This window comes from Homo sapiens, chromosome 2, assembly GCF_000001405.40.
Source record: "Homo sapiens chromosome 2, GRCh38.p14 Primary Assembly".
Taxonomy (NCBI): Eukaryota; Metazoa; Chordata; class Mammalia; order Primates; family Hominidae; genus Homo; species Homo sapiens.
Genome location: NC_000002.12, coordinates 57,366,278 through 57,510,456, shown reverse-complemented (window position 1 = coordinate 57,510,456; position 144,179 = coordinate 57,366,278). Strand labels below are relative to the sequence as shown.

Sequence of the window (144,179 nt, the reverse complement as noted above, 5' to 3'; positions counted from 1 at the left end):
CCAGCAACTTTGGCTTTCCTCTGCTTGAGGCTGCGTAACTCCAGTCTCTGAATCCGACGTCACTTGGCTTTCCTTTTTCTTCTTCTGTTTGTCAAATCTCCCCTAACTTTCTCTTATAAGGACACCAGTCATTGGATTTAGGGCCCACCCTAAATCTAGAATGATCTTATCTTGAGAACCTTAATTATATGTGCAAAGGCCATATTTCTAAATCAGGTCACACTCAAAGTACTAGTGGTTGGACTTGGGTATATCTTTTTGAGAATGCTATTCAACCCATTGTACCTTCACTTCTTATTCTTTAGTAGTACTGGAATCCGTATGATCCCCAAAACCATCCTCCTTCTTTACACATATTGCAGATGAGATACTTCCTGCCTGGAATGTTATTTTTCATGTGTATCAACAAAGTTTTTCCTATTTTTCTAGTTGTGTCTCAAGGTCTAGTTTGTACAAGACTTTTCTAGCTGTTACATAAGACCTAGCTTCTCTCATACCTCTAAATGACCAATGGCCAGTACATCAGTGTACCACTGCACTGGGAAGTTTTCTTCCATGATTCTCTATACTGAACTGTGACTCCTTATACACAGAAATAATGCATTTTCATCTTGGCACTCCTAGGATTCCTTAGGTCAATACATTTCTTCACAAATGCTTTATCAGACACTGCATTGTAGGATACTGAAATGTACGTAAACAGATATTCTTGAGCATAAATGTCTCCGCATGACATGGTACTGGAGACTGAAGGAGCTGCCAGGGAAATAAATAGAATACATAGCTCTTGACCTCAAGTATTTTGTTATAGAGTGAAAACAAACTTTAAAAGATTAAATATATATTTGGGACATGCATTTAATTAAATTACAAAGGAAAGGAAACACACCCTAATTTCTATCTGTGTTAAGGAGAGTATATAATCACTGCAATGGCACAGATGCAGGCTTCACAAGAAAATGCAAATTAAAGGGGACCTTACAGAAAGAGTGGGGTTTGGAGGGCACGCAAGATGTCCTTTAAATACATAATCAGATGATGAGGAGGAAATAGTTTATGCAAGTCATTGAATCTTCAGTTAGCTCAGTTCACTTGAGAGCTCCATCCGTGAAGGCCATGTATTTAGAAAGAGCAATGTCATATACTACAGAGAAATAGAGTTTGGAGCCTGACAGACCTGGCTTTGAATTGCCCTGTGCTATTTCCTAGCTATGTGACCTCAGGTAAATTATGTAACACTCTGAATCAGCATTCTAATTCATAAATTGTTGAGAAGAAATCTTACCTTCCTTTATAGTCATGTGAATTCAAACGACAATACATATGTATAGGTTCTATTTTATAGGTATTAGTCAATGAAGGTGAAATTCCTTTGGAGTTGTATTTTTATTTTATTATTCTTAATTTGTTTCCCTTTTATTTTTCCAGTAGACTGATACTAAGGTCAATTCAAGATAGTGACAATATGTCTTTCTGATTTAGATAAAGAGCACACTTAAAGCTGTTGTTGATTCAGCTGAAAAGGACATTGAATCTAGAAACCCCATACTTAATTCATGGCTTATGCTTGGGAAGGTCATGATAACCAGGCTTTACCACCAATTATGCAATAAAGAGAGCATCAGCCATCCACCTCCTCAGCAGCAATTAATAAAGAAGGAGGATATGGTGTTTGCCCAGGGATTAGAGCTTCTCTGTGGGAAGGTGCTAAATTTGTAATGAATTGGTATCTAACTGAAATTAGGAGCCAGCTGTAGGTTTACTGACTTTTTTCATTCTAAATTTAGAGAAAGCTGGGTAGTCATAGAAGTGAAAAGTTTTCAAATTGTGAGATTTCTCTAGCAGAGCCACTGTTGTTTCTTGCTGTGCTGACATGGCAATGATTCGCAAACTTGAACCTGCATCAGAATCTCCTGGAGGATTTATTAAGCCTAGATTGCTGTGCACTCACCTCCAGAATATCTGCTTTAGGAGGTCTGGCATGGAGTGTGATCACTTGCATTTCTGTAAGCTCACTGGTGATACTCATGCTGCTGGATCAAGAATTACACTTGAGAACTACAGTTTTAGAGAAACAACACAATCTCACAAAAGGGCTTTGTGTTTAACAATAATATTTAAATGTTTAGCATGTAAATGTGAGTGGGGCTTAATGGCTGCATACACAAAATAATTAAATAATCCTTGTATTGCAACTGGAATTCCCCATCAATCCTTCACTTATGTTGAATTTGGGGAGCTTTCTCATCAGTGGAGGAGAAAACAGATATGTTTTCTGTCATAATGTTTCAACCACTTCTCACTGCAAACAATTGAATATTTATCACCTGTGATTCACATAGCATGGGATGTGAGAGAAGGAGAATGTCAGCAGCAGCTGCTGTAAGTTTTGCATCAATTTGTGATAATGGCACTTAACACGGGAAGCCATCAACTGCTTTAAAATTAGGGCAGCTACAACTCTGGCATCAAATGAATGTTTGTCACTAAAGCAGTCCCAGACTCACAAACACAGCTGATTCGGAGAACACTGACTGATACATTGATATTTTAATCCATGGGTTAGACCAGATGGTTCTGATACTTTACAGCCAGGATATCCTAATACCATTAGCTTCAAGTCAGTGTTTGAATAGATCGCCTATAGTTTTTTTTTTTTCCATACAAAGTGCTTTATTAAGTAAGATTCTTTGTTCTTGAATATCCTGAATGAAAAGTAGAAATCTAGGTGACACACTGCAATAAATTGCCTCTTATTATTGAAATACAGTTGGTAAGAATCATAAATACAAATTTGGGTGACACAGAACCAGATCTGCCATGAGGAAAATATTGTCTCTACTTAAATGTAAATGAACACATCCATTCTCAAAAATGTTTATTCTAAATAAGAATGCATTGATTAAAAAAAAGAAACAATATGGACTTTTGCTTCTAAGTTGAAGGAGATACGTTTGCTTCTACTTCTTCTACTAGGTACAACTAAAAACCCTGCACATTACATAAAAATGTTGAGCAAGTGACATCTGTTTCCTACCACAAGAAGCAGTAGACTCACAATGTCAATTCAGGAATTGGAACAGTTTGCAGGTATTGGAGTCTTCAACTGCTCTGAACCGAATGGTTTTGTTCTCCCCAAATTCATATGTTGAAGCCCTAATCCCAAAGGTAATGGTATTTGGAAGTGGGGCCTTTACCTATGAGGGTGGGGCCTCCAAGATGAGACTAGTACTCCTGTAAGTAGATGAAGGGACCAAAGCTTCCTCTTCTCCAATACACTCCTCACCCCAGCATATGAAGATACAGTGAGAAGGCAACCTTCTGTGAACCAAGAACCTGACCATGCTGGCACCCTGATCTTGGACTTCGAGCTTCCAGAACGATGAGAAATAAATATCCGTTTTTAAGCCATACAATATTTTGTTACAGCAGTCCAAACCAAGATAAAAAGAAAGACGTAACTCCTATAGGCACTAGATGGAACAGTATTTTATCCACATAGAGAAGAGACAGAGCAAGATCAGTTTAAATAGCAGGTGTCAGTAACCCACGGCCCGCAGGTCTCATCTCGCAGCAAGGGCAGGGTGATGGTCTTCACAAACCCTCTTGTGCTACAGAGATGTCTGCTCTCACCACTCTTATTCAATACAGTATTGAATGGTCTAGCCAGTGTAGTAGGCAAGAAAATTGAATAAAAGACATAAAGATCAGAAATAAAGACATAAAACTATCCCTATTAGTAGATTACATTACGCCTACATAGAAAATCCCAAGAAATTGACAATAAAAATGCCTAAAACTAATAAATGACTTCCATAAGTTTGCTGAGTACTAAGTCAACAACAAAAAATAATTTTATTTCTATATACTAGCAATAAATACGTGAACATTAAAATTATAATTGTTTGTAATATTAAATAGGTATATTTTTAACAAAAATTATGCCATACTTACATGCTGATAACTACAAAATGCTGTAAAATAAATCAAAGATGACCTAAATAAACTAAGAGACATACCGTGTTACCGTGTTCATGGATTAGAAGAGTTAGTATAGCAGCAATTCCAATTCCTCCCAAATGGATTTTTCATGGCTTGTAGGGAGGGGTAGGCATAGAACAAAGGAACAGAATAGAGAACTCAGAAATTGATTACAAAATTCTGCCCAACTTATTTCTTTAAAATGTGCAAAAGCAATTGAATAGAGGAAAGATAGTATTCTCAACAAATAGTGCTAGAGCAATTTAACACCCATTACAATAAACTTTAACTCAAATTGGATCATCTACTTAAATATAAAACATAAAACTATAAAACACTTAGACAAAAATAGGATAATATCTGGGGGATGTAGACTTAGCAAACAGTTCTTAAACTTGAAAACAAAAGCATGTTTCATAAGAGAAAAACATGATTAACTGAACTCTATTAAAAAAAAAAAATGGCCGGGCGCAGTGGCTCATGCCTATAATCCCAGCACTTTGGGAAGCCAAGGCAGGCAGATCACTTGAGGTCAGGAGTTTGAGACCAGCCTGGTAACATGGTGAAACCTCGCCTCTACTAAAAATACAAAAACTAGCCGGGCGTGGTAGCATTTGTCTGGAATCCCAGCTACTCGGGAGGCTGAGGCGGTAGAATTGCTTGAACCCGGGAAGCAGAGGTTGCAGAGAGCAGAGATCTCACCACTGCACTCCAGCCTGGGCAACACAGTGAGACCCTGTCTCAAAAAATAATAATAATAAATTTTAAAAAAACAACTTTTGCTCCATGAAGAACCTCATTAAGAAGATAAATAGACAAGCTACAGGGTGAAAGAAAATATTTACAAACCCTATATGCAACAAATTACTAAGATGTAGACTATATAAAGGATTCATAAAACTTAATAGTAAGCAAAAATCCAATTATGGAATGAACAAAAAACACAAAGAAGTAACTTCTCAAAAAGAATATATAGATGACAAATAAGCTTATAAAAACATGTTTAACATCGTTAGCCATTAGGAAAACGCAAATTAAAATCACAATGAGATATTACTATATATTTCTCGGAATGGCCTAAAAAAAGTAAAATATCAAATGCTGGCAAAGATATGGACAAACTAGATCACACGTACATTGATAATGGGAATGTAAAATTATACAGGCATTCTGGAAAATACTTTGATAGTTTATTTAAAAAAGTAAGTGTACAACTACTTTATGCCCCATTATTTGTACCTTTAGAAATTTATCTCACATAAATGAAAATATGTTAATACGAAAACATGTGCATGAATATTTATAGCAACTTTATTCACAATATCTCCAAAAAAGACACAACTCTGATGTTCTTCAATGGTTGAATGTTTAAATAAACTATGACATATGTCTAGCATGGAATACTGCTCAGCAAGAAAAAGGAATGCATTATTGTCATGCACAACAATCTGGATGGATCTTAAGAGAATTATGCTGACTGTAAAAAGCCAACCCAAAAATGTCACATAAGGTATAATTTCACTTTTATCGAATTATTGAAATGTCACAGTTATAAAAATGAAAAAAAGATTAATGATTGCCAGAAATTAAGGAAGGGTTGGGGGCATGAGGGAAGCAGGTGTGTTTATAAAAAGACAACATGAGAGAGACTATTTGTTGGAAATAGTCTGTATCTTCACAGAATCAATGTAAATATCTTGGTTGTTACATTTTACCGTAATGTTGGAAGGTGTTACCATTGAAAGAAACTGGGTAAAACTGGATAAATGAAATCTCTCTGTATTATTTCTTACAAATACATGTGAATCTACAATGATCTCAAAATAAAAATTTTAATTAAAAAATGATGTATTTTGACAGCTCCCTGCCAGTCTGAGTCAAGTAACACTGAACTAGGAGGTATGATTAATTATGTTATTTAATTCTCATAACAATATGTAGGTAATTAGTATTTTTCCCTTTCATGATGACTACACTGGTGCCCTGAAAAATTGGATAATTTTTCTAAGGTCACATTTTTATTTTAAGGAATATTTTTTAAAACCTAAGGTAAGTAGGTAAAAGTCATTGCCAATATTAAATCAGAATCTTCTGATGTCAGATGCAATGCTTCCTCTCCTTACACACATTCCTTTCTCATATTCTATTATTTATTATTTGAAGTGGTTAGTAGAGAGCAAATCTTTTATTCTATTAATATTCATATAGCATCTTATACATTTTAAACCTCTGAGTTAAGAACAGTAGGTATTATAATCCCAATTTGAAAGCTGAAAGGACTGATGAGTAATTCTAGCTAGCTTCTGGCATCCTGAGTTCTAGCACTATACTCTTCCATTGTAACATCAGCAGGTGACATGATTTGGCTGTGTCCTCACACAAATCTCACCTTGAATTGTAATAATCTCCACGTGTCAAGGGCGGGGCCAGGTGGATATAATTGAGTCATGGGGGCAGTTTCACCCATATTGTTCTCATGGTAGTGAATAAGTCTCACAAGATCTGATGGTTTTATAAATGAGAGTTCCCGTGCACAAGCTCTCCTACCTGCTGCCATGTAAGATGTGACTTTGCTCCTCATTCACCTTCTGCCATGATTGTGAGGCCTCCCTGGCCATATGAAACTGTGAGTCAATTAAACCTCTTTCCTTTATAAATTACCCAGTCTCTGGCATGTCTTCATTAGTAGTGTGAGAACAGACTAATACAGCAGGGAAGGCAGAACACGTCCAATCACTCCCAGGGTACAGTAGTGAACATTTTTACTAACATAATTCTTGTGTTTGGTCTTAATTTTTTTCTTCTTTTGTGTATTTTAAATAGTAAATTCTTCAAGTTCTAATAGACTGAGCCAATGTTACTATGTGTCCCTGGTCTGCAGTGTGGAACAAAGCCATCTTGCCTACTCTGCTGAGAAAGTATATCCTGAATCTATGCAGCTTGCTCTTTCTCTCAGCTAGACCTTAGGTAAAGTCACCATTTTCTATTTCCTTTAATCCTACAACAAACTCCTAGTTGGTTTTCCCACATCTGGTTTTGTGTTCTTTATTTTCTTCTTCATCCTCAGATTGCTAATCTTTTAAAAAGACAAGCTGAATCTTCTCATTCTTTTGCTCTGTGGTATATCTTAACATTGTTCAAAATATTTTCTGTCTTTCTCTACTAGATATGGAGTAGAGACCCAATGGTGCCATAATAGACATTTAATATGAGCAAAAAAAAAAGATGTTTGTTTTTTAAAAACCAAAAAACATTGTTTTTACAACCACTTTGGGATTCATTTCTTATTACAGCAGACACTTGCTTGTGCTTTCTGATCTGACTGACATATGTGCCACATTCTCTGACAACTTTTTTTGTATCTGCGATTGAGTCCAAAATACCTAGCCTTCCAAACACTACATAAACTAGCCTCTGCAAACTCCACCAATCTTACTTCTCATCACATTTCTTACCCTAAATATTCTCAAAATGCATGGAACAGATGTTTACACTGTTTTCTCCTTCATACACTCGCCATTATGCTGCATTGTGTCTACAATATTCCTTACCTCACTATGAGTCAAAATTATTCCTATTAATTCTTTAGGGGTTGGCTTAAATATCTTTTTCTCAGAAAAGTGTTTCATGACTACCTGCAATCTAGCATAAGCCTTTCTTTTACACAATCACAATTCCCTGTTGTTGAGAGTTGTCTTCAAATCATATTTATTCTACAAAATTTCTCCTACAAAATAAGTGTAATCAGAAAATTGTGAGGCAGTCATGTTGCTATTGTTGTTATTCTAAAGAGAAATGAGGCAACAGATTGTGATGAGAACATGATTAAGATTCCATCTCATATTTATTTGATTGTATTTCTGAGAAAATATGGCTTTTGGGTTAAGAGATTATATATTGTGTATTTGGAACCCAATGAATAAATATTAAATACAATATACTGAAGCACTAATAATTCATTAAGTTTTGAAAATTGAACATTGGATTTCTATAAATAATAACATTTGATCTTAGTGCAGTAACAATGTGATGAGATCCGTAATCCAGAACCTATACTTCAATAAGAAAGAGGTGGGATCAAGGTTAATCAAGTCATGGAATTTTGGACCTCAGAATATGTAGATTCTAGTAAGGGAAGAGCCAAAGAAACACTCAATTTATAGTTATTAAATTTATGTTTGTTTAATTACCATAATCTGTCTTCCCCACTGGACTCAAACTCCATAAAGACTAGAGCTATGGTTGTATTATAACATTCACTGTGCCAAGGACTGTACCTGACATACAGCAGAAGTTTAACAGTATGACAGTAAATACTTCTTTTTGCAGAAATATACTGTCCATCTGAATTATCAATTGCAATTGAATAGTGGTAACTTATTTCTACAAAATGTGAATACGTAATAACAATTTATCCTATGGCTACCCAAAATAACAGGGTGCTTGATATTTGTTTAGGTAGGTACATTCTCCAGATATGTTTACAAGGGTTATTCTCTATGTTGAAATCTGGTTTGGGCCAACAATAGCTACTACTTATTGCTTACTTATGATGTGTTAGACACTATTCAAAAGCAATACCTTCTTTATATTATTTAATCTGTATAATGATCCTGTGACATATATATTTTTTGACAGACAAAAAAGAATCTGATATTCAGATAAACTAAGTGATTTGCCCAAAGTCACATAGGTAGAAAGTAGCTCAGATTGAATTGAAACTCAGCCCTAAAAAACCCAGGTTCCTAAGACCTATGATTCTGCTTCCTCATAGTTCCATGACCAACCTCTTTGAATCTGATATAGATGACCAACTCTGCTCATTTTGGAAGGTTACAGGTTGCTTATAGTTACTTTCCTCCTTCAATACTAAATTCAAAGACAAGATTATATCTGCTTTTTATTTTAATTTAACTACACAATGATAAAAACAGAAACTTAATGATCTTGAAAATGCTAATATTTCACGATAAGGAGTCTGTATGGACACTTTAGTTGATACCTTAATTGATGGTTTTATCTAGTGTGAATATGAAACAGCAGATTTCATTATGTAAACTGCCCTCTTCTGTAAAACTTGGCAGGGTCAATAATCTCTGGGATTCTAGGTTTCAAAGAGAACTAAACAATGGGAATTTGATAAGTGAATTGCACCATTATCGCTGAGAAGCTCACATTTTATTAGGTCTTTTTGCATGTTAAAAATTCCACATGGGACATTTTTAAAAGGGTAACACAATGTGCCTTAGGATCACTCAATAAATGAAAAACAGACTAAATAGAGTGAATAGAAACCCCAAGTCACAATGGTACTCTCTACTCCCTTCTCCTGGGAATCCTATCTAATTTTAGAGAAAGTCTCAAGTACTATGTCAGTAATGCCAGCTTTGATCTGAGGTTTATTTTAAAGCATCACTTCCCAAAATATTATTCAGAAAACCAATGCCCTAGTTCTATTGTCTGTCCAAGGACAAACAAGACCCTTCCAGAAGTGCTACTCTACAAATAAGCAATCTACAGAATGGTATGTCATTGATGCTAGTATTAACAGGAGTGGGCAAAAGGTGGAAATATTTAATGATGCCACCCCTCTTGTTCCTGGAAATCAGGGGAATAATATTTAAGGACACTTTCAAAAGCCATTTAATTAAGTAATTATATCATCTAATCCCAACTGCTTTTATTGAAAATATATCACCTTCATAATAACTATCATTTATAAACTATATACTGTGTGTCAGACATTGTATTTTGCACTTCAATTTTGATTTCATTTCATCTTCACAGTAACCATATAAGGTAGGTATAATTAAGTTCATTTTACAGTTGAGGAAACTGATGGTTTTAAAGATATTAAGTTACTTGTCTAACGTCACCCTCTTGGCAAATAATACACCCAGAAGTTGAAATAAGAATTTTCTATTTTGAACTCTAAATTGCTTTCTACCTAGTACTTATGATGTGCAAAAGCTTACCGGACACACAAATGACTGCTCCCGAATTGAAAGGTAACCAAAACTCCTGCAGTGCTAGTTGAGCATGCTGATTCCTAGGGTACATCCTGAGAGTTTCTCATACAGTAGGTCTGAGTGGGGCCTTGAAACAAGTATTTTTAGAATGCATCCCAGGGGTTTCTGATCAGCCAATTGGAGTAATTTCCAGGGTGCAAAGGGAAATATAATTAGATTCTACCATGTAGGTGATTTGATTGTAGAAAAGAATATTAACTACTGTTGATAGAAACATATATTTTGAACATATTTTGCCTCTATAATTATACTAATCAGTACTGGACACTTAGTAGACTTTCTTAAATGATCAGGAGAACAAATGCATTTTTTCCCTTGACAGTTATTCTTTGTGTTTTTCAAGACAAAACAGATGTAAAGTTGTTCCAAATTAGCATTTGAATACTCTTCGTACACATTTAAAACACCAAAATATTCACATTCTCTGTGTAAATCTTAAGCTATTGGCCATGTGTTGAACAGCCATATCTAATGCCACCATTCCCGTGATATAATTGTAATAGTAAATGCTCTCATAGGGTCAAATGGAAATGATTTTATGATTTTCTTTCATGTATTTATTTATTCATTTACCTTTGTTTACTCCATGTCTGTCTATTATCTGCAATGAATACCCTAAAGCAATTTGTTATTCCCATGTTTTTTATGAAAGTAGTATCTAATACTTATTTAAAGTTCTTGTAGGTCAGTCACCGGTTATAAGCACTTTAAATATATTAAACACATTTTATACTCAAAACATTTCTCTGCAGTAGCTCCTGTTATGATTCCATAATAATATTTTATAAGTGGGGAAAATGAGTCACAGAGCCACTAAGTGATATCTTGCTGCAGTAAAAAAAAATTACAGTATCTACATATGCAAGATAAACAATGAAGCATCTTATTGTCAACCTGGGAATATTAATTTTCTAGTTTCTCCAGCACTGGATTTCAGCCAAACAAATTACTTGCTTTTCAAGCTGCAATACAACTCTGTGGATCTTAGCTCCAATAAAGCAGTGGTTCAATTTTCTACAGTATTTACTTATTGAAATGGACATTGTGTAAGGTTTTGTTTTTGAAGGGAAGTAGGCAACACTTAGTATCTACGGTGAATCAAGCCAAATTGGTAACAGTCATAGAATCCAAATATTCTCAGTGAAATTGACTTCTCTTCAAGGTATTTACATTATATTATTCATATTGTTTTCCTTGTGGAATTGTATGCACAATAGGTATGCATGTAGACGGGGTGTATGAATGACAATTTTTGTTTTATGGCTAACATTTGTAGAGTAGTTACTATATGGTAGACATTGGGCAAAATGTTTACCCTGGATTATCCCAATTAATCTTTGCAACTGTTTTGATAAGTAATTTCTTCACTTATTTCAATTTCAAAGGTTATAAGAAAGGTTTTAGAGGTGTATGTATGCCTTAGGTCTAGTAAAACATATAATTGGTATTTGAATATATACTTCTGGCTTCAGAGACTGCCTTCATAACCGTAACACTCAAACTGAAACCCATATAAATTCAAATATTGACTATTGGTAGTTGTTGGGTGACTACCTCACCCAGCTAAAAATCAACTACAGCAACTATAGGATAGGGAGATCTGCGTTTATACTAGTTTAGGTGAAAACATAATAGGTGAAAATTTTAGCTGACCACAAGGAAGAAGTCCCAGTTCTAGGAAACAGAGTCTCATTAGCTTGGTTGTAGTAGAGGAAATCTAGAATTTTTTTGGAGTAAAGAAATCCTTTGAGCTGGGTAGACAAAATTTTACCAGATTGAATGGTAAATATATGGAGGGGAAACCAGCTGTGGTATAACTGGGGATGGTTCATAGGTGGGCAAGCAGCCTGGGAAGGGAGATTGGCTCCTGCACATTAGGAAGGGCCCAGAGAGACTTGCCAAAGAGTTTGGATTTTATTCTGTAGATGGTGAAATTTATTTCAAGGAAGGAGTTATCACTGTCAGGTATACACATTAGACGTGATTGGGGCAGTAGTGATAGAGCCAGAAGGGAATCATCGTGGAGCTGAGGTGACAGACCTGCTAAGACAGAGACCTGCAATTGAAAATGGAGACAATGATGAGAACCAAGGAAAGGTCCTTTTGATAGGCTAGGAATTGAGCAAATTGTGGAGTCTTCATACAAGGCATTGAACACAGAATGAGGAGGAACGGGTTTTGGGGAAATTATTTTGATTTTCTATTAGATAATTTGAGGTGCTTGGAGGACTTTGGTAAGAAATGTCAGTTGGCAGTACAGAGTGCAAGGGATTAGCAGGAGTGAACAGATTTGGACAGTGGAGGAAAGCTCCTGAGACGTGGGTATGAGTGTTTCAAGCCCAGATGTCTGAGAAGCAGCATCCAAACTCTGCTTTGCCCTGTCTAGATTAAAGTTGGATTAAATATTCAGTTCCATTTGTCACCTTTTAGAAGAGACGTTAGAAAATCTTCTGATAAGGAACCTGGATTCTACCTTACCTGACATACCCTTGGTTTGAAAAAAAAGAATGCAAAGAGGAAATGATAAATATCTTCAAGTTTTGGCACGGCTTCAGAAAACAGAAATCAAGGAAGAAAACATTCAGTTCAAAGTCAGTGGTTTCCCATTCACTAGAGGTCTGTACAGGGAGCTGTGGCCTGAGAAACTAAATGAAATAGCCACACTGGCTTTGTGCTGTGGAACAGAAGTGAAAAGAAAAAAACAAAATAAACCCAATAAACATTTGGGTGTGAGGAATACAGCTACCACCAGAGGGCAGCCACTCCTTGAGAGGTTCAGCCGGCCAAACAAAGCAGTTATATTTGAGGGTTTTATAACAGAGTTCATGGTTATCAGGGAAATGCACACTGTGGTCACCAATCACCAGCACATGTGGACATAGCCAGGCAAGTCAGAATTCCAAAGGTAATGTTACTAGTCAGACCTGCAGCTTTCTAAGCAGGCAGGTGATTTGTTCTGTTTACCTGGCCATTCAGAATTAACCAGGTCACAATTTTTCTACATAGAAAATTGGCTTTTTTTCTTTCCTTTCTCTAATAAGGGAATCCTTCCACTCTTTCCAGAACAGCATGTACTTTGATGGGCCAGATTTTGGTAGCAGCATCCTTTGTATCTGAAGAGGCTGTTGTGATCTTAGTCACAGACAATCTATGCAGTTATGAAAATATTAAACAGTAAAGGTGGAGTCTAAAAGTATAATGCAGACTCTAACAATACAGAGATGTCTGTGGATTTTAGTAACAGCTCATCTTTTTAGAATGTAAAAGATGATAATGAGGGTTTTCTTTTTCAATCACCCTATAACAATGCTGCAAGCTACGCCATATTACTTTCTTTAACAAATGATTAATCCAAACCTCTGTGAATATCTATTATATCCAAGTTATAACAACCAGAAAATAGCAGGACTGCGATTGACCCAAATATGTTTTGTTCGAAAGTCTCTGTTTTTTTTTTTTTTTTTTTTTTTGTCTCCCAAACCAAAACCTCTCTCCTACACTGAAAACTCCTTTCAAGAACCTCAGGGGGAAGCATGATAAAGGTACAAAAAGGTATCCAAGAGGCCGGGCGCGGTGGCTCACGCTGTAATCCCAGCACTTTGGAAGGCCGAGGCATGCGGATCAGCAGGTCAGGAGATCGAGACCATCCTGGCTAATATGGTGAAACCCCGTCTCTACTAAAAATACAAAAAAATTAGCTGGGCATGGTGGCGGGCGCCTGTAGTCCCAGCTACTAGGGAGGCTGAGGCAGGAGAATGGCATGAACCCGGGAGGCGGAGCTTGCACTGAGCCGAGGTCGCGCCACTGCACTCCAGCCTGGGCGACAGAGTGAGACTCCGTCTCAAAAATAAATAAATAAAGTATCCAAGAAAGCATTTGTGGTGTCTGCATGTTCTCCAGCGTCAGCGCCAGAGCAATGAAAATCCCTCTCTGCAGGGGGACAGCAGCAAGTCTCTAACCTTTTAGTGGAAGGAACGTGTCCTGGGACAGATGTTTGGGTGCTGCCCTTGCTTCACTTTAATCTGTTTGGAAATCAAACCACATGTTTTCCCAGCTATTTTGCATATGATTTTTGGTAAATCTCATTATCTTCAGCGAGCAAAAGGAGTTATCTGGAAGTTAGTACTAAAGAGCATCAAATGAAGGAGAAAATAGATTAAGTGCTCCTCATATTGTTAGAGGAGAGAAGAGTGAGTAGAAGCTATCCTCTGACCTAAACTGACTTGGAAACCTGCTCCCTGCCTTACCATTCCAGAAAATTCAAGCGGGAAATAGAGACAGTATGCATCCTCTTCGACATTTTGAGAGGGGAAATTGCACTGGAGTCAGGAGATGAGCGAGAGTTCCTTATTCTTCAATTTTGGAAACTAATCTTTAGTAATAATAATAATGATCCCCGAAATTGTAGGCACCATCTCATAGTTAAACACAAAGATCATATGCTTTCTCCAATATTGAACTAATGCTAAAGACATGATACTCTCGATTGAACAGCAGCAACAACAGGAAAATAGCCGTGTTTTGAGATTCTCCCTTTCCCACTCTTTTGGGTGCCCCTGCTTGGTGCTGTTTCGGTACATCAAGCACAACAGCATATGCAGCACTTTGCTTGGTATAAATGTTTCGGAAGCTGGTGTTGCTAAGCTGTGGCTAATTTCAAATGCAAAAAGAAAAAAAATACTTCTCTTGGAAAATATGCTTGCTACAACCTTCATTCCTCCTTCAACTATTTGTGTAGTTCCTAAGTGGAATAAGTTCGGTTTATGCAAAGCTGAAGGGAAAGGGAAAGGAAACAAATATTTAAGAGCATATTGCTATTTATTCTCTCTGTATCTTCAAACAGTCAAATATTTACTCATAAAAGATGCTGAAAAAGGTCATCCAATCAAGGTCATGAGATTTTTTGAGTTAATAATTTCGATCATATCTTTTTTCAGAGTCTGCATTTCTGAAAAGTAAAGGTACTTATTCTTAATCTCTATATGTATGGCTATTTTGTGTTTCTTTTATATCTTCCATAATATTATAAACTAGTTTACACATAACAGTCACAGACTGTGTGTCTTTTCTGTTAGGCACAATCGTGGCTGTCAGGTTCCAATTGATCAAGTTTTCACTTAGAATCCCAAACCCAAACAGAATTGCAGTTTTTGTTCACGATTAGAAGTTTATGGTATTTTTGACCCTTTAATTTGATTCATAATATTTGTATTCTATCACTGCTATAACAAATTTCAACAAATATAGTGACTTAAAACAATACAAATTTGTTGTCTTACACTGCCTGCAGATCAGAAGTCCTAAAATCAAGGTGTTAGCAGGATTGTGTTTCCTTCTGTAGGCTCTGGGACTGTAGGAGAGAATCTTATTCCCTGTCTTTTCCAGCTTCTAGAAGCTGCCTGCATTCCTTGGCTTACAGGCCCTTCCTCCATCTCCAAAGCCAATAGGACAGCACCTTCCAATCTCTTTTCCTCTCTCTCTCCCTGTCTTCTCTCCTATTCTTCTCTACTTTCCTCATTACATCTCCTTGGACTCTGACTCTCCTGCCTTCCTCTCATAAGGAAGGGACCCTTGTGATTACACTGGGCTTTCCCAGACAATTCAAGATAATAATCACATCTGTGAAGTCTCTTTTGCCATGTAAACATACACAAATATTAGGGCGTAGGTCTTGGGCTTCTTCATGGAACCATTACTCTGCATACCACACTCAGGCACTTGAACTTATCTCCTAGTTAGAATTTCTTTGTTTTATGCATTCCTAAAGCGTTTTGAAAAAAAAAAGCCAAAAATATTTTTAAAGTATGTAAAAAAAATGACATGAAAATGTTCAGGCTTTTGAGTCTTGTATTAGTCTGTTTTCACGCTGCTGATAAAGACATACCAAAGACTGGGCAATTTACAAAAGAAAGAGGTTTAATGGACTTAAGGTTCTACATGGCTGTCGAGGCCTCACAATCATGGTGGAAGGTGAAAGTGACGTCTCACATGGCAGCAGACAAGAGAAGAGAGCTTGTGTAGGGAAACTCCCCCTTATAAAACCATGAGATTGGCCAGGCACAGTGGCTCACGCCTGTAATCCTAACACTTTGGGAGGCAGAGGCGGGTGGATCACTTGAGGTCAGGAGTTCAAGACCAGCCTGGCCAACATGGTGAAAACATCTCTACTAAAAATACAAAAATTAGCTGGGTGTGGTGACATACACTTGTAATCCCAGCTACTTGGGAGGCTGAGGTATGAGAATCCCATGAACCTGGGAGGTGGAGGTTGCAGTGATCCGAGATTGCGAAACTGCACTCCAGTCTGGGCAATAGGATGAGACTCTGTCTCAAAGAACAAAAAACAAAAAACAACATCAGATCTTGTGAGATTTATTCACTATCACGAGAACAGCAAGGGAAAGACCTGCCCCCATGATTCAATTACTTCCCACTGGGTCCCTCCCACAACATGTGGGAATTCAATATGATATTTGGGTGGGAACACAACCAGACCATATCAGTTCTATATATAGCATTCAGTACTAGTCCTCTGGGTGCCAGGGCAAGTCTAGGAAGTACATTTATTTCTGGCTGTTACAGAAGGAAACTGTTCACTGAGTTTAAATACTCAGTGCAGCACCTGAAGAGTTCAGTTTCTCCAGCTAAAGGTAGTGGCTCCCTGAATTCTACTGGATAGGACTCTGGAGGATATGTTTGTTTTTGTTGTTGAAAACAGTTAAAATTGAAATTCTGTTAGAGTACATATTCTTATTAAAATAGAAAATAAACTTAATATTTTGGATCTTAATGTTTTTCCCAAGGGGAAATCATTACACACAGCTCACACAGCATGAGAGCCATGAGTGTGCCTTGGGCAGACTAAGACTCACTGTGGATCTATTTCCATATTGAATACAAGTTCATTTAAAATGTGTTTATTTGCCTATTTTCCTATCACTGAGTTTTATGGATAAGTAAACTAGGGCTTACCAATGCTAAGGGTATCGAGACATGCTACATGGACTTGGCTTGCAGAAAGATCCAGTGGGGCAAAAGAGCTCCTTTTCATGTTTCTTAAGTTGAGGGAGAGGGTAATGGATCATATTCTGAGCTTAGAGGTTTTGAAACGTTGTATTTCTCAGGCTCACGAAACATGCTTTCTGACATTACTCTCTCCGGCCACCCTTTGTGGAGGAAGAACAAAGTGGTAACCCATTTTGTGTTAAAAGGAAGAGTGAATGCAAAGGCATGGATGAGGGATTCAGATATATTCCTACTAGACCCGTACAACTGCACCCCAATTTCCTCTGCAGATGAAATTGTAGAATAGAAATTATAGCACTGTAGCATAGAGAGCTGAAGTGGGTACATGTTCTCCATCGAAAGGCTGAAAGTATTTTCTGCAAAGTTTTGGATGGTTTATGGAATAGTGGGAATAAGCCACATACATATGCTTTGATATATACACACATATATACTGAAGGTTAGATACATTTCAAAGGATACAATATCTTATCATGAATAAAGTTTTCATGAAGATAGAGGAATAGTGTGAGGAAGGGGTTCTCCTGGGCCCTCTTGTCCCTGATAGAGGCTCATACCTGTGGATAATGCAGTCTTTGAAAGAAAGCATGTCTTGTGATCAAGAAAACTCGATTCTTGCCATGTCATAGTCTTTAAACAATCAGTTTTATAATACCATTCATGATGAATATGCGTTTTATTTGACAGAAGGTTTTAAAAACCTCAAGACTCCCATGTTTGATCCAAATTCAGTGTCAGCTAAAATTAAACAGTTATTCAGGAAGAAAAAAAAATACCCAGTTTTCTCTGGATAATAACTCAGCTTTTTCTCTGACATCTCTTTGCAGTCCACATTTCCACTCTGATTTCAGACCCATTTATCTGGGTGGATTTGACTCTCAGTTTGATCCAAACACTGCTGCCTCAAATCCATTTATCTTCAGCTCACAAAGGATTATGTTTTCTGTGTTTAGCCAACACCACAACGACTCTGTTGGTAGTTGTGGCTTTGCTTTGTAACATCTTTTTGTATTAGTTAACTCTGTGAGCAACATCGTGGAATTAAGATCTTTCAGTGCTTCTAATTGGCAGCAAACCTTTGTTTTTAATTTTATGCTCTAATCATCATAGTTTGACCAGTAGAAGCACTTTCAACCTAGTTCTTGTAGCCATTTTCACACATCTTTAAACATTATCCTTGCTTTCCAATAACAGCAAGCTATTCCAGAACAATCTTGAGTTCTGTTACACTCAGTGCGAACTCAATGACTCCACAAGAATCAGAGCCCTGATTCTCATTAGTGGAGGCTAATTTTGTGTGTAGTAGTCTTGCACATTACAGTGTTTCATGGAAAAGTTGGGAATAGAAGAGAAATGACAACAGAAGAAGAGCAACCTAGAGCACTGAAGTAGTAACAAGAGTCCCCTCTTCCACAAAAAGTTCATTATTTCAATTTTCTTCTTTACTAAGTTTATTTTTACCTCTCTCTAGTAAGAGAGCTTCTTAATCTAAAATTTTCCCTTTCTTTATACACCAGTTTTGATATAACTGTTATATATTATCATACCAAGCCATGTGTGCCTAAAGTGGTCTACTTGAGGTCCATTAATTCCCTTAACCCTGAGTACTTCCCCTACGGTGTAACGCGGGTTGGTAGGTTGTACCAAAATATAAATAGGCCAACCAGGCTTTCAGTTTCCTCCTTGGATCTGTGTAGTGGCCATGATGAGAATTCATTTTTTAAAGCATATTTTATTAAAACACTCCAGGAATACAGAAGTATGTAAGATAATATACAAGTTATCAAAATGCTAAACAGCTCTATAGCCACTCTCGTGTCTAAAAATCGTTACCAAGGACATTGACTCTCCCTTGAGCTATCCCAAGTCGCAATTCCCTACTTCCACCATAGCACTGTTCTGGCCCACCTGTTACCTTGCCTTTATTTTATAATAATTTTTAAAAATGTGCTTTTCCTATAACCATAGTGTTTAATTTTGTCTATTTTAAGATTTTGATGACTGGGGTATATTGAACTCAATCTTCCATGACTTGCTTTTTAAAATTATGATAATTATGATTATATTGATGCCTGTGCTTTATATCATTTTACTGTTGCATGTTATTCTGTAACAATCATGAATTGCTCAACAATGGAAATACACTCTGAGAAATGCACTGTTAGGTGATTTCATCTTTCTAGAGCATACTTACACACACCTAGATGGTGTAGCCTCCTACACCCCTAGCCTATGTGGTATAACATATTGTTCCTAGGCTACAAACCTGTATAGCATGTTACTGTACTGAATACTGTGGGGAATTGTAACACAGTGGTAAGTAGTTGTGTATTTAAATATAGAAAAGGTACAGTAAAAATATGGTATAATGTGTGGGACCACTGTCATACATGCTGTTTTTGACCTAAAAGTCGTTATGGGTCAGATGACTATACTTGAACATGTTGCAATTTATATGCTCTACTAATGAACACTTAGGCAATTTCCTGTTTTGAGATTATAGACACTGCTATGACAAATGTTCTAATATTTGACTCATGATGCAAGAGATGTAAAAGTTTCCACAGGTTATATTCTTGAGTCTTATATATTTACTTCCAAATTTACTGGAAAATCTCAAATTGCTTTCTAAAGTGGTTTTACCAGTTTGTATGTCTATTGGAAATGTGGAAGACTACACATTGGGATATTAGGCACCCTCAGACTTTAATTTTTGCCAATTTTGTGGAGGTTAAACACTATTATATTGTATTTCTAACTTTAATTTCTCTGATACCCAGTGAACTTGAGTAGCTTTTCAAATAAATTTTTGGCCATTCACGTTTCCTACTTTGTGAAATGCTGTTAGCATCTTTTGCCATTTTTTTCCTAATGGGTTGTCTTTTTCTTATTGACAATAATTCATTTTTAACTGCCTGTGGGATGTCTCCAGCAAAGACTGCCGATACTATCTGAATGATCTAAACTCTTTTAAAGACACTGGAATGCAATGCAACCCTACCACTAGGCCCTGCTACTGTCTTTTCTCAGAAGGCCTCCTGTCTCTGTAGTCGAGAAGTCCAGGAAACCCAGGCCCTTCCTCCCATCAGCCTGGGAGGAACTCTTCAGATGTCCTTTATCAGGGATTCAACACTCTCAAAGATCCCAAATTTAAGCCTAAAATCTCTCCTTCCTGACTATCTAGACTTTCTTTTATTTACAATAAAGTGGGGAAACCCTTCTTGTTGGTAGGACCTTGTTTGATTCTCATCCACCCATCTCTCTTGTTGCTTCTTTCACATTAGGAAGGTTTGTTTGGGGTACTGTGACTTCTTCCAGATCAGGATGTGGGGACATGCCTCTAGTTGTGGCCACTTGTGAATCCAGATCTGAGTACAAAGCTGTTCTCACACTCCTCTCCTCTCCTGTTTACCTAGTCCTATGTATTTCCTATGAAGTTCTTCGCGAGCACTCAGGATCGAGCCCTTCATTTTCTCCACCTCAATTCTTTTGTTTCCCCACTAATGTCAGCACTCTGCTAAATTTTCTGATTTCACTAATTAACCTAATAGTTTTACTCCTCCAATACAATAAATATTTACTATGCAAAACTCTAAAATGAACCAAAGGAGAAAGAGAAAAGGACTTCTTAGAGAAATCTGACACATCCCTAGCCATCCATCCCCTTTGTCTCATGTAACTTCAGCTCAGGAATTGTTTTTTTCTTCTCTAAATAAAATGCAGTTCAAAACATAGTAGTTATTCCTTCTTAGTTTTTTTGATTTGGTGAGTTTTTTTTGTTTTAAATTTTTTCTTTGTTTTTGTTTTCTTTTTTTTTTTTCCCCTCACATTTCATGGATCACTCCTGAAACAAAAAGGCTTGTAGTTCTGAATAGTTATACCCTCAGCCAAATACTCTTGGCCAAATACCTATTCACTCATTGAAAAAAATTTGTATTTACAAATGTGTGAATAGAAATTCAGGATTTAAAAAAAGGTGTGTATATACTTATATCAATGAAAATATTTAAGGAAACCCTGAAATAACTGAACATTAATTTTGGTTATCAATATGTTTGTACAAATCAAAAAATACTAAGGCCAGAATTTTCTTCCATTGGAAAGCATGGGTCCACATTTATTGGTAGAATGTAACTTATAGTTAAAAATTTTATATTGGAAAGTCTCCTCCTGGGCCACTCATTAAACAAAGATAAATGGAAACAGATTTGTCCTTAAATTATAACCACCCATGTGACATAAAACCTTGTCATATAGTTAACTTTCTTTGTTTTGTAGTCCCCTGTCCCCACTCTTCTCTTTAACTTAGCCTCTTTCTCCGCAACCTGTCGGTACTCTGCCCCCACATTGCTACATCCATCCAATTTTTTTGTCTGAAAAGTTACCTCCTAACAGTCTAAAGGGGCCTTGAGGGGGTTTTCAGTGCTTCTCCCAATTCCCTTGCATTTTTCAACTCCTTTCAAGATCCTCAACTATTTCCTTTGCCTAAGCGAACTAGGGTAAGAAAAGCCAGGGGATAGGAATTTGGATTGCCCTAATTTCAAACGGTCCGCTGGTAAAGAACAGAGATGTAGCCCTTTGCTATGTGTCTCAGTCCATTTGTACTGCTGTAACAGAATACCTGAGACTGGGTAATTTATCAGGAACAGAAATTTATTTTCTCACATTTCTGGAGGCCGAGAAGTCAAAGATCAAGGCACTGGCAGGTTTGGTTGTCCAGTGAGGGCTGCATCCTCCAGAGGGAAGGAAGGCTGTTTCCTCAAGTGGAGGAAGGTGGAAGGGGGAGTGACCTGAAAGTTTTTGTGGGAAACCTTTTTTATGGAGGCCTGAATCACATTGACGAGGGAGGAGACTTCATGACCTAGTGACCCCTTAGAGGCCCCACTTCTTAATACCATCAATTGGCAACATCTGAATTTTGGACAGAACACATTCAAACCATAGCAGTATGTCTCCCTTCAGGAGCAACTACCCAAAGTTTTCTTGCTCTGTGCCACTGAGTCTCCACTTGAATGTTTTTACCACATGGTTTCTTCCTGCAATTTGCTGATTCCCTCCTGATCCCAATTTAAATTGCTTTAGTGGACTTTGCTTTAGTTCTACAATCATGAACATTGAGGACTCTCAGTGGTTTAGTTAAGAGCAGGAGTGGATCTGGATTATCTCAAAATGCCTTTTGCTTGCCCCTTGATTCCAAAAGGAATTCAAAACATCTGGGGACATCAACTAAAAAGTCTCTCTAGATTTAGATAGGCAGCTCTTCCTTGTTCTTTTTATACTTGGGGCTTGCAAAGGCATCCCAAAAGAACATAGTAATTCTATGATGTTTAATTTGAAGACATATTAACAAACATTGGTCTCTCCAGTTTTCTGCATCAAATAAATAGGACTGTGTCCTCATCTGGAACAAGTAAAAAGAGATGGAAACTAGGAGTGCCTGGATAATTTCTGCATCCTGTTTTTCAGCTTTTTGGATGGCCCATTTTTCTATAACCTAATTCTTACTAGGTATCTTTATACCTGATTTGTTCTGAATTGAATTTGGTCTTATAACTATGGACACACATAAAATACATTTTCATATGTTTCTTTGGCGACTTCAATGGGCATATCATTTCTTAAGTGCATAATAGTAGCTCATATTTACTGAGTGCATATGATGTGCCCTGCTTGGGAGAAGTGCTCTGTGGGTGCTATTTCAGTAAGAAACTTAAGCACAGGTATAAAATGGTAGAGCCAAAATTAAGTCCAGGTGAGTTTGATGCTTGGACCCTAGCTCTTTACTACCATTCTCCACTGGATACATTTGATCACAGACAGGCTATTGTAACTTCCTCGGAGAGATGGACTTTGCCTCATGCAGGGAATCCCTGATTTAAATGCTTCACATCTTGACCCCCTGTTTACCAGTAGCACCTAGGAAGTCATGAGCTACCTGTATTTCGGTTGCCTTTATATCTTCACGGCCTCCTTATATACAGGAGTTCACAGCAAGTTCAGATATTCACATTGGCTAAGTCATGATTTATCTTTAACACGGATTTAAGACATTGTCTTATAAAAGTACACAGCTTTTCACATAATAGGAGCTTCTAACTTATTTGCTGAATGAAAGATACCTTGACTTAATCCAGAATTTAAATAATTTCTTGAAATAATCACATTAGATTTTGGCCTCTCATCATTGTTCAGTTTACCTGTCTGCTTTGCTTCGCTGATTACTAAAAGCAGGAAAATAACTGAGAAGGCAGCTTTTTTTTTTAATAAAAGAAATGAAGAAAAACAAAAACATGATAAATGGAGGCAGAGGGAATTGGTGCACAGACCCATATCCATGGAAGGCAGAAGATCTGATTGACAACAGAAAATTAGTGAGCTGTAGAAATGTGAAACTTAGAGGCATTCTAGAAAGGAGAGAGAGAGACTAGAAAATAAAATAGCAGCAACACAGGGAAGAAAAATGATCATGTCAGCAGCAGAGAGAGCCAAAATGAACAGTTAATGAAAGAATTTCTAAGTGAAGGACTTGGGGCATCATACACACAGAGATAAATAGCATCAGGGAGAGGTCCCACCCACGGCTGATCGGATTCAAATGGCTGGATCCTTTAGTCTGGATTTTACATGAGAGACCAAGCACAACGCTGGGCATTAGCTCTCATTTTAGGTCTCACTAAGGATATTAGGGTTGACTTATAGCATCAGGGATGTTTTCAGATTAATAATGTTATATATTTATTTCTATTTTTTTTTACCTCAAACTCCAATTTAGGGCTTAGATAACATTTTAGACAATATATTTTATGTCAGAGACCACTGGCCCATAAAAAACAATTATCCACATTGTAAAATAGAATTATTTTTTCCATAAGATAATAGAATTTTCATATATACACACCTTTTAAATTAAGTAGAGTGCATAGTTATGTATTCATTTTCAGAAAAATATGCATGTTATGCATATGCCCACAGTAACACACACACACATATGCACACACACACAAAATCTTCACTTCTATTATTGGCTTTAGAGAAGAAAATAAGTCTTAAGGAGAAGTGGAAAGAGAAATAGGCAAAGGTGAGGGATATGGAAGTGGAATAGATACACATAGCCTGAAAGGAAACAGACAGCCTAAGGCCCTGGTGTCTTTCTGAGAAATTTCAGTAATGTGGCTCATTTTGATGTTTCAGCCTTGTATCTTCCAAACTACAATGTACACTGCTCTTAGAATCATCTTTGCACAAATCTGATTATATAATTTTCTTGCCTCATTACTTGTGATGATTTCTTATATTCTCTTGAATGAAGTAAAAGTTTCTTAGTTTGACGTTTTTCTCACAACCTACTTTTCTCTTTTTATTGGCCTTAAACATCACTACACACATTCTACCCTGCAGCTACTTTGAACCACTTTCCATTTCTTTCAAGTGTGCTACTTCTTCTGTGTGTGTTCTTTTTCTTCTCTTTTTCTTGCACACAGTTATGCGTGAGCATAATGAGTAAAATGGTTCTATGTCATTTCTTGGAGGGAAGCAAAGTTCTCTGCCTTTTCCCCTGCTCCCATTCCAAAGACAACTAATTTCACCTCTATTGAGTAATTATTTTGGCATTGATCTAAATTTCTAAATAAAAGCTTACATTGCAGCATTTTTATTTTTCAGCCTGAATTATTAATAGCTGACCTCCTTTTTAATGTAAGAATTTGGATATTTTTAGTTCTCCAATTGCTATTTCCACCATGCATGAATGGTACTTCTATCCCCCAACATTGTGATATTGTTATATGGAATTTTTATAAGACTGCTGTTCAGTATTTGCATTATTATGTTGTAAACACTGCTTACAACTGATCCGGTCAATAAACTATAATTACTTTTCCCTCCTAGAAACCTTTTTATTTTACTGGGAACTAATAATTTTCATATCTTTACGTACTCATCAGTAACCAACTTTTTAAAAATTTCCTGAATCTCCTCTAAAGACATTTAGTTATTTCACATATTCTGTCCATTTCATCTTCCTGAAGCAGTACTCCTTCTAGTCAGATTTGACTGCCCTCTGTTCTTGGAGCACAGCTGTTGTGTGAGCCCCTCCTTTCACATATATTCAAGGATTCCCTTCACTGCTATCCACGTTTGATTTCCTGTTTCTTGTTATCTCATATCTCTCTTTTTCTTAGTTTATATCCTCATCTTGATGGAGCACATCCTTCAGTATTTCCTCGGAATGCATGCATGGGAGGTCACTTCTTTGAAAACCTGTGTGTTTGAAATTATTTTTATCTCATCCCGACTCTTACTGAAAGTTTGGAAAGGTATAGAATTCTATGTTGAAAATCATTTTTTTTTGAGATTTTCAAAGACATTTGTGCCGCTGAAAATGACTAGAGTAACACAAACAATGCAACTGAGTAGTCTTACTTTAAATTCATGGCCAAAAACTTCAGATGAGCAGAGGATCACACTCTATTTCTGTAGTCTATTTATTTTCCCACTCTCCTAGAAGCTTATTTCACGTTCTTCCTTTCTCTTCAAATATCAATTTTCCCTGTCTTCTTACTTTCAGCTGATAGTCTTAATGACAATTTCACTGAGACAACTAAAACATTCAGCAGAGATCCCCAGATTCATACAACTACATCTATCCATCTACTAGCATCTGATCCAACAACTGGGCCTTCCTTCCTGGTCCCACAGATGTACTGATAAACCATCCATGCTCTGCTCTAAAACCTATTCCTTCACTTGAGCACCAGAAATTACTTTCGCATTTCTACAGCTCACTAATTTTCTGTTGTCAATCAGACCTTCTGCCTTCCATGGATATGGGTCTGTGTACCAATTCCCTCTGCCCCATTTATCCATGGAAAACAATTCCATTTATAATAGGTACACAAAATAAAATACTTAGGAATAAATTTAACCAAGGAGATGAAAAATACAGGTCTTAGAAATTACAGAACTTTGAGAAAAGAAATTACAGAATATACAAGGAAATGAAAAAATACTCTGTGTTCATGGGTTGGAATAATTCATATTGTTAAAATGTCTGTACTTCCCAACTTGATCTACAGATTCAATACAATCTGCATCAAAATTCCAATGCCATTTTTTTTTTACAGAAATAGGAAAAACAATCCCAAAAGTCATAATGGAACCACACAAATGTACACACACACACACAAAAAAAACCGTAAACAGCCAAGGCAATTCTGAGCAAAAAGAACAAAACTGGAAGCATCAAACTACAAACTACCTGACTTTAAATTATAAATACTTCCCAACTTGGATATTTTGACTTATGATTTTTACAGTTTACACTGGGTTTATTGGGACATAACCCTATTGTAAGTCGGGGATCATCTGTATATTACAAACCTACAATAATTAAAATAGCATAATACTGGCATAAAAATAGATATATCAATGAATGGAACACGATAGAGAGCCCCTAAATGAACCCATACATTTATAGTCAATTGCTTTTGACAAAGCTGTCAAAAACATACAATGGGGAAAGGCTTGGGAAAACTGGATATTCAGTGCAGAAGAACAAAATTGGACCCTTATCTCACACCATGAACAAAAATCAACTCAAAATAAAGACTTGAATGTAGGGCCTGAAACTATAAAAGTAATAGAAAAAACATAAGGCAAAACTTATATAACATCGGTCTCCGCAATGATTATGTTTTTATATTTGACTCCAAAATCTCAGGCAACAAAATTGAGAATGTCTTGAATTGTTTTCCCTCTTTCTTCTACATCAAATTTTCCCTTTCAAAAGAATCAAGCCAATCAGCATAGAACCATGCTTTTTCTCTCATTTTAGAAAAAGAAAGAACATTTCTCTTTATTCTACTACAGCTATAATTTTATTATGTCATCATTTTTAAAACAGTATTTTGGAGCTTTGTTGGTATTATCCTGTTCTAAGTTTGTGGTTGCAATTAAATCTCTTCTCTCTCTGGTATTAATTATAGGGTTCAATTTTCAAATTTTTAAAAATTAACTTATTTTACTGTAAGTGTTCTTCTTCCTGAATAGATTCTATTTTGACAAAGTTGCTTTTATTTTGTTTTTCCTATTTCATTCTCTGACCTTTTTATTTCTTCAGAAGCCTGCTATTCTTTGGTTGAATACTAGTGTTTTAGATTTATGGAGCTAAATTCAAATGTATGAGTGTCACTTGACTATAATATTGCTCTTCCATTTAGTTGGGGAACTTCTAATACCTCTGGCCTGTGGTCTTTTAACTTGAGCAAACCATTTTCTCCAAATAAGACTCTGAATCTCCATTTCAATTAGTTGCCAGTATTCTTGTAGCAAAATGTAAGAACAGGGCTGAGAATCCCAGCATCCATAATGCAGATGTGTATTTAATTTTAGTGTTTTCAGTACACTACACACACTCTCAATTTGATCTGTTAATTCCCCAGTCCAGAAAACATCACATCATTCTTGTCACAATTAGAGAATAGCAATTTGGCAGCTATACAGAGAGGTAGAGGAGATCCAAGAATTTGTTTACTGAAAACTTTCAACTTTCAACAAATCATCATAATTGTAGCTTCTCCCTTCTTTCTGTCTGTCCCCAGGCATCCCAGACAGACTAAAACATCTCAACAAGGTCTGATTTGCTCCCTTGCTCCCTGCAGTTTGAAGGAGGGAACTGGGAAATGGGCTGCTGCCTCCTCAGACCAAGTTCAGGCTGCACAGGGGAGAGGTAGGGCAAGGCAAATAAAAACACCATCAAATTCCTACCTGTTTACAGGTTCGTTTCTTTCTTTCTTTCTTTCTTTCTTTCTTTCTTTCTTTCTTTCTTTCTTTCTTTCTTTCTTTCTTTCTTCTTTCTTTCTTTCTTTCTCTTTCTTTCTTTTTCTTTCTTTCTTTCTTTCTTTCTTTCTTTCTTTCTTTCTTTCTTTCTTTCTTTCTTTCTTTCTTTCTTTCCTTCTTTCTTTCTCTCCCTTCCTTCCTCCCTCCCTCCCTCCCTCCCTCCCTTCCTTCCTTCCTTCCTTCCTTCCTTCCTTCTCTCTCTCTCTCTCTCTGTCTCTCTCTCTCTCTCTTTTTCTCTTGGTTACTGTTAAACTTTAAGGTTATTTCTATGAGATTGATTCAACCATATTCTGATTTCTTTTTCTCTTTCTTTTTTTCTTTTTGCTGTTTCTGTGGTGTAACAAGAGCTTAGAGAACTTTCTACTTCACGATTTTGCTGTTGGCCCATAGAGCCAAATCCTGGTTCCTTTGTAACAGTTTTCAAGTCTCTAACCAAAATATTTTCTTTTAACTCCTTACAAATCTTTACCATAATTATTTTAATGTCTAGGTCTGCTAAATCATTATCTATAGTTCCTGTGGGTTTTCCCTATTGCTTTTTTTCCTTTGATTTCAACCAAGTTTCATCTCTCTAACAGTCTAGTTTTTTTAAATTGAATTCTAGATTGTATACAAAAGTTTTAAATATAATTTGAATTCTAGGGTGTTGTTTCTTTGTACAAGAGGATTTACTTTGCTTACTTTGCTTATGATAGGTAGCTAAATAGGGACAAATCCAGAAATCAAGACAATTCAAATTGGGGCTTAAGTTTTTTTGAGGTCTAATCTATTTCTGATTTCATCCTTAATCATAGACAGAATGTCTTTGGGATTCCAATTAAAGTCCAGATTATTTACCAGTATTCTATTTTTGTTTTTAGTAGGCCTTGAACTTCATTTTATTTCTCTCTAGCCTCAATAATCCTAAACATACTTTCTTACCCTCCCAATAGTCTTTGTGATAATTTGTTAAAAATAAAATGCAAGGCCCATTTCTCTGGTTTTCCTTCCTCCAGGATCATTTCTCTGTAAATTATATCTGATATCTGCAAAGAAACACTTTATTTAACTTTATTAAAATTGTTTATCTTTTTTAATTTTCCCATTGGGGAGATTGGACCTCCACAGAAAATTAAAAGCTAATCTGCCATTGTCTGAAACAGAATTTGTCTGATTTTGAAAGCTTTAGAAAAATGCATTAGAAAGATAACTAGCCACAAACATCTCTAGAATACCCAGAATTTCTAAAGTCCTAGATTATTTTGAAAACTGTAAGCAATTTACTTCCTTATAAGTATATAGATATAATGTGTTTTGAAATGCCTTCTTAATTTATGGATCATGACTATACCACTTTTCTTCTTTATGAAATAATATGGTTCTACTTATCTTTCAGTGTTTTTGCTAGCTACCCCCAGTCACTGAGAAACATTATAAATGTAAGATTTTCATAGCTCTTTTAAGCAAAATATAAATTACATTAGATATTTATATGTAATGGTAATAATTATGTGATCTTTTCATTTAGTTTTTTGTTTAACCAAGGAGTTGGAGAAAAGCCTCACAAATAATGTTGTAGTATGATTTTACTCAACTAAGTTTTATTTTGGGGTCATGTAATTTGGCTTGCATTTTATTTTATTAAAATTCAGCCATTTCTTAAAATAAAAATTATAAAGAAAATGTGGTACAATACACCACGGAATATTATGCATCCATAAAAAGGAACGAGATCATGTCTTTGCAGGGAACTGGAAGCCATTATCCTCAGCAAACTAATGCTGGAACAGAAAACCAAACACTGCATGTTCTCAGTTACAAGTGGTAGCTGAACAAGGAGAACACATGGACACTGGGAGGGGAAGAACACACACTGAGGCCTGTTGTGGGGAGGGAAGGGGTGGGAAGAGAGCATCAGGGAAAATAGCTAATGCATGCTGGGCTTAATACCTAGATGATGGGTTGGTAGGTGCAGCAAATCACCATGGCACACATTTACCTATGTAACAAACCTGCACATCCTGCACATGTACCCCAGAACTTGAAATAAAATAAAATACAAAAATAAAAAAGTAAGGAAGTTTTATTTATATAGCTCTTTATAGATTAGTTGATATTTATTGCAGTGTAAAATGATTCAACATACATTTTTTATGCATGTGGAAAAAGCCAATTGGGTTCTAATTTAGTGACTTTAAACTCTGGCTTTGCACCAAAATTTTGTGTAAATTTGTAATTTTACAGGCCTTATTCCAGGCCTATAACATAAAATTCTCTTAGATGTACTACTGAGGCTTGTTTAGTTTCTAAAACATTGCAGTGTGGGCTTATGTGCAGTCAGAGATGGAGGCCACTGTTGAGTGAGTCTGTTAAGTTCAACTTTATGAGGACAGTGGCCACAGGGGAGAAGGTATGTCTGAGTCACCTGTTTCTACTTCTCTGAACACAGCGTTGTTTCATGAACTAAAGTGAATCATCTAACCTGTGTATTACTAAAACCAGAAGTCCAAGATAGGTATCCTGATTTGAGAACTCCCAATAAGAGTACCCTTTCTTTGGAAAATGTGAACATAAATTTAAAAGAATACACACACACACACACATATACAAACACACAGAGATAGATAGAAGAATCTAGAGCAATGAATAAAAAAAAAAACTACATACAATGTGAAAAGGAACAGGAGGCACACAATGAGATGGGGGTTGGGGAGAGAGAGAGACAAAATGGAAGAGAGAATTTTCGCATAACATAGACAGCTTCAAATACCCACATCATATTGAAGGACACGATAACCAGGTCTGCAGGTCTGCACTTGTGTCAGGAGAGCTGATGTTGTATCATGGGAAGAAGAGAAGCAGTCATCATTTCAAGCCTTATAATGCTTGTGTGCAGCAGCTTGACCAGCTTGGGGCATATATTTTTTTAATATCCTCGTGTATTTTTATGTGACCTGAAATAAACTGGGTATTTCTCTATTTCTTAAAACTTGAAGAACATTAATTAACAGATTTATGAAGGAATATGTCTTAAAATTAGAAAAAAAAAGGGTTATGTGAGAAGAGTGAGGCAACAGATGTGAAAATACCAAAAGGAAGCAATATTTAAATGATATTTTACATCTTAGAGGGAATCCATCTGAATTTAGAAGAGAAACATTTGATATTGCTTTGTAATAAATCACTGGGTCATAGCTTTAATAGGTAAAGTGTAAAGAATGTTTGGAAAAAAAATGAAAAATAGATCTTAGAAGAAAATAGTTATTTGGGGGCAATCCTGGAGTCTGATTTTCCAATGAAAGAATTTTTTCTTTCTATGGGGTGGAAACAGAAGCTTTTTTATTTTCCTCAATTCACAAAAGAGAACCTTTATCAGGACTGCTAGACAGTTTGATATTTTTCTCCTTAGCTAGGGCAAACATGTAAACAGGTATCTTAGACCTACCTGAGAAAGCTAAAGAGATGTACTTGGATTGCTTAGATGTTGACAGATGGGGAGGCTGTATTGGGATGGAGCAGCACTTACAGAGTTCATCAGGGCAAAAATATGGACCAAGGTATGGAAATGAACTAAAGTGGGACTATTTCATTTCCTTCTTAAAAATGCTATCTTGGAGGAAAAAGATCTTCATCTTTTAGATGAACCCTGAAGATATAGCTAGCTTGCTTTGGGGCTACACAAGTAGTTGATGATTTTCCAGCATAGAGATGAATCCAAAGGGACGTAAAAGAGCTAAAAATCCCTTATGATTGGGGTTGCAGAGTGGTAGGGGTGGGTGACTGGTAGGAGATGACGGGGGGTGAGGGGAGGTGGGTAGGGTTGGGTGGGGCTGGTGGGTGGGTAGGGGTGGGTGGTTGGGGGTGGGTGGGGTGGGTGAGAGTTACCTCTTTAAATAACCGAGGAAAGTGTCTCTTGACAGAAAGAGTTAAGCTTAAGTATTTGCCAGGTTCTGAGAGTTTGAAGGCAGCTTATAATACTAAGCTGTTTGCTGTAGGAAGCCTCCAAAGTGGCCCCCAAAGACTCTTGCACAGTGGTATTTTATACCATTGTGTAGGCCCCTCCCACATTAAGTACTCCCGGCTGGTGTAACAATTCGATATCATGGGAATGACAAGGTGTGAATTCTGATGTTAGGTCTTAAAAGACATAACTGCTTCTGCTTTGCTCTCTCTTGGAATATTTGTCAAAAGGACACTTACAGGGCCCTGTGGAAAGATCCCCAGAGTGAGGAATTGAGGCCTCTTGTCACAGCCAGGATCAGTTTGCCAGTCATGTGATAGTTATTTTGGAAGTGAATCTGCTGACCCCATTAGTCTTTTAGGTGATCAAAGGCATACTTGACATTTTGACAGCAACTTAATGTGAGACTCAAGAGAGAAAGACCTAGCTAAGATGCTCCTGAATTCCTGGCCCAGGGAAATGTTGTGAGATAATAAATATCTATCGCTATTTTAAGCTGCTAAGTTTTGGGGTAATTTGTAACATAGCAATAGATCACTGATAAAAATTTTGTACCTGGAAGTAGGAATGCTGCCAAATAAATGTCTGACAATGTGAGAGAGGCTTTGTAGCTTATAAGTGAGCAGAAGTGGGAGTATTAGTGAAAACCTAAAGTGCTGTGACCAGACTGTTAGTAGAAGAATGATGAAACTTGAAAAGTAAGAAAAATGTTATTGGAATCCAGAAGATAGGAAATCTTTTATTTTTTTCTTTTCTTTTTTTTTGAGACAGTCTCACTCTGTCACCCAGGCTGCAGTACAGTGGTGCGATCTTGGCTCACTTCAACTTCTGCCTCCGAGATTCAAGCAATTCTCAACTCCATGCCTCAGCCTCCTGAGTAGCTAGGACTACATGCGTGCACCACCACACCTGGCTAATTTTTGTATTTTTAGTAGAGATGGGGTTTCACCATGTTGGCCAGGCTGGTTTCAAATTCCTGGCCTCAAGTGATCCGCCCTCCTAGGCCTCCCAAAGTGCTGGGATTACAGGTGTGAGCCAGTGCACCTGGCCGGCAATCTTTGATAGTGGCATAGTGGCAGAAAGTATAGCAACACTGTCATCTATGGGAATGTGGAAAAAAAAAAGTACCTAATAGATTGAGTAATCAAACTAAGTTGATTTCTGGGAATTTTTTAAAGATATCTTCTTCTGGCCGGGCTTGGTGGCTCACACCTGTAATCCCAGCACTTTGGGAGGCTGAGGCAGGTAGATCATGAGGTCAGGAGTTCGAGACCAGCGTGGCCAATATGATGAAACCCCATCTCTACTAAAAATACAAAAATTAGCTGGTCATGCTGGTGCACGCCTATAGTCCCAGCTACTCAGGAGGCTGAGGCAGAATAATCGCTGGGACCCGGGAGGCAGAGGTTGCAGTGAGATGAGATCGCGCCACTGCACTCCAGCCTGGGCAACAGAGCAAGACTCCATCTCCAAAAAAAAAAAAAAAAAAAAAAAAAAAGAAAAAGAAAAAAAAAACAACCCTTATTCTCATTGTGGTTTTTGATTTGCATTTCTCTAATGACCGGTGATCGGGGGCTTGAAACCTAGATGATGGATTGATGGGTGTAGCAAACCACCATAGCACACGTATACCTAGGTAACAAACCTGCACGTTCTGCAGATGATCCCAATCTCAGAATTTAAAGTTAATAAATAAATAAATAATAAATAAAAAGATACCTTCTTCTGTCTTCCTGCTGCTTATACCAAAATGTGGGAGGAGTAAAATAAGCTAAAGGAATGGCTGCTAAATTAAGGGAGCCAGTAATTGCTGATTTTTAGAATTTCCAGCCTCTCCTGTTTGGGAACAATCCTAAAATTAGAAATGGATTCTAGCTGATCATGTTTCCTGATAAACATGATCTAAATATGGAGCTGAGGATGTGGCTGTAGAATCATCGCTTAGAGTTCAGATCCATGAAATCTAGTGCCTCAGAGAATAATTCAGTGAAACAACATATGCTAGTAAGCTTTCAGGTTGCTGCTAAGCACTTTTAGCAGAACTCCAAGGTAAGTTAAGGCTTATCACAGAATGATTTGGGTGTGTGGCTTTTGTTTAATATAGTGAATCCCTATAAGATTATAGGGAGACCTATACAATTTCAGTGAAAATTATATTGGTCAAAACACAGTCAGATTGTACCAAAAATAAGAGTCAACACAAACAACAGTCTTTGGATTCTCAAACTTCTACAAGAAATAATTAGGTTGCAAAAACTCTGCAGCTGCAAATGTAGGCTATCTTTCATTGAAAAGAAAGGCTATATCTATCAGAGGAACTATAGCTACTTAGGGTGGAGGTAAATAATGAAGGAAAAAGATTTATACCTTGCCCCCACTTCTATTGCTACAGCCTTCTTTCCTGCAACAAAATTTACCTGGGGGAGGATAATAACATTGTATGAATAAAGACTGAAGTTTTGGGTTTTATATGGATCTGAATAAATGAATTTCTGAAGCAAAATCTGTTCTGTGACTCAAAGTATTCAGTAGACTTTCTGGTACATAAGAATTGCTGACAATTTAATTTATTGTGCAAATAAGTATACTTCTGAGAGTGAATTGGGCTTTAATAATGATTAGTGCTAGGAAATTTGGGCTATCTTTTCATTATTCTTTTGAGTTACAATAACTGCTTCTTACTTTCCAAGACTTCTTTCTTAGATTAGTATTCTTCTTTCATAAAAAACACTCAGATAAATCCTATGTAATTTTATGTACTTGTTTACATGATTGGAAAGTCTAATTGAAATTGGAAACTACGTAACTATCCATGATAATATGTGACTCACTGTGACAGATTTGTATTACCTCTCTGAAAATTCCAATCTTATCCTTTGAAATGTGTTCGTACTTGGGAGAACTTCTTTGTGATAGATTTAACAATTCATTCAATACTTACTTTCTATTTTCATTAAGATTGCTCATTCACTAAATGTTATGGCAGTGCTCTTCATAATTAATGAACCTTACTCTGGGAAAGCACGTGTTTTGCTCAAGGCCAAAGAGTCCCATTGACATTCATTTTTTCCTGGTAGTCAGCCGAACTTCAGATTTGGCAAATGTGAACCAAACTCTGAAACTCTAAAAATGTGGTTCTATCTAGTTTTTAATCTTAGAAAAATCTCCATGCTTTGTGTTTCCATCCCTCTCTGTACTTTGCCATCACCTCACTGTTAAAATATGGTGCTTTGACTGTAATTTCTTGTTTACTATAACCACACAAAAATTTCCTTCAAACACTTAAGTTATATGATGCTACGTGCCAGATCATTTGTATTTACTATCTTCAGCACCTAACACAGGCTTCTGTAACATAGTAAATGCACACAAAAATATCTAGTAAATAACTGAATGAAAAAAGAATGGATAGATAGGCAAATGTTACTGTTTTTATATTTTGTTTTTTATGAGTTTAGCCAGTATCTCAGAGATATCCTCCTAATGAGATATTTAGTAGTTTAAAGAAAATATTAACTCTGGACAGATTGTAAAGCCAAAGGCATACACTGAGTAATTATTAAAAGCAGTATTAGATCTATCACAGCTAAAGCTGAAAATAATTATTTTTTGATGGCTATGATATTATAATATGAAAATGTGGGGCTGCCAAGCATACAAAGAAATTCAGGAGAAGTACAATTTATTAGTAACTTTGTGACTGTTTATGTAGAGATTTGTATTATAACTTCTTGAACTCAAAGAGGATATATTCAGGACATGTTTTCTGAATTAGAGTTCACCTGAGAGGAAGAAGGCGAGGCCAACACCTTCTCTATAACACATTTCTGAAGATAATGTTAATGGAGCTTTTCTTTTCTTCCCCCTCTCCTTCCTCCATACGGAGGGCACTTTATAGATAGTATTTCATAAGGTAGTCTCAGGTCCCCAGTAAATGCTCATCATAGCAGACATCTTCAAAAGGATCATTGCATCTTTAGCTGCTCATCAGAGGCCCCTAACAAGTTAGCTGACACAAAGAATGAAGAAAACAAACTTACCTTGCCAGCAAATGGGCAGCTCTGTCACAATACCAAATTGTCCCTACATGCTTCAGCACCTGCTACAATAAAAGAAGACATAATATAATTGCTGTTGGGAAGAGATGCGCAACCAGGGACTACAGCAAGAGCTTCAGCAGCTGTTTGTAGTGAAAATAAGTCATTTTCTATCTGTGCTCAGTGCTTTGAGAGAATCACGAAAATGACATTCTCTTAGAATTAGCAATGCTTTCCTTCGGAAACTTTACAGGTATATAACTAAAAGGAGATATACCGAGAAAGTTCAGTAGAACTATTGTAATGCTACTGAGACCACAAAAAGTAGTTGATAGTTTATTTGGTAATCAATCAATCAATCAGGTATTGGTCTGTAATACTAATTCTACTAAATTGTGATTTAACAACTCATGTGTTTGTGTCTAATTTCCATAATTCAGTCAGAAGCAACTTCATGTTTGGAATGTACCTGATTCACCTATGTGTCACCAGTAGCATCTGGCCTTTCAAATAGTGGATGCTCAGTAGCTGTATGTTCACTAGATTTTTGATAGAAATAGAATGTGTTACATGATTTTCCTTCATGTGTTTATTACACCCAATTTTGTTTAACGGATGAAATCTGATTCTTCATATATCTAATACCAAGTCTTAGTAAAACGATCCCCAGCTGTGCTTGGAGTGCAGTAGTATATTTGCAAAGAAGAAATACATGATTTGCTAAGCTTGAGATTTAAGCTAATATTTGAAATCAGGAGACTTACATTAAGGGATATTTTAAATAATAACTGCTATGGTCCTCGTCCAGCAGACTGAGAATACAGTTATAATACATCAATGATAAAAAATTTATACGAAATTCATAATGTATTTTATATTCTATTTCCCATGTAAGCAAGTGAGTTTTAAGATAAAACACAATGTCATTAAAAGTCAGATGGTGAAAACAGATCTTGGTTATTTCTTCTACCACTGCTAGATAGGCCTTTGATAGATTTCTTTGCTGTACGCTACTTCCCAGCTTGCGGTAGGTCTCTCATTACACAACTTATTTTCTTACTGAGCTACCTAATGCTCTTAACAAATCATCTTTTATCTATTTGGAAAATAAATTATGTGTTTAGCTTCGTGGAACACATTGGTATCTGAACCGTCTACCTGTAGTAGAAAAATTACATACAACCTATGCATCCCAACTCTCCTGTTAGCAGAAAAAATAATATAACAAATATCAGAATCTTCAAAAGGCAGAAAACCTGCCCTGAATCCAAGACATCAGAAGTGTAGGCAAGGTTAGTTAGATAAATGTCTGGATTTGATTTCTCTTTTTCATTCCTTGATTTGAAATGATTTGTCATCAATAAAACGTTTAATTCACCCTGAGACCAGGCATCAACTTTATGCCAGCCTGCTCAAAGATCATCTCTCTCTCAATTGCCTCATATACTGGAAGGTTTAGGCATTCCAAACAGCAACTGCAATAAAACTCAGTAAGTCAGTCCTCAAAATAAACATGTCACCTTTTCAATTTCCCTTATAAAGTAATTTTGGGCCCTTTTACCTACTTCTTGCTTCCAGTGCTGCGGCATCATCTACATTTTTTCCTTTCCCACCATAATTGGTTGCTGCCATTATGCACACAAATTTTTATCTTAGAGTATTGCTATATTATATATATATAAATTTATATCTCTAAATTAATATAATTTAATGTTATATATAATATATAATATTTATACATATATTTATATATAAATTTAAATATTCAAACAGCTTTTGTAGACTGTGAGGATTGAAACTTGTTTTATCACTACCTCTAGTTACTGACATGTAATAAGTTTCAAAAATAATTATTGAATAAATCAATGAATAATTGAATGGATGAATAATTTCTGCTAATTTGGAGAGAAGATAGCTATGATGTTGTGGGTGTTCGGGGAAAGGGTATGACTTGGAAATACCAGTGTCTGTTTAGGCAATTAAACTTTTTGTTTTAGGACATCTTCAGAAAAACTAGAAATACTTACTGTCTTTACACTGTCTCAAAGAGATATCAAAACCAGAACAGAAACACTTTGTCCTTACTATAGAATACAAAATGTATGTTTGCGTGTGTGTGTGTGTGTGTGTGTGTGTGTGTGTGTGTGTGTGTGTGTGTAGGTGTGTTTGTATTTTGCGAAAGGATTTCAAGGACACAGCCATTGGGATACGTTGCTGGGGTTGGGGGTGGGGGAAGAGTACATTTTGCAAGTAGGTAAAATATTCAGCCTAGAGTAGAATAAAATAAATTTTTCTGATTTTATTAATATTTAAATTTGTAATTTTCACAGATGACTGTGAAAGTATATTCTAAACAAATTTATTATATTTTATTTTTTGGTAGTTGAGACAACACATGTTTGTTCTCTCACTGTTCTGGAGGCCACAATCAAACTGAGTCTTGTAGGACCAAAATCAGTGTGTTAGGAGGGCTTTCTTCTGGAGGCTCCCAGGAGAATCCAATGCTTGTTTTTCCTTTTGCAGAGACTTGTAGCTACATCACTTCAATCTCTTCTTCCATCTTCACTTCAACTTCTGTCCTTTATTCAAATATCCCTCTATATCCCTCTTATAGGGATGTATGTGATGGCATTTAGAACCCACTCAGATAATTCAGATAATTTCCCCATTTTAAGATCCCTAATTTAACGTGGATGGAGAGGTTAGACTAGCAGATTGTTCCTCTGCAGAGCGCATTTTGCCACATAAGGTACAAAAGTTTGCTAGGGCTGCCATGACAAAATGCCACAGACTGAGTGGCTTAAACAAAATCAGTTAAATTTCGTAAAGTTCTGGAGGCCAGAAGTCCAAGATCAAGACATCAGCAGACTTGGTTCTTCTGAGGCCCCACTTCTTGGCATGTGGATGGCTGCCTTCTCACTGTGTGTAACATGGTCTTTGAACCATGAGTGCTCATTCCACGTGTCAATGTGTTCAGATTTGCTCTTCTTATATGGACACCAGCAAAATTGGATTAGGGCCTATCTTAATGGCCTCATTTTAACTTAATATACCTCTTTAAAAGACCTATCACTTTTAGGAAGTATGCAATCAAAAAATATTATTTTCATTCTTTCAGTGTAGTCAATCCGGAGTATTTACAGGATGAAACAAGCAAATTTATTTTACATTATACTGGCTGCATTTACAGAATAGTTTTTTTTAAATGCTATTAAGGATTGAGGTAAAATCCTAGGAAATATCGGAATTCTGCATGTTCTTATTTCATTTATACACAAAATATACACTGACAATCAATGAAAAGATTCAAGCAGTTGACACTAAACTACCAGCCTGACTGTTTAAATCAGGTAAATGTACTAGCTTTTTTGTTATTTGGCTCATACAATCTTAACTTTCTATAAAATCTTTGTCCAAAAGCCCAGTTTCCCTGGTGAGGATACTTTGAGTACTACTTTCTGGGAGAAGTTGCTGAAGCTTTGATTCGTTTTCTACAATACTAAATATAAAGCAGCAATTAAGACTTTATATTTACAGACATTTCAAGTAGATTGAAGATGCTTATTGATTAGATATGTGATCTAAGTACACTTACCATCCATTGGTTTTCTATTTCTTGTTAATCCTTAACAGATGGTACAGAATTCATTATGGCTCAGCCAGAATCACAGCAAATTTTTCCTTGTCAGCAGAACAACATTCCTAATTCCTCAGAGAGTGAGTTAACTTTTAAACTCTCTTAGAAAAGACTTAACTTTTAAGAAGACAGCCATCAAAATACATACCTATGTTTATTCAACATTTCTTTCTCATTCTGCCATTCTAAAGACAAGAAATAAATAGAATAACAGCTCTATTATTCAACAACTGTTTGTTGAACAGCTATTACGTGCTGGGGCAGGGTGCTAAACACTGATATGTACAGAGAAAAAGAGAACTTTGCCCCTAAGGATACATGTTTTACTGTGAGATGGAAATATACTAACATATACTTAAATTATATTGTACTTGAACTATGATAGAAATAAAAAAAAAGAGGGAATTTGGAAGACTGACTAATTCTCTTTGAAACAGAAATGAAGTCAAAGAAGCCCAGCCGATTATCTACTTCTAGCAGTATTATTTGCCATAAATGAAAGTGCCATGGTCCAAATTTTCTTGGCCCTTGCCTCTTTATTGTGAAAGAGCATAGGGTTATTCTTCATAAAAAGTTATTTAATGACTTTAAACCACCCTCATTTATTCCTTACTTAAAAATAAAATTTTATTTGATCTACCACTAGATGACTTATTAAGAAAATAAGACACCCAAAGACATGTGCAACACAAAGAAAAAGCACAAGATTGCCAGGCACAGTGGCTCACGCCTGTAATCCCAACACTTTGGGAGGTCGAGGCAGGCGGATCACCTGAAGTCAGGAGTTCAAGACCAGCCTGGCCAACATGGCAAAACCCTGTCTCTACTAAAAATACAAAAATTAGCCAGGTGTAGTGGCCCATGCCTGTAATCCCAGCTATTCGGGAGGCTGAGGTAGGAGAATCGCTTGAACCCGGGAGGCGGAGGTTGCATGAGCCACGATCACGCCACTGCACTCCAGCCTGGGTGACGGAGAGAGATTCTGTCTCAAAAAAAATAAATACAAAATAGAAAAAGCACAAGATTACAGATATAAAGGTTGAAAGGGTATTTGAGAAAATTAAGAAACACATTCCTAATTTTAAAAACTCTAAGTAATCCATAAAAGTAGAGACCCACTTAACTGTAAGAAAGACAGTTTACCAACAATAGTGGAAAATATTATCCCAAATCAGTAACTCCAACTGCATTTCAATTAAAATCAGAAACTAGATCAAAATGTCATAACCACAAGTATTCTAACACTGATTGCAGTAAATACAAAAGTAAAATAACCTAACTGCAAAATTTATTTTAAAATTGTAAGAAAAAACAAATATCTAATATGTGATAGGAAAATATGAGAAGGAAATAAGTTACAATATATAAAAAAGAGAACTAGATATTAGAACATAATATAAAACCACATTAATAAAATTAAGGTGGTATTGATGTAAACTAGCAATAGACAAATTGATCAGTGGAATCCAGTCATGTTCAAAAGCAGACTCCATTGTATATGTGAGAATTTAATACATAATCACCTTGATTTTTCTCTTATAGTGAGGAATATGTGATTTGTTTAAAAAATTTACTAACATAAACAGGCATTCCTTTAGAAGAAAATGCTGTATTCAAAGAATAATTCCAAAATTATTAAGTAATATATGAGACTAAAAGCACTTGCAAATTACAAAGATTCTTTCTTTCTCTAGTGTCTTGTCCAAAAATGCAGCTGGGCTAGGTGTTTGTAACGTATGTGTGTGTGTGTGTGTGATGTATTATGATCTGAATGTTTATGTCTCCCCAAAATTTATGTTGAAATCCTACCCTCAAGGTGATAGTACTAGGAGATGAGGTCTTTGGGACATGATTAGATGAGGAGAGTGGGTCACTCATGAATGACATTAGTGTACTTATAAAAGAGATCTGAGAGCGATTTCTCACTCCCTGCACATGGGAGAACATAGCTAGAAGGCATCACCTATAAGCTGGAAAGGAAGCCCTTACCAGACACCAAATCTACCTCAGATTTGGACTTTTCAGAGCCCAGAATTGTGATAAATAAATTTCTGGTGTTTATAGCCTACCCAGTTTACATTATTTTGTTATAGCAGCTTGGATAGACTAAGACATTGTGTGTGTGTATACACATATATACATATATGTTATACATACATGTATTTTCTGGGAAATAAAATGGAAATAAAGGATATGTAGGAATTATGAAATTTAGGGTACAGGTGAGCTAATGTAGGTTCAGGGAAAAGAGAAAATGTGGAGTCAAGCTTAAATGTTTTTTAAAAGTATGATAAAATATCCAAGATATGTGTTGTTATTTTTATGCCCTCATAAAAATTAAGTATGTGACATGTATATTTTTAAAATATCCTAAAAATGATTTCAGATTAGAAAACAACTAAGTTACATTCATTTGCAATTAAATTATCTCTGTGAATATAGTTTAACCAAACATATTGATAGGCAATGAAGACTGTGGTTTCTATAATCACTAGGGATATTCCAGTTCACAAATTTTCATGGAATGTAGACCCCCCACTAAATGAAGCTTATACACAAAGGAGAAATATCTTTGAAATTGCTATTCCAATGCTTGGTAGCTTATATTCATTAAGTTCATGATAACATTTTCTCAGGAAGTTAATCTCCATGGATAGACCTTAAGGTTGAAGTTCAATTTATACCCTAGGTTAGCTCCTTATACTCTCTATCCACCATAGTTAGATATTAGAGCTTCTTAAAACTGTCACCTCTATTTGTTGCATCATCTCTGATTTCTTTCATCAGTGTTTTGTAATTGTCATTGTAGAGATTTTTCACCTTTTTGCTTAGCTGTATTCCTAGGTATTTTCATGCTCATGGGTAGGAAGAATAAATATCATGAAAATGGCCATACTGCCCAAAGCAATTTACAAATTCAGCGCTATTCCTAACAAACTACCAATGTCATTTTTCACAGATTAAGAAAAAAAAAAGATTCTAAAATTTTTGTGGAATAAAAAGAGCCCTAAGAGCCAAAGCAATCCTAAGCAAAAAAAAAAACAAAGTCAGAGGCATCATGTTACCTGACCTGAAACTATACTGCAAGGCTGCTGTAACCAAAACAGCATGGCACTGTTCCAAAAACAGACAGGTAGACCAATGGAACAGAATAGAGAAGCCAGAAATAAATCTGCACACCTAAAACAATCTGATCATTGACAAAGTCAACAAAAATAAACAATGGGGAAAAGACTCCTCATTCAATAAATGGTGCTAGGATGACTGGCTATCCATATGCCGAAGAAGGAAACTGGATCTCTACCTTTCACCCTATACAAAAATTAATGGAAGTCAGATTAAAGACAAATGTTAGACAGGAAAAATAACTAATGGGTACAAGGCTTAATACCTGGGTGACAAAATAATCTGTACAACAAACCCCCATGATACAAGTTTACCTATATAACAAGCCTGCACATGTACCCCTGAACTTAAAAGTTAAATTAAAAAAAAAAGATTCTAGAAGAAAACATAGAAAAACTCCTTCTCAATATTGGCCCTAGCAAAAAATTTATGGCTAAATCCTCAAAAGCAACTACAACAACAACACATTGACAAATAGGACCTAATTAAACTAAAGAGTGTCTGCACAGCAAGAGAAACTAAAGAGAGTAAACAGACAACCTATAGAATGGGAGAAAATATTTGCAAACTATGCATCTGACAAAGGCCTAATATCCAGAATCTATAAGCAACTTAAATCAACAAGCAAGAAACATACCCCATTAAAAAGCAGGCAAAAGGGCACAAACACACACTTCTCAAAAGAAAACATACAAGCAGCCAACAAATATATTTTTAAAATGCTCATAATCACTAATCATCAGAGAAATCCAGATCAAAGCCACAATGGGATACCATCTCACACCACTCAGAATGGGTTTTGCTAAAATGTCCGAAAGTCACAGATACTGGCAAGGCTGTGGAGAAAGAGGGATACTTATACACTGCTTGTGGGAATGTAAATTAGTCCAGACACTCGGGGGAGCAGTTTGGAGGTTTCTCAGAGAACTAAGAGTTAAACTATAATTGGATGCAGTGATTCCACTATCAGGTATGTACCCAAAGGAAACCAATCTGTGAATCTGGTCATTCTACCAAAAAGACACACGTACCCATACGTTCATCACAGTGCTATTCACAATAGCAAAGACATTTGCTAGATGCCAATCAACTCTGGATTGGATAAAGAATATGTGGTACATTTATACCATGGAATACTATGGAACCATAAAAAGAATGAAATCATGTTCTTTGCAGTAACATGGATGCAGCTGGAGGCCATTATCCTAAGTGAACTAATACAGAAACAGATAACCAAATACTGCATGTTCTCATTTATAAGTGGGAGCTGAACATCAAGTACACATGGACATAAAGATGAGAACAATAGACACTGGGAAATACAAGAGGAAGGAGAGAGAGAAGGAGTCAAGGGGCTGAAAAACTACCTACTGGGTGCTATGCTCACCACCTGGGAGACAGATTCATTCATACTATGAACCTCAGCAGCATGCAATATACCTGTGTAACAGTCCACATGTTCCCACTAAACCCATAATAAAAGCTGAAAAATAAATAATTTTTAAAAAACTGTCGTCTCTTTAAAAAATAAGCATCCTGATGCACTCTTCTGCTTATTTTGAGGATTGCACTAGATAACACATATAAAGCCCCTAGCAGAGAGCTTGGTATAGAGTGAGTGCTTAATAAATACTAGCTATTTCTATAAATAGAGCCTCACAATGTAGAGTGGTGGTACAGTGTTACAGCAGTGAAAAGCACATTCCAATGTCTGATTGGATAGGGTATGGCTTTTTTTTTTTTTGCATAGAAAGTGGTGAAAGAAAGCTGTGAATCTCTCTTTCAAATTTTCTTCAATAGAAATTCACTTATCACTAAGAAACACCTCATTTTAGTTCTGCAGCAGAATCGGGTCTGAGAGATGTTTGCTCTAACAGGATATTACTGTCATTACTGAGATGTCAGAACACTCTGAATTGGAAAAACGCTCTAGAAGTGTGAGTGAATGAAAGAAAAAGAACTCAGAATTTTCCCCTTTTTGGCTTTCATTTACTTTCTTTTTATCCAATCTGATATGCTGAAATGACAATTTTGATTAATATATCTTACTTACTATGTTCTGGCGGTGAGAGAGAGAGAAAGAAAGATAAAGAGAGAGACAGATATAGAGACAAAGATAGATAATCTAAATGTAGCCACTTCCAATCTGCCTCAGATACCAGGGATGCCTCTATTATATTGTTGTTTCTGTTGTCTCTACCTCTTTTGATAGAAAATGGCCAATCTCTTTTTGATTTGTGGATTTATTCTATATCATCAGTGTGCATTGTAATGTAAGCACTCTGTATGAGATTCCTATATTACCAGCGAATTTTACACTTCTTGAAGCAGGGGTGAACATTGGGAATGGTAACTGTATTGGAAGTCAGAAATTTCTGATTTTGCATATCTGAAAATATCTAGCTGTATGTCCTTAAGGAATATCATTTACATTGAGACTCTTGAATTTATGTTTACTAATTTAATTTTCAAAATTGCATTTCAAAGAAGATGTTATAATGTTATAATCCCCATTTAACAGATAATGAAACTGAAACTCAGATGCGCTAGGTGATTTGTTCGAAGTCACGTAGTCTCTGAGTGGCAAACGAGGTATTGGTGTCTATGTCTAAGGCCACAGTCAGGTATTCTCTTGACAAACTGTGCTACTGCTCCCCTCCACTTAATTTCTCTTAAATTAAACAAAAAGGAGTAGGCTAAATGAACGCTAAAGTCTCTTTTTAAACTACAATTTATGATTCGTATTCATAAAATTTGGTTATATTGACTTCTCTGAGAACCTTAGAAGAAGGGGCTTTGCAAAACAATGGAGGAATAGGATAGAAAATCTAGAACATTTGAAACTTACCACAATTTGACCTTGGCAACGATTTGTTGACTGTGATCCCAAAAGCATAGGCAAGGAAAGCAAACATAAATGGGATAGTATCAAACAAAAAAAATCAACACAGTAAGGAAAATAATCAACAGAGTGAAGAGGCAAACTAAAGAAATGAGAGAAAATATTGGCAAACCTAAGATGTTTATATCCAAAATATAAAAGAAAATCAATGCTCCTTTTTTTTTCTTGAGATGGGGTCTTGCTCCGTCGCCCAGGCTGGAGTGCAGTGGCATGAACTCGGCTCACTGCAAGCTCTGGCTCCTGGGTTCAGGCCATTCTCCTGCCTCAGCCTTTCGAGTAGCTGGGACCACAGGCGCCCTCCACCACGCCTGGCTAATTTTTTTGTATTTTTAGTAGAGATGGGGTTTCACCCTGTTAGTCGGGATAGTCTCGATCTCCTGACCTCGTGATCCACCCGCCTCAGCCTCCCAAAGTGCTGGGATTACAGGCGTGAACCACCGCGCCCGGCCAATGCTCCTTTTTTTTTGGCTAAGATCAAGTGAAAAACATATAAGAAACTAAAAAAAAAACAAACAAAAAAAAAAAACAAAAAAAAACACACCTCAATAGCAAGAAAACAAATAAGTTGATTAATAAATGGACTAAGGGGCGGGGCATGGTAGCTCAAGCCTGTAATCCCAGCACTTTGGGAGGTCAGGAGTTTGAGACCAGCCTGGCCAACATGGTTGAAACTCGTCTTTACTAAAAATACAAAAAACAAAAACAAAAACAAAAATTAGCTGGGCATGGTTGTGCATGCCTATGATCCCAGCTACTCAGGAGGTTGAGGCAGGGGAATCCCTTGAACCCAGAAGGTGGAGGTTGCAGTGAGCCAAGATCGTGCCACTGTACTCCAGCCTGGGTGACAGAGTGAGACTCCATCTCAAAAAAAAAAAAAAAAAAAAGGGGGGACTAAGGACCTAAATAGACCTATCTCAAAAAAAAAAAAAAAAACATTGAAATGACCAAGAGGTCTATGAAAAAATGCTCAGCTTCACTAATTATTAGAGAAATGCAAATTAAAGCCACTGTGAGATATCACCTTGCAACTGTTAGAATAGCTGTTATCAAAAAAACGAAAGATAAGAAGTGTTGGCAAGGATGTGGAGAAGGTGGAACTCTTGCTCACTGATGGTGTGAATATAAATTAGCACAGCTATTACGGAAAATGCTATGGAGATGCCTCAAAAAATTAAAAATAAAACTACCGTATGATACAGCAAGTCTCCTTATATATATATATAATATGTATAAAATATATTTTAATATATAATTGTGTGTGTGTGTATATATATTTTTATATATTATATATATATATGTATATCCCCAAAGGGAACGAAATCAGCATGCTGAAGAGACATCTGTATTCCCATGTTCATTGTGGCAATATTCATGACTACAATGATATGAAATAAATGTGTGCCCATAAAGAGACAAATGATTAAAGAAAATGTGTACACAATGAAATATTATTCAGCCTGAAGAAAAGGAAATCCTGTCATTTTCAATAACATGGATAAACCTGCAAGACACGATGCTAAGTGAAATAAACCAGGCACAGAAAGAAAAATACCGCATGATCTTACATATATGTGAAATCTAAAATAGTCATACTCATAGAAACAGAGAGTAGTGTTGTGATTACCAGGGACTGGGGGCTCGGGGGGTTGGTTGGTCAGCTGTTGGTGAAAGAGTATAAAGTTTCAATTAGAAGGAATTACTTCTAGAAATATATTGTACAGCATGATTACTATAGTAAATAATAAGGTACTGTATACTTAAAAATTGCAAAGAGAGTAGGTTTTAAATGTTATCAATAAACAAATAATTATGTAAGGTGATGAATATCTTAATTAGCTTGATTTAGTCACTCCACAATGTATACACATATATCAAAATGTCACATTTTATCCCATAAATATATACAATAAAATAAATAAAGATATATGTACTAAAATAAGCAAACATGCTTTCAGAGAGACTATTTCTCTTTTATTTTTGGACAACTGGGCATTTCAAATAATTAAAATACCATTTAGAAATGTTACTTTTCCTTTTGATATGTTACATAAAGCAATTGCTCTTAGGTGAAAGAAGACATTGGAATAACCCTACTTTGGTAAGTTTTTATACTAAAATCCGCAGCTGAATGTACTGCCCTATACAGTGGTCTTGCAAAGGTTAGAGGAAACATAAAAATTGGGAAAAAATAATAAAAATACCCAGATTTTCTAATGAAAAGGAAAGTGGTTATTTTAAGATTGAAGACATAGCACACAATTCAGTTGCTAAACTTGATTAGATTCCCTTATACAGCCTGAGAAAAATGAGCCTGAAATGGAAGCAATTACAGAATACAGAATAAAACTATTTTTTAAAAAGTGTCTTTTATGTTAGGAAAGGTCCTGAAAGGGCACCATCTAACTGTAAAATACTTGGCTGCCCAAAGTAATCCCATAAGAAATGGATCTTGAATTGAGATAAGAAGAAAAATGAAAAATGACTTTATCTTACTAAAAATATCCTGCACAATAGGAGAACATTTTGTGAAAGGAATAACAGCTGTAATCATATGTTGCATAAGATGTTTCATTTCTTTATTCTCCCATATATCTACAAAATAGTTGTAAGTAGTGGAATTTATTTTAAACTTTCAAGAAAGTATTGCCTTATTCTTTTTTATTCCTCCTTCATGTCCATTTTAGTTAAAAGACTACTTATGATTACCTGTAATCACATGATAGAGGAATATATGTTGTCCTATATTTCTTTAGCATTAACATTTAGCATTCCTGTCTCTATTCAGAAATAATGAAGAACAAACAGCAGATTTGGTAAATTGCATTATTCTTCATCCCTCCCTGTAATCAAACCCCAATTTTTCATGCATTCCTATAACCAAGCCCTTTGCTGTATAATTTACAGCTCTTTCCATAAGAGGGGTGGTGTTTATTTTCCCACCCCTTGACTTTGAGTTCAGCTCAGTGACTCCCTTTGCTTGATAAAATGATACAAAACGACAATGTGCCACTTCAAAATTTAGGCCTCAGGAGTTCATGCAGGCTTCTGTTTGTTTTCACTTCTGCCCTTGCCAGGAGGGAAACATGTTAACTAGCCAGCTGGTTCTAGGAGCAGAAAGAGAAACATGAGGTATAGAGCTGTCGCAGCCAAGCCCACCCTAGATTGGCCCGCCCTCAAGCAACTCAAACTTAGTGAGAATAAATGACTGCTATTTTAAGCCTCTCAGCTTAGGAGATGTTTGTTATGCAGAGCATCTTTCAGTAGATAAATTACACAGCGGATACAGTATATGTGAAATCTGATGACAATACACACATATACACACATTCAGCAATGACTGTAGGTTCTTTTGAGTTCAATTACTTAACATGCATTGGCAGAATGAGTCTTAATATGAAATAAAGCCAGGTTCTCTCTTTCCTCTAAATAGCAGGAGCACTTGTTATATTATAATAAACATCATTCTGTTGCACACTCTCAAAAATCCTGTAACTCTCCCTCTTGACACACATCATATTTGTAATATACTGTTAATTCTATTTAAATTTCTGCTTTGCCCAGTAGAATGAATAATATCTAAGAATTACTGTTATTTTTATTTCTTACACAATGCTATGAGGAACTCTTAATATCACTGTTTGACACATGATGCATCTGAGGTCCAGAGATGCTAAGTAAATTACCTAACATCACATAGCAGGAAAGTAGCATAACTGAAGTTGAAATCCAAGCAGCCTGGTCCAGAACTGTTGCTCTAAACCATTTTCCTATACAGCACCACGGTCTTGGAGGTAATTGTTCTGCCCCATTACCTTGCTAAGCACCCGACATGTACATGCAGAACCATTGTTGAAAGGTTTAATTTGACATGTTGAAGCTGAGGTGGCACATACACTGTGAAAGGAGGAAATCTAATATCATGAAGCAGCCACTGTGGCATGTGCTGATGACTTACAAGCTGGAAAAAAAAAAAAACCAGACATAATCCTTGCTCTCTTGGTACATACATTCCAGTGATGCAGATAGAAATAAACAAAGAAACAAGAAGTGACCATTACAAAATGTGGAAGGGCTGTTGAAATAACAACCAAACAAACAGAGTGATGCTAGAAAACAATGAGTATGAATGAAAAACATTCTATTTTTTTGATGGTTAGAGAATGCCTTCATTTAAAAGAAAGTATTTAATCTGAGATCTGACAAATGGGTAGGAGCAATGGAGGAGATCATTGAGGAAGAATGTGTAAGGGTCCCAGGGCAGGAAAAGCCACTATTCAACTTTCTCTAGACAGTTGCTGAAACCTTCCAATGCTCTGTCAACATTCACTTCCCAGTGAATTCTCCACACTGGTGAACTTTCTCAAGTTGTTCTCCATTATTTTAGGGAAGAGAAAACAACTACTTAACAAGGTTGGTAGGCTTGGCTCATGCCTTTTTTCCAAACTCATTTAATTCTTTTTTGCTTTCTGTCCTGGCTATCTGTCCTTCCATCACCTTGTCCTTGTCATGCTTTCTTATGCCTCACATCTGCACATTTACACATATAGAGTTTTCTGCCTGAGTCCTTCTTTTTAAAAAATAATGTGTGCTGACATCTCAGATTTCAACTAAAGAATCAGTATTCTGAGGATCCTTGTTTTGTTTCCTGACCATATCAAATTTCACTTATATGACATCCATAGCACAGGATTCATTACTTCTCTGTATATTTGCAAAAGTAATATTTTATAATTGTGTTTGCATGTGCATGCATGGGTGTGTGAACACTGGATGAGCATAAATTTAATGAAGTCATGAATGTTGTCTTTTTGTAAGTACCATTACATCCCATGTGTTTGAAAAATGCCTGACAAACATCAGATGCTCAACACGTTTATTTAGCATATTGAGTAAAACTTATTGAAGAGTTTTAGGTAGGGGGATTACATAATACAATGTGTATTTTAAGATTACCCCATTTGTTGCTTCAGGAGGAATGAGCTGGAAAGGGGGCAATTGTGAAATCTCTATTCACAATGATCTTTTACCTGGGCTACTATAGCAGCCTGTTAACCATGCTGCTTGTTAACTTCAAACTGCAAAGCAAAATGAAGTGGCAGCAAAACAGATTCTAAAAAGTAGTTGGATTTGAGATCATATTGGAGAAAGAATTTTCAAGATTTACTGATATTAGGTGAGAATGATAAAAAAAAAATGAAACCAATTAAGAATAGCTCCTAGGTTTGTGGGAGCATACTTAACAATATTTACGGCGATAAGGAAAACTCATGTGCAAGGAAAATTCTGTAATTGGGGAAATAAAGGCTTTGTCTTTGGCCATGTTAAATTTAAGATGTCTTTGAAACATTCATTAGACAATGTCGAATAGACAGTTGAATTTATTTATCTGGAGGCCTATGGGAGAAGATTCAAGTAAAGATATAAATTTAGGTATCATCAGTATATACATTTCATTGAAAATTATGACAATAAGCAAAAACATGTATGAAGAAAGGGTAGTAAGAGACAGATTAGAGCTAATTCCTTCAGAATATCTACCTTTATAAATAAATGAGTTTAAAGAAAGAGTAGAAAGTATTTTCAACAAATAATGCTGGAACATTTAGGTAGCTATTGATATGGTTTGGATCGGTGTTCCCACCAAATCTCATGTTAACATGTAATCCCCAGTGTTGGAGGTAGGTAGGACCTGTTGGAAGACGATTGGATCATGGGGGTGGTCCTTCATGAATGGTTTAGCACCATCTCCTGATGCTGTTCTCGTGATAGTGAGTTCTCATGAGATCTGATTGTTTAAAACTGTGTGGCACCTCCCCCACATCCCTCTTGCTCCTGCTTAGGCCATGTAAGACTCACCTGCTCTCCGTTCACATTCCACCATGATTGTAAGTTTCCTGAGGTCTCCCCAGAAGCAGAAGCCACTATGCTTCCTGTACAGCCTGCTCAATTGTGAGCCTATTAAACCTCTTTTCTTTATAAATTACTCAGTCTCAGGTATTTCTTTACAGCAGTGTGAAAATAGACTAATACAGCCATATTGAAAACAAATAAATATAGAAAATCTTGATTTTTGACCTCTTACCATGTAAAAAATTAAAGCTAGATAATAGATTAAAAGAAAGATAAAGCTCTAAATAATATAGAATAAAATATAGATGTGTATATTTACAACTTTGGGTTAGGCAAATATTGTTTAGCTAGGACACAAAAAACATTGTGCTTAAAAGAAATAGAAGATGATAAATTGAGTTATTCAAAATTAAAAACATCTCTTCTTCAAAAGACATTATTAAAGAATTAAATAATAAACCACAGACTGGGAAAAAGCATTCATAATTAATATATTTGACAAAGCAATTGCAGAATACAAAAAGAACCCCTAAAACTCAAAAAGGCAAACAACCCAATTTAAAATATTGGCCAAAGATTTGAAAGACACTTCACTAAAACTGTCCAAATGACCAATAGTCACATAAGATACTCAACATCATTAATAATTAGAAAAAAATAAACAGACTAAAGCTCCAATGAGAAATGACTTCATAGAATGAACTTCAGAAATTCTCAAATAACTTTATAGAAATCACCTCACAGAGTCGGCCAGGTGTGGTGGCTCACGCCTGTAATCCCAGCACTTTGGGAGGCTGAGGCGGGCAGATCACTTGAGGTCAGTAGTTCAAGACCAGCTTGGGCAACATGGCGAAATCCTGTCTCTACTAAAAATACGAAAATTGGCTGGGCATGGTGGTGGGTGCCTGTATACATGCATGTGTATATACTTTAAAGCACGTTGCAGACAACAATACTCTTCACTACTCAGCATGAATATCATTAACTAGACATTGCATTCTAAATTTCATTAGAATTTAATTTTTTTCTTTTGACGTAAAATGTAGCTACAAAGAAATGCAAAAAATTTAAGTACGTCTTTTCATGAATTTTGAAAATTGCATACAATTATGTAAACTAAACCCCTGTTGAGACATAAAACTGTCCACAGAATGTTTCCTAATACCTTTTCCCAGTCAACCCGTACCCCCGTTCTTCCAACTGCAACTCCTGCTCTGATATTCCCCTCAGTCTCCCACAGATTAGTTTCCTTTTTCTGGAATTTCAAATAAATGAAATAATTTTTGTAAGGCTTCTTATACTCGGTATAAAGTTTTCCAATTTCGCTCATCTTACTTACTTATAAATAGTTCATTCATTTTCATTGCTGTGTAGTGTTTCATTGTATAAATATACGACAGATTTTTAAAATTCATTTACCAGTTGATGGACCTATGTGTTTTCTCCAATTTTGTGCTACTATGAATAAATCTTTGAACATTTGTGTACTAATCTTTTAGCAGACATATGTTTTTCTTTCTCTTGGTAAATATTTTGGACTAGAATCAGTGAGCTATAGGATAAGTATATATTGAGTGTTATAAAGAAATGGAAGACATTTGCCAAACTGGTTATAATGCTTAGGTTTCCACAAAATGTATGAGAACTCCAATTTTTCACATCCTCTTCAAAATTTGGTACACACCATCTCATTGATTTTGTACTGGCTACAGCCTCTGTCAAGTACATTCTTCCTTCATGTATCTATGTGGACTGTTCACTCATACTCTTCAGTGTTTTTTTCGAGTCACTTTCTCAGTGTAGCCCCTACCTTTTAAATCTTACTTAAAATTGTACCCAGAGCACCCACCCAACCCACAACACTATCTTTCTTTGTCTTTAATGTTCCCAGATAATTTATGTATTTATCAGTTTGTCTATACCCACCTATCTGATACCTATATCACGGATTGTGAACTCCATGAAAATAAGGAATTTTTGCTATTTGTTCACTTCTTCATTCCTTGTTTTTGTAAATATTCCTGGCTCAAACTAGGCACTCAGTAGACATTTGTAGAATCAGTGCATATCTAGGAACACTGTGGAGTTGATAGAGACACAGCAAGATCCTGTTTACAAGAGGGCACTTTTGCTTGTAGCCAAAAATCATCTAGGAACAACTTTCAGATGTTTGGGTTAAATTAACTCACCTGATTCACCAATTAAAGTGTCATTCTTTCTTTTTTTTTTTTACTTGAGCCTAAAAAGGGACAACAGATATTATAGTAATTAATTGTGACTGATGGTATATGCCTCAATGTCTAAAATAAACATTTTTCTCAAAGCCTACAAAAAAACTTTTAAGAAAATTAGTGTTTTTTTTGTTTTGTTTTTTAAAGAACAACTAATTTTAACATCCCTCAGAATGTCTGGAAGACTTTTGTAATAAAAATTAAAAGTCTAGAAAATGTTGTGGCACTTACCTCATTATGGATCATGTATCACTCATACAGAGGGAACACATATGGCAGTTTAATTGTATATTGTTTCTTGAAATTGTTTTAAGATTCACTTATCTTCTAACTATACAGCAGAATTCTTCCCAGAATTCTTTGCCTTGTTAATGAGTTCCTCATTTGAATATATTGAGAAAAGTTTCAGAATTGGTACAGCTGTTCAGTGAAACACTGTAAAACTTTTACTTTTACAGTTTTCCCTTCTGAGAATTTAACTTTCTTTTGGGTAGTTTATTCATCAGAATAAGACCACAGGTTCTCAAAGTAGCTAAAAATTGTTTACATTATTGAATACAAAAGTCCCTCTACTTATAAGATTGTTAAGTTCTGAAAGACAGCTTGCAATACATTTTTTTCTAAGTCCACAGAATGTCCAAGGGGGATGAGTGTAGTGTAAGCTTACAGTCTATGGATATGCTACTATTAGGAATTGTATATTGTCTTTAAAGCTTTAAAAATGAGCACATTTCTCTTTTCCTTGATGATATAATAGGAATGATATTTTAAAATTTTTACTGGATTTTCTTATTTAGCATTGTGAGCTTGTAACATTGACCTTTCCCTGCCTGAGATAGCCATTACTCCATTACTTTGGGAGAAAATTAAGGTTAAAAGAAATAAGTTTTACTAAGGAAGGAAGGTATAGAAAAATATAGTAATGAGAGAGGGGGAAATAAATTATATATATAATGTATATTATATATAATAAATATATAGTATATTAAATATATAATTATATATAATATATAATAAATATATAATATATTAAATATACAATATATAATAAATATATAATATATTAAATATATAATATATTAAATATATAATACTAAATAAATAATATATTAAATATATAATACTAAATAAATAATATATTAAATACATAATACTAAATATATAATATATTAAATACATAATACTAAATATATAATATATTATATATATAATATTATATATATAATATTAAATATATAATATTATATATATAATATTATATATATAATATTAAATATATAATATATTATATATATAATATTAAATATATAATATATTAAATATATAATATTAAATATATAATATATTAAATATATAATATTAAATATATAATATATTAAATATATAATATTAAATATATAATATAATAAATATATAATATTAAATATATATAATATAATAAATAAATATATATATATATATCTTGGATAGATTTTTCCAAATTCCTTTTTCTCTTCCCTTTCCATTTTAGGATACCTAGGATCAAGTAATAAAGCCCCATGTTATAGTTTGAGACAGTGTAGATAAGTACCCATTTTGTGTATGACATCAATACTATTTCTTCTGTAGAAGGAAGTCGTGGCTTAGGAGAACTAAAAGAAAAAGCCAATTTCTGTTCCCAGGGATTCAGAGAAAATGGAAGGAGAGAGGAGCAGGAGATAAAATAGGTATCATTTGCTTATCCTTAGGAAATATCCCCCTTTTTTTTCATTTTATGTCTGAATCTGTGGGAAAATGTACTGTAGATAAGAATTAGGTAAGAATTCAAATGTCATATATTACAAGCAGTTCTTCAAAAGAGAAAGTTAGCTCAAAGATTTAAATGCTTTCTGAGTAAAAAAGGAGCCACACTGTGTATAAAGAATGGGGGTGGTGCTGGTAAGTTCATTTTTGGAATACTAAGTTGATTTCTGCAAAGCCTAGTGAGCTCATTTCAAGTTTACATGAGCAAATTCAATTTCCTATAATAGGCATAATTTACAGGCTTTGTGGTTATCACATGTATTGCACTTAAGATTACATTTTAGGAGATTAAGATAATATCTTGATAGTAAACTCCACAGTAACATGAAGGGACACTTGCCCATTTTTTTCAAATGAAAATATGTGCAGAACTATAATTATAATAAAAATAAATGGAGCACGATTAGCTTTCATTCTAAGTTAAGTCTTTCTGTCAGTAGTACTGTTTGCTCTTTCTGCTTCTGGGATTTCCAGCTTGTTTATACTTTAAAACTCTACTGTAACTTCCATAACTTGCACATGGATTAGGGCATACTGTTATTGGCTCCAGTCTCTGCCAGAGCCTAACAGTAGGGGTTGGAAGTGGGCTAACATTCTTACTTAAATTTTTTTAGGTGGATGTGATATGAGAAGGAGAGTAAGGCAGGCAACTCTGCTTTGTCAAAGAGGGATCTCCAGTATCTTCCAGACTCCATTTCCTCGACAAGGCTAATAAAGTAGGTGTAGTTGTCATTTTTAGCACGTAAAAGCACAAGACATCCTGTTACATTTGAATTTCAGATAAATAACACACAATTACTTAGCATAATTATGTCCATGTAACATCTGGACATACTTATGGTACAAAAATTATTTATCATTCATCTGAAATTCAAAAGTTTGAAGGGGGTGAATATCATAGCTATTTATGGGGATACTCACTAAAAGGTATGTGGCCTCTACTGCCCCCTGCATTCTGGAATAGTGCCTTAGGATCCAGTATCTTAAATATCAAGGCTTCTAACCTCTTCCTGTTGAAGATTTTTAAGTTGCATTATATAAGAAGCATGAGTGGCTTTCCTGTCAGGACAAAAGGCTAGATTCCAAGGTTATAAAGATATACAATTTTTATTTGTGAGTTAAAATAAATAAATAAAAATATTGAGAAACTGAGCACTTTTCTCCAAGGGAGACTCCCTTCTCTCTGCTACCTCTGTATCACATTTCTTAGATTTATCACATGCACGAAAATGAGTATAATTATTCTTTTATATAGCTTTATCTTCAATATGACTATGAGATCTTTGAGGGTAAATGCTGTCTCAGTATACTTGGTAAAATGTCTGTCAAGAGAAGACACATGGATAATGAGATTGAATTGCACAGAAAAAAATTGGTGGCAAAAAAGAGATATGTGCAAATGCATACATGGCTAAAATAAGCTTTTTTCCTCCCTCGTAATTTTCATAAAAAAATGCTAGAAAATATGAGCAAGCAAAATCAATAAAGAATAGAAAAATCCCCTGTAATTCCATTGCTCAAACATTTTAGAAAGTTTTTTGTCAGCTTCCTACTCTCAATCCTTGCTATAGAATTATGACATACAGTGATCATACTCTAGATATTCTGTTAGAAATGTCTTGAACAACGCTCCTTCATAGAAAGTCCAAATCTACAGCCATTTTTAACGATGAGGCATGACTGTTTGCAATTAACTTTTTACAGATAAAATTAGCCATTAAGTAAATTTTTATTTTTTATTACTGTAAACAGCAATGTAATGAGAAGCTGTGAGTCTATATAATTGGTTACATGGTGTTTTATTTCTTTATTTTCTTTTATGAGACAATGCCTCCTTATTTCTTTTATTAATGTCTATTTTTATCCTTTTTTCCATATGAATGCTATATTTATTTGTAAAGATTTTCTCCAGACCCTTGTTTGTATTAATTTGGAACTAATCAAATGTTTTATAGTTTTATCTTCTAATTCACTTACTTATTCATTTAACAAACCTTTATCGGGGGAACTTCTATTTGCCTGGCATTGGACAAACCAAGATAACAAATACGGCTTGTATTCTAGTGGGAAGAATCATGGGAATACACAAGTAAACAAAAAAAAAATTACATGGATTTGCATTCGCAGTGAAAATTGTGACAAAGCACACAATGGCTGAGATAGTTAATCCTGTGGATGGTCAGGGAAGGCTTCTGCATGAATGGAGATTTAAGCTGACACATAATATATGCAACATGCAGGAGGAAGAACATTAGTGAATCAGGGAACAGCTTGTACAAATGTCTCAAGGCTACATTTTTTGAGGATCCCAAAAATTGGCTCGTCTAGAGCATAATCAGTAAAGAAATATTCATGCAAGATGAGCTAGGAGACACAAGACAGAGCCTTATGAACCTTGCTAAGTATTTCAGATTTTTTTTTGGTTATATTGTGCCGCTATTAAAGTGATCTATTAAACATACTTGTAATTTGCCTGAAGAATATTTCAAATCACCTCTTGTTTATTAGCAAACAGCCATGTCATTTCTTGCTCTGGAGTACTTCCGATTAATTATTTAAGATTTGAAGCTAACAGGGGTACAACAGGATAATTAGAGGTACATATCGAAAGAAGCAATAATTCAATCAGATTTATGTTCTAAACACACACTTTTTCTTAACCTGTGCAGTAGAAGCATACACCTTCTCTCTGTTATTGTTTTTTAACTTCATCTTTATTTTTAATTATGAATCTTATCTGTTCTGATGAATCTATTTCATTTGTAGCAACGTATGGCTTATTAAAAGTTGGAATTGAGCCAGAGTCTAAATGGGTTGGGTCTTACCACTGGGTGATGGCTCTTGCCTGAAGGAGGTTATCCCAGGATGTGATCTTATAAAGATAATGTCTTCTATGTCACGGGGTTGTATTTTGAGAACTATGTAGAAAATTAGAAACTAAATTTTTGAAAATGCAAGTGGATCAGTTTTTATGCATATAGTGAGGAATATTTTATTCAGGATTGTTTTTCCTGAACTGAATTATAACACACTGCTTTCTTTACTATTCCTACTGTGACTTTAACCAGTGAGTTGTATAATTATGTACCTGAAATAGATTTGAAGAGCTCTGTATCCATCAAAGATCACAGAACCAGGAATTAAAACCCTAAGACAGCACTTCTTAGAATTTATGATAGGTGCTATTTAAGTAATTTCTCCTCCACTAGACACTGTTTTATGCTTCTGATATATTTGCTCTATTCCTCCAATCAACTCTAAATGATAATATTTGATATTTCCATTCTATATATGAAGAAACTGAGATTCAGAGAAGTTGCACCACTCTTTCAAAGTCATAATAAGTGGTCAGAATTCAAACCTCATCTGTTTTCTTATGCCAATACTATAGTAGCCTTTCTATTACAACATCCTGTTCTCCTTTCCTTTGAAGGAAATCTCTATAACATGATGCCTCATAACCAGGGACTGTGCTAACAAATATGGCATCAATTTTGTGCAAGTTTGAAAGAGCATCTCACATACTGCGGGCAGCCTGATACCAAACCCATATGACTTGACAAATAGAATTCAGGCTGAATTTCAGTCCCCATTCTCTCTCTCTACCGGGGCCCTACACCTGTGAGGAACTTACCTGTCACTGTGTGAGCACCTTGAACATGATGGAAAGTATATTATATTAACAAGTAGTCTAAATTAAAATATCTACTTATTATTTTAAAACCAATTACTTGAACTACAGTAAAACAAAAGTCCTTAGTTTTTCCAGTAAATTTGATTATTCTGAATATTAAATCTTATCCCAAGGTATAGATTGGAGTACAGCATTTTGCTATATTCTGACAAGTTTAATACAACCTTGTTAATAATGTGCCTGATATCTGGTTTATAATGAGATTAAACACTGCTTTTTAATAACTTCTCCTTTTAAATTATGAAAGCTAAGTAAAGTCAAATGTCTATCTAAATGCCATTTTATAATATTTCTTTATTAATTTAAAAATGTTGGCTGGGCACAGTGGCACATGCCTGTAATTCCAGACCTTTGGGAGACTGGGGTGGGAGGATCACTTCAGAAGCTCGAGACCAGCCTAGGTAACATAGTAAGACCCTGTCTCTACAAAAAATAGAAAAAATAAGCCAGGTGTGGTGGCATGCACCTGTAGTCTCAGCTACTCGAGAGGCTGAGGTGAGAGGATCACTTGAGCCTGGGGAGTGGAGGCTGCAGTGAGCCATGATGGTGCCATTGCACTTCAGCCTGGGTGACAGAGTAAGACCCTATCTGAAAAAAAAAATGTTAAACGAAATAAATAAAAATGTTAAGTGTGGGAAATTATAGACATTGAATAGTATCACGAATGTTAGGTAACGATAATTACAGGAATCAAAACATTGACTCCGTTTATCTGTTAATAAAAATTTATTTGTCCAGCCTAGTTTTGATAGTGGGGCATGGAGTAGATGTTGGGGGGTATGGGGCAGGGAGATGAGGTTAGAATGTCATTTTAAAATCAGGTCTAGCTCAATGACTTCTGAGGCTGGGTCACAAATGTAGCATAGCTTCCATGCAAAATTTGCTTTCATAAGATACTCACTCTTAGAATCCAGGTGCCATAATGTGTGGAAGTTTCAGTCATATGAAGAAACCATGTGTAGGTGTTTTGGCTGAGAGCTCCCAGTGAGGTTCTAGCTCATAGCAAGCATCAGCCTACAGAAACTTGACTGAGGTGGCTTTTGAGATGACTCCAGCCCAGATGCTGTCAGACTGCAACTTCATGAAAGACCATATGAGACAACCACCTAGATAAGGTTAGTCACCACAGAATGAGGAGAGATAAGAAAAATAAACAATAGTTACTGTTTTTGCTAGAAGTTTGGGATTTCTTAGGCAGCACTAGATAACCAAAGCTTTTCTACTTGAAAGAACAACTGATATTATAAGCATCAGAGAACAACAACAACAACAAAAAATAGTATTTACAAAAACCAAGAGATGTCAGAGACAGATGAGATCAGTGTAGGTCATCGTATCTAAAAAAAAATTCATGGAGAAAGTGGAACATAAGCTGGATATTGAAGGAAGATTAAGTATAACATCATCCAACAAGAAGTATATCAATTAATAAAATCAAGTAGCACAGTATAGAAGGTGAATTAACATTCTTCTAAATAAAAAATATTTTAGTGGTTTTTATTGAGGAGGTAATTTACATAAATTATGACTAAAGAAGTTAGTAAACAACTTTAATATCACCTCATTTCTTAATTTGGAATCACCATTTTACCTTGAATAATATAAGATCACCTTGTGCTAATGTCAATAAAAAAAACTGATTGAACTTGTAACATACAGAATAGTCAAATATTTGATCTCTATAATGAAAAATAAAAATATGCTGTATTACTGTATTTATAAACCAGAAAAGTTATGCAGTCAAGTAAACTTGAATTAACAAACACCATAATATAGGTATCATTTTTCTTATCTTTTAAAAGACTTTGATGAAAAGGAGTTTTGGATTCATAACTAAAGAAGGTATGGTAATCTCTACACTTTTATTCATCTTGCATTAAATGGAAAGTTTGCCAAATAATCTGATAATTAAGAAGAATATTGCACATTAATTTGACACTGCCTTTACTATCATAAATTTCGCTTTACATTCCCAAGACCTCCTGTCCAATAGAAGAGATGACTATATGATATAATGTTGTTTTCTGCACTCAAAGTGTAAGTCTTTGAATAGACAAAATGTCTAATAGGGTGTAATTTCCTCTCAGACTTGTTGAATATCGATCATTGGAGTGGAATCTCTCATTTTATCTTCTAGTAGAAGATTTGAACTAGCTCATAAACCAGCTCATTCTCATTGTGGTAGGTTAGGTTACTCCTCATCACATATTAACTGCCTACTCCTCTGCATGGCCAAAGCGTACTTCTCCAGTTCATAGGCAAAAAATTTGGCTATATGACTGGCTGTGGCCAGCTGGGTTGTGGGCAACAGTGTCAGAAGGCTAGTTCTGAGCTGGGATTTTGGAAGGATTTGCAATGGAAGAACATGCCCCAGGCGTTCATTACTCCTTCCAGTTGTTTTCTAGAATGACTGCATGCAAAGCAGATCTGAACCCAAATGTAATATCATCCAGCATATCCAAGCTCAGACAAAATCTGTTGAATTGCAGCCAAATAGCAGACACGTGAGTGTAAAATAAATGTCTGGTATTTTAAGCTACTGAGATATTAGGGTTCTTATTATACATTATTTTTAAAGCCTGACTAATATATATGTTTTGAAATATTAAAAACAATTTTATTCCTTTAAGTTTTCAACTCTTCTTGAAACTATAGGAATGAAATTTGCCCCAGAAAAGAGCTATCAGTTTATTCTAATCATTTGTTATATTCCAAATATGTAAGGACTTATTAATAGTTTTCTAAAGTAAATATTTTGCCAGATCATTATTTTACTGATGAATTTTATAATCCCATTTATGATATATAAGTGAAATTTATTTATATCTATCCTACTCAATCTGGATAAGTTTGGAGTATACTAATGTCTTCTTAAAGAACAAAACACAGTGAGCATGCTGACAGACAGTGCCCATGAAACTCCCTTTTAGAATACAAATGTTTTTGGGTCAGAGTACATTTTGTTTAAAAAAATCTGTTCTCTAGGGAATAACTTGAGATATTACAGGGAAATAACTTTTCTTGTAATGCTATACTTTATAACCAAAAACGCACACATAAAAACCAAAAAGCAGTCAACCACTTGTCACTAGAGCAAAGAAGTTGTAAATTAGATAGACTATCTCCGACATGTGGCTTTAGGCAAATTTTCTTATTACTCAATCCATATTTTGCTCCTCACTTATTTTAGTTCATAGCAATTTCTATAGCTTATTCAACCACACTCTAGATTGCTTTCCAGGTTTTTATTGTTTCACACATATTTCTTTGTGTAGAGAAATCTTGTTCAGAAGCTCAGGTATTGCTTTGTTTCTATTATAAAGACTAAGTTCTTCCTGAAGGATGTATGATAATGCTGCCATTTAGACTGTAAGTAATGAGTCCAGGCTCCACTCCAGGTCCTACTCTGCTTTATAAGTTTGGTTCTAATATATATTCTAATTAAAGCTTCATTTTGAATCAAGCTAATCCACGGACTACGTGCTGTCTGCAATCCTTCAATGAACATGTGCTGCTTATGTTTATTTTTTTCAGGTTGTAAGACACTATTCAATTATTCCAGAAATGCATACATCTAGTGTGCAAAATGAAAATCCAAGTGCTGAACACTAGTTAAATTTGAACAGAATTGCTAAGTTAAATAAACAGAAAATAATTTGTCAGGGATCACGTACATATTCACTTGCTCCAAAAGGGTAGATGGCTCATATAACATTTTGGAAACCCATCTTCAATCTATTTAATGAGTTAAGCATTCTTGAGTAATAATAATTGTTATTTATTTAATATTTTAAATCTACTATGGTACTTGATTCTTTAAATAGCCCTAGGGAGAAGCTAACGCATCTAAATCATAATAATTTAATGAATTATAAAAAGGGTATTTCATATCAGGAGAGAATTGCCCATCTGATAACCTAGATCTGATTGTGCTTGGAAGAAAAAAAGAAAACTCATGTATCTACCTTATAATATTATCTCATATGCATATTTTCAATTGCATTAAAGATTTATTTAAAAATAAAACTACAAGTGTACTAAAATAAATATAGATGAATATGTAAATAATATTTGGCTGAAATGGCTATTTTAAGCATTAAAACAAAGATTGAAATTACAAGAAAAAAGATGTTTGATGCAACTACATTAAAAGCATTTTAAAATAAGTATATCAAATGCAACCAAAACATTAATAAGCAAATACCCAAGTAGATATACATTTGTAAAATGCATCACAAAATCAGTTAGGTTTTCGTAAAGAAACTAACCAAGGTGGTGACACCTATAGGAGGGGTAAATGAGGAAATTTTAATAAAATAATTTGTTATAAATGTGTGGGCAGAGTTAAAAAGAACAATGAATTGAGAAACAGTTGGTTTCTAGGTCTACCTGCACTAGACCTGTAGATGCAAGGGGCGCTAGTAGTTATCAGACACTGGCGAGACCAGTAGCTGTAGGAAAAAAGCTGTCTAACAGGAGCTATGGCCAATGATAATGATAACTGGCAGCCTAGCAGGGATAAAGCCAAAAGTATAAATTTCCAGAATTATCTCTCCTCTGATTGCTGTAGTTCCCTCTTTCCTCTGCTTTCCCTCTGGACAGAACCAACCAGAAATTAGAGGAGACGGTAACCTAGTTTGTGTAGTCCATGAAGATTGACATCCAAAGTCACAAAGCAGTCTGGCATGTGGATTTGTAGGGACAAATGGAGACTATTCCAGCATGGTCCACATATTAAAACTTTCTACATCCACTTTAATCCTCCAGCCAGATGAAAAGTTTTGTGTAAACTCAGGAGACATACAAGTTCCATCAGTTATCGTATAATGACAACATGATGTCAATTTCTCATCATACAATCACGTAAATCCTAAGTCATCAGCCCTTATCAGTGCTGTTACTAACATGTAATGGAGGAAGAAAAAATAATTAACATAAAGCATAGCTAATACAGGCCCACTTCTATGGATAGTCATTAGGCCTGAGTTGATAATTTCATTTTCTTCTTCCACAACCCACTCCAGTTTCCCGTCACTCCCTTTTTGGATCTTGGCTGAATGGGGATCATTATTTGATGGGGTGTGATCCAAATGTTTATTTCCACATAATCTTGGTACTTGGTAGTCCTTTGGATAAAGGACCATTAAAAACTATTCCAGTGAATTCCTTCGGTTTCAGATAAACACTTTATTGCTTCAATTGGGTTGGGGTAATCTAATAACCCTGTTCAATAGAAGCCTTATCATTTTCCTCAGCACCACCAGGAAACTGTAATGGATGAGCAACAGCCTCAGGTTCCAACTTAACCAAAATCTGATTGTAATCCCTCAGTGGAATCATTCTTTCTTGGGCATTAGAACCCAAATCTACTGAGTAAATGGCTGCAACGATGGAAAACAGATATTCCTCAAGTGGATTATTAAGTAAAATAATGAGAGCGGTCATTCCCACTTCACCCCTTTTTTCGTGAATACATGCATTCTAATGCTGGGGGAGATAACACTAAGTACCAGGTGCTACCTTAAAGAATATACTAGGCCGGGCGCGGTGGCTCACGCCTGTGATCCCAGCACTTTGGGAGGCCGAGGCGGGCGGATCACGAGGTCAGGAGATCGAGACCATCCTGGCTAATACGGTGAAACCCCGTCTCTACTAAAAATACAAAAAATTAGCCGGGCGTGGTAGCGGGCGCCTGTAGTCCCAGCTACTCGGGAGGCTGAGGCAGGAGAATGGCGTGAACCCGGGAGGCGGAGCTTGCAGTGAGCCGAGATCGCGCCACTGCACTCCAGCCTGGGCGACAGAGCGAGACTCCGTCTCAAAAAAAAAAAAAAAAAAAAAAAAAAAAAAAAAAAAAAAAAGAATATACTGTAAGGCAGCAGCTTATAAATTGCATATGCTTGAATTACAGTTTATAAGCTATATAAGCTATAATGTAAAGGACAGCACCCCAGTCTCACAATGTGTTCTCTCCCCACTGGTACCTTAACAGAGTCTTCAATAGGCCATTCTACTAATCTATAAGCTGTGTGAATCTGGGTGATGGAATATACACTACAACTTGGGAATTCTGTGAAAGTCTGTTGCCATATTTTCTTCATTACAATGTGATTTTTAAAAATCAGAAACAATGCCATGTGTCATATTATGGTGATGAGTAAGTCATTCTGAAAGCCCACAGTATGGTAGTCGGGGAAGGGAAATCCATATCTGAAATATGCATCTCTTCCTTAGTGGGGAAACGTACTATCTCCCCCAAAGTGAAAAGTAATCAGCTTGCCATTTGGTGGTCGTCTGGTCTCATCAGGGAACGATGGCCCATTAGGTGCACAGCATTGACCTCTGCTATTGGCAGAATGGGCCGTCAGCAGTGGTAACTGTAGATCAGCCTTGGGAGAGGAAGTTCATGGTGTTGAGTCTGCTGTACACACTTTGAAACAGGAGAGTTGTTGGGAAAAGTGACTGCCTGACATTCAGAGAATGAGTCATCAATTCCATTCCATTATTGAGACTCTCCTACAGTGGATTGGGATCACTACTGGTTGGGATAATACAGGCATTTATTTTCACATAACCTGAGTAGGCATATATTGGACACAGATATCTTCACACTCTGTGTTCATTCTGATAGTTTATCCATTTTCCTCTTTCTTTAAACTCCTAGTTCTAAATCTACGAATGTTGATTTTTCTGTTCTTAGCTACCCATTGTTAGGCACTGTCCATGAAACAGTGTGTATCTGTGTTTCAGGATTTCTTCCCTTCTATATCACATGCACTAACAGATGTGTCAAATGATAGTCTGACCACTGAGAGGATCCAGTTCCAGGATAACATCTGCGAGTGGCTGTAATTGTGTAAGTCCACAGACACCGTTGCACCAACAGACCCATCTAGTCACCAGGCCCATGTATATTCCTCATCTGTTAACTGACCATAGGGAACTCCCCCCGAGGCTATACATGTTGGTGGAGGAAGAAGCCGTAAAGGAGTAGGAATATGTGTCATGGGAGTCTGAGCCACCTTCTCATGCAGCTTTCTAGTGCTTTCCAGACTTGCTCAGTGTCATTTGTCATTTTTATTACACAATATAATAATGCTGAAGTGCATGTCTAATTTTAGAATTTGATGAATCATGCAATATTCAAGTCACTGTAGACAACGTGGGACACATAATCAATTGCTCTTTCATGGGCAGCACTATGTCTCTACCAGGGCCTAATAACTTTGCAAGTAGAGGACATTTTTTAAGCATAAGAGGGCATGACCTTACTCCAAAACTTGTGATGTGGTTCTCCTCTTGCGGTTTTCCAAAGACTTTATGTAACATCTCAGTCTGCCCCAGACACTTTGAATACCATGTGGTCATTTAGTCATAAGGCATGAGGAGCAAAGTACCTTACATCTGAGCCTGGGAACTGCTGCAGGGTCTTTTATATTCGAGATTGTATTCAAAATGGGCAGTCTGGTAAATGGGTCAGAGTATCACACACTAATGCAGCAAGTGCTGTCTTTAAAATCCACAAGGTCCAACAAGTACTATGTCTCTTGTTAGTTGTGAGTTGTGCAAAGTGGAACAACTCTTCTTTTGCTTAGAATGGGCATCTTGATGGGCCACAAGCTACCAAACTTCTAAAAACTTCACTGATACAGTGGTGCCTCAGCATAATGTCATCAGCCTAATGAACTTGTATGGTTCTGTGGTAAATCATGATCATCAGAGATCCCTTGATCCTGTATTATTAATATGTCTAAGAGCAGGTGGTAAAACAGTGAAGATGCTGTCACTGCCGCATCAAAATGGTTTAAAGTTATCATTGTTGATAAGAATTAAAATGAAAGCATTTTTTTTTTTCAGGATAGGATCATTAAGTTTTTTCTGTAAAGGGTTAGATATAAATAGCTTAGACTTTAGGCTACGTAGTCTTCTTGTTTGCTTTTAATAGGACAAGAAAAATGTAAAAAGCACTCTTAGTTCTTGGACCATCCTAAAACACTCCATAGGCTGTAGGTTGCCAACTCCTGTTCCAGGTGAGTAGTTGCAATTGGCATCACCATGCAAGTTTGCAATATTCCACAGTCATTTTCCAAGCCACTTCTAGCCAACAGGGAAGTTACACGGCAATGTGCTGATGTAGTATTTCTGCTTTTCTTCTGAATTATTCAAGTTTTCCAAGATGCCACTAGTCTCAGAAAATTCTGATAAGTAAATCCTTACTATTTCAATTTTTTTCATTAAGCATTTCAATTTATTTTTTACCTATCTCACCTTTTCCCAAATACTTAAAGAAGCTTGAACTTTTTATTCTATAAAGATAGTCATTATTCTGGGTATATTTTATCATATTTAGCTTTGGCATAGAGGTTAAGTGTCTGTTTGTTAATAATACTACTTTAAGAATAATGTTACTAAAATGTTAATATTAATTAAAAAGAATTAAATTATTAGATATTTTTCTATGTACTTACTGGGGGCTGAATTATTGATTTTATGATTATTAGTATATTCTGTGAAGGAGTTAAAGCAGGTATTTTGCATTATAAAATTAAGAAAAGATTCCAGGTTCAGTGGCTCATGCCTGTAATCCCAGCACTTTGGGAGGCTGAGGCAGGTGGATCACCCGAGGTCAGGAGTTCAAGACCAGCCTGGCCAACATGGTGAGACCCTGTCTCTTCTAAAATTACAAAAATTAGCTGGGCATGGTGGTGGGCGCCTGTAATCCCAGCTAGTCGGGAGGCTGAGGCAGTAGAATTGCTTGAACCTGGCTGAGATCGGGCCATCGCACTCCAGCCTGGGCAACATAAACAAAACTTCGTCTCAAAAACAAAAATTAACAAAAGATACTTTGCAGTTTAACTTTTTCACTGATTGTGTGAATAAATAGACATAGTTTGGTATATGTAATAATTTTTCCACTCTCTTAAAATAAAACACTTTTTCAAACTCCTGATAGCGTAAAATGCAGATTAGATATTATTTTCTCTAAACACACACACAAAAAGTTTTTTATTAATGCTCTGGGCCTGAACAAATGCTTTATAAAAACTCAACTACTTTACCAAAAATTTTCTATTCCAGCAAAATATTGACCATGGACATGATAGATAAGTAAATAATGTATACCCTGTATTATTGGCAGTTATCACAGTTCTGTTCAACTAATACAAAGACTAAATGAACTCTTCTGAAGTAACACAAGTTGCAAAATATAAACTGTGCGTAGCAAGATCAGTTGTTCTGGAAACATATACACTATAGGCCTTACTTGTCTAAGTCTGGTCTATAATCAGTGAATTTGGGATATCATCTTTTTATTCAAATAGATAAATTTTCTCAGGTGCCATTTTGATGTCAATTGTGATTAATGAAATCTTGCTTGTAATCTTCATTTGTCATTTTATTCCACTCTTGTACATTCCTTTGATTCTTTGAGCTTCAGTACTTCATAAGGTAAAAACATGCTATTAGGGAAATTGCTCTGTTTATAAAATACTATGGAAGTCTTTGGCCTTGGTTGAATTGGAGTAAGATGTTGTTTTCTTCCTCTTTTTAAGAATTATTATTGAATAGTTTTTATTTATCTGTGAGAATCCTTGACCCTTACCAAGCACCTTGAAAATTTTTATTTTCCCCAAGATAGGAAAAGTTCTGGAAAGGAGCTCAGCCCTGTGATTTGGTGTACTCTTGGTAATAAGGTTGACAATCCCTGATATTTGTCATCAAATAGAGCACAGACTGTGTTGGAGACCTTATTGATGCAGAATCGCAGCACCAATGAAGCCTACAGACAAATTGTTTTCTGCTAAGTTCCTCAATACAGGATTAACATTATTACTGGTGCTGTATAAATTATAGCCTGAATGTAATTAAGAAAGCAATTTAAGTTTTTTCTTCAGAGACCAGTGGAACCATAGCTTCATTGCAAATAAGAATTCTATAATATGAAACAGTTTGAAAATAAAATGAAGTGTAAATAATTATGCCAGAATAATAGGTCTGTAATAGAACTATAAAAATGGCATTGTCCTGTATTTTTAAACACTTTTTCACTTAACAGTATATTGAAAACATCATTTAATTCATTGAAAATTCTTTCATTATTAATGGCTGCATAGTATTCTTTTGTTGGATATTTAATAGGATTGTCTTGTTTTTTTGGATTACAAAGACTGACCCTGAAATGAACTTTTTTATACTTTCTTATAGCCTGAAGTTTGCCTCTATCAGTTAATACTATGCTTTGACAAATTCCATGAAGGTAATTATCTGCATAACTTGTTTGCATATTCATGTTTAATTTTGTTTTTAGTACACGTCTTGAAACTGCTCTCCAGTGAAGCTAGAATTTAAAATCCCTACCTCAAGATGTCAGAGCATCTTTGCTTCTTTCTCTAACCAACATAATTTCTTTAAGAGTTTTCCTTTTTTTAATATTCACTGAATATACACGTTAGTCAAACACCAAAAGCTCATAGGTAGAAACATTTGGCTGAAGTTTAGTGTGAAACCAAATACCACTCACAGAATAAATTTGACATAAAATGAGAATATTTTATCTAAATTTATAACAAAAATAATGATAGGTTTTACAACCATATTAGTAGAAATTTAGGAGTCATTTTTTAAAAAGGTTACATTGCTATGAAGAACAATAATATCTCAGCATCTGTGCTATTAAATTGAATATACTGCATTTCTGCCATAAGATAATGATAAGTATATTTCACTACAGTTAGCGGAATGCAGAGTGCTTTTGCTGACATCTCATTTTACCCTAGTAATTACTTATTTTTTCTCATATTATTTATATTACTTATTTTGTCTGAATTACATATTAGTTATTATCAAATGCATAGATTGAAGTGTTTTTCATAAGATATGGAGAGTTTATTCTGAAAGACTGACAACCTAAATGAAATTCAATATCTCAATATAAATAAAATTATTGAATTTACTGGTTTAATATTATAAATACTGGTATACCAGAGATTCCATAGAAAAATAATATGACACAATGTAATCTTTATTATTCTGCCTGATTTTTTTTACACTTAAAATTTTTTCTACATACTTTAAAAATTTATGAGTTCAAAAACGTGTGTAACATTTTTAAAATGTTACTTGGTTAACACATTCTCTGAACAGTTTTATAGTCTGCTAATTTATTTCTGTGTAACTATTTAAAAGTTAATAACAAATGTTGCAGTGTATAAAATTAGCCACTTTTCAGAATCATAATTGTTGCTGAATTTTACCCAAGCAATGATAAGTATAAATTTATACTTCAAATAACATATAGAATCACAGAATTTCAGCCACTTAAATGTAAGAACTCCATTATAAGTGATATCCAGAAGCTTACTTACATTTGAAAGTTAATATTAATAATAATTCTGAATGGCATTCCTTGATTACATGACTGATATTCTTACGGTGACTAGATGTGATGTCAAGTTATGATATTATACCTTTTTATGCACAAGTCTAGGCAGGACAGTTACAATGTTAAAGGAGGCATTTAGTGATTAAGCATTAAAAGATACAATCAAAGTGAAATGGCAGATTGGGACAGAATATTATGGCTGCAGTCAAACTTCAATAAACACCCAAGTCAAAATGAGATACAGTTTTTAATATATATTTGTCATTTATCTTTTGCATTTTATGTATTTCTTGCTCATTTCTTCTAGGTCTCTCTCTGGTAGGGCTGCTCATTTTAAAATCACAGATATAATTACTATGAAAAGTTGTAATCACTGTGGAAAATATTTTCGTCTTTTAGCAGATTATCTAGGAAATAAGCAGCAAGATTTACTCAAACACTTGTTATATAAATTTTATTTTGCTGAATTAAAATTTATTTTATTGAAAGAACTTGCAAATATGCCTTCCAATAAGCATAGATTTGCTCCAGTTTTTAAATGGCAATTAAATGGTTTAAATTTTTTGCAACATGGTAGTCTCTTTAAAGTTTATCTTGCCTGCTTAGGTGAAATAATCAAGCCCTAGTTGGCAGATGAAATCAGAAAATAATTTTGAGACAGTTAAGTGTGTAATTCTTCCCAAAAGTTCACGGAAATGAGGGAAAAACAAGATAGTCTTAAGGCATTTTAACTTAAACTAATTATAATCAATACTCAGATTATCTTTCTACCATTCTCACATGCACTTTGCAAGTCATCAATTCTCAAATTTTATTTATACCAGAACAAAAATCTGCTTGAAGCTATCTTCCTACCGCAGATGCCTTCATAAACCAATTTTCACATAGTCTTTAGTCGGACACATGATTTTCATTAAAAAAGTATGTCTGTAATATAATCACCATTTTATAGAAGTCCACAAAAACTAGAGATAACAAAAAAAGAAAGAATAAGGAAAATTCACACAAACAAACACATAAACTTTCATACCGAGTCTCTACTTCTAGTTTTCAATTTTCAAAATGGGTTTTTCTGTTCTGATGCACTAGCCAACTTTGGTCAAATTATTTTTCCATGAATTCACATTTTTTTGCTATCTATTTTTATATAATTCAATATTGATCTTGAAAATTTTTATATGAACATGTCAATATGGCTAAACTATATAATCATTACATTGAATAAAAGATTTAATTCAGCTGTAAATGACTGCCTATCTTCAAAGTGTAGGTCTCTTTATTTTTCATTGCTTTTGCATGGAAAGAGGAAAAGAAACACCCTGATATCTACATCATCTATATCTATATGTATTTATATATGTATATGTATATGTATGTATGTGTGTATATGTGTGTGTGTGTGTATATATATATATACACAATATGACGATTTTTGGTATTCTACCCACTTATTAATAATCTTTAGCTACTTTCAAAAAACAAGAATTAGCTATCTCCTTAGATTTCTCTCATTGACTATTTAACTGTTTAGTGCATCAGAGTTCCTGTACCTAAGAAAAACATCATTAGGAAAGAAAATAAACTGTACAGAAAAAAAATATATCAAAGACTCTAAAATTTTTATACCTCTGTGTTTAGAGCATTTACATTCTATCATGCTTTATTCATTGCAAGGGGAAATTTTTTTAAAATATCTGAATTCATTTGCATTTTTTAATCTCCTTTGGTCAAGTGGCAGTCTGGTCATTGCGGCATTGCCTGCATGCATATTAAAACTTGTAGATGTGTTCCAGTGGATTGGAAGAAAATCTTGAGGACAATTGAAGTAAAACTGTATGATAAATGTTCTTGATGACAGAAAAAAAATATTTTTGATAAAGCATAACATCTATGACTTGAATTGTAGCAGTTCAGAAAAATGGAACATTTAAAGTGAAGATATTTTAGTAACAACTATTTTTAATTTGTGATGTATGCAAATGAGTGATAAGATAAAAATCTAAGTGTTAAATCTAAAAGAACTCTTTAAATGTGTATAAAACAAAAAATACTAAGTGTGATGAAAGCTTTGTAGCAAGGTTAAATTGACAGTATATTTTCTTCATGTACAAATAGTGTTTCATCTATTTTTCTCAAATTATAACTAATTACAATTAATGGAATATTAGATTTAATGGAATATAGTATCAACAGCCCTTCTTTAGATGAGGGAACTGAAGATTAGCATGGTTGAGTAAATTGATCAAAACTACATGGTAATTTATGTGTTAGTTTTGTACTACTGCAAAAAAAATTATCATGAATTTAGTGGCTTAAAACAACACAAATGTATTGTCTTACATGTCGGTAAGCCAGAAGTCCAAAATGAGTTGCACTGGGCTAAAATCAAGGTATCCACACGGCTGTTTGCCTTTCTGGTAGCTTTAAGGGAGAATTCATTCCATGTTTTTCCCATCTTCTAGAGGCACTTATATTCTTGGTTTCCTTCCATTGTCAAAAGCTGCAAGGGCTGGTAGATTCTATTTCACATCATATCATTCTGACACTAACTCTTCAGACTCCCTCTGTTACTTATATGAATTCTTGTGATAATATTGACCTCACTAAAAAAATCCTGGCGAATCTCCCTACCATAAAGTCAGCTAATTAGCAACCTTAATTCCATCTGCTACCTTACTTTCCCTTTGACATGTAACATAATCTATTTATAGATTCCAGGGATTCAGTCATACACATCTTTGAGGAGCCATTATTCTGTCTACTACAACTGGTGGGAGAGAATTTAGTCTCAGTTTGTTTCACTGCAAAGCTGACAGTCTTCACTATGCTGTATTACTTATTAAAGAGCTCAGCATGTAAAGTTTTTCTTCCAGGCTGTGAATATTTTATCACACTGTTAGAAGTAGAGCATGACCAGTTATTTACAGTAAGTTTGAACAGGAGGAAAGAGTAAGGAACTTGACACTATACCAGTTAACTGGTGATGGACATTAAGGGCAACAGAACTGTAGGTCTTGAACACAGAACATTTATTTCTTCTGGATTAATGTCCAAAATGTCAGGTAAAAGCAGAATGAGATTCAGACATCTAATTGGGGAGGGGTGGTTATAGAGGAATTTTTCAGCAGATAAATTGAGCACAGGCCTTCAGAACAAGCACTTGGGACATGTATACTTAAAAGATAAATAGTTAAATAAGACTCCTAACATTCATGTAACTGTGCTTCGCCAACTTGCTGAAGTATGGGACATGTCTAGTCCAAGGGACTTAATAGAAGACTAGGTTTAGTTATAAAAACAGTCAGGAGTACTAGGGAAATAGTCTAATCAGAAATCAGAAACAGTATCAAAGGCAGAAAAGCAACTAGGAGCTAGCACAATTAGGAATGGGTGTTTATATAAGATTGGGACTTAAGTTTGATGAAGGAATTAAGTCATCAGTTAAGACACACATTACGGGCAGATGATCCATAAGAATAATGATGCCCAGCCAAGCAAGGGAGCAGAGACTGCCCAAATACTTCATGGCTCACATCAGGAATGGCCTTGGGAGTTGAACTGGGTCTGAGTGCAGGGGATCCTAAAAATAAAATTACTTCTAATGCAAGATATCACTGTCTCTTACATAGTAGTCCTTCAATAACTACTTGTTAAAAATAAGTAGGAAAATATCTAGTTGTTACATTATTTAAAAATAATTTCTAGAATTATAATACAGAATTTCTGAAACCATGGAACGTATTATTGGGGTTTTAAGAAATGTTATTTTTGAGGTTTTAAAATATACATCAAAGATCACTGGACAAAAACATCAAAGATGTTGAAATATACAAAACAGGACAAATTAAATGATCAATAAAGAGTACAGGCATTGAGACGAGTTAAGAATAATCCTGTAGTGACATCAGCAAGATGGTGGGATACAAATTCTCAGCCCTTGTTCACCTATAGAAATGCTGATTTAACAATGATGTATGGACCAAAATACTTCTATGAGAATTACAGACTCTAGTTAAGAATTTGCTGTACCCTAGGCAAGCACAAAGATAAGAAGAGCCACAGTGAAATGGATAAAAAGAACAATTTCACTTTAACCACAGGTCACAAAGTTAAGGAAAGATACTGTGGTTTGATGTTAATTAGAATGTAATCCATGCAGAAGATTTTAAATTCTGAGCCAGGGCACTTGTACAATTCTACCAAACTGACAATGAGACATGTCACTCTCTAGCTATTTAAACCAAGATTACGTACTTTTCTTTTGCATTGATTATGGATGCTAAAATGTAAAATTCAAATCAAGTTTGGAAAGTAAAGTACACAAAATATTTTAAAGATTATGAGGTTGAAATTAAATTATTTGAGACATATTCTGCTTAAAATTACTATAAAATATGCATCATTTTTCTTAAAGGATTTCTCTGTCAAACTTATCAACTTCATTCCCAAAGTTACTCCAGTGTTAAACCTGAGAAATTTTAACTTTAAGAATTTAGTAGTTTGTATAACTTTAAGAATTATGTAACTTGAATCATTGTAATTTCCATTTTACATACCAATTATAATCATTGAAGCTGGTTATCAGAGGAAGAAAGAAGAGGAGAAGAAGAAAAGCAGAATGGTTATAATTTTCTGGTCTGGTTTAAGCAACTTTGACCTTTGACAGATAGGGAATAGGGTGTGATCCCATACCCTATGTTATTCAAGTCAGTCACTGACATCTGTCTCCCAGATAGGGAATAGGGTGTGATCCCATACCCTATGTTATTCAAGTCAGTCACTGACATCTGTCTCCTCTTCCCTATCTGTTCCCTGCCTAGTGATTTTGTGGGTCAGGCATTGTACAGGCAATTGGGCCTCTTCTATTGATGTTACCATGCTTTGTGACTCAGGATTGAATCATGAATGAGAGTATATTCTTAGAAATCTTTTAATCCAATATTTTAGGGTATGTGCTTCTGAAGGTAAATTGAACGATTTGCTATATTTCAAATAAGGTCTATAGTTTAGTTAATAATATTGTACCAATGCTAATTTCCTGTTCTTGATAATTTTACCATACTTATGTAAGATATTAACATTAGAAGAAGCAGCATGAGATATAGAAATAAATTCTTTGTACTATTGTTGAACATTTGTGAGACTCTAAAATCAGTTTAAAATGCTTAAATAGATTTTAAAGCAGATTTGTAGTAAAAACCTTGGAAACTTGTGATGTTTCAAATTCTTCATTTTGCACATTAGAGGCTCAAAAATGTTAAAGGACTTAACAGTATTTTCGGTTTGAGTTAAAGCCAAGATGAGATCTAAGAGTGTTGTTAAGTTGCCTGGGCACTTCTTTCCTCTGTTTCAACATATGAAAATGAAACTTCATTCCTCAGAAATTGGTTACTGTTGATCATCCCATTTGAATCAGAACTTCCCCAGTTTCAATTTCCTCAGTATTTATGCAACGTGAAGATGAATGTCAAAATTATTTTCCTTATATCCTGTCATATTAACAATATATGTAACACTGAATAATATGATAGTGAAAAAATATTCTTCTCAAGTAGTCTTGTTTGTTTGTCTATATAAGAGAATTAATAAAGCTACCAGACTATAGCAATTTAAGAAAAAACATTAAACTTTGTAAACAAGATATATTTAAATATAATTATTCACATTACAAAAGTATTCAACTTTTAAAATGTGAATATTAAGCTCCTTTAATTAATGAGGAAACATTTGATTCACAAAAAGTAAATTATACATGTTAGGAATGCATCTATTTCAAAAAATGAGGACAAGTTTTATATTTGCATTTTTCTTTGATTGTAAGATACAAGCTATAACTTAAAGAACTTCCACTTGTTTTTAAAACAGAGACAAAAACTATTTAACCTATAAAGCTCTCTGCATTCCTTATTTATTAATTATGTAGTTTAGTGTTCAGTGAATAAATATTACCTTCAGGTCTGAGAATGATCTTCTGAAATTATTGAAAGCTTTTTTCTTTATATGTTCTTCCATAGTATAAATTAACAAAAAATAAAAATATGAAAAAATGTTAAAGGTGAAAGGAAGAAAAAGTAATCAGCTCCAACTTGGATCCTTGTTATTTATAAATACAAGTTTTTTGGTATCAGTTTACAAACATCAAGTCCTAAAAGGTGTTAATGGTTAGCAACAGATTTAGTCTTGAGAATGACTAAATGGTATGAATTGAGTTAGCTGGGAAGAGCTGTCTGTTCCCAAAGACTTCTACTGCAGCATTGCTCATTACCTGAAACTCTGGTATTGGTGTTTTCAAGACAGAGCATATGTTTGAGGAGGGAAGTAAAGGCTATATCTGAGAATCTTGGGTTCTGGGTTGTACAGTGTTTTGCCAGTAATTCTTTTTCTTGCCTTAAACAAAGAACTTTATAGTTCTTGGTCTCCATTTCCCTTCTGAAAAGGTTTCTTCACATGTTAAGATTTTACCCACATACTAGAGACCATACTGTTAAAGTTCCCAGAAACATTATGCCTGGCCCTTGCATGCCTCACTCCATCATGGTGTTACATTTCCAGCCCTCCCACCCCACCATGGATATAATTTATATTCCTAATTTGAAAGTAGTTTAAAATATTTTTATAGATTCCTAAGTGTAGCCGACAAAGAATGAGGTTTTGTGACAAGACCCCCTTGCCAAAAGGAACACACATTTGTCAGAGATTGTAAATACAGCCTTCATTTTATGTGTTTTACAGTTTATGAAACATTTTACACAGAGCACTTAATCTCCTAAACAGTCCTAAGAAATAAATATTATCATGATTATGTTATGAAAGTTGAATTTGAAGATCAGAGAATGGTTGCCTAGAGTCACCTATTAGCAAGAGCTGGAACCCATCCAGCTACTCTGCTTTGTACTCTACCATGCTGTCTTAAGGGCACACCAACTAGCAGAAGTTATTTGAAAGACAGAAAGCTCTGAGACCACCTATGAGCTGACAGTTTTTTTTTTCAATATCTGATTAATATAAGTGAGTGAAAGGAAAAGAGGGACATAAATATGACTTGACATTTTATTTTGTTTTAGCCTGTGCAAATTGTGCTTCTTTGCATATTTCTCTCTATTATCTCTTACTATATTCACATGGACTTAACAGTGGTAGTGTGGGAAATTCTTTTATAGGAATATGTCTCTCGACTTTGAGGTTTAGAAAGGAATGGCTCTGAATACACACACTTGAAAGTGAACAGTGCATTATGTGAGACTTGAGACCCATCAAACCTAAAGTGCCTTACTTCTGAGCCTATTCATGAAAGGACTTGAGGTGGCTGAATGAGTCATGTATATGATCTAAATTAAATCTGAAGAGAAACTGTTCAAAATTCTCATTGGCTGCATTTCTAAAGTTAGAAAAAAGTAAAAAAAAAATGTGATCAGACAAGAGAGCTTCATCCTGAAATCCTAGAAAATGGCAATTCTTAGGAAATTTAGGGAAGGGAACAAGGGAGGAATATGGGCATGATGAAAAAACAAAATCAAATTAAAAATTCTTAAAGCTTAGGAAATATTAATTTTAGGTGAGAAAATAGGTCTTTACTCAGGAAGTCAGCATTAAGAAGCTGATTAGTCAAATTTAAGAAACCTTTGGTATTGAAATCGCTATCACACGGATATGGGTTAGATCTTTGCCCTGGGCTCTGAGCAGCTGCTTAATCACTCTAAGCATCAGTTTCTTTATCTACACAGCGGGAACATGGATTTCTTTGATAAGATATTTTGAAGTTTAGCAGAAAAATAAGTAACAAACTATTTTTACCCCTATTTACTATTTTACTGCATTGCAGGGGTAATTTTTTTCTAAGGAACAAAACACTGTTGCCAAAGTTCTTACTAATAAAACTAGATTATCTGCATGGGCTTGCAATAAGTATGACATCCCTGACAATAAAAATAGTTTGTTCAGGAAAAGCAGTAAAATATATAAAATACACCTCTATAACCTCTCATCTTAAACCTATGTTCCCTTTTTACTTCCCTTTTTGACTTCCAGGTGCTTAGCACAGAGTTTGGGTAATGACTGCCTAGACCTTATCCTAACATGAGCCACATATTGATCTACTGACCTCAGGCAAGTTTCCTAAGCAGGGGACTGCAGGACCCTGACCATTGCTAGGGCCAAAATCCATTCTGATGGGTTAGTATCGGTGCTGTACTGATTGTTCAATATAATTAATGACACCTCCAGAAACAAACAATCTCATTCATTGTTTGTAAATATATAGGATATTTCTACAAGCACATTCAAGACATTGATAGTAGTAGTGGTAGTTATTTCTGGGAATAGAACCTGGATGAATAAGAGAGTAAGGGCGATTTCTTTTCACCATATATGACTTTAGATCTGAAATATGTATTACGAATGTATAAATGCCTCAGCAAAGCAGTGACTTTTTTTCTCAAGTTGAGCAACTTTATTTAAAAATAAGGTAAGTGTAGACCTTAAATATAGACCTTAGGATATATAAAATAATAAATAGAAATAAGTACTTCTGCCTGTAATCCCAGCACTTTGAGAGGCCGAGGCGGGCGGATCATGAGGTCAGGAGATCGAGACCATCCTGGCTAACAAGGTGAAACCCCGTCTCTACTAAAAATACAAAAAATTAGCCGGGCGCGGTGGCGGGCGCCTGTAGTCCCAGCTACTCGGGAGGCTGAGGCAGGAGAATGGCGTGAACCCGGGAAGCGGAGCTTGCAGTGAGCCGAGATTGCGCCACTGCAGTCCGCAGTCCGGCCTGGGCGACAGAGCAAGACTCCGTCTCAAAAAAAAAAAAAAAAAAAAAAAGAAATAAGTACTTCTGATTTGCCTTAGACAAGTTTTATGAAGGAAGCAATGGCCTTCTATCTGCTCTATTTTTTTTTTTTTTGCATTAATGGCTGAGCCCAAAGTCTCCCATTCAATTTAATGTAAATCATTATTTAAAAGCATTTTGCAAAATCATAATTGTTTTCTTTTAAAATAATTCTTTAAATAATTATTTTAAAATAATTTTTACTTTTTAAATAAATCAGGTTCTGAAAGGCAAATACCTTGCTTATTCCATTTTATAAATATTTATACTGGACAACTACACAGATGCTAATTAACTTATTCAAAATTACACAGTAAGTAAAAGAGGTAGGATTCAAACTTTTAAATCTTTTTGACTGCAAAGCTATGCTATTCTGAAACAATGTGTGCTAGCAGATGTTGGGAGGGCAACCCCCGGAATGGTAGTGCAAGACCAGAAGCTGAGGGTAAACTAGGCTGAGAGGCTGTGCATAGAAAGGACCGAAGATGAATGCCAGAGGACTTGAATTTCAGCTAATGGGTGGTATTCCAGTTATTGTTTGTAAACTGGTTAAAGAAAATGTGGTACCTATACACAATGAAATACTGTGCAGCCATAAAAAAAGAACGTGATAATGTTTTTTGCAGCAACATGGATGGAGCTGGAGGCCATTATCCTAAGTGAGATAACATAGGAACAGAAAACAAAATACTGCATGTTCTCACTTATAAGTGGGAGATAAACATTAATTACATATGGACACAAAGAAGGGAATGACAGACACTAGGGCCTACCTGAGGTGGATGGTGGGAGGAGAGTAAGGATTATCAAACTACCTATGGGGAGCTATGTTTAGGACCTGGGTGACAAAACAATCTGTACACCAAACCCCGTGACATGCAATTTACTTATATAACAAACCTAAACCTAAAATAAAGTAATAATATATAAATAACAATAAATAAACAAATAAAAATTTTAAAAACAAAGTCTGATCTTCTTCAGAATGATTTTTGTGTGTACGAAAAATGGACTTTTGCCTAGTCATACTGTTGAACTATATGTTGAAATTCTAACTTCCTATGTGACTATATTTAGAGATAGGAACTTTAAAGAGGTAATTAAGGTTAAATGAGGTCATAAGAGTGGAGTTCTATTTCAGTGTGTTTCCCTATGAGAAGATGAAGAGGCACCAGAAATGCATGTGAGCAGAGAAAGACCATATAAAGACTCAGTGAGAAGGTGGTTATCATCAAGTCAAAGAAAATGACCTAAAGAGGAACTAACCCTGGCATTACCTTGATATTGGCCTTTCAGCTTTCAGAAATGGCAGAAAATAAATTTCTGTTTAAGCTACCCAGTAAGTGGTATTTTGTTATGCTAGCCCTAGTAGACTTCATATACAGCTCAAACAAAATAAAATGCCTTTCTCCACATTAAGAAACATCCAGGGTCTATTTGCCCCAGTAAAATGACAAATAGAATTCAGGGCAGGGCCATAAGTGCAGCATCTTCCACTTCATTCCAGTTCAAATCTTTCACTGGATGTTTGGAGGGGGCATGCTGAGACTAGTGGATTCAAAGATATTCTTATTGATCCATCACAAAGTGAAGTAATGAGAGAACCTCTCTTGATGATGGAATATAAATTGGTTTAATACAGTTGTACCTTTAACAAAAATAGAACTGCATCTGGTTTATGATTATCTTTTTTCTATAATGCGATGTACCCAACATTAAAAGTACTGACACATGAAGTTTTTTTTCTAAAAATAATGTAAATTCTACTGCTGTGAAAATAATGTCTTTAATCAACTATGTGTACATATATATGGAGCCTCAGTGTGACATTTTGTCTGATTTAAAATGATTACAAACACTTAGTAAATGACCTGACAACTGAAGGAAGACAGTCGGGCTTTCTTGTCTCAAAAACTTTACTTACATATTTTAGATCATGTTATTTTGCTTGTATATATATGTTTGTTAACCACTTATTGTAGAAAAAATTAACCATACATAGAAATTGAAAGAAGATTATAGTAAATTCTTCACCATTACTCATCTTCAACAATTATCAATATCTGGCTCATCTAGTGTTATTAAGACTCCTATCAATTTCCCCTTTTCATATCATTTTGAAGCAAATCTAAAATGTTGTGTTGTTATTTCATCTATAAGTATTTCAATGTCTTATTCTGAAGGATTAATGCTTTTCTCTTATAAAGGTTATCATAATAGTTTTATTCCACAAACTTAACAATAAATCTTTAATATCAGAAAACATCCAATCATTGTTCAAACTTCCTAGTTTTCTCACAAATGCCACAATTATTTTTAGTTTCTTGTTTTAAAATCAGAAACTAAGTTCTAGACATTGCAATCAGTTGATACGTCTCATATATATATATATATATATTTAAATTATACTTTAAGTTCTAGGGTACATGTGCACAACGTGCAGGTTTGTCACATATGTATACATGTGCCATGTTGGTGTGCTGCACCCATTAACTCATCATTGACATTAGGTATATCTCCTAATGCTATCCCTCCCCCCTCCCCCCTCCCCCCACCCCACAACAGGCCGTGGTGTGTGATGTTCCCCTTCCTGTGTCCAATGAACAATGAGTTGATACATCTCTTAAGTCCAGTTTAGTATATGGGCTTCCCTCTGCCTTTTTTATTTCTTGAAATTTATTTGTTGAATCAGAAACAAGGTACTTTGTCCAGGATAATTTTCTGCAGTTTAGATTTTGCTGATTACATCCCTCATGTGTCCTTTAATATGTTCTTCTCTCCTCATTATTCTCCTATAGATTAGAATTGAAAGCTTGATGTAATTTAGATTTATTGTGTTATTTTTCTTCCCTTTTTAACAATACTGTTTCACAGATAGTGTTATGTTTACCTAAAATGAAGCACATAATGTCTGTCTTGTTCTTTGTGTTAGCCGTCATTGTTGATCAATGTCTAAGTTCATTTGTTCATTAAAGTATTTAAGATAATATTTTAATTTTGTATTTTTATCAGTTTATCACCTGCAGTTCTCCCATAAAAATAAACATTGTCTGATCTTCTATGTGGGCTCAAGCAATCCTCCCACCACAATCTCCCAAGCATCTGGGACTACAGGTGCACACCACCACACCTGGCTAATTATTTTTATTTTTGTAAACACAGAGAATCTCACTGTTTCCCAGACAGGCCTCAAAGCGCTGTCCTCAAGTGATCCTCCCACCTCAAACTTTTAAACCGCTGGGATAACAGGTGTAAGGCACCATGCGTGGCCACTATTTCTTTTTTAAACATCATGAAAAACTCATATACTTAAATGTATTTTACATAACTCAATTATTTTATTTTTGATACTAAAGTTTTTTTCTACGTTCATCCACTGAGAGACTCATCAGTTACTACTGAGTTCTTTCGTATGACCTTGGCATGATGTTTAATATCTCTTTTGCTATCTCAGATTTTTTTTAAGTTGTTTCTAGGCTGACAGAGGTTGCTTCAAGGCTGCAATTTCCCCAAGGAACCCTGCTTCCTTTTCTAGGAAAACAAAACATTGAAAGCAAAGAACACTGGAAGTGTTTTTTCCTGCCAGATTGTCATTATTTTGAGAACATTTCAGAGGCTATCAAAAGTAAAATTACCTTTTGAATTTTATATTTAGTGATTACATGTTAATTTAATTGTTTTATAATTACTAAGATATGCAGATACAAAAATCAAATCTAGAAAACAATATCTATTTTAAATAATCTTTTTGTCCCTATTAGTTTTGACTGAATTTCTAACTTGAGTAACTAATTATATACAGTCTTTCTCCGTTCCTTTTTATATTCTCTCTCTCCTTCTTCTTATAGAAATAGGTGTTGAAAAACAGATATGGAATATATTTGGAAGGTAAAAGTAGTAGTATTTCATGATAAAGAGATTGTATGTGTATTGTAAGGAAATGAAAGAATAACCCCAAAGTTTTTGGCATAAGCAGCAGGATGAATAGAGATGCCACTTACTGAGATAGGAAAGACTGGAGGAAAAATAAGTTTGAAAGAGAGATAAATAAATAATTATTTGGACCTGTCAAGTTTGAAATGCCTTTTAGACATCCAAGAGCCAATATCAGGTACAGTTGAATATAGCCGTCAAGTAGAATGTGATCTCCAAGAGAACAGCTTCTTTTGTCTATTTTGTTTACTGCTGTATTCTCAGAAGAGGCATGTAGTAGATGTTCAATAAACATTCACTGATTGAATAAAAATATACAGAAGGAAACATTTTTAAAATGTATCTTAGAACTTAGAAAATAGCTGTCTCCTTATTCCAAACCAACATCTCTCCAGTCCATATAATTTTAATCTTCTACTTGGTCTGTATACAGTTTCAGTTTAGAGCATTCATGATACAATTATCTTCTAATTCCTAATAGAAGAAACAAGTATGCAACTGGCAGATAGACCATATAAGTCAAATCAACTACCCAGATTTGAGTCCTTTATTCCCTTCATATGTAACAATTTTTATCCAATATTTTTGACTTTCCAGTTAAATTTCAATGTCACCCAAAAAACACAAAGACTTTGTAATGAGTTCTTAGTATGGTCTTCACTGTAGTTGAATTTCAATCCCCGAGTTTCACAATATGTGAATAGGGCATAGTATCACAAGGTAACTTTTCCACCTACTCAGATGTCTTCAGTCTTGCTCTGTGGGTATAAAATGGTTTTCTTTGTATCATGCCCTACTTTTATGATTTCATAAAACTTTTATACTTGCTCTACCAATATTTTCTGAGAGAACTACAAAGGTTGTACATTTATTGTTGGTTAACTTTGGTCATCTTTGGCCTGACAGGTTCAGAGAGAAATCCTAATTTTCTGTACTATTTTATCAAAGCAAATTGTTGGAAAAAATAAGATTGGTATTTATTCCAAGCCACTCATTACATCATCATTTAAAACTGGATTAGACTTCGCAGTCTAATTGCAGTAAAGGCCAAACCATTATTTTAAATTGCAGTATGGGTGGTCAGAGATGGTGACACTCCAATATGTGTGAACAAGCATTTTCATGTAGGTGAAGAATTTGAATTACATGTTTTTATTCAACACATGATTTCTAGGTTCTTTACTATAAGTTTGAGATCCTAGGTCTCATTTGATATTACTTTGAATTGTTATCAAAGTAATTTGATATTACTTTGAATTGATATTACTTTGAATTGTTAGCAACTATGATATTGACTGATTTGTAACTGGTTTCATCAAGGTTTTGTAGCACACCGTAGAATTATTTCTAGGTACATCTAAATGTCAACTCTAGGCATGAGAGAGTTAAGTGATAAATAATATTGCATGATTATGATTGTATTCATTTCTAAGACATACTATATCAATATATTTTAAGCTGAATTATAAAAAAGTTTTTTCAATTGTTGATTTTATAAATTCTATTCTTAAACATGCAAATTAATTTGGTAGTAATAAAGTCACTACAAAGTTGCCAGGTCAAGAGAGGATTAGAAGAAGATAAATAGTTAAAAAGGGGAAGAATCAAGAGGAGATATTAGTAAATCTGATTAAGTCAATTTTGAAGGTGAAGGCAAGAAATATATCTGTTGTGGTACTTAGTAACTGGTAAATGAAAATTTCATAAATCTTTTCTATATTTGTTCTACCCCACTACTCAGAGTGTATTAAATTAATATTCAAGGTTATACATATATAGATTCAGCCCTTTAAAGGTGTTAGTGATATAACTTTTTTGTATGTTTTCCTTATTCTGTTTAATGTAAAATTATCTGCTAGCTATAAGCCAAATAGTCTATCTTTCTAGAGGTAATTTCTCAAACTTTTTGTAGACTTGAAATCAAACACTTTTCATAAGTTTTGGATTCCCAAGATCACTATATTGCATTCTGAAACAATTCAATAATATTTTGTTAAGTTTTACAACCTTTTATTTAGAGATTTTCTTGTGAGTTCAGACCCTTTTACAATAAAGAAAATTGCCACATGATATAATTAAATAAATGAATTAGCATGTGATGAGAATTCTTATGGGGTAGGAGGAAAAATAAAAATACAAATGTTGAGACGTCAGGAAACTTACCACTTCAAGTGAAGATCAGAAAAAGAGAAATAGTAAAAAACAAGAAGAATCAAGAAGAGATATTAATAAGTCTCATTAAGTCGATTTTGAAGGTGAAGGCAAGGAACATATTTGTTGTCATTCTTACTAGTACATGGATTCTAGTTTTTATCATACAGAAAATTCTTGTTTTCTTCTTGCAATGAAGATCAGAATATGTATATTAGTGAGAATTTGGGTAATAAAAATAATTTTGCTTTGTTTTCCTGTTTTCTTCCACATCATACTGTTATGGATAACTAAACATGATCATATATAATACAGCCTTCAAGTTTATTTATTATCTACCCTCCAGAATAATTTCTTTTTTTTTATTTATTATTATTTTTTATTATACTTTAAGTTTTAGGGTACATGTGCACATTGTGCAGGTTAGTTACGTATGTATACATGTGCCATGCTGGTGTGCTGCACCCACTAACTCGTCATCTAGCATTAGGTATATCTCCCAATGCTATCCCTCCCCCCTCCCCCCACCCCACAACAGTCCCCAGAGTGTGATATTCCCCTTCCTGTGTCCATGTGATCTCATTGTTCAATTCCCACCTATGAGTGAGAATATGCGGTGTTTGGTTTTTTGTTCCTGCGATAGTTTACTGAGAATGATGATTTCCAATTTCATCCATGTCCCTACAAAGGACATGAACTCATCCTTTTTTAGGGCTGCATAGTATTCCATGGTGTATATGTGCCACATTTTCTTTATCCAGTCTATCATTGTTGGACATTTGGGTTGGTTCCAAGTCTTTGCTATTGTGAATAATGTCGCAATAAACATACATGTGCATGTGTCTTTATAGCAGCATGATTTATAGTCCTTTGGGTATATACCCAGTAATGGGATGGCTGGGTCAAATGGTATTTCCAGTTCTAGATCCCTGAGGAATCGCCACACTGACTTCCACAATGGTTGAACTAGTTTACAGTCCCACCAACAGTGTAAAAGTGTTCCTATTTCTCCACATCCTCTCCAGCACCTGTTGTTTCCTGACTTTTTAATGATTGCCATTCTAACTGGTGTGAGATGGTATCTCATTGTGGTTTTGATTTGCATTTCTCTGATGGCCAGTGATGGTGAGCATTTTTTCATGTGTTTTTTGGCTGCATAAATGTCTTCTTTTGAGAAGTGTCTGTTCATGTCCTTTGCCCACTTTTTGATGGGGTTGTTTTTTTCTTGTCAATTTGTTTGAGTTCATTGTAGATTCTGGATATTAGCCCTTTGTCAGATGAGTAGGTTGCGAATATTGTCTCCCATTTTGTAGGTTTCCTATTCACTCTGATGGTGGTTTCTTTTGCTGGGCAGAAGCTCTTTAGTTTAATTATATCCCATTTGTCAATTTTGGCTTTTGTTGCCATTGCTTTTGGTGTTTTAGACATGAAGTCCTTGCCCATGCCTATGTCCTGAATGGTAATGCCTAGGTTTTCTTCTAGGGTTTTTATGGTTTTAGGTCTAACGTTTAAGTCTTTAATCCATCTTGAATTGATTTTTGTATAAGGTCTAAGGAAGGGATCCAGTTTCAGCTTTCTACATATGGCTAGCCAGTTTTCCCAGCACCATTTATTAAATAAGGAATCCTTTCCCCATTGCTTGTTTTTCTCAGGTTTGTGAAAGATCAGATAGTTGTAGATATGCGGCATTATTTCTGAGGGCTCTGTTCTGTTCCATTGAACTATATCTCCGTTTTGGTACCAGTACCATGCTGTTTTGCTTACTGTAGCCTTGTAGTATAGTTTGAAGTCAGGTAGTGTGATGCCTCCAGCTTTGTTCTTTTGGCTTAGGATTGACTTGGCGATGCGGGCTCTTTTTTGGTTCCATATGAACTTTAAAGTAGTTTTTTCCAATTCTGTGAAGAAAGTCATTGGTAGCTTGACGGGGATGGCATTGAATCTGTAAATTACCTTGGGCAGTATGGCCATTTTCACGATATTGATTCTTCCTATCCATGAGCATGGAATGTTCTTCCATTTGTTTGTATCCTCTTTTATATCCTTGAGCAGTGGTTTGTAGTTTTCTTTGAAGAGGTCCTTCACATCCCTTGTAAGTTGGATTCCTAGGTATTTTATTCTCTTTGAAGCAATTGTGAATGGGATTTCACTCATGATTTGGCTCTCTGTTTGTCTGTTGTTGGTGTATAAGAATGCTTGTGATTTTTGTACATTGATTTTGTATCCTGAGACTTTGCTGAAGTTGCCTATCAGCTTAAGGAGATTTTGGCCTGAGACAATGGGGTTTTCTAGATATACAATCATGTCATCTGCAAACAGGGACAATTTGACTTCCTCTTTTCCTAATTGAATACCCTTTATTTCCTTCTCCTGCCTAATTGCCCTGGCCAGAACTTCCAACACTATGTTGAATAGGAGTGGTGAGAGAGGGCATCCCTGTCTTGTGCCAGTTTTCAAAGGGAATGCTTCCAGTTTTTGCCCATTCAGTATGATATTGGCTGTGGGTTTGTCACAGATAGCTCTTATTATTTTGAGATACGTCCCATCAATACCTAATTTATTGAGAGTTTTTAGCATGAAGGGTTGTTGAATTTTGTCAAAGGCTTTTTCTGCATCTATTGAGATAATCATGTGGTTTTTGTCTTTGGCTCTGTTTATATGCTGGATTACATTTATTGATTTGCGTATATTGAACCAGCCTTGCATCCCAGGGATGAAGCCCACTTGATCATGGTGGATAAGCTTTTTTGATGCGCTGCTGGATTCGTTTTGCCAGTATTTTATTGAGGATTTTTGCATCAATGTTCATCAAGGATATTGGTCTAAAATTCTCTTTTTTGGTTGTGTCTCTGCCCGGCTTTGGTATCAGAATGATGCTGGCCTCATAAAATGAGTTAGGGAGGATTCCCTCTTTTTCTATTGATTGGAATAGTTTCAGAAGGAATGGTACCAGCTCCTCCTTGTACCTCTGGTAGAATTCGGCTGTGAATCCATCTGGTCCTGGACTCTTTTTGGTTGGTAAGCTATTGATTATTGCCACAATTTCAGATCCTGTTATTGGTCTATTCAGAGATTCAACTTCTTCCTGGTTTAGTCTTGGGAGAGTGTATGTGTCGAGGAATTTATCCATTTCTTCTAGATTTTCTCGTTTATTTGCGTAGAGGTGTTTGTAATATTCTCTGATGGTAGTTTGTATTTCTGTGGGATCAGTGGTGATATCCCCTTTATCATTTTTTATTGCGTCTATTTGATTCTTCTCTTTTTTTCTTTATTAGTCTTGCTAGCAGTCTATCAATTTTGTTGATCCTTACAAAAAACCAGCTCCTGGATTCATTAATTTTTTGAAGGGTTTTTTGTGTCTCTATTTCCTTCAGTTCTGCTCTGATTTTAGTTATTTCTTGCCTTCTGCTAGCTTTTGAATGTGTTTGCTCTTGCTTTTCTAGTCCTTTTAATTGTGATGTTAGAGTGTCAATTTTGGATCTTTCCTGCTTTCTCTCGTGGGCATTTAGTGCTAAAAATTTCCCTCTACACACTGCTTTGAATGCGTCCCAGAGATTCTGGTATGTTGTGTCTTTGTTCTCGTTGGTTTCAAAGAACATCTTTATTTCTGCCTTCATTTCGTTATGTACCCAGTAGTCATTCAAGAGCAGGTTGTTCAGTTTCCATGTAGTCGAGCAGTTTTGAGTGAGATTCTTAATCCTGAGTTCTAGTTTGATTGCACTGTGGTCTGAGAGATAGTTTGTTATAATTTCTGTTCTTTCACATTTACTGAGGAGAGCTTTACTTCCAACCATGTGGTCAATTTTGGAATAGGTGTGGTGTGGTGCTGAAAAAAATGTATATTCTGTTGATTTGGGGTGGAGAGTTCTGTAGATGTCTATTAGGTCCGCTTGGTGCAGAGCTGAGTTCAATTCCTGGGTATCCTTGTTGACTTTCTGTCTTGTTGATCTGTCTAATGTTGACAGTGGGGTGTTAAAGTCTCCCATTATTAATGTGTGGGAGTCTAAGTCTCTTTGTGGGTCACTCAGGACTTGCTTTATGAATCTGGGTGCTCCTGTATTGGGTGCATATATATTTAGGATAGTTAGCTCTTCTTGTTGAATTGATCCCTTTACCATTATGTAATGGCCTTCTTTGTCTCTTTTGATCTTTGTTGGTTTAAAGTCTGTTTTATCAGAGACTAGGATTGCAATCCCTGCCTTTTTTTGTTTTCCATTTCCTTGGTAGATCTTCCTCCATCCTTTTATTTTGAGCCTATGTGTGTCTCTGCATGTGAGATGGGTTTCCTGAATACAGCACACTGATGGGTCTTGACTCTTTATCCAATTTGCCAGTCTGTGTCTTTTAATTGGAGCATTTAGTCCATTTACATTTAAAGTTAATATTGTTATGTGTGAATTTGATCCTGTCATTATGATGTTAGCTGGTTATTTTGCTTGTTAGTTGATGCAGTTTCTTCCTAGTCTCGATCGTCTTTACTTTTGGCATGATTTTGCAACGGCTGGTACCAGTTGTTCCTTTCCATGTTTAGTGCTTCCTTCAGGAGCTCTTTTAGGGCAGGCCTGGTGGTGACAAAATCTCTCAGCATTTGCTTGTCTGTAAAGTATTTTATTTCTCCTTCACTTATGAAGCTTAGTTTGGCTGGATATGAAATTCTGGGTTGAAAATTCTTTTCTTTAAGAATGTTGAATATTGGCCCCCACTCTCTTCTGGCTTGTAGGGTTGCTGCTGAGAGATCAGCTGTTAGTCTGATGGGCCTCCCTTTGAGGGTAACCCGACCTTTCTCTCTGGCTGCCCTTAACATTTTTTCCTTCATTTCAACTTTGATGAATCTGACAATTATGTGTCTTGGAGTTGGTCTTCTCGAGGAGTATCTTTGTGGCGTTCTCTGTATTTCCTGAATCTGAACGTTGGCCTGCCTTGCTAGATTGGGTAAGTTCTCCTGGATAATATCCTGCAGAGTGTTTTCCAACTTGGTTCCATTCTCCCCATCACTTTCAGGTACACCAATCAGATGTAGATTTGGTCTTTTCACATAGTCCCATATTTCTTGGAGGCTTTGCTCATTTCTTTTTATTCTTTTTTCTCTAAACTTCCCTTCTCGCTTCATTTCATTCATTTCATCTTCCATCGCTGATACCCTTTCTTCCAGTTGATCGCATCGGCTCCTGAGGCTTCTGCATTCTTCACGTAGTTCTCGAGCCTTGGTTTTCAGCTCCATCAGCTCCTTTAATCACTTCTCTGTATTGGTTATTCTAGTTATACATTCTTCTAAATTTTTTTCAATGTTTTCAACTTCTTTGCCTTTGGTTTGAATGTCCTCCCATAGCTCAGAGTAATTTGATCGTCTGAAGCCTTCTTCTCTCAGCTCGTCAAAGTCATTCTCCGTCCAGCTTTGTTCCATTGCTGGTGAGGAACTGCGTTCCTTTGGAGGAGGAGAGGCGCTCTGCTTTTTACAGTTTCCAGTTTTTCTGTTCTGTTTTTCCCCCATCTTTGTGGTTTTATCTACTTTTGGTCTTTGATGATGGTGATGTACAGATGGGTTTTTGGTGTGGATGTCCTTTCTGTTTGTTAGTTTTCCTTCTAACAGACAGGACCCTCAGCTGCAGGTCTGTTGGAGTACCCTGCAGTGTGAGGTGTCAGTGTGCCCCTGCTGGGGGGTGCCTCCCAGTTAGGCTGCTCGGGGGTCAGGGACCCACTTGAGGAGGCAGTCTGCCCGTTCTCAGATCTCCAGCTGCATGCTGGGAGAACCACTGCTCTCTTCAAAGCTGTCAGACAGGGACATTTAAGTCTGCAGTGGTTAGTACTGTCTTTTTGTTTGTCTGTGCCCTGCCCCCAGAGGTGGAGCCTACAGAGGCAGGCAGGCCTCCTTGAGGTGTGGTGGGCTCCACCCAGTTGGAGCTTCCCAGCTGCTTTGTTTACCTCAGCAAGCCTGGTCAATGGCAGGCGCCCCTCCCCCAGCCTGGCTGCCGCCTTGCAGTTTGATCTCAGACTGCTGTGCTAGCAATCAGGGAGACTCCGTGGGCGTAGGACCCTCCAAGCCAGGTGCGGGATATAATCTGGTGGTGCATCGTTTTTTAAGCCGGTCGGAAAAGCGCAGTATTTGGGTGGGAGTGACCCGATTTTCCAGGTGTGTCCGTCACCCCTTTCTTTGACTGGGAAAGGGAACTCCCTGACCCCTTGTGCTTCCCAAGTGAGGCAATGCCTCGTGCTGCTTAGGCTCCCACATGGTGCGCGCACCCACTGACCACCCACTGTCTGGCACTCCCAAGTGAGATGAACCTGGTACCTCAGATGGAAATGCAGAAATCACCCGTCTTCTGTGTCGCTCATGCTGGGAGCTGTAGACAGGAGCTGTTCCTATTCGGCCATCTTGGCTCCTCCCTCCTCCAGAATAATTTCTAATGAAGAGTCAAATGGCGAAAAACATCGAAGATTAGCTTGAATAATATAAATAGAATTATAGAGAAATACTTGTATTTTGCAAATATATATTATTTTCTACGTTGTTACACTGCTGCAGTGTGCTAAATGTTTGTAAGCCTTGTTATTTGGGGTTTCGGGCCCTAGGCAAAAGAGACAAAAAACAAAAGTAAAATTATAGTTGTGGATAAAGTTATAGCCTTGCTAATATCATATGGTTGTGATATAAAGATGTATTAATTGTTGTGTTTCAAATATATTTTAAGTTTATGGGATATAAAATAGGAAATATACACAGACCAAGGTGGGAAGCTGGATATACTTTGTGGTTTAATCTGAGGTGAAGGTTAACTTCATTGCTAGTTAAAATTTAAGTACAAATATACATTTTACACACAAGCATTTGTGAAACGTTTTTGATAGCTCTCATCACATCTTTAGAAAATAGAGTTGATAAGAAAAAAAGGGATTAGGAAAGAGGTAACAGCCAAGTAAATTAAGTCATTATTTTAAAAATGGTCTCAAATATTATTACTGACCTTCTTCCTCCCATGAACAATGACTTAAGCTTGAGGAGATGTTAAAAATATTGTCTTTGAAACCGATTATATTGCCTTGATATGTCCTTAGAATTGAGTAGCCTGATTAAAACAGGTATTTCAACAGCAAGCTTTTAGACTCATAATTATTTACAGAGATGTTTAAGGTGACCTTTCACTATTGGGATGAACTAGTCTCTGATATTTATAAGAATAAGTAATTAAACCTGCCAAACAAACTTGATAAAGGAGCTTTATTACAATCTGCTGCTTTCTAAATCCTTCAAGGTTTATTAGTTCCTGTACCCTGACAGAGCAACACACTAGTAACTATTATGGATTACCTTCCAGTAAAGTAGGTATTTAAAGGCTAGAAAGGCACAAAAATAGCTTACAATATATTAGAAGAATGAGAAATTTTGTAGTACAACAGCTCCAAAATGTAATTCAAGTATTGCTCATTAGTTCTTAATCCTATAGCTAAAATTGGACTGAATAAACCAGATTCTGAAGTCAGTGCTGGCTTAAATACAGTGTTAGACCAAAGAACTCTTAATTTTTGGCATTGATATTTATCTTGACGCGGCAGCAATGTGAAGGAGAAACTTTGAGAAAAAATAGCGTATGGCATTTTTAATGTGCTGCTGATTTAATATACAATAATTTCATTAGACACCTATAAATCAAGATAATCTTTCAACAGGAGAGTGAATCCTCCTTCAGTTAAGGGAGCGACCTAATTTCAAACACATTAGCAGGGAAATTAACACATTAGACTTACTAGAGGACCTGTCTGCTTCAAATGGTTTCAGAGCTGCTCTGGGGAAGTGGTTCTCAGGGTAAATTGTACTTTCCTCCAATTTTTGAAATCATTTTACAGAAGTGAGCGACATTCTAAGGAGGGAGGCATGGTGCAATGGATAGTCATTAGAGGATTTTACCCATCTTCTTAGTGGGAGAAAGGGAACTAAGGGAATGAAATGCATGACTTACAAATGAGCCCCCACCTCTTCTGACACCCATCCTCAAACAACACGTATGATTTTGTTTGCATTTTCTGACTCAAAGTTTGTATTCATCAAAAGCTAAACTTATTTAGCATAAACACAGAGGAACGGAAAAGCCAGAATGTTCTAGGTCTATCACTCATAGTTCCCAGAGAATGGCAATTAATAATAAAGCTGATGACAGTGAAAATTATGAGCTAGGTAACATTTTTAGCACTTAACATATAGTAATTTATTTTATATAATCCTCTCAATAACATTCAATAGAAAATAAAACTAAGGCATGAAGTGATTAATAACTTACCTAAAGCCACAAAACAGCAAACCCAATAATATAAACCTAACAGTCTGGCTCCATGTCCCCAGCCTTTAATCACTATTGTGCACTGTCACACCAGGATCTTCTTTCTTTCATCTTGCACCAAATTCAAGATGAACAATTGCATTTTGTATAAAAATTTAAAAAGGTAATTCTTTGGCCCTTTCTCAGACTTGGAATTCTGCATGTTTTCATTGCAGTAGAATATTGAAAGGCAGTTAGGATGTTAAGATGGCTCCCAGTGAAGATGATATTAGTTCAATTATGTTTTTCAAACATATGACCCTATGAAATGAACTGCAAAAATGTGAAGAAATATTTTCAGGTCACATACTCCTATGTATTAAAAGCTCATGGAAGTCATATAGGCAAGAAACTTGTATAAACTTGTGTAACCCAGTTGTTCACATTTCACTTGAAAAGAGACTATCTTCTCCCTTTTAGAGAGCACCTCATAACCTCTGGAGAAACTGATTTTCTCAGGAACATCATTTGAGAAATAAATACTGGTTTCTGCAAATAAATCAAATGTTGAGTGGCCTAAGATAACCTACTCTAGGAAAGGATGGAGATTGAATCTCTCCTAGTTTGTCGAACTCATACCTCACACATTGATACCATATTCATCATTTCCCTTTAATTTTTTTCTCCATACACCTTACCTTTATTGGCAATACTTAGGTGCTTTCTTTTAGTTCCTGCTGTGTTTCATTCCATTTGCAGAGAGAAAGCTACTAGAGAGTCAGAAAACACGTTGCTTTAACACAGTCTTCAGCTACATCTGAGCACTGCTAGTGCTTTTGATCTATAACAGTACTAGCTGTAGAATGGAGCCAAGGAATACAATATAGAAGGTCATTTGACTCTGGATATTTTCCTCCAACCACACAAGTCAATTTAAGGATTAGAATAATTATTTGCAGTTGTATTTTTCCACAATTTACCACTCCAAATTATCTAAGGGGAGAAAAGCTCCTCTAAATATTTTCCTTTTTATTTTTGTCTATATAATTTTGCCTTCCACAAATACGTTTTAAGAAAACTAGCAATTAATTGTTACATTAGAAATCTAAATCTTGTTGCATAATGGCTGAAATTACAGAATTTTTTATGTATAAATGAATGCAACCAATCCTAATGAGAATAAATAGAGGATTCAGGGCTTGTTATAGCAAAGGAGTTAGCAACTATCACCGTAATATAGCAGACTCAGCCAGGCAGGGAAGTGGGAAAGTGTTATAGTGGAAAAAAAAAAAAAAGAGAGAGAGAAGGCTTTAGGTATGCTCTGCTTGGAAATTATTGGTATGGGTTAGTTGAAAGTGGGCACATTAGAAGTGGAGCATCCTATGTGACTGGTTTGGGAGCCTATTTGGCTTTCTCTGGCTGGTCCTAAGTTGGACACAGAGGGGAGTGAGGAGGATAGGGAAGCTAGGAGTCATTTACCAAGTCCTAATGATTCTGGGATAATTGCTGAAGAGCTTATGGTCTGATTTCTTCAGGCTGGTTGCTGCAGAGGTGGTGGGACTGAGATCTATTGTCATACGTGACATTTTCTATTTTTATATTTAGTTTCTCATGCATCACACAAGCCTAAGTTTGTATCATGACTATTTTTTGACAATTTCATAATCTTAGACAAGGTATTGCTCTCAGAGCCTTAGTTTCATTACATGAACATAAGAATCACAATATTTACTCAGTAGAGTCATTGTGAGGGCAAAATAAAACTTAAAAAGTTAAAGAATCACTATATATTTGTTTTTGTGATTTTTTGTTTTGTTAATTTTTAATTTAATTTTTGCGGGTACATAGTTGGCATATATATTTATGAGGTACATGAGATGTTTTGATACAAGAACACAATGTGTAATAATCACATTATGTAAAATGGAGTATTCATCCCCACAAGCATTTATCCTTTGTGTTTCAAACAATGCAATTATACCCTTTAGTTATTTTAAAATGTAAAATAATATTAACTGTAATATCCCTGTTGTGCTATCAAATACTACTTCTTCTTTATTCTTTCTATTTTTTTTTGTAGCCATTAAACATGTCTCCCCCAATCCTCCCACTACCAGCCTCTGGTAACCAGCCCTCTACTCGCTACATGTATTCAATTGTTTTTATTTTTAGATCCCACAAAAAGGTGAGAACATGAGACATTTGTCTTTCTGTGCCTGGCTTATTAGCATAATGACCTCCAGTTACAACCATGTTGTTGCAAATAACAGGATCTCATTCTTTTTTATGACTGAATAGAGCTCCATTGTATATAGGTACTACATTTTCCTTATCCATTTGTCTATTGATAGATATATAGGTTGCTTACAAATTTTGGCTAATGTACACAGTGCTGCAACAAATGTAGGAGTGCAGATATCACTTCAATATACTGATTTTTTTTCTTTTGGGTATATACCCAGCAGTGTGACTGCTGGATCATATTGTAGCTCTATTTTTAGTTTTTTGAGGATCCTCCGAACTGTTCTCCATAGTGATTGTACTAATTTACAATCCTACTAACAGTATGTGAGGGTGTCTTTTTCTTCCCTTCCTCAGTAGCATTTGTTATTGCCTGTCTTTTGGATAAAAGCCATTTTAACTGGGGTGAGATTATATCTCATTATAGTTGCATTTTTCTAGTGATTAGTGATGTTGAGCACCTTTTCATATGCCTGTTTGCCATTTGTATATCTTCTTTTGAAAAAGTCTATTCAAATATTTTGCCCATTTTTAATCAGATTATTATTTTCCTATAGAGTGTTTTCCAGCACAATTTTTTAAAGAGACTCTCTTTTCCTCAGTGTATGTTCTTGTCACCTTTGCCAAAAATGAGTTTGTTGTAGGCATGTGATTGGTTTTTTGGTTCTCCATCTTGTTCCATTAGTCTATGTATCTGTTTTTATGCCAGTACCATGCTGTTTTGGTTACTATAGCTCTGTAGTATAATTTGAAGTCAAATAATGTGATTTCTTCACTTTTGTTCTTTTTGCTTAGGATAGCTTTGGCTATTTTGGCTTATGTGGTTCCATATACATTTTAGGATTTTTTTTTCTATGTCTGTGAAGAATGTCTTATTTTCCTAGGAAATGCATTGAATCTGTAGATTGTTTAGGGTAGTATGGACATTTTAACAACATTGATTCTTCTAATCTATGAACATGAAATATATTTCCATTACTTGGTGCTTTCTTTAATTTCTTTCATCAATGTTTTATAGTTTTTATTATAGAGATCTTTTACTTCTGTGGTTAAATTATTTCCTAGGTATTTAATTTTATGCATGGCTATTGTAAATGGGATCGCTTTTTAATTTCTTTTTCATATTGTTTACTGTTAGCATATAGAAATACTGCTAATTTTTGTATGCTGATTTTGTATCCTGCAACTTTACTGAATTTGTTTATCAGTTCTAATCGTTTTTTGGTGGAGTGTACGTTTTTAGAAATATAAGGTCAAATTATCTGCAAACAAGGATAATTTCACTTCTTCTTTTTGAATTTGGATACCCTTTATTTGTTTCTCTTGTCTGATTGCTGTAGCTGGGACTTTCAATACTATGCTGAATAACAGTGGGCATCCTTGTCGTATTCCAGATCTTAGAGGAATTTCCCCATTCAGTGTGACACTACCTGTTGATCTGTTATATATGGCTTTTATTATTTTGAGGTATATTCATTTTATTCCTAGGTTTTTGAGTTTTTTTAAACAGGAAGAGATGTTGAATTTTATCAAATGCTTTTTCAGTATCAATTGAGGTAATCATATGGTATTTGTCCTTCATTTTGTTGATATTATGCAGTACATTGATTGATTTTTGTACATTGAACCATCCTTGCATCCCTGGGGTAAATCCCACTTGGTCTTGATGAATAATTTTCTTAATGTAGTATTAAATTCAATTTGCTATAATTTTGTTGAAGATTTTGCATCAATGTTCATCAGAGATATTAGCCTGCAGTTTTCTCTTTTTTAATATGTTTTTATCTGATTATGTTATCCAGGTAATACTGAACTCATAGAATAAGTTTGGAAGTATTTTCTTCTCCTCTACTCTTCAGAACAGTTTCAGAAGGATTGGTATTAGTTATTCTTTAAATGTTTTGTAGAATTCATCAGTGGAGCCATCAAGTCCCGAGCTCTCCTTTACTGAGAGACTTTTATTACAGTTTTGATCTCATTGCTTGTTATTGTTCTGTTCAGGTTTTAGATTTCGTTAAGATTCAATATTGGCAGGTAATATATGTCTAGAAATTTATTCATTTCTTCTAGATTTTCCAAATTATTGGAATATTGCTGCTCATAGTAGCCAATAATGATCCTTTGAATTTCTGCAGTGTAAGTTATAATGTCTCCTTTCTCATTTCTGATTTTATTTATTTGGATCCTCTCTTTTTTTCTTATTTAGCCTGGCTAAAGGTTTGTCAGTTTAGTTTAACTTTTCAGAAAACCAACTTTTTGTTTCATTGATTTTTTGTATTGTTTTCTTCAATTTTATTTACTTCTTCTTTGATAGTTATTATTTCTTTTCTTCACTAATTTTGGGTTTGGTTTCCTCTTGCTTTCCTAATTATTTAAGATGCATTGTTAGGTTGTTTATCTTGAGTTTTTCTTCATTTTTGATGTAGGCACATAGAGCTATAAACTTCCTTCTTAGTACTGCTTTTGCTGTATTCCATTAGTTTTGATGTGCTGTGTTTCCATTATCATTTGCTTCAAGAAAATTTTAGATTTCCTTCTTAATTTCTTTATTGACCCACTGGTCATTCAGGAGAATATTGCTTAATTTCTATGAGTCTGTATAGTTTCCAAAATTCCGTATTGATTTTTAGTTTTATTCCATTGTGGTCAGTAATATGCTTGTTATTTTAATTTTTTTGGAATTTTTTCAGACTTGTTTTGTGACCTATCATATGGTCTACCCCTGAGAATGATCCATGTGCTGAGGGAAAAAAATGCGTATTCTGCAGTATTTGGATGAAATGTTCTGTAAATATCTATGAGGTCAATTTGGTCTATAGTGTTCAGATTAAGTCTGATGTTTCTTTGTTGACTTTCCATCTGAAAGATCTGTCCAATGCTGAAAGTGATGTGTTGAAATCTCCAGCTATTATTCTATTGTGAGCTACCTCTCTTTAGCTCTAATAATATTTGCTTCATACATCTGGGTGCTCCAGTGTGTATATATATGTAAAATTTTTATATCATCTTGCTAAACTGTCCCCTTTATAGTGACCTTCTTTGTCACTTCTTACAGTTTTTGCCTAGAAATCTATTTTGTCTTATGTAAGTATAGTGACTGCTGCTCCTTTTTGGCTTCCGTTGACATGGGATATATTTTTCGATCCCTTTATTTTTAGTCTATGTGTGTCCTTGTAGGTGAATTGTGTTTCCTGTAGGCAACAAGATATTTGATCTTGTTTTATCATTTGCATTCAGCTACTCTGTATCTTTTGACTGGAGAATTTAGTCCATTTACATTCAATGTTATTATTGATAAGTAAAAACTTACTCTTGCCATTTTGTTATTTGTTCTCTGGTTGTTTTATGCTACCTTCTTTCTTTCCTTCTTGCCTTCCTTTTAATGCAGTTGAGTTTCTCTGGTAATATGATTGTCTCTTACCATTTCTTTTTTGCATATCCTTTATACATTTTTTGGTTTGAGGTTACTCATTATTTTAAGTTGATAAGAACTTAACACTTAACTTCCTCCCCCAATTTTAACTGTTTTTTAAAAATTTCTATTTATAATAAATCTTATTGTACTCTCTGTCTCTTGAAAAGTTGCTGTAGTTATTATTATTATTATTATTATTATTATTATTATTATTAAGATGGAGTCTTGCTCTGTCACCAGATTGGAGTGTGGTGGCATGATCTCGGCTTACTGCAACCTCTGCCCCTAGGTTCAAGTTATTCTCCTGCCTCAGCCTCCCAAGTAGCTGGGACTACAGGTGCACGCCACCACGCCCAGCTAATTTTTTGTATTTTTAGTAGAGATGGGGTTTCACCATGTTGGCCAGGATGGTCTTGATCTCTTGACCTTGTAATCTGCCCATCTCAGCCTCCCAAAGTGCTGGGATTACAGGTGTGAGCCACTGTGCCTGGCCTGTTTATCATTTTTGGTTGGATCATTGCTTAGTCTTCTACTTAGATAAGAGTTGTTTGTTCATACCTCACAATTACAGTCATAACATTCTGTGGGGTTTTTTGTGTAGTTACTATTACTGGTGAGTTTTGTACCCTCAGATAATTTCTTGTTGTTTATTAACATCCTTTTCTTTCTGGTTTAAATACTCCCTTTAGCATTTCTTGTAAGTTAGATCTGATGTTGATGAAATCTGCCATATTTTGTTTGTCTGGGAAAGTCTTTATTCTTCCTTCATGTTTGAAGCATATTTTCACAGATATACTATTGTAAAGTAAGTTTTGTTTTTTTGTTTTTGTTTTTCTTCATTCCCTTAAATATGTCTTTGTGGACCACTCTCTTGGCCTACGAAGTTTTCACTGAAAAGTCTGGTGCTAGACATATTGCAGCTAAATTGCATGTTATTTGTTTCTTTCATCTTGCTGCTTTTAGAATCTTTTTTTAAATCTTTGAACTCTGAGAGTTTGATTATTGAATGCCTTGAGGTAGGCTTACTTGGGTTATACCTGTTTGGCAGTCTATAACCTTCTTGTACTTCAATGTTGGTATCTTTCTCTAGGTTTGGGAAGTTCTCTGATATTATCCCGTTGAATAAACTTTCTATCCCTTTCTCTTTCTGTACCTCCTCTTTAAGGCCAGTAATTTAGATTTGCCCTTTTGAGGCAATTTTCTAGATCCTGTAGGCATGTTTCATTGCTTTTTATTCTTTTTTTGTCTCCTCTGACTGTATATTTTCAAGTAGCCTGTCTTCAAGCCCACACATTCTTTCTCCTGTTTGATTAATTCTGCTGTTGAGAGACTCTGATGCATTCTTCATCATGTCATTGCATTTTTAACTCTAGAATTCTGCTTGATTCTTTCAAATTATTTTAATCTCTTATTAAAATATCTGATAAAATTTTAAATTCCTTCTTCATGTTGCCTTAAATTTCTTTGAGTTTCCTCAACACAGTTATTTGGAATTCTCTGTCTGAAAGATCACATATATCTGTTTCTCCAGGATTTGTCCCTGATGCATTTAGTTTATTTGGTGACATTTTGTCTTCCTGCATGGTCTTGACACTTGTAGACATTCATTTGTTTCTGGGCATTGAAAAGTTAGGTATTTATTGTAGTTTTCTCCACTTGGGCTTGGTTGTACCTGCCCTTTTTGGGAACCTTTCCAGATATTTAATACAACTTGAGCGTTGTAATCTAAGCTGTATCTGCTTTAAGGGGCACCTAAAACACAGTAACACTGTGGTTCTTTCAGACTTGTAGAAGTACAGCCTTGATAGTCTTGGACAAGACCCAGAAGAATTCTCTGGGTTACCAGAAAGAGACTCTTTGTTCTCTCCCCATACCTTCTCCTGAAGAAACTGTTTTGAGCCACCTGGGTTGGAGGTGAAGTGACTAAAGAAACACTGCAGGCATCAACACTAGGCCTGTGCTGGGTTCGACCTAAGTCAGCACAGCATTGGGTCTCACAAAACACCTGCCATAACCACTCCCTGGCTATGGCCTACTTTCATTCAAAAACTTAGGGCTCTACAATCTACAGGTGACAAAGCCAGCCAGCCTTGAATTTCTTCATTTCATAGTTACAAGCTCCCTTAGGCCCTGGGTGGGTCCAGAGTTGCTGACTTGGAGTAAGAAACTAAATTCAAAAATCTTAGAAGTATATGTGGTATTCTATTGTACTGAGGCTGGGCTGACAGTGAAACCATAAAATGCAGTTTTTCCCACTCTTCTTTCTCCTTTCCAAAGGCAAAGGAGCCTCATGCCATGTCCACCACCACCACAGGCCCAGGGGGAGTACTGCCAGAGCACAGTCAATGTTTCTTAACCCAAGGGCTCTTCAGTCATCTTGTGGTGAATGCTGCTTGGCCTGGGATTCACACTTTAGGGAAGTGGGCTCCCTCTGACTCAGGACAGGTCCAGAAATGCTGTCCAAGAGTCAAGTCTTAGAATCGGAAACCCCAAGAGCCTGCTTGGTGCTTTATCCCCACTGGGGCTGAGCTGGATGGCACCTAAAGTGCAAGACAAAGTCACCTTTACTTTTACCTCTGCTTTTGTCAAGTGAAAGAAGCCTCACCCTGTAGCTGGGAATGTGCTGAGTCTCACCTGAAACCAGCGAGTCTCAGAGTCTCACTCAAGGCCTTCAATGTAATACTTTGTTATTGGTCCTGGTTATTCAGGGCCCAAGGGCTTTTCAGTTAGCAGGTAATGAATCCTACCAGAACTGGGATCATCCTTTCAAGGCTGGGATCATCCTTTCAAGGCCCAGGTCCCCTTCTAGCCAAGTATGTGTTTGGAAATGTTATCTAGGAGCCAGAGCCTGGAAAATGAGCCTAAGGACTCTGACCAGTGTCCTATCCTGCTGTGGCTGTACTGGAACCCAGGATATAAGATAAAGTCCTCCTCACTGTTTAGTGGATGGAAGGGGTCTCTTTGAACCTGTCAGCTGTATAGCCTGAGGTTAGGGGAGGAGTAATACCAGCACTCTTTTAGCCTGCCTGGCTAGTCTCCCAGTGAATCATGTGTCCCCTGACTCCCTCCCCACCAAGTTCTCTGTCTCTGGGCCCCATTCAGCACAAGGACTTGCATAAGAGTTGCAGTCTTTGTGGCCTCGATTGCCTTTCAAGTTTATTCTGTTAGCAAGAGCACTTTACTGCAAGGCTTGTGGGAACCACATTTGGACTCCTGGGATCAGAGATTCCCCTCTGGCTAGAGGAGGTTTAAATGCTCCCTCTGTGGGTGGGCATCAGCTGAGTTTGGTTCAGTTGTGTTTTCCATTATAATAGGGAGCACTAAATTCAATGTCTCACAGTTGCTGCACTCTCCCTATAACCAGTGCACAGAAATGTTCTCCACAGCATGTGGCTGCTGCCAGGAGACAGGGGAGGGGTTGTATCAGTGATTAAAGACTGTTTTTCCTAGTCTTCAGTGTCTCTTTCAGCAATATGAAGTTAAAACCGGGTACTGTGAGTGCACACCTGATTTTTGGTTCTTATAAAGGTGACTTTGGTAGATAGTTGTTAAATTGATGTCTCTGCAGGCAAGGGCGGGCAGGGGTGGGGGGACAATCAGTGGAGCCTTCCATTATGCCATCTTGTTCTGCTCCTCAACTATACATTTTTTAACATAGTAACCAATCAGTAAATAAAATCTCTGTTGCTGTTATCATGTTATGTCCTTTTCTAAAAGTACCAATAAGACATTTTTTCAAATTGTTGCACTTGAAAGCAAGAGGTTATTGTGTTTAATATTAATAAAATTTATAGATACTGATAATGTAGCATCAAACACTCCACTCTCCAAACCTTTTCATACCCCTTCTTTGACTCACTCAGATACTAGAAATGAAGCAGCCTCTCCTTTCATTGAGGAATTTGTGTGAAGCTTCTGTCTTTTTAAGTCTGTGTTAGTTTTTAGGCTTCTAGTTGGCTGTTCTAAATTCAGCTCATTTAATTAATCTCTCTCTTCATAGAAAGCCTTATAGTATAAGGAACTCTATTTTGTTTCATAGCTATAATTCATTCTTCTGTGATTTACTAATGCATGATTATGAAAGTTAGAAAAGAAACAATGCCAAATTATATTGATATATAAATATTTTTCTTTGCCACAGCAGCAGTGTGTTAAGATTTCATTGACTTATCCACAGTTCAAACACTCTTATTCAATGTAAAGTGAGCCAAATGTCAAGTTCAAATAAATTTATATTCTTTTATAATCCCCTAATAAATTCCAGCATATTTCCAAACTCTCAATTGTACTAATTTTTAAGGAATATTATTTTTCTTTCACATAAAACTCTCAGAGTCCTCCATCCCTACCAAATCCAGACTTTATGGAGCATAGAATGTGGCAGATTTATCATCCATGGATAATTCTTTCTCCACTACAATACTGAGATATATTTTTTGCTGCTTTCCTATTATGTCTTCTTCCTTAGTTTACATCTCTAAGTAACTTCTTAAAATAAAAATGTGTTCTGGCATGTGTAAAAATGTTTTAATTTTTTTCATTATTCTTGGCTGTGGTTTTTACTAGTGAAGTGGCAACATCAAGGATATTATGTAGGTGCTTACTTAACGGAAAGAAACTCTGCTTTACCCACTCTTACTTGCCTGGGATGGACTCCACAAGTGGCAGGCATACTTTGCACCCAGTTGCTGGAATCTGGAGACATTTTGATGTGAAGAACATAGAGCCACCATCCAAAGAAAGAGGAATGTGTGGATGAGGTGGGTGAGATGTGGGGCCAAGAGCCACCCTGTTCAGTTTGATTCACTGACTCAATGACACCCTAGTCCAGATGTGCCCTCCTCTCTCTCAGGAGAGCCCAGTTTTCACAACTAGGACAGAATCTAGAGGTGAGAAAATTTTCTGAGTCCCTGATTACTCAACCAAGATTTCACTTCTTGATGCCTAGTAATTGCTAACTGCAGTTTCCCACATAGAGGTGGTAACCAGTCCAGAGCTTGAGCACTCCAGGCTGTCACCTGGAAAGGCAGGCAGGAGTGGAGAAGGAACATACAAATTGGGATGCCCTGCCTGAGTTTCTGGGACTCACAGTACTAATCCACCTGAGTGGTGTCTGCAGGGCAAATGAAAACAAGCAGTCAGCAGCATTAGCCTATAGGTCAGAGTGAGCCAACCCTTGCACTGGGCCTTCATTTTTTTCCTCATATTTGCCATGTCTATGTCATGTTCTGAAGGAATTACTTTTCATATTCACTTCTATACTATTTATCTCTATATTTCAGCAATTACATATCTGAGATTTCTTTCTTATTCTGTGACTGTTATTTTTTTAATGCCATCTTATTTGAAATTTATGAATTAACAATCTTCACAAATATCTCTCAGAATAGTAGTTTTCTTTGGACTAGGACCGTCAGATAAATAAAGGTATAAATAAAGAAGTAAATACATAAAATTTAAAATAAAGACACCATATATTGCAAGAAACAAACTTACACTACTTTTTTATGATAAGCTATACCCCATAAAATATTTGAGATATTATACTAAAAAGGTTTTACTAGTATAAAATTTAAATTTAAGTGGGATTCTTGTATTTTATCTGGCAGCCCTAATTCTGATCCCTAAGATATTCTAGTTCCTTCTATCTACTTTCTACCATCCAGAAAATTATCAAACTATTTGTCCACTGAAAGTTCTCTTCATATTGCCTTTATCTTTGTAATTTTGGTTTTATTTTTATCCTTATTATCCTTTAAATAAAATTTCCAAAAGAAGAAAAGTAAATATGTGAGTATAGACCTGAATGTTGAAATAGAAATAATGTCAAAAAATTAGAATTATAGAGTAGGACTACCCAAAATACAATTTAAAAAAATGTTTAAAAGTCCATGATTTTTAATAATCACGGTAATTTTGACACCACTGTATACCAAAAGTTTAAATTAGCTGTTTGATAGATTTTATTTTATTTGTCCTTTTTACATTTATCTGGAAAAAAAAAAGAAAGCTAATATATCTTTCATCATAATAGTGATAGCAGGGACCAAGGCCAAGTGGCTCAGGACCCAACTATCTTCCCAGCACTTAACACAGGAATTCTCACAAGGAGTATCAACAACAGCATTCCCAATGCCTTATTAACGCCATTCCAACCATTATGCAGGTTATGGGTTATCCGTTAACACATACCATATTTTATTTATTCTATGATATAAACACTATATATTTTTCTGGAGTTTAGATATCGTTACCAATATCAAGAGAAAACCTTACACTGTTGCATGGAAAACAGTATATTGTAAATATCTTTACCTGTACTTATGTCCACATAAGCCATATCTTAATATAAACATTTTTTCTACCCTATTAGAACTATGGTTGTGTTATTTTTTTGGTGATACGTCACAGGATGGTTTTTCAAATTTAAATTTGCATTTTTAAGTTGAGAAAGGAAAAAGAGTTATGTAAATTTCGAATTTGGCCTTGCACTCAGAGTAGGCCATGATATTCTCTTAAGATATAAATAGTTTCACAAAATACCAATCTCAGACAAGGTTACTATGGGACCAAGATAAAATGAGAAAAAAAAAGGACCACTTCATAATCTTCTGTATGCATAGTCAAAGACACATTTACTCTGTCTCCCACACAATACCAAACACCCCTCTCTTAGCTGAAAGGAGAAATTACTACTCATTTTCCAAGTAAAACCTTATCCTTTTTCTAATCTCCCCTTTGTCTAGGTAGGATTTATTGAGATAACCCATCATAGATTGCTACTACTTTCTGACAGCATCCAATCTACAGCAAATTTCTCTACACCCGCCCTCAAATCACTTAACAATTCTAAATACTATAATAGCTTTTTAAACACCTTTTTACTGAGACATTACAGTTCCCCTTGTGTGTCCTCCTCACGGCAATGACTAATAAACCAATTTGGGTAACTTCACATGTGTTCCTGGGAGTCTAGGTCTGAAGAGGATTGATAATTGCTATTTAACATTTCTTTAAAATATTATGCTATGATTCAATATTCAAATAAAATTTTAATATTTACAAACCACCTGTCACTTTTCTTGTATATGATTAAAGGCATTAGGAGTCATCAAATATCATAGTTTATACAATAAAATGAGATTGGTAATGGTTGGAGTAAAGGTAGGCTATGTTTATGTTGATGGAAAAAAGAAAATCCAAAATCTAAATGGCTTAACACAATAATGTTCACCAGTGTTATCCTACGTGTGCCTATGGATCAGCACATGTAGTCATTTAGGAACTCAGGATGTTGCAGACTCAATTTTGACACTTGCTTCTCTTGTTACTGTGTTAAGGAAAATAGAACATTGTGAAATGTGTACAGACTCCCAAATCTTCTTACCAGAGGTAACATTTCTCACCCATCAAGATTACATGACACAGTTAGACACTTAGTCAGTCTTCTATGGATAATTTTGTCAAATTCACAGGATTATGTTGAAAACACTTAAACTCACTCAGCAGTTTTAACAATGGCTGTGACATTTCTAATTTTATCTAGTTTTGCTCTGAGGCCAAAATCCATTTGACTTATTTGACTTATTGCTTAAAGGTGTTTTCTGTTACTCTGCAAATTCCTATATTTATATATTTTCTTCTATTGTTTTTTAATACTAGTTGAAAACTGGCCATTTATTTTCTAAATTTTCATATATCTTCTATTATAATTTAAGATAATCCTATAATCTATCATATACTTAGAAAAGTAATCAGAATACTTGAACAGGTCAAGTGACTATTAAAATGGTGAGACTAATTATTGATTAGATACCAAACATCAAAGAGTCAAAATCACCTTGCTAACCTCTAGAAAGGGAAGTTAAACATCCAGAAATACATAACTAAATTAAGACGAAAGATAAAAGGAAGCAAGAACACTAAGAAAAAAAATTTAGAAACAGTTGTATTTCACTTTCTTTTGTTTCTTTCTTTCCGTATTCTTTGAAATTATAGTCAATCCTGATGTACTAGTGTAGGCATCAGCAAACTTTTTTTCTGTAATGGAACAGATAGTAAATATTTTAGGCTTTGAGGACTATATGATCTCTGCCTTAACTTTAAAATTTGCATTAAAATTCAAAAGCAGCCATAGGCAATATGGTAATGAATGGTTCTGGCTATGTTCCAATAAAACTTTACAAAAAGAGGTCATACGTCAGATTTGGCCAACAGCCTGTATTTTGCTGACCACAGTAACAAAGAATTCTTATTTATGCACATATTCATATCTTGTATATTTTGATAAGCTACTGATGGCCAAATGTAGAATGGCAGAATCTTTAGACTCTGAGTGTAAGCAATGCTTAAATGGAAGCTTTAATTTTATTATGGAAGAAAAAGTAATATATAATTATATAGATAAAATATGCAATTTGGGGGTAGTTAATATGTGTGTACATTTAACGACATTTTTGTGCTACCCTTGAAAATGTTATTAATCTGATAGTGAATCTTTAAGTTAAATGAGTTCTGTGATAAAGGAAGTATAGTATGAATATCCTATACAGATAATATTCAGAGAAACACACTTTGGGGATGCAATGTAGTAAGAGGAGACAGAAAGCTAAATTTATAGATGTCTTAATTCATCTGTGAGGATAATTTCATCTCCCTCATAATCTCTTTCCCTGCAAACGAAAGACTTCTAGGTGAAAAATATCTTTGCTGGCAGAGATCTTCCCTCAGTGTGCAGATTCCTAAACAAAATTATGGTTTTGTACAAATATAAAAAGTTTATTGTGTTCTTTATAGAGACCAAATGCCTATGTGTCCATAGAAGAGAAATGTGACGGAAGATTTTAAACATATGTGGGAATCTAATTTAGCTGTCTGTTATCAGAATCAATTGCTATAGCTAAATAAATTGGGCAGTGCAACATATGAGACATCTGTTACAAACAATGCCAAAATGACCAAATTAGCCATGTGTTATTTTTAGAATCTTGTCTAATTATGCAGCACTTCTCCCTGACAGAACTTTGATTTGGAGATAGCGTAAGTGATAAAGAATGATAAGAAGTGAATTCTATTTTAATGACTTACTTGATTTATTCTAAACTAATAATACTAACAGCTATAAAGACAGCTGAGATGGCTTGGGAAATATAAGGTGAATACAAAAATTCATGAAATAATTGTTTCAATGTTAGCACTTCCTAGTAAAATAGAGCATGCAGATGCTTATATCCCAGGAGCCCTCCCAAAAGAAATGCTTGTGTTTGTACAGGAGACAGAAAGAGAGATATATGTAGTATCACTGTTTATGTTAGCAAAAGAGCAGTAACTAAATAGCCATAAATAGTAGATAAGATCATTAAATAATATACTCATAAAAGGAAATAGTCTACTTCAGGAAAAACAAAACAAAACTGCAACTACTTGCATGAATATAAATTTAAAATATAATAGTAAGTTAAATATGTCACTCATGTAAGAATACTTTTATAATTTCATTTATTTAAATTTTATGAGCAGGTAAAATTCAAGAATATATTGTTTATAGCTGCATATATAGATGGAAAATGAGAAAGCAAAGCAAGGAAATAATTGACAGTGAAGTTAGGCTACTGGTTAATACAGAGTGGGATAGGTAAAGGGACGAGATTGGGAAGAATAATACAGGAAGTGTCTAAGAAAATTTTCTATATTTTTACTTGTCTAAGGGGCACATGGGTGTTTTAAAAATTATTTATATAGTGTTTACATATTTTTATGGATATTTTAGAATTAAGAATAAAAATAGTTTTTGATACTCTTAGCTGTGAATATATTAGAGGTAACTATTCTTCTATAATTTAATTTTAAAGAAGTTCCTGTTATGTGAGCCTTGTTTTCATCAATTATTTGCTCCGCCTACATGCATACACAAAGACAAAAAATCTGTATTTTATTCCTTGTTCCTAAATGCAATTTTCAGTAATTAACAATAGATATAAATTTTACTCTGTCACAAGACTCAATGTAAGCAATTGATTTACCTAATCGATTAAAATCGCATTTTCTCTAGCTAAAGTCATTTGTTCCCCTATATGAGCCCAAGGGAATAAGAATAATAAATTTTGTACTGTAAAAGCAGTGAGGGAGGCATAATATATGTAAAATTTATGGAACCTGGCTTAGAAACTTTGTAGTATACTTGAGGGAAACTTGAATTGACACAGAAAAAGTAGAGTAGCCATACCAAAGAAAGAATATCACAAATCTCAAGAAGCTAAATCCCCTGAGAAACAAGATCAAAAGGAGGTAAGACTCTATTCACTCACTCAAAAGCACATATTATATATCTAGTATATTGAAGGAAATGTGCTAGTTTTAGTGCAAATATATGTGAAGAAAGATATATGATACGTCTCAAGAAGAAGAATGAGAATAAATGACTATTTTCTTCACCCAAAATTAACCCTAAAGAAATTACATGAAGAAACGTAGACTTCAGAAAGTAACATCTTTACTGACAAAAAATTTTCTATGGAAAGAAAGCTTTTTTGAACTAGAGGTTAAATATTCTGGTCCAGTGCAGAATGTTTCTGGGTAAGGGGTGGGACCATAAATTGCAGAAAAACTGTTTAAGATGAATTATTTTTTCTCTCCAATATGCCATGGGACATTTTCCCTTTCAATGTTACTGCAGAAACCTGTTTAATTGCAAAAATTTTTGGAAAAATCACTCACTTTGGGTGAATAATTAGTACTGAATATGCCTTATCCTGCTCTAAACCACCACAGCTTGTACGTTTAAACCCAAGAATAATTCCTTTTCTCTGATGCTGATTCTCTCTAATTGTTTGAAGGTGGGAAGGAGAGGGAAGGAGTATTGGAAGAATAAATCTCAGCACATATAGATCAAAAGCTAAAAATAAGCATAATAAATAATAATTATTATGATAAGAAAATAGAAAATTATTGAAATATAAAACAAAAATGGTCAAGTAGAAATACTTTAATGCAAAATGTAATATTAGAAATAATAAATAAAGTAGATATAGTGAATAGAGAGGCATATGTACCTGAATTAATAGTAAAAGATAAGATCAAGGAACTGTTCTAGAAGGAAACATGGAAGTAAAAATAGTGACAATGTAAAAGATGATAATATTCCCAGAAAGTGAGAAATTGTATTTAAAAATTCACAGGAAGAAATATTTTAATAAATGCAAGGTAAATTTTCTGGAGTTAAAAAATATGAAAGCACTTAATCTTAAAGAGCTCATAAAATGTCAAGAGAGCAAAAGATAATTATAAAAGAGAAGCACATAAAAATTGCAGAACTGTAGAGTATCTTAAATAACATGGCCAGTATGGACAAAACAATGAGTCAATAAACTAGATAAATAGAAATTATGTAATATGCATAAGAAGTGTGAAAAGGTTGAAAAAGTAAATAGAACCTCTGAAATGTGTCAGCCATTATCAATTTGTAAAACATAACTATAATTGGAAACTATGAAGAAAGAAAAGAGATAATGAGCTCAAAGGATTTATTTAAAGAAACAGTGTCTAGGCTAGGCGCTGTGGCTTCCGCCTGTAATCCCAGCACTTTGGGAGGCCAAGGCGGGCAGATTACCTGAGGTCAGGAGTTGGAGACCAGCCTGACCAACATGGAGAAAACTCGTCTCTACTAAAAGTACAAAATTAGCTGGGTGTGGTGGCGCATGCCTGTAATCCCAGCTACTCGGGAGGCTGAGGCAGGAGACTCACTTGAACCCGGGAGGTTGCGGTGAGCCAAGATCGTGCGATTGCACTCCAGCCTGGGCAACAATAGCGAAACTCCATCTCAAAAAAAAAAAAAAAAAAAGGAAAAAAGAAAAGAAAAAAGAAAAAGAAACAGTGTCTAAAACTTTCCTAAATTTGGTAAAAAACAAAGGCAACATACAAATCTGAGTAGTCAGCAAATCTTAAGCAGAATAAAAGAAGAAGAAAACACCTCAACATATCATAGTCAAGTTGATAAAAACAGAGAGACAGAGAGAGAGAGAAAGAGAGAAATGGGTGTCTTGAAAACCTGTCTTTTGAAAATAATGGAGGAAGGAAGACAATGTAATGGTATCTTTAAAGAGATGAAAGATGGAGGTAGAGCAAGATGGCTAAATAGAAGCCTCCGGCAATCATCCTTGCTGTAGGAATACCAACCTGAACAACTATCCACACAAAAAACACCTTCATAAGAACCAATGATCAAGTGAGTAATCACAGTAGCTGGCTTTAATCATATTAAGGAAAGACGTATTGAAGAGAATAGAAGAAACAGTCTTGAATCATTGATACCATACTTGCATGTTCTGTTAGTGGCTGCATGGCACAGAGAGAGACTGTGCACTTGGGAGAGAAAGAGCACAGTGATTGTGGGACTTTGCATTGGAACTCAGTGTGGTTCTGTTATAGTGGAAAGCAAAAGAGGGCAAAACTCAGCCACTGCCCACAGAGGGAGCACTTAGAACAGCCCTTGCCAGAGGAAAATCACCCGTACCAGTGGTCGGGACCTTATCTCCAGTAATCCCCACCACTGCAGGCTAAAGGGCTCTGGGGTCTTAAATAAACATGAAAGGCAGTCCAGGCCACAGGACTAGAATTACTGGGTGAGTACTAGTTCTGTGCTGGGGACACACAACTTAGTGAGTTGCCAGCTAGAGTGGCCAAAGGAGTGCTTGCATTGCTCCTCTCCCAACATCAGGCAGTGCAGCTCACAGCTCTGGAAGAGACCCTTTCCCTCTGTCTGAGGAGAGGAGAATGAAAAGTAAAGAATAATTTGTCTCACAATTTGGATAGCAACTCAGCCACTATAGTATAGGACACAAGGCAGCATCCTAAAGTCTCTAATCTAGGCCCTAGCTCCCAGGCAATATTTGTGGAGACACCCTTGGTCAGAAGGGAACCCCCTGTCTTGAAGGAAAGAACGCAGTCCCGGTGATGGCAGCGGTGGCCCATCTGGAGCGGCCGTTGCCCTTGACGCTGGGTGCAGTTGGGGAGGCGCAGCCAAAGCTGCATGCTCCATGGTGTCAGTGGGAGCCAGGAACAGGAAGAAACCCCGCCCCTGCCAAGTTGGAGGGGCAAGAGCTCCTCCCTTCCAGGCACAGCTGTAGCCACCCAGCCACCTCTGCAAACCTTGGCATCTCTACACTCTCGGCGGCCCGGAAAGCCACCCCTGGCTCAGAAGTGCCTGCTCCCACTGCCTGGCCTCTCCCTGCTCCCAGCACCTGCTCACATTTCAGAGCGAAGTTGTGGCTGTGCTCAGGCACTATCATGACCTGGCTGGGTGTGCATGTGCTCGAGGCAGTGCTGACATGCCAGCTCCCTGCCACCTCAGCCTCCTCCAGACTTTGGGCACTAACAGGCAAGCGAGGGAGGCTGAAGGGAGGCTAAGGGTGGCTTGGCGCAGGCCTGCAGGCAAGCCTGGATGCCATGGGCACCATGGATGGCAGGTTAATTGTGGCAGGAGGCAGACAGGTTCCTGGGCAGAAAGGGGCAGGTCCCCGGCGAAATCCCACCTTCAGGCCAGGGACGGCCTTAGACCTGGAGGCTGGGCTGCCAGTTCCGCTGAGCAGAATGAGAACTTATGGTGCTTTTTCTGGGCCCACTCACAGCCATCCATGGACGAATCAGCACACACTTCCTCCCCTGTGAAGCCCATAAAAACCCCAAACTGCGCCAGACTCAGGCAGATGACCCAATAACCTGCCTACAGAGAGGAGCTACCCACTGTGTGTCTCCTCTCTGCTGAGAGCTGAACTCTTGTCAGGACACCTGCCTGTGGAGAAGAGCTACCCACTGCAGGTCTCCTCGGAGCCGTTCTGTCACTCAGTAAAGCTCCTCTTCACCTTGCTCACCCTCCACTTGTCCATGTACCTCATTTTCTTGGATGTGGGACAAGAACTTGGGACCCGCTGAATGGCAGGGTTGAAAGAGCAGTAACTGACAGGACTGAAACATGCCCCTTGCTCACCATGTTGCGGGCAACAAGAAGGAGAGAAGAGAGAAGGAGAGAAGAAAGAAGGAGAGAAGAGCTGGAGCTCTTTGGGAAGCCCAGACCTAGGAGCTCCCCAAGCCAGAGCTATGTCACTTTCTTTGAGGCTCTGTGGTTCCTGGCATCTCCAAGCTTATGGTCCAGGCACAACAACATTCCCCAGTGCCAGCTGTGGAAGTTGCTTGCGGTACTCCTGGTCCAACTGCAGCCTAGCAGGAAGCCAGTGCCCATGCTGGAACCTGGAGCTGCCCACCCTACCACAGCCAGAGTGCCTGGCTGTGCACAGTTGCCAGACTGCACGCTCACTCACTCATACACCCTTCACCACTCTGTGGTTGGCTTGCCCTTGGCAGGCATGGGATCCAGGCTAGTGGCATGAGCTGAGTACAGCCTTCTTGGCCAAGTAGGTGGAACAAGCCAGCCAGCCCGAGCAAAACTCAGGCAGAGGTACCACTGGCCCAGAGGTTTTTGGCCAGAAAAGCAACACCCCAAGGATCCTGTGACCTTGGCAGGGCACATTACTTGCTGACTAAAAAGCCCTTGGATCACGAATAATCAGCAGTAGTAGCCAGGCAGTACTCACGGTGGGCCTGGGGTGAGAATCAGAGCGGTGCTGGCTTCAGGCGTGACTCAGCACATTCTTAGCTATGGTGCCTATGGGGAGAGACTCCTTCTGCTTGAGAAAAGGAGAAGGAAGAGTAAATGAGGACCTTGTCATGCATCCTGGGTACAACTCGGCCACAGTGAGGTAGATCACCAAGTGGGTTTCCGGGGTCCCCTATTCCAGGCCTTGACTCCTGTATGGCATTTTTACACCCAACCTGGACAACAGGAGAGCCCACTGGCCTGGAGGGAGTGATTCTGGACTGACAACTATAACCACAAGCTGACTTAGGAGCCTTTGGGTCTTAAATAAACATCGGTGCTCTGATGTTCAAAACGGTGACTCTGTTTGGAGGAAACTCAATAAAATTCAAGACAGCATAAACAAGAAATACAGAATCCTATTGGATAAATTTAACAGAGAGATTGAGATAATTAAAAAGATTCAAGCAGAAATTCTGAAGATTAAAAATGCACGTGACATATTGAAATATGCATCAGAGTCTCTTAGCAAGAGAATTGATCAAGCAGAAGAAAGAATTAGTGAGTTTGAAGACAAGCTATTTGAAAACACACAGACAGAGGAGGCAAAAGACAAAAGAATTAAAAAAAATGAAGCATGCCTTCAAGTTCTGGAAAATAGCCACAAAAGGGCAAATCTAAGAACGTTAAAAAGGAGTTATAAAGAGACATAGTGGTAGAAAAATAATTCAAGTAGGTAATAACAGAGAACTGCCCAAACCTAGAGAAATATATCAATATTCAAGTACAAGAAGGTTATAGAAGGATAAGCAAATATAATACAAAAAACACTACCTGAAGGCATGTAATAATCAGACTCCCAAATGTCAAGGAGAAAGAAAGGATTCTAAAAGTAACAAGAGGAAAAAAAAATATACAATGAAGCTTCAATATATCTAGCAGCAGACTTCATGGTGAAAACCTTACAGGCCAGCAGAGAGTGGTATGACATATTTAAAGTGCTAAAGGAGGAAATCTTTTATCCTAGCATAGAATATTCACCAAAATTGTTCTTCAAACATGAAGGAGAAATACTTCCTGAGATGAACAAATGCTAAGGGATTTCAACAACACTAGACCTGTTGTACAAATCAAATCATAGTTACACATTATATCAACAGAGTGAATGATAAAAACCATATGATCATTTCAACTAGTGCTGAAATAGCATTTGATAAAAATTCAACATTTCTTCTTAAAAAAACCCTTATATACTGAGTTTAGGAGGAAGATAACTCAATACAAAAAGGGCCACATATAACAGACTCACAGCTAGTATCATACTAAATGGGCAACAATGAAAGCCTTTTCTCTAAGATCTGGAACAAGACAAGAATGCCCACTTTCACCATTGTTATTTAACATAGTCCTGGAACTCTTCGCTACAGCAATCACATAAGAGAAAGAAATAAAGGGCATCCAAATTGGAAAGGAAGAAGTCAAATTTTTTTTTGTTTGCAGATGATACGATACTATATTTGGAAAACCTAAAGACTCCACCAAAAGAACTATTAGTAATGATTTTAAAAATTCAGTAAAGTTGTAGGATATAAAATCAACATACAAAAATCAGAAGTATTTCTATATGCCAACAGTGAACAATCTGAAAAAATAATCAAGACAGTAATCCCCTTTACAAGAGCTACAAATGAAATTAAGTGCCTAGGAATTAACCAAAGTAGGGCAAGAGCTCTATAATGAAAACTATAAAACATTGGTGCAAGAAATTTTAGAGAACACAAAAAATAATGAAACGATTTCATGCTCATGGACTGGAAAAATAAAAATTGGGCAGTATTTTCCATACTTCCCAAAGCAATCTACAGAGCCAACGTAATCGCTATCAAAATACCAGATATTCTTCACAGAAATAGAATAATCTTAAAATTTATATGGAATCACAATAGACCCAAAATAGCCAAAGCTATCATAAGCAAAAAGAACAAACTGGAAGAATCACATTATCTGACTTAAAATTATATCACAGAGTATAGTAACCAAAACAACATGGTACTGGAATAAAAACAGTTACATAGACCAATGGAACACTACTGAGAATCAAGAAATAATATACTTCTCAGTAACGCAAGAATCAAAGGAAAATTTGAGAAAATGTTAAAAATAGGAAATGTTTTATACTAAATTAGAATGAAAATACAATATATCAAAATTTAGTCTATGAACTAAAGCAACACTTATAAGGGAATGTTTTCAAGAAGTTACAAAAAGATAAGTAAATGAAACAAATAAATGGTAGAAAGAAGGAAATGATAAAATTACGGCAGAAAAGAAGAAAAATTAAAACACAAAAACAAAGGCTTGACAAGCCAAAAGTTAGTTCTTGAAAAGATTAATACAATTGTTGAAACACTACGAATATCAATCACCAACGTCAGGAAGAAAATAAAAGAAATCCTTACAGAAACTACAAACAATAAAATTAAAATAAGTGAATATTATGAATTCCTTTTGTAGGTTAAACTAGTTGAAATTGACAAATTATTATAAAATACACTTAATAAAACAAAGAATAAATGAAAATATGAATAAATCTATTAAATAATGGAACTCATCAAAAACCTTCTATCAGAGAAAACTCCAGTTTCATAGAGTCTCGTTGGTGAATTTTTTCTATTATTTAGGGAATAAGTAATTCCAGTCATACACAACTCTTTCAGAAAATAGAACACACGGTTCAACTTGCTTCATAAGATCAGCCTAACCCTGGTACCTACTGAACAAAGGCTTTATAGTAAACTAAAATGAGAGAGTAACATTTCTCATGGACATAGGCACAGACATTTTCAATAAAATATCAGCAAATTGGATGCACAAAAATATAAATAATAAAGAAGGTACAGTTTATCTTGATAATACAAAATGTTTTAACAATCCAGAATCAGTCAATGCAGTTCACTTAATTAACAAAGTAAAAAAAAAATGATCATTTTCATCAATATGTTGAATAAAAGCATTTAAGAAAATCTAACAGCCTTTCGTGATAAAAATTTCAACAAAATAGGAATGGAAATAACATTCTTTAATATGATAAAGGGCATCTGTAAAATATCCATAGCCATTGCTTTTTTTCTTAAAATTGGAGAAAGGAAGTATAGACATACTACATTTATTTATTTATTTATTTATTTATTTATTTATTTATTTATTTATATGGAGTTTGCTCTTGTTGCCCAGGCTGGAGTGCAATGGCATGATCTCAGCTCACTGCAACCTCCATCTCCCGGGTTCAAGCGATTCTCCTGCCTCAGCCTCCCGATTAGCTGGGATTACAGGCATGCACCATCATGCCCAGTAAAATTTTTTTTGTATTTTTAGTAGAGATGGGGTTTCTCCATACTATGTTTATTTCATATTGTACTGGAGGTTGTTTTGAGAGCATAACGATAAGAAAAAGAAATGAAAGATACAGATTGAAATGAAAAATGTAACACTGCCTTTATTCACAGATGATCAGACATGATTGTACAAAATAAAAACTCTAAAAATGTATAAGACAAATTTTGTATCTAATAAATAACTTCAGCAAAGTCATGAGACACTAGGACATTAAAAAATAAATTGTATTTCTATATAATATTAGTATATAGTACTAGTGTATTGAATCATGTAATCACAAATTTGTACCATCTGAGACCTAAGACTGTGACCTATTTGGAAATCTGGTCTTTGCAGTTAATTGAGTTAGGAGGTGGTTGTACTGTGTTAGGGTGGGCCCTAAATCCAATGACTAATTTACTCATAAGGAAAGGAGAGATCACAGAGACACAGAAAAGTCATGTGAAGATGGAGGCAGAGATTAAACTTACGTTGCTGCAAGCCAAGGAACCCCAGAGGTTTTCAGAAGTTGGAAATACATAACTACTCTATGATCCAATTCCTAAGATACATTAAAACATATGTTCAAAAAGAAAAGACTTCTTCATACCTGTAATCCCAGCACTTTGGGAGGCCTAGGCGGGCAGATCATGAGGCCAGAAGTTCGAGACCATCCTGGTTAACACAGTGCAACTCCATCTCTACTAAAAATACAAAAAATTAGCCAGGCGTGGTGGTAGGCGCCTGTAGTCCCAGCTACTCGGGAGGCTGAGGCAGGAGAATGGCATGAACCCGGGAGGTGGAGCTTGCCGTGAGCCGAGATCATGCCACTGTACTCCAGCCTGCATGACAGAGTGAGACTCCGTCTCAAAAAAAAAAAAAAAGAAAGAAAGAAAGACTTCTGCAGGAAAGTTCACAGAAGCTTTAAACACACACACAAAAGAGCCCCAAACAAAAATGGTGAAAGTGTCCATCAGTGGGATAATGAATTAAAAAGTTGTGATATGAAGTAGTGATAAACCAAACAGTTTGAATTAATCTCAGAAGCCAAATGCTGGCCAAACACAGAGCACATACTATATTATTTCATGTATATGAAATCCTGGTTCGTGCCATATGAATCTACGGGTATAGAAGGAACTGAAAGAAGCTTCCTGTAGAAAAAGTGAGGTTGCCTTTAAAGAGGATTTAAGAACAGTTTCTAGGTTAGGCTGATAAAAAATGTGTGTATATCTTGATTTAGGTGGTAGTTATGAGTGTATGCATGTATCAAAACTTTAAATTGCAATGAACTCCAAACACACATACGCAAACGCTCCAGTTTCTTAAATGAGTCTCTGGCAGCAAATCTTGATACCACATTTCTGTTTCTTCTCTCATTAGTATTTTTAAATGAAAGTTAAAATAAATTGAAATACAATTCTGTTTTCAAGTATACTATTTTAGTGGATCTTATCCTTTTCCTGGTCTAATTGAAGCTTCACACATTTAATGCCTTTCGGGGTGACTGATCCATAATTATGCCCAAAACTTCATGCATTTCAACTGAATGGTGTTACATATTTCTTAATCATTTATCTCCAATTTGTAGTGCTCTTCACAAGGTTCCTTATTATGTCAGTTTACCACACACCCACTTAGCTACATGGCATATTGGACTCCACCTGTGTTGGGTTTGTAGCTTCCTCTACTTCTTTCCTCCCCAGCAATTTTGGCTGATTAGTATTTCCAGTTAGTTCACAGTCACTGCCTTTCTCTAGATCATTTATAAAGATTAAAGTCAGCAGAAATCCAAGGACTAATCTCAGCAGGATGCCAGACAAGTATATTCTCAATATATGTCTTTGTCTATTAACAAGGAAATGAGGTAAAAGAAAATATCGACTTTAGTATATAACTGTTTGCAAAAGAGAATATTGGGTTCAAGGATTGACAAAATAGTCTGTCCAGAATCCATAGCAACAAAGAAACTCCGCTGCTAGAAGCATAGGTTAAAAAGGGAGCCGTTTGAGGAAGATAATTACTAGGCTAGAACACTTAGGCACCTAAAATGAGCAGAGGCATTGTGGTCACCCTGTGAACAAGGGTTTTATTAAAGATATGGTGAGTCAGGCTATCAGAGATAAAGATATTAATGGGGCTGTTAGGCAAATCTGAAGATATCATTGAGGAGCATGCAGAGCAGGTGCAACGAATAGCAGGGCTTGACTGCTACAGGGTCTTTTTGTCCTGCAGCTCGGCACAGAGATGCCTAATATCTCAATACTTTAAAAAAGTAGAAAAAAGGCTATGTATTTGCAACAACTTCTCATATGGCTCTCAGCCTGAATTCTATAGGCACTAATGTATCAGAGCATATCCTGATGTATTACACTCTTTGTTTTACTACTTGTGAAATATACCCCAAATTTACTATTTGTGAATTCCAAACTAGAGGATAAAACTCTTCCTTCTACATTTTATACTCATTTCCAACTGGTCAGATGTGTTTGATTCTTCTCTTACACAGTTCTCAGGTCATCCTCTCCTCACTATTCCCACCACCACTATCTTTGTTGAGAACCTACTCATGAGATTTATTGCAATAAATTCAGCCATTGTTTTTTATACAATGTAACTTAAAAAGTTCCTAGTATTTCCAATGATTATGAAGATAATACTACAGGTAATACTACTTCTACTACTACTGTTACCCTGTGTAATGCTTTCATGACATAGCTGAATTTCTACCCTGCCCTAGTTATGCTTATCTTTAAGAAACAAGAGACCTGTGAAAAAAAGTGTCCTTTGTAACCAGACCAGCTGAGATTGGTTAGAACCATCACAGCCAATCAAATAACTTAAAAAAGACCTCAGGCTTCACTATAATCCCATTTCCATGCTAAATAACATTCCCATCTCTCACCATAACAATGACCAGAAGAAGCCCTAAAAGGACTAAATGAAGGCAGAAGTTCACCACTCATTTCCGGAAAAGACATGACTATTCCTTCTCTCATTTTTAATATTCAATCCCATCACCAGAGAAATCCTATATTTTAACCCCTTACTCCTCATTAGTTGAGTTTATTAGTGAGCCGTTCTCCCCCTTCTCAATTTCATGGCCATGGAATCAATTCTGCACTGCTTGATGCCCACTTTTTGTTTTACATATTAGTTTCATAACACTGAACAGTGAAAGACCCCATTTTCTGGGGAACCAGACTTGTTGGTAACAATACTACTACTACTGTATCCCATTACAAACTTGTCTTTTCCCCAGGGTATGTTGTTGGTACCTTTGACAAAAATGAGTTCACTGTAGATGTATGGATTTATTTCTGTGTTCTCTATTGTGTTCCACTGGTCTATGTGTCTATTTTTATGCCAGTACAATGCTGTTTTGGTTACTATCGCTCTTTAGTATAGTTTTAAGTCAGGTAATGTGCTTTTTACAATTCTGTTCTATTTTTTCTTTTTTAATTTATTTATATTATTTATTTATTTTAAAAATTTTTGTGGGCACATAGTAGGTGTGTATATTTATGGGTACATGAGATGTTTTGATATGGGCATGCAATGTGAAATAACCACATCATGGAGAATGGAGTACCTATGCCCTCAAGCATTTATCCTATGAGTTACAAACAATCCAATAACATTTTTTAAGTTATTTTAAAATATGCAATTAAGTTATTGACTATAGTTATTCTATTGTGGTATCAATAGTAGGTCTTATTCATTCTTTCTAACTTTTTTATTTTCTGTTCATTAACTACCCACACTTTCCCCTCTCAAGTTCCCCACTACCCTTCCCAGCCTCTGGTAACCATCCTTCTACTTTCTATGTCCACAAATTAAATTGTTTTGATATTTAGATCTCACAAATAAGTGAAACATGTGATGCTTGTCTTCCTGTGCCTGGCTTATTTCACTTAATGTAATGATCTCCAGTTCCATCCATATTGTTGCAAATGACTGGATCGCATTCTTTTTTATTGTTAATAGTACTCCATTGTGTATTTGTACCACATTTGCCTTATTTATTCATCTGTTGATGGACACTTACATTGCTTCTAAATATTAGCTATCGTAAACAGTGCTACAACCAATATGGGAGTGCAGGTACATCTTCAGTATACTGGCTTGCTTTCTTTTGGGTATACACCCAGCAATAGGATTGCTGGATCATATGATAGCTGAATTTTAGTTTTCTGAGGAACCTCTAAACTGTTCTCCATAGTGGTTGTGTTAATTTACATGCCCACCATAGTGTTCAAAGCTTCCATTTTTTCCACATTCTCACAGGCCTTTATTGCCTGTCTTTTGGATATAAGCCATTTTAAATGGGGTGAGAGGATATCTCATTGTAGTTTTGATTTACACTTCTCTGATGATCAGTGATGTTGAGCATTCGGATGGAATGTTCTCTATACATCTATTAAGTCTATATGTTATATAGGGCAGACTAAGTGCAATGCTTTTTTGTTGTTTCTGTCTAGATGACCTGTTTAATGCTGAAAGGGAGGTGTTGAAGTCTCCAGCTTTATTTGTATGGAGGTTAATCTCTCTATCTCTAAGAATATTTGCTCTATATAACCAGATTCTATATTTGCTCTATATAACTGGTTTCCATAGATGCAGTTGGGTCCATATGTGTTTACAATCATTATATCCTGTTGTTGGACTGACCCTTTATCATTATTGTCTCCTCTTTAAGTTTTTGTCTTGAAATATATTTTATCTGGTATCAGTTTAACTTCTCTTGCTCTATTTGGATTTCCATTGGCATGAAATATTTTTTCCGTCCCTTTATTTTCAGTCTATGTGTCTTTCTAGGCGAAGTGTGTTCTTGTAGGCAACAGATCATTGGACCATATTATTTTATCCATTGAGCTACTCCATGTCTTTTGATTAGAGAATTTATTTCACTTACATTCAATGTTATTATTAATAAATAATTATTTACTCTTGCTATTTTGTTATTTGTTTCCTGTTTTGTGGTCTCTTTGTCCTTCTTTCCTTCCTTCCAGTTTTCCTTTTAATGAAAGTGATTTTCTGTGGTAGTGTGATTTAATTTCTTTTTATTTTTTGTATATCTGTTGTATGTTTTTTGATTTGAGATTACCAGGAGGCTTGAAAATACTATATTATAACCCATTGTTTTCAGCTTATTATGACATTCTTTGCAAAAGCCAACAAGCAAAACGTAAAAACTCCACACATTAACTTTATTACCGTAGTTTTAAATTTTTTTGTTTCTATCTTATTTTATTGTCTATGTCTTGAAAAGTTGTGGTCATTATTATTTTAGATTGGTTTATCTTTTAGTCTTTCTACTTAGAATAGGTGTAGTTTACACACTACAGTTACAGTATTATGATATTCTGTGTTTTTCTGCATACTTACTATTACCAGTGAGGATTGTACCTTAAATGATTTCTTATTGCTCATTAATGTCATTTGCATTCTGATTGAATTACTTCCTTTGGCTTTTCTGATAGCGCAGGTCTAGTATTTTTGAAACCCCTCAGCTTTTGGTTGTCTGGGAAAGTCTTTATTTCTCATTCATGTTTGAAGGGCATTTTCACTGGATATACTGTTCTAGCATAAAATGTTTGCCTTCAGCACTTTAAATATATTATGCCAGTCTCTCCTGGGGTTTCCACTTAAAAGTCTGCTGCCAGATATATGGGAGCTCCACGGTATGTTATTTGTTTCTTTCCTTTTACTGCTTTTAGGATCCATTATTTATACTTGACTCTTAAGATTATTAAATACCTTGAGCTAGTCTTATTTGGATTAAATTTGCTAGGTGTTCTATAACCCTTTTGTATTTGAATATTGCTATATTTATCTTGGTTTGGGAAGTTCTCAGTTATTATCCCTTTGAATAAACTCTCTACCCCTATCTCTCTCTGTAACTCCTCTTTATGGCAACTCTTAGATTTGCCCTTTTGAGACTATTTTCTAGGTATTTTAGGTGTGCTTCATTGTGTATTATTCTCTTTTTTACTTCATCTCCTCCTAATTCTTTCTTCTGCTTGATTAATTCTATTAAAAGATTCTGGTGGATTCTTCAGTATATCAGTTGCATTTTTCACCTTCAGAATTTCTGCTTGATTCTTTTTAATTACTTCAATGTCTTCGTTAATTTTATATGCTAGAATTCCAGGTTCTTTCTTTGTGTTATATTGAATTCCATTGAGTTTCCTTGAAAGAACTATTTTGAATTCTCTGTCTGAAAGATCACGTATTTCAATTTCTCCAGGATTGGTCCCTGGTGCTTTATTTAGTTCATTTGATGAGTTCATGCTTTCCTAGATGGTTTTATGCTTTTGGTGTTTGATCACTGAAAAGTTAGGTATCTGTGGTAGTCTTTGCAGTCTGGGCTTGTTTCTACCAGTCCTTTTGGGGAAGCCTTTTCAGGCATTCAAAAGGAATTGGCTGTTGTGATCTAAGCTGTATCTACTTTAGAGGACACCCCAAGGGCAATGCTGTGATTCTTCCAGACTCATTGAGGTATACTTTGGTGAACTTGGATTAGATCCAGAAGAATTCTCTGGATTACCAGGTAGAGACTCTTGTTTTCTTATTTTCTCCCAAAACAAAGGAGTCTCTCTCTCTGTTTTGAGCCACCTGGAGCTGTGGGTGGGGTGACACAAGCACTCACAACTTGATTTTTAGATCTCACAAATAAGTGAAACATGTGCTGAGTCAGACATGAAGCCAGCACAGAACTGGGTTTTGCCCAAGGGCTGCAGTGTCCACTACTTGGCCACTGCCTGTGTTTACTGAAGTCCCTCAGGCTCTACAATCAGCAGATGGGGAAGCCAGCCATGCTTGTTTTCTTACTTCAAGGGTGACAAGGCCCCTGACACCTCACATAGGTTTAGAAATGCTGTCCAGGAGCCCCAGTCTGGAGTAAAAAACTTTAGAAATCTACCTGTGTTCTATTATACTGTGGCTGAGTTGGCACTCAAACCATTACATGTAGCCCTTCCAACTACTCCTTCCTCTTTCTGCAGGCAGAGGAGCTTCACCCTGTGGCCACTACCTTCACAGACCCATGAGGTGCACTGCAGCTTACCAATGATATTCACTTCAAGCCCAAGGGCTCTTCAGTGTGTTTTTGGTAAATGCTGCCAGGCCTGGCATTCACCCTTGAGGGTAATGGGCTCCCTTTTGGCCCAGGGAAGGCTCAGTAATGCCATGAAAGAGGCAAGGCCTAGAAGCTGAGACCCCAATAGCCCACTTCATCCTCTACTTTCCTGTGGCTGACCTCATACCTAAGGTGCAAGACAAAGTCTCTCTTACTTCCCCACTGCTTTTCTCAAACAGGAGTCTCTCATTATAGCCACCATAGCTTGGAATGTGCCAGGTCTCACCTGGACCCAAGGCCCACAATGCAATTCCTGGGTACTACTGCTTATTCTGGGCCCAAGGGCTGTCAGCAGGTTATGAGTCCTTCCCTTTAAGGCAGTGGGTTTCATTCTGGCCAAGTGTGTGCCTAGAAATGTCATCCAGGGACTATGGCCAAAATGGGGGCCTCATGACTTTAATTAGGACTGTGTTCTACTGTGGCTGAGCTGATATCCAAGACACAAGACAAAGAAAACACGTTCTGGCCCCACAGCAGCTAGAGGTGGAGGTCTCTGACTCCCAAAGCCCAAGTGAGCATGTGTTACAGTGTGCTTTTTCAGCTTTGCCATCTGCAAACTGTTTGTGCTAATCAGCTCAGTATTCCCTCTGTCTTATCACAAGGGCAGTGGGATAGTGTGATAACCTTCTGTATCCTGAGTTCTTGCCCAGTGTACTGGAAGAATCAGATCAAACATAGGCTGGAAGGATGAGTGCAAGGTTTTACTGAGTAGTGGAGGCAGTTATCAGTGAGATGGATGGGGAGCCAGAAGTGAGGAGATGGAGTGGGAAGATGGTCTTTCCCTGGTGTTGGGTTGCCCAGCGGCCAGACTGTTCTCCAACCACCACTGCCTAAAATCCCCTTGGTGTCCAGACGTCCTTCCTCTTCTCTCTTTGTCTTCTGCGTTGTTCTGTTTTCGCTGGGCTACTGGTTCCAATGTCCAGCTGCTGGTGTGTGCCCGCTAAGGTCTCCAGTTTATATGGCGGCAGGATAGGGTGTGTAGAAGACCAAAAAGCAACTTTTTGGGCACAAAAACAGAAATGCCTGTCCTCAAAAGGGCCGTGGGTCTTCAGGCTTGACAATTGGGCCTTTACTGGGAAACCACCCTCTTCTACCCAGTATTTCCCTGTCTCCTGTTCATGTCACTGCTACCATGATTTTCAGGCAAGAAAGCATATAATTGCAAAGTGAATACAGGCTTCAGTTTTTCCTGGCTGAATATTTAGGGACACAGGAGGAATTGGCATCCTCAACTTAGTGCCATGCAGGTACAATTTTGAAACCTAATTTCTTCCAGAATTATGCTTCCTTCTGGGGTAGCTGCTTTCCCTGAGGTCAGAATGCTTATTAATATTTTCTGTCATTACTGCTGTACTTGTCTCTGCCATCCTTCCTTATAGCCAGTTTGCCCCTGTTTGGAACTTCATGAAATCAAGAGCAGAGAGTTTCCATGGAGAGTACATATGCTATGATCCCTTTCCCTGTCATTTATTATTTGACTTTTAAAGACTGATTCAAAATACAGTTATTTCAGGTTGCTCCTTCATTCTAAGGCATGAAAATTCAGGCTCCTTTGGCTCTGGGGACTTATTTCATAGATGTCAAAATGTTTATGGTTATTGTCATTAATGTCAAAATCTGTGAGTACATTTAGAGCTTCCTGAGAAAAAGAAAATTAAAAATATTGAAGTGACTGTAAATAATTATTTAATATTATCCAAGCACACAATTTTGAAAAATATATCACAAAACCCCTGCAATTCCAATAATAATACATTTATGGAATTAATTGTTTCTTGGATATTTAATATCTTTCTTTATAAATTAAAAATAATAATGTAATCCTGAAGCTATTTGAAAAGATGCTTATATCTGTACACTATATTTATAGTTTTACCACTTTGTTTATAGTCTAGCCACCAGTTTACTCATTTCTAATAAACTATATATTTTATTATTTCTCAGAGGGATGAATGTAAATTTGGATAGGTAATTCATAGATTTGTGGAAAATCAATTCATATGTATATAATGAGAATGTTATGCATTATACAGAAATATAATTTGAAGGAGTAAAATAATCCAATAGATATTCACCTTCCAGTTATTAAATGCAATCATATTTAATAGTCCATTTATTTCAACCTAAGGATAATGCTAAGCTATGAATTAGTTATAAACTGAATGTCTTAAAAGCAAATGTCCAATGCTTTTGTGATTTTTTTCAAAGCCCAATAAGCATACAAGTTAAAATATTATTTCAAGTTGAATATATATATAGATATGACATATCTATATAAATACACATATGACTTAGGATGTGTTTGTATATAGTTAACTGATAACATCCATAATTGATAACTGATAAGGATGTTGGGAAAGTGAAAACATTTTATACTTCTGTTTGGAGTACAATTTGGCACAAACTTTATAAGTAGCAAATTTTTGTACATAGCATTTAATACATAGCAAAAACCAAAATGACTTAATACCTTTGTATTCAGCAATTATGCTTCTGTTATTTATAATACACCATATGTACAGGGTTTAATAGATAAACTTGTTCCTTAAGAATAGATATTAAAGGTGAAAAAAATACAAACAGTAGAGAAGTGTTTAGAAATAATAAAATTCCATTCCATTTACCTGATGTCTCCCTGTTGTAAACCCCTGAGATAAACACTATTTATATTTTCTTAAGTTATCATCTGGAACTGCTTTATGTGAATGTGTGCACACACACATATATACTAACCTTTAAATATAAACATGATCATTCTATACATACTATTATATTAAGGCTTTTATCTTATTTATTCTTTAGAAATATTTTCATCGTTTCCTGCATATGAAAATACCATAATTTATGCAACCAATTCACTATTGATGGGCACTTAGGTCATTACAGCTTTCTGCAATAAACATACTGCAATAAATATCTCTATGTATGGATCATAGGGTGCTTTATAGGTAGAAACTTTCAATACCTTCCCAGGAATAAAATTTCTGCGACAAGGGGTATATGGTTTTAAGATGTCAATAATTACCATTAAATTTCCTTCAAAGACTTACACCACTTTTCAATGTCATCAGCAGTGAATAGAAATACCTATTTTCCAAGCACTTGCAAGTTTTTTGCTATTGCCAAACTTTTCAATCTTTGCCAGTCTAAGAGAAACAGCCAACTATGTGGAAACAGGAGCTTTGTAAGTGTACATTTGAAGTAGAAGCTGAAGATTCTTGGCCTGTGGGAAAAAAATGAACTATTTTCAGTGTGATTCAAGTATCATGAATTATGAGAGACTGATAGGAGATGGGGTCAGAGAAATTTGGCAAGGGACGGATCACATGGGGGCCTTACTGACTGTAGTAATGAGATAAAATGTTATTATGAATACATCATCAGCACATTAAATAATCTAATATTAAGTTTTGGAAAGATCCTTCAGCTGCCATATAGGGAGTAGACTGTAGTGATGAAATAATAGAAATAGGTATAGATAGAGGTTGTTAAAAAAATCAAGATGTATAAGTTTAGAAAAGGAGAAGAGATTTTATTTCTTATAAAGGGTTATGGCCTGCAAGGCGGCCACCTGCAGGCCTGGGAGCATGCCTCAGGCCAAGACCAGAAACAGACACTTCTAAAGAGGAGGGATTGGGGTAAAAGCTTGCTTTATGCAGAACAGGTTAGCTAAACATATATATTCAACAGGTTACAGGAGAAGCTATGAATATTGATGGAGGTGGTCCTGACAGATGCAGACTGAAGAAAAACACACAAAACATATGACCCATGTTCACTTTGGGGTGGAGACTTAACATTTAAATGTATTATAATTGGGGTTTATATCTTAAATGGTCTTTTCAGGACATGAAGGCACGCAAATGCACAATCTCTGAACTGGCCAGAAACAGTCCATGGTCTGTGGTCTTCTTATCAGGGGAAAGTTACTGAAATTAGTCTCTTGTCCAGTGAAAAGTGTAGTTATGGCTGGTGAAACAGGGGTGCAGTTAGTCCACAGCTGGTGGAGCTGAAAATTATTTTAATATTTTTTTTTCTTTTTATTTATTTATTTATTTTTTATTATACTTTAAGTTTTAGGGTACATGTGCACATTGTGCAGGTTAGTTACATATGTATACATGTGCCATGCTGGTGCGCTGCACCCACTAACTCGTCATCTAGCATTAGGTATATCTCCCAGTGCTATCCCTCCCCCTCCCCCCACCCCACAACAGTCCCCAGAGTGTGATTTTCCCCTTCCTGTGTCCATGTGATCTCATTGTTCATTTCCCACCTATGAGTGAGAATATGCGGTGTTTGGTTTTTTGTTCTTGCAATAGTTTACTGAGAATGATGATTTCCAATTTCATCCATGTCCCTACAAAGGACATGAACTCATCATTTTTTATGGCTGCATAGTATTCCATGGTGTATATGTGCCACATTTTCTTAATCCAGTCTATCATTGTTGGACATTTGGGTTGGTTCCAAGTCTTTGCTATTGTGAATAATGCCGCAATAAACATACATGTGCATGTGTCTTTATAGCAGCATGATTTATAGTCCTTTGGGTATATACCCAGTAATGGGATGGCTGGGTCAAATGGTATTTCTAGTTCTAGATCCCTGAGGAATCACCACACTGACAGAGTTAAACGTTAGACCTAAAACCATAAAAACCCTAGAAGAAAACCTAGGCATTACCATTCAGGACATAGGCATGGGCAAGGACTTCATGTCCAAAACACCAAAAGCAATGGCAACAAAAGCCAAAATTGACAAATGGGATCTAATTAAACTAAAGAGCTTCTGCACAGCAAAAGAAACTACCATCAGAGTGAACAGGCAACCTACAAAATGGGAGAAAATTTTCGCAACCTACTCATCTGACAAAGGGCTAATATCCAGAATCTACAATGAACTCAAACAAATTTACAAGAAAAAAACATTAATATTGTTTATATCAAGGGCAATGCATGTTTAGGAGCTAGAGAAAAACAAAAACAAAAAAACCCTTTTGGGAGTTATAGTTTATTCTTTAAGTGTAGAATGCATGACTTAACCCTTGCCTGGCAAGGCCATAGGTCCTTTTTAAAACTTGGTATCTTATTGCCACAAAGAGTCTATTCTGTCAGTCTTATCTCTGTTTTAACATTTATTTTAAATTGATAAGGTGCACATGTGAGAATAGGTGAAGGTACAGGTATAAAATAGGTATAAAAAGTTTCTACCATATTTACAATCTCTATATTTTTATTTTACTAAGAATTTTAAAACTCAGGAATAAATTTGATTTTATTAAATTACTTTTTCTTGGCTGGGCACGATGGCTCATGCCTATAATCCCAGCACTTTGGGAAGCCAAGGTGGGCAGATCACTTGAGGTCAGAAGTTGAAGACCAGCCTGGCCAACATGGTGAAATCCCGCCTCTACTAAAATACAAAAATTAGCCAGGCGTGGTGACATGTGCCTGTCATCCCAGCTACTCAGGAGGCTGAGTCAGTAGAATCACTTGAACTTGGGAGGTGGAGGTTGCACTGAGCTGAGTTTGCATCACTACACTCCAGCCTTGGCAACAGAGCGAGAATCCATCTCAAAACAACAACAACAACAACAAAAGTATTTTTGTATATATGAGATATTCTTAATGTTTTATCCCTTTACTCTAATTTATTTTAAATTGTAAGATGTGCTTACTTACTAGTGGAGCATCTGTGTTTGTTGATATAAATCCATTTTTCTAAATTCTAATTAATTAACTAATTAATTAAAGTTTTGTGATTGATAAGTCTTGTGTTTCCTTTTTTTCTTGTTCTAGGAATTTCTCCTAGGAATTTCATCAGTCTGTGTTCTTACTTTTAATTTTTAATTTTGCTAGTTACGGTTTTAAATAGTTTTATGTGACAATTTAAAATAGTATTTTTGAATCTGTGTTTCTGAACACCAAATTTTGTAATGTTTTCTTTTCAGAGCATGATTTGCAAGAGGAACTGCTACACATTTTACACTTATTTACTCCAACCTTTCCTGCTAATTCCAGGTTTATTGGTAAGCACTGGGGCCTGTTCCAAGATAGCTGCATATATATTTTTCACAGCATAACTTTTAATTCCACATTCACAATATTTACATTTTGTTTTTTATAAATGTATAATGTAAAAAATTTCTAAATGTTACCTATAAGGTAAATCCTCAAGGGTAACATTATTATAAAATACGTAGTATTTAGAAAGTTTTAAAAACCTATATTGCATGTGTGTATATTTTATAAGGTTATAAAATTGTTTAAAAATTATTATATGTTGTTTGAGTTGATATACTATATTTGGATATAGTATAATCGTTTAAACTGCTACATTATAGTCAATGATGAATAGGTTATATTTCATTTAGTTTTTTCTATTAATGGATTATTTTTAGTCTATTTAATTTGGTTCCTAGATTAATATCTATGTTGTGTCTTCTCTTAAAATTTCATATTTCCAAAATGCTGTCCAAAATATCTGTCAATAATATAGATGGATAAAAAATATTCATTTTTAGAAACTTAAAAAGTGTGATTAACCAATTTACATTTATTTTTATTGTTGTTCTTATTCTAGAATTTGACTTCATATTTTTGACAGGCATTCTTACCCTTATATTTTCTTGAGAAAGTTAATTTCTAGGAATTACATTTATCTTCATGTAACTGAATCCAAAGTTAACATCAATATAAGTAAAAAGTTGTGTTTATTGAATGGCATAGCTTTTCTTGTAATCACCTAGAACTCAGACTCTTAGAACTCAAGAGTTCCACTCTACTAATTAAATGATTCATTGTCTTGGTGTCAAGATGGCAATCCAAGTTCAGACTAGAATCATATTCCAGAAGAAATTAGAGAAGGGCAAGGGACAAAACACATGCATCCCCGGCATTTGTCATTCTCCTTAATCAGAGAAACAGTAGCTTTTCTAGTAACTCCATCCGGAAGACTTCCAATTGTGTCTCATTGGCCATAACTGCCAGTGATAATACAGCATTCTTTTTGTTTCCTTCTTATGGAGACAGTCTCACTATGTTGTTCAGGCTTGTCTCAAACTCCCAGGCTCAAGCAATCCTTCCGCCTCTTTCTTCCAAAGTGTTGGGATTACAAGTATGAACTATCACATCTGGCATACATCATTACATCATTCTTTAACCTGGTTATTTTTTATTTTTATTTATTTATTTATTTTTTTGAGACGGAGTCTCGCTGTGTCTCCCAGGCTGGAGTGCAGTGGCGGGATCTCGTCTCACTGCAAGCTCCGCCTCCCGGGTTCACTCCATTTTCCTGCCTCAGCCTCCAGAGTAGGTGGGACTACAGGCACCCGCCACCAGGCCCGGCTAATTGTTTTTTGTATTTTTTTTAGTAGAGACGGGATTTCACCGTGTTAGCCAGGATGGTCTCGATTTTCTGATCTCGTGATCCGCCCGCCTCGGCCTTCCAAAGTGCTGGGATTACAGGCATGAGCCACCGCGCCGGCCTCTTTAACCTGGTTATTTAAGCAATAGTCCCTATGGTAGTGTAGTGGCAGTCTATGCAATGTGGTGATTTTCTGAGTGTTTTCTATAAAGACATCGTTAATTTTCTAGCCCAAGATACAAGATGGTTATGTATTTATTTTTATATTTTTCAATATTATTTCCTATTGTTTGATTTGAGGGATCTTAGCAAATACTTAGGCTATAATTTTGAACTTAATTTACATAGTATTTAAATTCTCACAATTTTAATCTTACATGTACATTTTGATAATTAAATTCCTCACCATAATTATTTTACTGAGTGGCTTCTTCTATCGTACATATTGCTAGGAATATCTAAGAAATGCTCCATTTCAATCTGAAATTTAATTGTTTTAGCCATTTAAGAAAACTGTTCTATTATATTTTTCTGACTTACGCATTTTTTTTTTCTATTGGGAGGCATTAATTAGAAATTTGAGTCTTTTAAAATTTAATTTCTTTATTTTTTTTTCTTTGCACTTTTTGGAATTTTTAAATGAATATTTTTCATGGCACTGATTTGGTATTCAATTGTATCTATTCTGTTAATTATTTTTTCCAACTTATACATTAGTTAGTTGTATAAAGTCCCAATGTGTTATCATAGATCAAAAATTCTCTTTTCATTTTATTCTGCTGTCTTAACATATTTCTCTAATTTTGTCAAAAGTTTGAAGAATTTCTTCTGTAAAAAGTTATTGTTTCTGGTAGTACACCTTCTAAAATGTCTTTTATATCCTTTCCTCCTTTTTTCTTCCTTTCTTTGCTTCTTTCATTCCTTTCTTCCCACCCTGTCTCCCTCCCTGCCCCTCCCCTGCCCTCCCCTCATCTCTCCTCCCCTCCCCTCCCCTCTCCTCCCCTCCCCTCCCCTCCCCTCCCCTCCCCTCCCCTCTCCTCCCCTCTCCTGTCCTCCCCTCCCCTCCCCTCCCCTCCCCTCCCCTCCCCTCTCCTCCCCTCTCCTGTCCTCCCCTCCCCTTTCCTCTCCTCCCCTCCCCTCCCCTTCCCTCTCCTACCCTCTCCTTTCCTTTCCTTTCCTTCATTTGTTTCTAAGATAAAATTTTGGTAGTCTTTTGTCACAGTCCTTTTTATTTTCCTTACAAACTACTCATTTTCTAAAAAGACAAGTCTTTGGGCCACGTTTTAGCTCAGTTAAAGGATTAGTAGCTTCTGTTTTCTTATGTGAACCTTTTGCAAGACTTCTTAGATTTATAGTTTGATGACTGGCTGTTAATTTCTTTTATACTCTATTTTTATAAATTACTGAAAAGTTAAGGTAAATTGCCTTTATGGAGGTTGTGGGGCATTACAGTGGATGGATCTGGTTTCCCCTCTTTCATTTATACAATTTTGTTAAACATGCCTCACCAGAGTTACTACTCTGGGTCAGAGAGTGCCCTCTTCTGTTTGAATTGCTCTTCTTTTCTAGATACTCTCCCACCTCATTTCTAAGAGTAGAAATAAGTTTTTGTGTTTCTGAAACAACTAATCATCTTAGGTGCTTATTTAGTATATGCTTTCAGACCTCCGTCCTTCCAAAAAAAAGGTGAAGTATGAATATTAGCCATATAATTTCTTATTTGCAATATGGCAAGAAGATTTTATGTGGTTCTTTCAACCACCCAATCTTCGCTGGAGACTTCTGGAAATTTGACCATGCACCATTTCCTTCTCTTTAATATCCCCTTCTACATATTCTAATTCTAGATGTATGGAGTGAAAACAACAAATTGACTTTAAAATTTTTTCTAATTTAGGGATGACTTTCTAATATGAGAAAATGTCTCAATAATTTGATTAATGCCAGTGTATATTTCTGCCACTTCAAATTATATTTTTAGTATAGATAGATTAGTTGGGAGAGAGGTTTTATTATCCTGCTTCTCCAGGACTACTTTAAAGTAACAGAACCATTTATAACAACAAAAAATGAACACTTGGAACAAGTATGTAGATTATGTTATTCTTCCCCTTGATGCTACATTGGCAACTCTTAAAATGCATTGAAGGAATATTTACATTCTTGTGAAAATTATCCTAAGATTCTAAACAAAAAATAAAATTAAAATAATATGTGATTATTTAAAAGTATATATATATATATATATATATATACACACACACACACTCACATACATACATATATGGAAAGAGTTGTACTATAAGAATTGGTTAAGTAATCTCATATTACATTTACAAATGATGTTACACTTCTTTAATGTGATTTTCAGAATGTTTCAATTTTTAAAATAATAAGTATGTCATATGTTCTTTAAAGTACAGTCTGTAAGTTCTAGGAAAAAGACACACAGGAGAGAAAAATTAAAATTTCATAAACCAGTTTGGATAAGCACAATTTAATTCCCAGAATCAAGGAATAAAAAACTATGCTGATTTCATTATTGTATAATTCTGTTTCTTTGGATTACAATTTCAAATTCAAACAATGGTTGAAATTGTTTTTATAAATATAACTAATTCATGGAAAGAAAAAACTCATCTTCCTTTAAAATACTTTGGTGCAGACTTTGTGGTAAACAGCAGGGTTTATGAATTGCTAATAATTACTCAGAAAGTTATCTCTCCCTATTTTTAAAAAGAAAGGTTAGAATATACAATGTGTAACATTTTTTAGTCTGTAAACTTGTCATTGTAATGGTATCTGTCACAGAAGCTTGTTGAGAGGTTAAGTTAGTAAATGTTAGCGCTAGTTTTATTAGTTTGTAGAGATGAATAATTAATGAAATAACATCAGAAAATCAATAATTTAATAAAATACTTAAAGCAATGACAATAATAAAAGTACCAGAGCTCATAAGTAAAATAATTTAGAAAATCAAATTTCATATAGTGTGAAAAAATAAATCTGATTAAACATTAATTTTTCTAAGAAAATCTTTTACATTTCTCTACACATAGTCTTAATATTGTCATTTGGGGTAAAATTTAATATACAACTAAAATACATTTAATATCTTACCTTCTTCAAATACATGAAGATTTATAAAACTGAAAGAGCAAACATCTTTATCTTCCTCTTTGGTAAAATGCCTATAGCAATTTATTTCTTAGAGAAGCATAAGAACTTCCAGCAAATTAACAAATCAAATACAAGTGCCACTCAGGACTTTACTAAATAATTTGTCTTACAGTTTTTAGGGGTAGCTTTCACGTAAAATTCTTCAGTAGCTGATACTCAGCACCTACAAGTTTCCACGCACCCCAAGTGCCTAGCTTTCTAAGTTAATTTTAGCTTTGAATGTATATTTGAATTTGCTTTCAATTCCTGAGATTCCATGTTATTCTCACCAAGCAATGCTTTGATGCTTTATCACATGTCATTTTCTCTGCCTGAAAAAGTATTTCATCCTCTTTGATCCTGTCCCATTACTAGCCACTCAGAAAATTTATATTCCATCAGGGATCACTTTTCTACTATTTCCCATTGCACTTTTTATGTATCTTCTTCATGGCAAGAATGCTGCTTCTGTATTTTGTATGTACATATGTTTTTCCACTTGACGATTAGTTACTTGAGTAAAGGACACGACCACATTTGAATAGTTTTACATTTTATTTTTTAAACTAGCCAAACTCGTCCATATTTCAGGAGCTCCTGGCAAAGACAGCTAGTAACCTAGTGAACATCTATTATCTTTGCTAGACTACAAATACTACTTTGACCCGTTACTGCTAGAAATAAAGGCTAAATTTTCAATCTTATTTGCGCTAGATGTGGTCAAATAAACATTAAGTATTGGGAGGGAATTCTGGGAAGGTTCTTTAAAGGGATCTTAGTCAACTGGAAGGAGCACCATTTTTACTCTTCTGCCCTGCTTAAAAATTAAACTGTTATGTCAGATGTGATGACCAGAGCCTTAGCCATTATCCTGACTTTGAGAATGGATGCCACATTGTAAGACGGTGAGGCACCCTGTTAGATCAAAGAGCCAGATCCACAATACCATAAAGCTAATGTAGCAAACTGGAGAGGGCTACTTTACATGAGACATTAAATATTTGAATATTAAGGCCATTATATTTTGGTACTCTGTTACTCTGTCAAATGCAATCTCTACCTTACACAGAGCTAAGTTAAAAACCAAAAGAAACAGAAATGTTAAATATAACATTCATTATTTTGTGGGCAAGATAAAAGAAAAAGGCATTGTAACAGTAAAGGCACTTTTAGTACTTACTCATCACCTGGTTTTTTGAAAATACAATAAAAATTTAACAAAATAACCATAAAAGTATTTTAACATGGCAACATTATGATTCATGTGCTGTCATTTGACAATGTGGACTTTGGACTTTTAGATATGATCTCCTTTGGCTTTCAGAAGACTATCATCACTAGCAACAACTTCTATTTTTGTTACTTTTTCTTAGTATTTTTTGTATTCTCTTCCTCCATATGCCTTCAAATGTCATTATCCATTAGAGTTTTATTTCTGACCTTTTCTCTGCTCATTTGTTATACTCTTCCTAGGTGTGCTCTTCAGCTGACAGAATATCAAGTGCTAAATTTATGGACTTATGGGTCAAGACCTAAACCCACATTTGTAACTCTTTAATGAATATCTCCGTTCTTATGTCTCGTAGGACCTTGCAGAATCACCAGGTGTAAAGGACTTGTTTATTTCTACTTTCATTCTCTGTCCCAGCTCTCTTAGTCACTCCTCCTGTAGTTTCCTCTATCTTGACTATTTGTACCACTGTCCTTCTCTAAATTAGAATCTTCATCTCCAATTTCTTTCTCCCATCCATGACTATCAGTCACTAATGATGACCTCAGAAATGGAGGCTGGATTCATTATTTCCTCCCTATCTAATGGGCTTTGGTATTCGATTACTCATCACTGCAGCAGCCTCATAACTTCCTGACACATATTTCTCATTCTCCTGGCTAATTCCCCACTCATAACTCATGACGCCACTGCTAATTGTTTTCAAAAATATACCAAAAAAATTGAAATTTGATCCTGTTTATTGGTTCCTCATTGTCTACAAGCCACTGTTCCGATTCTTTGTCACAGAAAGTCTACCACAATCTATCTTCAGCTATAGGTTCTATGCCCCAGCCTATCTGAACTTCCTCAATACTCTATGACCTTTCATTCCTTTCTGGACTGTGCTCTTGCCTCTGTCTAAAAGATTCTTTTTTTAAATTTTCTTTTAAATTTCTTTTTGATCACTTTAGTAATTCCAAATTCATATTAAAATTTGCTTTCTTTGCAAAGCCTTAGTCAGTTCTCCAAGAAAGTTAGTGATTTTGTTATATATGATATTATAAACTCTAAAACAGCACTTACTTCCCTATAGAATACACCTTATAAACTATGACTTTACCAATTTGGCTCCCATACTGTACTTGAGACTCTTGAGGGCATGGGCATCTTAAAAAGTATTATTCCTTATAATTCCCTAAGATTTAAAAGAAGATGCTCAACATGTAAAAAGATAATCTTTTCTATACAGGGGATACGATATAAGTGAAAAACATGGCCAGTCTAAAGATTTACAAGACACGCACTCAGCAGTGGTGTACAAGGATATAAATTGTCTTTAAAGCTTATTTTAGCAGGTTTTTGCTGGTCAACTAGGATATGCCAAGAACACGTTAGTAAAGATGTACTGCAACTTTTAAACAGATCTGTAGAGACTACCTAGAACCTTTATTAAAGCAAACTCATTCGGCTTATCTCAGTTTAATGACTACATGACTTAGCTTACTGCTCTTAAAACAAACACATCAAAGAAAATTTTACCTATAGGTCAAATTTCCATGATTAGTGCAACATTTTACTGTCCATAAAATTTAAAATGTGTCTTTTCATCTTAAGTTTTAAAGTTTGAAGAGGCTAATCTGTGACTTTCACTTTTATCTGCACTGATTGTATTACTCCTGAAAAAGACTACATTTTTAGCTTTGAAGTCTAGAGTCCTGATTTAGCCAAAGAAGAGGATAAGAGAAACAGCATTTGTGGGGTTTTCATTTACAGAACAACCTGACCTGATTTTGAAGCTGAGTTAGTGGGAGAAGATATTTTTCAATCTCTGTTAATACATACCATTTGTATGACTAGCCATTGTCCCCCTAAAAATGAAACTGACAAAAATTTTCCAAAGATTAATAGCAGTCATCCACACTTATCTTCTCAATCAAACCAAGCATCTGAGATAGATTCTTTTTTAAAAAAACCACCATTAGCAAGCCTTTATCTCCCACTTCTCAAATCAGTCACTTCTCTATAAAATAAAATGATTTCCTCAACAACAACCCCTGACATTCCTTCTTTAAAGAAAGTTTGTGACATTAAAATGAATTCAAGTAAGGAATCAAAATGGGCTATAATATTCCTTCAAATATGAAAATATACTAGCTTTTGAGCTAGATAATAAGATCTTTCCAGGAAACATTGCATTTTACAAGTAGATAGATACCTTTGGTCCTTAATAGTTGCCTTTACTACATAAAGGTTTTCTATTTCTCTTTTTAAAAAAGTACTACTATATATACACATCCTTACAATAGTAGATGAGAAGCAAAACAATCATGTATCTAACAGCTGTTCATAATATGTAATATCACAGATTTCTGCTCCATAAATTGAAAAAATAAAATTATTCAAATGTTTGAAAAACATAATACAACAGTTGCAATACCCAGTCCTAATTATAATTCTCATTTATGAATTATATCTTAGTAATATTTTCTTTTGATTATGTAATAGTGTGTACTATGAGTGTCAAGACAATCTTCAGCTGCATGTTTTAAGAATTAGCATTTTAGAAAAACATCTATAGTTTTAGTTTAGAAATTGTACTTACATGTACAAGCATATAAATGATAATGTTCAGCAAATGCAAAAAAATACCATAATGTATATGGTTATATCTTAATTTTATATTTTATTTTTACTAATATAAAATTATACTTTTTTGCTTTAAATATTTTGAATTGCATTTTGTCTTATATGAATACTGTGAGTCTTCCTTAATAAATAAAACTTTACATCATAATGGACTAAATATACAAATCAACAATGATCCAACCGTAATAAAAATACAATTCTGACCCATGACTTGAAGCAACCAGCTCAGTAGACAAAGCACTATCCACAGCAACCAGTCCAGGAAGCCAAAAATAAATCCCTGTAGCAACTGGCCAGGGCTTGATTCATGCCTAGTGTTCCATTGGAACACTAAGCATGTGGGAGTTATTTATATCTTACTGCTCAAGGTCATCGCCAAGGTCTGATTTTTCACTCATGCAAAAAAATAAAAAAAATTGCAACCTCCGGGATAAATGGGTTAATAATTGACAGCTTTCCTAAACTTTATGTCAGCTTTCAACTTAGGACCAGCTGGAGAAAGCTAAATATGCTTCCTTAAACAATCACATATAATATCTTGATTCTAGTTAGCTAGCCTACAGCTTTTTTATGGCAATAGCCTCCAATCAGGGCATGCCTGAAGTCTTTTCTTCTTTTCTACTATGAAGTTTTCATGCTGCTCTGTCTGCATTTGAGTCTCTGCTAAATGTAACTGATGATGGCTGACTCCCTTGCTATAGCAAGGTCATTTGAGTCATCTTCAGTTATTCCTATAAGACCACTACAAAGCCATATTTCCCACTCTGCTTCACTGGTGTAAATAACTACTGTAATAAATTCACTGGTTGTCTTTTTCATAATGTTTTTTGTAATTTTCAATAAAATTGGTGTATTTGTGAATATTATTAATATGCTTGGCAGGATTTTAAAATTCATGTATTTGCTGGGCATGGTGGCTCATGCCTGTAATCCCACCACTTTGGCAGGCTGAAGCAGGAGGATTACTTGAGGCCAGTAGTTCAAGACCATCTTAAGCAACATAGCAAGACTCTGTCTTTACAAAAAAATTAAAAAAAAAAAATTAGCCTGTAATCCCAGCACTTTGGGAGGCCGAGGCGGGCGGATCACGAGGTCAGGAGATCGAGACCATCCCGGCTAAAACGGTGAAACCCCGTCTCTACTAAAAATACAAAAAATTAGCCGGGCGTAGTGGCGGGCGCCTGTAGTCCCAGCTACTTGGGAGGCTGAGGCAGGAGAATGGCGTGAACCCGGGAGGCGGAGCTTGCAGTGAGCCGAGATCCCGCCACTGCACTCCAGCCTGGGCGACAGAGCGAGACTCCGTCTCAAAAAAAAAAAAAAAAAAAAAAAAAAAAATTAGCCAGGCTCAGTGACTTGTGCCTGTAGTCCTAACTACTTGGGAGCCAGAGGCAGTAGGATTACTTGGGCCCAGGAGTTTGAGTGAGCACCCCAGCCTGGACAATACAGCAAGACCCTATCTCAAAAAAAATTCTTATATTTACTATCATACAATTATCTTTCTTAAACATTTTTTCAGTCCCTGTTATGATTTTGCAAGCTCTCCATATTGGTAAATGTAGTTGATTTTAACTACAGTATAATATTCAATGCTATGAATGTATAATGTCCAGTATTCTATTGATGGACATTTAGATTTTTTCCCACTTTTTGAATGAATATCTTTGTATATTCTTCCACATTTCTTTTAGCTCTTATTTTGCATGTGTAAAAATTTCTCTAATGTTCATACTTACAAGTGGAATTGCTGGAATTAGAATATGGGCCTTTTCACCTTAATGTAATCTTGTAAAATTACCCTCAAGGTAATTGTATCTACTTACTCTAAAATCAACTGAGTAATTTATTTATATCCTTGGACTTTTAAAATTTTTCAAATCTTTAGATTGATAAATTATATGCCACTGTCCTATTAATTTATGTTTTCCTAAGGAGATTGAGCTTTTTTCCTTGTGCTTAGTGGTAATTCACACTTTCTCTGGAAGAACTTATTTGACCATTTTCTTTTTGCATCATTTATCATTTTCTTATTGTCTGTCAAAGAAAAATTGCACCAGACAAGTTAAAGAGGCAAGGAAGATTTTATTTAAGAATATTGCAATAAGGGAGAGAGATGAAATTCAAATCTGCTGAACCAAAATGAAGGAGAAATTTAAGCACAGAGATGAGTTAGTGGAAAGTACAGGGGGAAATTAGGGGAAGGTTGGTCAATGTGATTAGGCCATCAGTGTTTGCTAACTGGTACATAACAAAGTTAGACTTCAACACAGAGACTGGGGGATAGGAGGGTACTATCTCCTTTGATGATCACATTTCAAAAGATAGCTCCCAGGTTCTTTAGAAAATTTCTTGTGTGTAAAGCTTGCAAGAAGCTAGAAGAAGATTTACATCTCAAAGAGGCTAGAAATAATTTACAGTTGCAAGTTTTCTAAAGTAAATCCTCAAAGAAAAGGGAAGTCCAGGAGCCTATAGTTGGGAAGAAATCTGTCTGAAGTTTTATCAAGCTGAGGGAAAAATTAAGGCTGGCTATCTTGGTCACAATTTAGAAGAGTTTTAAAATCCTATTTAAAAATCCTTTTCTGGTTAATCTTTAATGTTTTTATGTTGTCCTTTATATTATAGGTGATTCAAGTTTTAATGCATCAGATTTGTCAACATTTTTCTTGATGTTTGTGCTTCTTGATAATTTAATAGTAGACATTTCTTACGTAGTTTCACCTTGGGAAGGATTTGAGGTTTACACAAATTGTAGTCATGGGAGGTAAATTTAAAAAATATATACAATATTCTTGTTCCTGGATTTTTAACTAATACATACTTTTGTGTTTCCAAGTGGCTTATGTGATCGATTTGTATACAATAAATATACATCTAGTTTGGTTTACCTTTACACCTGATGGGTCTGTTTACATGGGAGGAAACTCTAAAAAATGTATTACTCTCATTTGGGGTGATTATTTTATAATTTGATAACAATGGTGACATCTTGCTCTCTTAATTGCTCTCCTGGCTTCTTTCTGATACCAAAGGCTTCCCTGGTAATAAAAATGGGCTATGGGTCAAGGGTTAATATTAAAGCTGGGGTGTCCATGTAAACAGGAAGCAGTTATGTGGCCTGGCACTTTTTTGGCCTCCTTGAAAGTGATAGTGGTTATATCTGGAAAAAAACAGACTAAAGGATCCTAAGGAAACAGCTCCAGAGCTGCCACCTCCAACAAATAGCACTAGCAAGGGGCCTGCTGCTCTGAGGGACTTCAGCTGGGATTAAAGATTCCCAACACCTACTCACTTGAAATGTCATCCTCATCACCTGTGATATGTGCAATTTCCTGAACACCTGTGATTCACCATTACTCACCTTTAATTCTGCCAATTTACAGCCAGTTTTCTGTCATTATATCAATACTTCTCCATCTTTAGCAGTCATTTCTCCAATCTTCAATGTTTGGTTAAAATTATCTCTCTCTCTCTCTTTTTTTTTTTCCTTCAGGAGGCTAGACCGCTCCTTGACAAATATTTTCTGTAAACTCTTCTTTAATTTTGTATGTGCCACGTGTAGCAGACGTGTTAGAATTGTGTTAGAAATATATATTCTATGCATTTTTCTTTTTGATCAACATTATTAAGGTATATAGTACACAAAAAGATGCATTTGTTTTAAACATTCAGTTTAATGAGTCTTGAATAGAAAAATTATACCTTTCTATAACCATCACTACAGTCATGATGTAGAATATTTTCATCCCTCCAGAGAGTTTGCTTGTTCCCTTTTCAGTCATCCTCCCACAACCCTTGCTTCTACCCTATTTTTTCACCTCCAGGCTCCTGGAAATCACTAATGTGCCTTCTTATGTGTGTGTATGTTTGTAAGCACTACTGAGGTATAATTGACATTAAAAAGCTGTACGTATTTAATATATGTGCAACTTGATGAGTTTGGAGATAAATATACAGCTGTGAAACCATTATCACAGTCAATGCCATAAACAAATCCATCACCCCAATGTTTCCTCTCACCTTCTTGATTTATTATTATTATTTATTGCTTACTTAATGTATTTATTATTTTTAAATTATTATTGTGAAAGAACTCAACATAAGATCTACCTTCTTAGCAAATTACTATGGTTTAGTTTTGCCATTTCTAGTCTACTATATATACAAAAGTTTACAGTATGGACTCTTGTTTTTAGCTTCTATCACTGGACATGATGTTGTAGTGGATCATACATATTGTGCATAATAAGTAGTTTATTAATTATAATTGCTGATCTGTATGTCATTGTATATTCCACAAATTGTTTATCCATTCCTCAGGCTATAGACATTTGATTGCTTTTAGGGTGGGACCAATGTGAATAAGGAGCATTATGGTTAAGTGCAAGAATTTCCATAAATACAAATTTTTATATCTCTTGACTAAATATTCATGAGTTGAAATACTGTGTCACTTAGTAAGTGTATATGCAATTCTTCGTGAACTGATTATTTTCTATAGTGGTTGTACCATTTTATACTTTGAACAGCAATGAGTAAAAATTCCAGTTGCTGTAAAACATTCTTATCAACACTAGGTATTTTTAGTTATTTAAATTTAATTGTAGCCTGTGTAGGGGGTTTTAACTTGTATCTTCCTAGTTGTAATGATGTTTAACATCCTTTCATGTATTTATTGGCTTACTTTTTTTGGAAGAAACTGTTAAAATATTTTGATTAATTTTTATATTTACATACACTGAAATTTATTTGCTTTGGCATATAATGAATTTTAATAAAGCACACAGTTTTGTAACCAATACCGTAATCAAGATATAAAACAGTTGTATTACAGAAAAATATCTTCCTGATATCCTTTGGTTATATTTTGAACATTTTTAGTTAAGTTGTTTGCTTTTTTATTTTAGGCCGTATAAGTTAAAATATATGTAATCTTGAATACCAGTCTTTCAACTGAAATAAGTATTATAAATACTTGCCTTTTAATTTTTAATGCTGTCTTTTAAAGTGCAAAATTTAAATTTTGATATTCAATTTGCAAGTTAACATTTTTCCCTTAACTTTTTTGCAGAAATTATATATTATGTTTTCTAGAGGAAGTTTTATAGTTTTTTAAAAATAATATTTGGTTTTGGGGAGTCTGGCATGAGTTATAGATCAAAGTTTTGGTGTTTTCTTTCCTTTTTTATTTTTTAAAAAATGAATAGCCAATTTAGTTGCCTTCTTCTTAATTCTGCGGTAGATGTTTTTCATTGTTCTTATGTTTCTTCAAGTTTTTAACATAAATGGGTTTATAATTTTGACATGCTTTCTCTGCATCTATTACAATGACTTATGGCCTTTATTCTGTTAATGTGGTAAATTAAATTGATTTAGTTTTCCAATGTTAACTGATCTTTCATTGCTAAAATAAATTATACTCTGCT

General features: G+C 35.5%; 2 annotated features.

The window, feature by feature from the left end:
• Positions 60,050-60,129: a silencer, noted in NCBI's record as "silent region_11503". NCBI's record gives its function as "represses an Ori minimal core promoter by ATAC-STARR-seq in GM12878 lymphoblastoid cells {active_cell/tissue: GM12878}" and the evidence as "EXISTENCE:reporter gene assay evidence [ECO:0000049][PMID:35858748]".
• Positions 112,532-113,131: an enhancer, noted in NCBI's record as "H3K27ac-H3K4me1 hESC enhancer chr2:57624461-57625060 (GRCh37/hg19 assembly coordinates)". NCBI's record gives its function as "activates a minimal SCP1, AML or CMV promoter by ChIP-STARR-seq in naive H9 embryonic stem cells {active_cell/tissue: H9 hESC(naive)}" and the evidence as "EXISTENCE:reporter gene assay evidence [ECO:0000049][PMID:30033119]".